We start from the raw sequence: 138,313 nt of genomic DNA, 5'->3' as shown, positions 1-138,313 counted from the left end.
CCATGTTTTACCCACGTAACTATATGGTCGACGGTTGATTCACCATTGCAGATTTCTGAAGAAACATTGTCTAATATACTGCTGTCTGTGACCAAGGTTAATTAAAGATAAAAAAGGGAATTCCGCGAAATAACGTTTTCAGTGCAGTTATTACAAATGAAGAAGAGCATACCTGTAAAAGCGAGCTTGAAGACGGGACAAAAGTATTTTGGTTCCTCTCAGAGCATCTCCGGCGCGCACAGTCCTGCTGCAACTTTGTGTCCGGATCAGAGAGCAGAGCGACCTCCCTGAGTCTCTGTTATCGACTATTTAGGCTTTCTATCAATTATCCTATTAGCAGTGAACGGGAAGAAGAGAGAAAGTTCCTCCATGTGCAGGTGCCGGTTACCTCTCTCTCTCTCTCCCTCTCTCTCTCTCTCTGTCTCTCTCTCACTCTCTCTCTCTCTCCTCCCACGCTGAAAGTTAGAGAGACGAACATGAAAGGTTTTTTTTTTCATTAGACACCAATAATGCGGAAAGTGCTCAGGAAGTAAAGTGCAGGTTAAGAGGTCAGATGTATATATTGTCAAATTGTTATATCAAGATAGATAGATAGATAAATAGATAGATAGATAGATAGATAGATAGATGCTTTCTCAGAAGATCATATGTGTTTTTCAGTTGGAAAAAAGACAGAAAGAGCCATCTGCAGAGCAAAAAATATGGGAAAGATAATATCCATACTTGAGAGTTTAAAAGAAAAAATCCTGTTTTTCTTTCTTTCTCTTATATCTCTCTGTTCAGCAGACAGATAGAAAGTTGTACCAATATACTGTATCTGTGATAAGCAATATTTCAGCCTCTATATTTAGTTGTTTTGTTTTCATCACCATCACAGATCTATGTAATGAAGCATTTCAGATTTTCAGGTTTGTATCTCTGACAGACGGGAACCATGAAGAGGAGGATTCAGGAATCTGCACAGACTGATGGATATCAAACATGCTTTGAAGCAGCACCGGTCTTGTCCTGTCTACACTCTGTGGACGCCATCTAGTGGACACAGTGGAACTATTCAGGAGAGACAGCAGTAATACATAGAGCCTGCTTTTATATGGGAAATTAGATTGTCTGATGGACACATACACAAAGTAACATCTGTATTTATTCTGTTAACATTTTCATAAATTCTTCATTCTTCTTATGTTTGTTATTTAGTAATATAAAGCATTAAACATTATCTCCAGCATTAAAAAGTCTTTAAGACATTGTCGTGTGTTCATTTTGTCACATAATAAAATATAGTTTCACAATATTTAAAGTCAAAAGAAAAAAGTAACTTCTATCTAAAAGATTTTTTTAATCTATTGTGTGATAATGTGGTTAAGTAAAGTGGTTAGCACTGTCACCTCACAGCTAGAAGGTTCCGAGTTCAAATCCCAGTTAGGACCTGTTTGGGCCTTTCTGTGTGGAGTTTGCATGTCCTCCCCATGCATGCGTGGGTTCCCTCTGGGTCCCCCGGTCTGTCTCAACATGTCAGCCCTGTGATTGACTGGCAATCACCCCGCCTCTCGCCCAATGACAGCTGGGATAGGCTCCAGCCGTCCCGTGACTCTGAACAGGATAATGGATGGATGGATAATAAAAATAAAAAAAACACATTTCAGGTAAATTTTTAAATAACTTTATTCTGTAAGAATTCTCAAATGTGTTTTAAGAAATGCAAGAATGTTTCTGTTTTTTATACAATTCCTCTTTGAATAAAATATGATTTTATTTTCAAATTGCATTGGGTTGCTTTTTAAACGGACACCTGAAATTATCTATTTACAAAAGATATCTGTTAACAATTCTATTAGAATTCATTTTGACAGTGTACTCTGTCCTCCGTCTCATTACTCCGCCCTCCCCACAACCTCAAAATACTTTTTATTCCATTTTAATTACAATGTTGTGCTAGGTACAAAATATGCTGTTTTGCAGTTTAAATCAAGTCTTTCTTTATTCCGTCTTCATCTCACTTAAACGTGGGAGTATATACAGGGGGAAGGGGGGGACTGGTGTCATGTGATCTGGTGCGGAGCCTCCAGCATCTCCATCAGGAAGGTGTCGATGGGCGTGTCCCCGATCAGCTTGAAGAAGAACAGATGCTCCAGACACTTGAGACCGATGGAGCGCAGGGCGGGCAGGCGGAGCAGCAGCTTGGCAAACCTGAGGAAAGGATGGGAAGAACAAGGTTGGCTGTTACCATCATCATATTTTATTTACTATTAGAACACTTATTAGAACACTTATTGACAATAAGATATTTCTGTTTTACTTTCTGTATTTTTGTTGCACTACATCTATCTGGAAATGTTACACCTGCACATTGATCTTCCAGCTGTAGCTACTTTTTACTTTGCAGCGCAGCAAAAAAATCATTAAATGTGATGCACTCTTTTTTAGTACATTATCCCACAGTGTAAGACCTAATACCAGCTACAAGTCAGAAATCCTACATACATTTGAATGCAACTGCTGTGTAACCTTCCTCCTTAAAGTAATAATTGCGAAGATTTTCATGTAAATAAATGTCTGTTAAGTCACTCTCTATCGCCGAATGAGGTAATGCAATGAAGATTGAGCCTATGGCCCACTGATGAAAGTCTTTGCAAGCAGCGCCCAGTTAGTGACGTGTTTTCCATCACCTAGCAGTGGTTGGTCTGCCAGAGAGGGTAGGCGGAGCTAAGCGGCCGCAAGTGTTGCGAGTAAACAGTAATCTACTCTGGCTGAACAAACAAAGAAAAGATCGATGACTACAGATACAACTTCAAAAATAAGTGAAAATCCAAAGAAACAGAAACAAATTCGACTCTCAGATGAAGGCAAACAGTCTGAAAAGGAAAGCGACCGTCAACGAGGAAAATCAAGAGCTACAACCGGAGCCAACCGTGGACGTCACACATGCAACAGTCTGGATATCTGGGAAGTGTGCTCCCACAATAACTGTTTATCGCCATAGGTGCCGCCAAAGAGAACAAAAATGAGATCTTTGAGATTATAACTTTAAAATGGAATGAAAAGTATAATTTATCTTACGCTAAAGTTTCCCCTTTATACTGAAAATAGAATTTCAAACCCAAGAATTGTAATTAAAATACAGTTTTTTATTGATCACATTATCAATATATTCATCAGAAATAATAGATTTTTCTAATAGGGAAATATTTTACTCTTTTATTGTTTTCAGCGCAGTTAACTAAAATTGTAAATATCCACAGTTAATTAAAGCGTAAGTGTTGAAGTTTAGGCTGATAATATTACATCACCTGTTGATCTTATTTACTTAACAACAGCTAATATAAATAATCAATTGCAACCACTCTGCTTAAGCAATAACACTTCCAACCAATATCCATTTAAATCTTATGCAAGCCAAAGTGTTTAAGTGTAAGAGCTGTGCGGTAATGTAAAGTGATGTGCAATCTTACTTGCATTACAAAACCCAAAGCAGCAATTAAACAGTAGTGTTTGATAGTGGTGGATGAAATGTAATAGATTCCCTACCTGCCAGGCTGGTCTGGGTATTTCTGTTTCGTGTACGACTCCAACGAGGCGTAAACTTTTTCCCTCAGCCCCTCGACCTCTGGTGGGTTTGAAAGACCTTTTGCATCTGAAACAAACACGTCATTATGCTCAGGTCAGATGGTACATTGATACAACATTAAATCAGAATAAAATTAGAAAATTAATAAAAGAATTAAAGCCGATTTCAATACATGTTTTCATCTTGAAGCTCAGGTTGCTACCATTAGTTATTGAGTCTCGTGTTCTGTAGAGTATGCAAAACAAGTGCAAATCCACCTTTTTCATCATTTGATTATCATGATCAAACTCAACAGTTATATCCAACACCTCATTTTGCAGACATTGAAAGCAAATTAAAATAACAAGGAAATTGTATAATACTGACAAAGGGTCGTGCTGACCTGGGTTGAAGAGGACGATAGCTCGCAGGCAGCCGAGCTCCGTCTTATCCATCTGCATATCTTTCATTTTTGATACCAGCTCTGTCAGGACTCTGCAGGAGATCAAATTAATTGAAGATGAATGAACATTGGAGTGTTTTCACAATTGAGGTAATGCATATTTTGCAAGAATAAGCGTTCCACCTCGGTGACACATCAAAGTTGCATATTTTAAGGCAACTAGGGTAAAACCAGCCTTTACAATCATTTGGCAACAGTTAAATTCATACTATACTGTGTATCTGCAGGGATAGGCAGCTCTACCAGCCGAGTCCTACCTGTCAAAGATGGAGCCCACTCCAGCACTGTGGGCGCTGCTTCTGTGCACGTGGAGGCCCGTCGCCAACAGGATGCCGTCTTTTACCGTGACTGATCGATGTGAGAATGAAGCAATAAGAAGCTCGTTCCAACCTGCAGGCAAAAAAAAGTCCTTCCTGTGAATTGTCTGCCTATGCCTTGTTATTAAGTCTGCTGTGAGGCCTCCTCATTCAGGCCTGTGTGTTAAATCTCTCACCAGCAGAGGTCAGTGTTGGAGCGGCTGCAAACCGCACTGTTGGGACTTGGCAAATAGTCCAGTTATATTTGGTTTCACTGCTCCATTAAACTAGATGGCAAAATTGTGTTGAGCAAATGTAAAAGACTCAAATAGACTGCCTGCCTGGGGAGGAATTACTGCCCTGAAGGAAATACTACACCTCCATGAGGACAATGGGTTGTAGAGAGGCCTGTTTATTGTGGTAAGGAAATGTATGTGTGTGTGTGTGTGTTTCTCCTTCATGCACATAAGTGCATGATATTGTGTGTGTGTGTTTGTGTGTGCGTGTGTTTACCTGCTCGTAGTAGGATGACCTGGTCATCGAGGGGGAGTTCGGAGAAGTGCGGGATCCTTTTGGCCCACTCCACCAAGGTGAAGAGCTGCTTGTCTGCTGCTTGGCAGATATTGGTGACAGGGTCGTTGGTCTGCAGGGGGGCAAGGAGGAAGAATGTGAAAACAGAACAGACACATGTAAGCCCCCTCACTGACATTTAAACTCATCTAACAGCAGTTAGTGGGCAGCTGCAGCTGTGGCTATTTTGGCTGCTTTGTCAACCAACAATTTCCTCTCAAGACTTGTGAAAGTTTTACAGCAAGGGGCAGAAAGGGCTGATGATATCCAACCAATCAGCTTCTTTACTCAGCTAGGTGCATATTTTTCACCACCACTGATCAGGCGGTATATTTTTAGCATGCAGCGGTTCCCTGAACTGCTGCCTCAGCCTCATGATGAAAAGCAGTGATAAATAGTTTATGTGTTTGTCAAAACCAAGCTCATCGCCTGTGATTCTTACTGAGTTGCTGGGGCTGCCTTCACTGTACGTCTCTGTTTTGGGCTCCACAGCCAGCTCAGCGTCCAGGATCTTGTCCACGGGCATCTCTTCGTTGAAACTGCTGGTAGATTCTACCTCGTTCTCCCCCCGCTCCTTCCCGCGCTGCCTCTCTTCCTGCACCGCTGAACACACACCCACACACACAAACGCATACATTTAAGGTCAAACACCCCGTGCTTGCTGTCTTGGACAAGATGCATAATATCACTCTGCACTGGAGAACATTAAAAGAGACTCTCTGATCTACAGTTTGACAATAAGCAGACTGCGTGTACATGTCCAAAAGGCAATTTCAATTACTGCCAAATAACATCACACAGACATCAAAAGATGTGATCTGTATTGTATTATTCATATTTCCTGGAGCTCAGCCTGACATGTGTTTTTGTAAACTTTGATATCTTAACTAGATTTTAAGACACATCAAAGAACCCAGGCCTGCAGCACATGCCTATAGCTATCCTGAAGCATCTCTCTCATGCACACACACACCTTCTCTCTTCATGCCCATGGCCAGGCACTTCTGGTAGCGACAGTATTGGCAGCGGTTTCGCTGGCGCTTGTCAATCAGGCACTCCTTGCTGTCTCGACACGTGTAGGTGAGATCTTTACGGACGGTCCTTTTGAAGAAGCCTTTGCATCCCTCACAGCTGTACACGCCATAGTGCTTTCCTGTGGAAACACATTACACAACATCAGGACTGCTTTGGGCCAGCAGTATGCTCTATCTCTGAGTACATGAAGGGTTAACATGTAAGATAACCAGATAATAAACCTGTAATTGGGCACATCGAAAGAATCACGACGGGCAGCATTTTGTCCTCGACTACACAATGAAAAACCCTTAGCAACAGCAAAAGCAAGGGAGCTTTATTCATTAGACCGTTTCAAACACAGGGGCAATTAAAAACATGTAATGAAATTAATTGAAATAGGATGGAACCAGATTTAGATGTTAGATAAAATCAATGAAAATATGACAATAAAGATTTTAATTTAGATTTGAAAGTGGCTTCTGTTGGGGCACATATGCAGACAGTTACAGAGAGCCACCCTGCTGGATATATAGGCATGAATGACCTTCACTCAATTTTGCTGCAACACCTATTCTTGCATGAGATGATACATGCTGTATTCATTTATTAATCTGATGGAGCTGTTTATAGAAAAGGTTAATTAAAACACCATGGTATATATATATACAGGTTTTCATCTTAATAACTTTTGAATCATGCTGAAAAATAACTTTCATTCCATCCACCTTGGTGAATGATGTAACGATTTTTGTCTTTTTTAATTGCTGGAAATTTGATTGCGTACAGTTGTTTACTTGCTCGAGGGATTGTAAGAACAAGTCTACTCACTTGATGAGTGTTGTCTGCATAGCGCTGTTAAGCAGCATTACTGAAGTGCATGATTTGACCTTGATGGAGCATGTCAGGTTGAATAACAGTGGTCCAAGAACTGAACCCTGGGGGACTCCACATGTCAAAGTGATCAGGTCAGATGTATGATCACCAATGGCCATTACATTGCCACTGCCTTTTTGAAACAACTGAGGACTGTGCCAGATAATCCCTCACACTTTTCCAGTCTGTCAAGAAGTATTTTATGGTCCACAGTATAAAAAGATCCACAAAGGTCAAACAGCACCAAAACATTTTGATTCTACTGGAGTGAAATCTCTCCTACATTTAATTCACATTAAAAAAGTTGTTGAGTTTAATCAAAACAACTTTGTAAACAATTTTGAGATTATGGAAAATGTGTGATTGGTCTGTTATTACATTAGTAAGAGTTACATATTCAAGTATCTAGGTTGCCTTAATTTAGAAGGGGCCTAACAACGACAGCCTGCAGTGATTTTAGACGATTTAAAGCTCCTGTGAGGAACTTTTGGTTTGTGTTGATTTTAGCCCCCTGTGGACAAAACTGTACCTCTTATCTCTTTGCTGATTTTGACCTGTACATGCTTAAGTGGTGGTTTTCAACAAAAAATCTCACCCTGCTGTCTTCAACAGTCATATGTATCACTTTAAATTGTCACCCTGGAAAAGGCAGCATGCAGTTAATCGCTTCGTCTGACACCTACTGCTGGTGGGGGGCCAGCAGTTTCAGGCATTAAGAAAAACTATATAGAAATAATGTTGTCGCTGATGGTCTGGTTTGCTTTTATAGGTCATATAGAGTCATCAGAACTAATTTCAGTGTGTTTCATAGCCAGTGAAAAACTCCTCATAGGAGCTTTAAGCGCCAAAGTTCATTCTTAATGGTTCTTAATTAATCATACGATAAAGTACCACCTTATTCAAAGTATTTCAACTGTTTCTCCTCCATCCTGTCATGAACTCAGTGACTTCCAAAGAGAGGGGTCTAATTTCAGTCTGTTTCATAACCAGATAAAAACTCCACACAGGCTTTAAATGTCTCAAACTCACAACACTTACTGAGAGATTGGATGTCAGAGGCTAATTGTTGGTCTATTAGTTAGCTTCTCAATGGTGGTAAACAAGATATGTTCATTTTAATTTTGAGGATGTTGAGAGAAAAAGGCTCCTCTAGCCTTATTTATTTCAGAATACTGATACGAATACTCTTTATAAAGAAATAGTAGTACACCTGAACATCATTTTTTGTCCATTTTTTCTCAGGTTTCCTGCATCCTCTATTCTGACAACTGACAACTTTTGCTGCTTGGCAAAGATGATGATACAGTTGGAATCATGAAAGAGTATATCAGACATCCTGGTTAACGTGACAAAATGCCTGTGAAATAACCACAAAATCAGCCTCTTTGTTAAATTTCCTTCAGCCGTCTGGGCAGCGATGTTTGTAGGGAGTGCGAATGTGTACGCCCATCCCTCTCCCCCATCCTCACCCTCTAACATTACCTGAGGAGCGATCCCCACAAATGGAGCAGATGTGCTTTGACATTCCCCCGGGGCTCGTACACTGGTAGTTGAGGTTTCCCAGGTTCTGTAGGCCTGGCGGAGGCTTGATGTCCTCCGAGCTGCTAACACTGTTCATAGAATTCATCTGAGGACAACAGGAAGACAGAGGAGAAAACAAAGAGACAAAGAGTTAAAGCTGAGGTGGCCAAAACTAAACGCAACACAGCAGAGGAGGAAGCAGAGGGGAAGTAAGAGAGAAACATGCTCAGCCGTCTCATGACACTCTCCCCCTTCCCCTATTTTCTCATTTTGTCTTCCGCTCACCCATACTATTTTTTTTTCTCCCCACCCACACACTTTATTGTGAAAGTGTCTGAGGGTGCGATCACATGCTCGGTTAGTGGGAAGGGCTTCTGTCTGAGGCTTGTCATACAGGTTTTTTAATGTTTGTTGACAGAGAGAGGCATATGAGGGGAGTCACGTGGGCAGCAGGAGCACTGCTCGGACACAAACAGCAGGGGGCGCTCAAAATGTGTTGTTCAGACATTGAGACATCAACACAAATCAGCACCAGTCCAACTTCTCGTAAGTTTCAGTATCAGCTTCTTATAACTGTCACAAATGGGTTCACAACAAGTCAAGTGACTCTGAGACTATGAGACGTTATAACTCCAACATGATACCAAAAGGACTAATGTTAAAACAGCTGACACGTCCCACACTCAGGAGGGCTAATGAAACCTGTTCAAGTCCCAGCAACAAGTCCTGCTTCCTTCGACGACTACATACATCTCTTGCTCTTATCATCCTTGCCCCCTCTGACCTTCTCCCACTCCTGAGCACCAGGCGGGATGCATATTTGTGTTGGACATTTTTTGTTTGTTTAGTTGTTTATTTGCTAACATCTGCACTCCAAGAGGAAACAACAAGGTTGACCTACTTACGTCCTCCCGTCCTATATATTTGATGCAGCGTGACTTAAAGGACGTCGTTGCCCACAGTCACCTCAGGCTCTTCCTATCACTTATTTAGAATGTGCACTCTCTTCTGAATATCCTCTAATGGCGGCCTGAACTCGGGCCTGTGACCTTACAGCAGAGGACAGTATACAAGAGATACAAGAGATTTATTTTATTCCAGCTTTCAGTTTTTCTTGAGCTCACTCGTTGTCTACACCGCCACCTACTTTTCCAACTGTAGATGCCCAAAAGGCAAACAGTCACACTCACATGAGCATTCAGCCCCCCTGCCTACTTGCATATGCCAGTCCAGTGCCCCGTTCTGCACAGTTTTCACAAATAATTGATTTTACACATGTGTGCTCTAAAAGAAATAAGCCTTGTGGTGCATTCAAACAGTTGCTGAAACACACGTGCGGCTTTCGACAGACAACATACTGCTGCAGAAAAGAGCTACAAGCACTGTATATGGATTATTGATGTATCATACATACTTTATACAACACATGCTATGAGGACCACACTGCATCATACATCTAAGGTTCACTCAGGCTTTTAATGGGCCAGACGGACGTCTCCACTGTTCAGAGAAAGTCTTTTAACTTAACTTTCAAACTGAATTATACGATTAATCGATTAGTTGATCAAGCAAGAATTTACCAGCAGCCTTTTTGATGATGGATTAATCATTTCAGTGATTTTTGGAGGCAAAAATACCACAAAATCAAAGGTTTCAGCTTCTAAAATTAGGATTTTTCCTAGCTTTAGTAGTTTTTTTTAATTATATTTAAATACAGACCTTTGGGGTTTGTATTGTTAGTCAGATTATTTTGACAAAAAATGGACATAATTTCCTTTTTTTGACATGTTTTTTTGACAAAACAATTAATTGATTGCTAGTTTCAGGCCTAAGTACAGACAAAAATATGTTTAAAAAATTCGTCAATCATTCTCAAACTTATTGACAAGTATATTACTGCATAATATGAATAAGAGAATATAATATTAGAATATTAAATCTAAGTTTTGGATGTTTCCTCTTGCTAATAATGCTTTATTTCTATATACTGTGAGTCATATTATATGTTTAAATGTAATGTTGATTATGTCTGATAAGGAGAAGGGATGATAAGAAAGAGTATTGCATAAAACATAAACATAGTATGGGTGCATAACGTACTACACATACATAGTATATTGTGCTTCTCTCAGCCCAGCACTGCACATGAACTTCAGTTCACCCATGAAAATACTATGAGATGTTACATGACACAATGACCTGATGGTGGCTCGGTCGCTGGCTGTTGGCGAGCAGTGAAAAGACGGTTAAAGCACACAGTCGTATCAGCCCTGACGGTCCCTGAAGGCACAGATCCATACTGCGATTGAACTAATGTATAGAACTGTCTGCTGTGCCCTGCAGCACTGGCCTGGATCCCGCCTCTCCCGTGCACATGTATGCGTCTGTGTGTGCGGCCAATCATCAAAGAGCTGTTGGGTTTGTAGTTCAAAAGAGCACTTAAGGAAAGCTGCTCCATTAGCCGTCTCCCTCTCTCTCTCTCTCTCTCTCATAGTACTGTGTGACAAACAGTAAGAAGGCAGTCTTATGAGAGTTTCTTTTGAATATTTATTCAATATAAAAGATGCAACACTTTCAATCTAACAGGGGACATTAGCTGCTTTAGGATCAAGGAAAACGTAGGTGCAATAGCCAAGATGGAGCTTTAAAAGGAGGCTGATGCTGGCAGAGGACAGTGACAGGAGAAGAGAGAGTGTGTTCAAATGAGGAGAAATGTTCAGGATGAGAAGAAATGGCAGAGAAATGGAGGCTGCTCTTTTTTCTCCTTCTCCTCTCTTTCAGTAATCCATTAAAGGGGCTAATAGTTGCACTGCGTCTTAAGTCCCCTCGCATGACAGCAGGAACACAGAATTCAGGGATGACCTTTAGGGCGAGAAGTTTAAAGGTCAGTAGAAGGGTAGGGGATAGAGAGGGAAGCCAAGGTATGCCAGCCAAACACATTGGATATGGCTAACCTCCAACCTCCTGTCTGCTGGCGGAGATTCCAGGAATTAGAGGCACATGATCAACCAAAGAACATGATAGTTTAACACGGGCGGACGTTGCCAAAAGGAGTAATTTGAAAGGATATGAGCCTCTGTTGATGAAGGTGAGAGCTTAGGCGAGGGCAGCCATGAATAGAAGGTTAGTTAGTGCGGAAGATTTGTACTAAATTTAAACATGTGAGATTTGTGAGATTTGAAACCACCTTGACTGGATTTTCTAAATGTCTTTCTGGATAAAAGCGATTAAAATTGAATGAAAAACACCATTAAAATTACAACCAGGCTGCACCAAACATCAAAATTTGAACATAAACCTTCAATAATCATTATTTTTTAAGTACAAAGGTATATTTCCTTCAGATTAAAAGGTTTAAGTTAATCTGAAGTTACCCTGATACCTTTGAAGTCATGTCCATAGCTATATAATGACCATCAAAACACCCACTCATTTTCTCACCTGTGGACTGTTAAGTCCGAAGTTCATGTTGGGCGTGGACGGCAGAGATACAGAAGGTGAGCCCAGAGAGGATGTAATGACAGGGTAGGGTGAGGCCAGGCCGTTCATCGGTGACCCCAAGGTGGACATGGGGGACGGTAAGGGCCTGGAGGTGCTGATGACGGACGGGTGGCCCACCATGCCACCCATGTGAGGGGGGTGAGTGTGGGCTGTGCTCATTGGCCCTGAAGAATCTGGGGGAGAAGAAAAGGTGTGTTAATAAGATCTATAAGACTCATGATAAAAAGAGAGTTGATTAGGTACAACTACACAATCTTAGAAAATGAAGCTTAGAAACTTTGAGACAAGCTTAAAAAAATATACCTGCAACCATTAATTATTAATCTTCCAACTGCACAACAACACTGACACATTATCACCTTAGAGTTAGCTAGTAGCACCTTATCTATACATACAAAAGACAGTTAGCAACATTAGCATACATTTAGAGGCATATTTGAGCAAGCTTTAAAATAAGCTTGCTTTAAACACAACACTGACACATTATCACCTTAGAGTTAGCTAGCAGCGCCTTATCTATACAAAAGACAGTTAGCAACATTAGCATACATCTGTAGTCATGTTTTAGAAATCTTTAAAATTAGCTTGCTGTAAGCACAACACTGATATGACCTTACAATTAGCTAGCAGCACCTTATCTATACATACAAAAGATAGTTAGCAACATTAGCATTTGGAGTCGTGTTTTAGCTGTCTTTAATATTAGCTTGCTGTAAACACGACACTGACATATTATCATCTTACGGTTAGCTAGCAATGCCTTATACATACAAAAGACCGAACATTACGGAATCATGTTTTAGCAATCATTCAAATAAGCTTGCTGTAAGCACAACACTGACATATATGACCTTACAATTAGCTAGCAGCACCTTATCTATACATACAAAAGATAGTTAGCAACATTAGTATATAATGGGAATCATATTTTAGCAATCTTTAAAATTAGCCTGCTGTAAACATAACACTGACATATTATCTGCCTACAGTTAGCTAGCAGCGCCTTATCTAAAAGACAGTTAGCAACATGAGCATATATTTGGAGTCGTGTTTTAGAAGTCTTTCAAATTAGCTTGCTGTAAGCACAACACTGACATATTATCACCTTATAGTTAGCTAGCAGCACCCTATCTATTCATACAAAAGACAGTTAGCAACATGAGCATATATTTGGAGTCGTGTTTAAGCGGTCTTTAAAATTAGCATCCTCTTTACTCATTTTTACGAAAGTATCTGTGTCTTTAGTTTCTAATGCTGCAACATGTTCAACAGCTAGTTGCTTAAAAAAACACTGGTAAGCAAGGTGAAAATGAACCAACACATTAAAGTTGCAGACCATAAAATCAACACAATGAGCTGAACAACACTGAAACTCTCAGTAGAGCAGCAGCAGAGTTGAGTGGTAATTTTTGAGGGTTCACCAGCAGCAGTTACTAAAATAATAGCTTTTAATATCAGATTCACTTATAAATGGAAGTGGAAAAACAGTACAAAAACAGATTGAAGTACTCTGAGAAACTGAAAATATTTTGTTGGCGGATGGTGTAATATGTGTGTATGCAGCCGGTGTAGTGTAAATATGGCTACATGGACTGAAGAACGCCTGACTTTGGTCACAGGGTGCTGACTTTGCTTTGCATCCATTGATGTAAACCGACAGGCTGGCATTTACATAGATGACCTACTTAGCAAAGCTGTCAGTCATCCGGGTAACTGGGCGTGGTGTGTAATTTCATGCATGTACTATAGCTGTGAGGACATCAGGAACACAAATATGAAATACCAACATGCACATACAGTATGAACATATAGGGACCAACGTGTTCTTTAGACTTAATGAATACATACAAATGCCACAGGCTGTCACAGCTTGTTCTGATAAAAACTGATGCACGAAGCAGCACCTCTCTGGGTGAACGTCGGTGAGTCAGAGAGATGAATAAAACTGGTTAAATGTTACTGATGAAGAGTGACATGTCAACATATGCACATAAACATCGGACTAATCCGAAACCTCCGAAAATTTAAAAGCCTTTTCGTGCTTGTCAGCGCACCATCCCCCAACACATCCACCTTTACACACACACACACACACACACACACAAACCCAGTGTGACTTTGGGCCTGATGCCACTGTTCTCAGTTAAATGTCACATTTCTGTGTTTGTGATAAGGTGGAGACTTTCAATGAACAGCTCCTGTGTTTGGGTTTCTTAAAAGCAGACATTTTATTCTACTTCAAAGCTTATCTGGGAGATCAGTTTACAGAGAGCGACTTTCTTCTGTTGCACCGCTTCCAATCGGCTAGATCACAGGAATCACAAACTCCTTTCTTGTCTCTCCGAAGAATACATGAAACACCTACTTTATCATCTTGATTAACATTACATAAAAAACCTTGTAATTTATGTTTTTTGGTAGTTCATTGTAAGGAAATGTCTCTTCTGGTAGAAAATTAATGCAACCCCTTTCATTCTATAACGCAAAGATGTACTGCCCAAGATAAGTGAGCTTGTTCTGTTTCCCTGATGAGCCGACAAATTTAAAAAGTTTCATAAGATAAAAGTTCAAATAACAAGCCAAGATTTTATTGACTCTTTTCAAAGTCTGGCTCCAGGCTGCTCTGATTATTTAACCTGTTTTAAATTGCAGCATGATGTTGCTCTAGATCTGAATGAGAGATGCTGCAGCTCTTCGTGGAAGTGAGATATAAGAAGAACAACCTTCATAATGACCCCTGTGACCTTTCGGAACCTGTATTAAGACTCACTCTTATGTGATCATGCAATCGAGACCCTCTTCATCTATATCCTTATTTTTAGCACTGCATTTGTCAGAATACGCTGTGGGCGGGCTCTATGTCGCCACTGCTAATGTAGTCATGTGATGAGCACTATCAAGAAAAACAAGTTTGACATCTAGTTTCAATGTACTTTTCCACGTTTCACAGTTTGAACCAGTGGAGAAAAAAGACTGGAGGTCTTGGGAAAATTGATCCTGACCTTCCTGCAAAAGCTTGGCAAACATTTTCAGGTTGACGTACGTAGTTTGCATTTGGTTTAAATTCAACACATATTCTGGAGTTGTCCTTCCTGTTTCTGTAACCGTTGTGGCTCACTCAAAAAAAAGTTTAGCACCTGATTTTCTCACTGGATCTCGGGGAAACGTTAAATAACGTAAAATTCACCGAAGAATTAAACATTCTCGCCCACAGGCAGTGTCTGTCACAGAAGCATGGATGACCTCCTTGGTGTCTTCTTCTGAGAAATTATAGCTCGTTCACAAATAGGCCTCTGTTAAGACCGTTTCTGCCTGTAAAGTGTGCTTAAGTGACTCCTGCTGTCAGGCGTTTTTCAAAGAACTACTTGCTAAATACTTTGCAGTAATTTAGAAACCCTTCTTTCCTATTTAACATTTGGCCGTGATTAAACCCACATTAGTTTCTAACAAGAATAACGTCTATTTAAAGCAAATGGAAACTTTGAGTAATGCAAGATTTCACATTTCAAGAAATTGGGAAACAGGGAGGAATGACACAGAGTGTGCCTGGATGCAGCACTTTTAGTATGAAGACACTCTCTAAATCACACAGCTGGCCATTCTCTCCCACTCTGAATGCCAAGAAACAGATGTTGTGCAACTTCCTGTTTAGCACCGAGACTATAGCCTCCACCCCCTTTCGCACTCGCCCACTTTCTCCAGCCTTCCATAAGTGATCCCTGGCAGGCAAATATGTATCGGGGCCTCCCTCTCTGTCCCACAGAGCTGACTGGAAACACAAGATATGTGCAGGGAAATATCTTATGAAAGAACTTAACTCTTTTACTTCTCTCTTTGCTGCAAAACAATCAATGTAATTTCTATTTTGGAAGTGCATTCCAAACTTTTTGCAGTGCAGATTCATCTAAATAATGAGGTTATGTAACGGAGGAGCGCTGTACGGCATGTACTGTGTCTGATTTTGTGCACTGACCCTTCTCTTTATGTGCATGACAAATTCCCTTTGGGGCTCGTAAAGATCTATTCTATTCTCAAAGTGCTGAGTGGGAGATAAAGTAGCAGGGACGTCGTCACTCCTCAGACCGGCAGTTTGACAACATGCACCCACAGACATCAAGACCAACAGACATAAAAGTGAAAAGAGAAAGGTTATTATAGGTAAAGATCAGGAACATAAAGACGGATCAGTGGGGGAGATACACCGCAACAGTGTAGGAAGACAACAGGACTGCATTGTGTCCACACCTTGTCAGACAGTTGAGATCAGGACAAACAGGAAGGCAACCAGGACTCAAAATCAATGTTTTTAATCGATGCTGCAGGATTTAAAGATGTCCAGAAGGCAGGATTCTGATCTGGCACCATCTGTTTTATGCTGTAAGAAACTTACGAGTAGACCAATAACTAATCCTGTTTAATTGATTCATTTAAAATGTACAGACAACATCTCATTCATCAACATTCTTTTGGTTCGAGTGGATTTGCTGCCCCGGTTCTTGATGATTTATTGAGCTGTAAATTGACATTCTTTGGATATTGGACTGTTGGTTGGGCAACAGTCCAAAAACAGCCGCAGCCACATTGAGCTCAGTGAACTTCTGCATGTGAAAGTTTCTGAAATCTTTTCAATAACCCATAAAAAATGAATTACGTTCAAATTTAAACCTATCTGTCTTGGGAAAGTGCATATTTCCTAAAACATGACAGTCGAACTGTCTTAAACATAATCTGCACTTCTGAGACAAAGCCAAAGATGACTGCATTTTGTCCTCACCTGAGAGTCTCTGTGGCTGCAGTACACAGGGGGGGAACAAAAGCACATGGACAGACAGCTGGTGGGATGCCAAACAGGGAATTTCTGGCGAGCTGAGCGTGCTTCGTAAAGGGAGTGTGGGTGTGTGTGTAAGAAGGCCAGTATGTTCAGCGGAGGAAGCATAAATCGGGCCAGAGCGGCTAAAGGGGCCTATCCTCACATGACCCACCTCAACCGGCTGTTCCATCTCCATTCTATGTAAATCACCTCGACACAAAGAAGCCTCGGGAATGTGCAGGTCTATCACTGTGATACAAGGAACTTTGGTTGTTAAACGAGTTACCGTGAGGGACTTTCACAGATTTTGTTCCAGTGCTCCTTCCTGTCCTCTGATGAAATGTATACAGTGCTGTAGATACACAAGCATCTGTTTGAGAGCAAACAAACAGACACGGCAGTGAAGGGCACCTTTGACCGCTGGCGCTGCAAATCAAAGGTCGCCTGTTGCCAAATCTTGAACCAAGTTCAAAACAGTTCCTATCTGCAGCGGCTCACATATACACTGATCATGACCACAAACAACTGCAGCGATAGCATTATAATGAGCATATATACAAAATCAACAAGACTTTATCTGCCTCTGACTACTGTGACATTAACACATGGTATAAGGACATTAGGGCAGCACATACAGTAGGATAATGCACAGAGGGGTATAGTGCAAAACATACTGTGAACTAGTGCTTTAATGATTAGTAGTAAATCAATACGACGAACTTCAGAAAATAAACTTTGACGATCGTTTGAGGTTGCAACTGCAAACCATTCTCTGACTGCAGCTCGTCATACATCAGGCTTTGCTGCTTCTCTCTGTTTTATAGCATTAAAAATATATATATATTGAGGTTATGGATGATGGGTCGGTTAAGGTGAGAAAAATTAAGATGAATTACTCTGAGAAATAATTGACTAAAAGCACTGATAAGGAAATTATTTGTTAGGTGCAGTCCCACTATGAACTATGATCAGTGCCATGCAAATAAAAACCTTCATTAAATAGTATAAACCAATAAAGGAGCCTCATATAATATCACTGCAGTTGTATGGTTGTAGTATTTTTTTATATTGGTGTTAGCAAGCAACATCATCATCAACATCTGACAGCTGCTGTGCACTAAAGATGAACATTTATGAAACACATTGTATCCTAACCATTGTATTAGAGGACGACCAGAGCCATAAATACAGCATGCATCATCTAATGATCAACAGGTTCAAAGAAACATCACAGACCACAAACCCTGTAAATCCCTCACTGTTAATTACTGGCCAGTGGCTGGATGGAGCACTCCACTGTGTGGTAATTCAATAAGCTCATGGCCCACTAACTAATAATATCTCCTGTCTGGAGAGCGGAGCCTGACTGGGAGTGTACGGTGGGCAGTGAGGGACACGTGGGGGCGGGGGGGGTTGGGAGCAATAAAATCGACTCCTGGACAACAACAAAAGCCTCAATATCAATCAGATTAGCCGCTATGAAGACGGATCTTCAGCGTGTGCATCGATCTGTTTAATACCTGCTTTGTGTGTCTGTATGTGTGCGTGTGTAGCCCGGCTGCATGCTCTCGTGCTCACATGTGCGTCTGACAGTGCTGCGACCATCTGACAGAGAGCAGATCGCATCCTAAAGTAATCAGACGGACAGCCTGCGGAGCTCATTAGATACAGCGGACATGTAATTAAGAAATCTCTTCACTGCCAATCCGGCTCATGTGCGACATACACCAACCCTCGTCTGAAACACACACGCCACGCGAGCACACACACTGGTCATCTTTTTACTCTAATAGAGGGGGAAAAACATGCAGATCTTTGATGCACTCCAGCGTAAAATCACAACCCGTTAAACATTCATTTCATTGCTAAATGAGGTTGATGTCTGATCAATTGTGTCAGTAAATCCTCTTATCCCTGGGTAAGTATCTGCAGCTCAGCAGGCCAGCTGTCAAGAAGGTGGGAGGCTGAGGAGGGGAGGGGACGGAGAGAGGGATGGAGCCAGAAAGCAACGGATGGATGGATGGATGGCAGGGACGACGGGTGGACGGGGGAGGGTACTGTCCCGCTCCGAAAAGGCTCCCCTACCCAATCTCCACATGATCCCACCACACACACACACGCGTGGGTAATCGCTCTGCCTGGCTGCGGACATTAGATCACCAATCGAGAAAAGCCCCTGTGTTTTTCAACACAGCTGTGATTTAGGAATTAGTAATGGTTATTATTGGTGACAGAAAGATATTCTCTGTTATATTTTCTTTTTTGGAGTAGAGCAGCCAAAATAAATACAGTCCATAATATCTATATAAAAAAAAAAAAAGATAGTTGTTTGGCATTCCTCCCTTGTTGAAAACATTAAGAATAGAAGGCATACGGCTGTGAAAACACAAGCACTGGAGCTGGTGAACTTCTCCGACCCTAAATTCTGCCCTGTAGTGAACCCTCCGGTGAACTTGCACACAATTTCCCCGAAAAGCAGAAAAATTAACTCTGTTTCTTTTCTTTTCATTCCCTCCTCTCCTTCTATAGCAGGGCAAACACAAACAGAGGAAATGTCAGTCAAGCTGATGAACATAAAGCACACATCACCATACTGTATTTCTCATATGTCAGCCGTGTCCTCACGTCCACAAACAGCAGACCTGCCAGCGGGATACTTTTTGCACAGAGGCAGAGGATCGATGATGAGGCCAGGGCTGAGACAGCGACGAGATAAAGATTGTTTTGCAAGTGATGAAATGAGTTTGGAACTTGAACAACAAGAGATAACACAAGTCTGCTTGCACAAACAGAACAGGCTGACCAAGCACTCCTGGAAAACAAACAAACAGGTGGACTGAAAGGCCCAAAGCAAACCGGAGCATCAGCGCTTGTGGCTACGTCTGATGAGGTAACTCAATATAGTTCCTGGAAGTATTCTCTCACAGTTACAGAAGGTTTACAGAGAGACCGGTATGTGTTGTCAACACACACGCAGTATACACACTAACCCATTCATCCCATGCTGTGACCCAGTCAGTGTGACAACAGTGACCTGACCCCTCGACCTATGACCAGATCCTAGAAGGACTGGCAGACTACACAGCCAGCTAAGTAGCTACAGTCAACAGGAGTTTACTCGAGGGTTGATCTGGCATCTGAATAAAAAGCCGGATAAAAACATTTGATAGAACAAAATTAAGTACAAAAAGAAACCTTCATTAGTTAGGGTTAGAGTTAGAAAATAATTTTAAAAAATGAGAAAAAAAATCTGTCTGGACTGAGGTTTAAAAGTTGGTTCACCAATTAAACAAAATGCAACAAATGCAAAGGAAACAGACAAGACGAATAAACAATGGCTTCGGTCTACAAGTTTAAATGTCCCATCTGTGTGGACAAAATACTGTTATATATAGTTATGAAACTAAATGCTAAATTTCTCCTTTTGTTTCCTTCATTGTTTTCCATTGTTTGAGGGTTGACTAGCACTCTTTAATCATGTCAACTTGTTGCAACTGTTTAACTTATTCACTCCTAATATCCGCACAACAGTACTGGTTGGAAACTTGTACTTATTTCCTTTTGCAGAATTTATTCAAATTTAGTTGAATTTGTCTTAAGATTGAAGGAAATTAAGATAAGCTGGTCATTAAGATAATAACAGAACTTGTAGTCTACAACAACAATAGTGGCTCTGTGAGGCTGTACTTTGTTACAACGGTGCTTTAGCTAAATGCTAACATCATATGCTAGCATTTTCACAAAGACACTGCTAACATTTTAAAATGTGTATCATGTTTATTACTAACCATGTGTGACACATTAGTTTAGCAGTTGCTTAGCAGTAAACATAAGCTTGAGCTAGTTTTATTTCCATTAGCTTTACAGGAAAAACTGTAATTTTGACTTGATGTTAGCGCTAAAGGAAAAGACGAGGGAACACCAAAGCTATCAGGGTAGATCCTGAGGGGAACATTCTTTTCTGTACATAAAGACCTAGCAAACCATCCCATTGTTGAGATATAAGTTTGGACCTAAGTGACTGGTTAGATAGACATTGCCGCTGATTTAGCTGTGGTGCTAGCATGGCTAAAAAGGTCGCTAAAAAGGTGAAAGATAGCTTTGCATGTTTTACCCTGAAAACTACAGGCTGAATTTTATGCTACTGCTTGTCCCTATAATCCAAAGCATTCAAGTTTTGATTAGTGAAAATGAACCCTCAGACACACAAATGTATTTACTCATAAACTCTTGAACGATACATTTTTAGCCACAGTTTAAATATAAATTCTGCAAAACTGATCTTCACATCATGCTGGCATGGATCGAAACTAATGGCTGTATGTAACATAAAATCACTATAAGAATGTATAATGTGCTTTAAATTGAGAGTGGATGAGAAATGTTTTAAAGCGTGTAAAACCTGTGATATAATGTTAGAGCTTTTATTAATCCCACAGACCAGTAGTTTTTAGGAATTATCAGATTCACTAGAGGCTTAAAAGTGCTCTTTTCATCCCATTTTCCATCAAGATTATTGTTGTGTAATGATGAGTACAATGGGTAAAATAGTGATGACATTTAAAATGATGCAAATTTCTCTTTCCTTAGTTCAACCCATAGCTGGAGAATGAATGAGTATCTTTATGGAGGAAGACCCACAGTCGTAAACAAGGGAGTCACATGCTTCTCCCCAGGACACCAGCTAAAAGAATCAGTCCCCTACTATCTACATATTACACATACTACCATTATTAGGCCGACTACAGTGTATGTGGATGGGAGTTCACATCAACACTTCCCACACCTCCTCAAACACAGGAAAAAGGAAACGGAAAAAAGGCTCTTCAGAGGGAGCGTTGATTGAAGGATGCGGGGTAACGGACAGCAGACACAAGCAGAGAGAGAAAGCAGGACGGCGAGGGCTAATAGGAAGGGACAAGTGTTGAGAGGTAAACAGATAGTGAAGGACGAAGCTATGAGAGCTGGAAGTGTCCTTTTGAGTTGAATGGCATCCCTGCTGACCACACTCACAAGCTTTCGATTGTAAGTGCAACAGTAAAGCCTTTTACCTGTCACAAGTGGTTAAAACGATCCGATGATTTTAAAGGAAGGAAGTGAGCCGTAGGGGGCAAATAAGATTATGAAATGTAGACTTTAAGATGCAATCCACGCAAAATAAAGTCCTCCCATCAAAGTAAGACATCCATCACGGTGAGGATGATCCATCTGGAAGAATCTCAAATTATTCCCTCAAAAAAAGAAGTTTCACAGACGAATTTGGCCGGCAAGTTGCAGGTTTCTCCCCGTGGGTAAATAACTTGTTTAAAGAGTGCACAGGGATTAGAGGCATTACCTAAATGCATCTGTGCAGCGCTTCCTTTTAGTGCCTGCGCCTCACTTCTGTGGAAAATCACAGAGCAACAGAGGTGCAGGAAGGCAACATCTTTAACCAAATACACTCACTCACTGATCTGTGTATCTCTAACAGCAAACACTCACACATACACACATAAAGAGCAAAACCCGCTACTCACAGTGGCCATAACCTATCTCCCTTCCAGGGCTGCTTCCAGTTGCAGGTGATGCCACGGGGTGCCACATGCCTACCGTGCGAGTGTGGAGCTGGCGGAGCGCCAGTCACTCAGGACCGGGACTCAGACTCGAGCGTTGGCTGGGTGACAGACTAAAAAATGATGCGGATGCTCTGATCGACTGCTTTTCAGGACGGATCGGCAACAGAAGGGTCGACTAGGAAAAAGGGGTGGGATGGAAGGGGTGGGGTTGGATTGGGTGTTAGTGAAGAGCAAAAGAGGCGGAGTTCCCCTGGCACTGGTTATAGGATTACCCAGATTATCCTTCCCCAGAGATCAATCCCACAGGAACTGTTTGCTGCCCAACTGCTGCACAAATCAGCCGTCCTGCCGCCCACTCGTCACATGTCGCTCCCTCGCTCAGAGCGGGTAAATCTGTCTGTGCGGGGACACCTGTTGTAGTGGCAGAACAGCGTGTCTGGCATGGGAAGGGGTGGGGTCTGGGTAGCAAGGGGGGTCACACTTAAGAGTACGGTACAACCAGAAGTTTCCGATTACCTCTCTTAAAAGGGGCCGAGACTGGAGAACACGTACGACACTGATGTTCCTGAAGTCCACCAAGGTTTCTATGTGTCAGTGACATTTTTCTAAGATTCTGTTCCCTTTTGCAGAATGTTAGCCTCAGGCTTTCTGTCCAATATGAAGGTCATAAAAATGGTATGTTTGCGTTGTAAGAGGAAGTGACAAGAAGTAGCCTGAGGCCTGAAGTTCTCTCTCCCTCAGGACACCTTTAGTTCCCCTCCATGCCAAGAAATGACTGTGCCAGCGTGCATGCTTAACTGTACTGTTTTGGCCTGTGTGCACATTGTTAGTATGTTTGTGTGTTTAACAAGTGTTATAGCACTCCAGGAAGTCAGGAATTGTCTTTTTCAGCGCTCTAGGATGGTCAAGCAAACACGCAGCAAAGCGAAAACCCAGATGCAAACAAGGCCAAAAATATACCTGAGGATGATGAGGAACAATACATGACAAACCCTAGGGAGCCTAGATCAACCACAAAACTCAATCTTTAAAACGAGACTTCCTCTACCAGAACAGCCTTTCAAAATAAAAGAATTGCGTGAAACAAACAGCAATCAAATCAGTCAGCAAAAGTTCACTCAAAGACAAAGGCAGCATGTATTCTTGTCCTTCAAAGCATATCATATCCTAATCACCAGAAAATAGCCTGAGCCAATAAATGTGAAACTGGCACAGATTTTATTCTGCAGCTGCTCCTTTTAATTCATCGTGCCAGCCTATCAAACGTTTTACCCTTCAAGCTTTTAAAGGACAATTGCATTGAAAGATATAGCTAAGTACTTGAGAAGCCTCGCCCCAATGTGTGCATCTATTTTACTTACATGACTCAACAGAGCTTTCTTTTGCGGTGCACCTGCACAAGGAGGGATCAAATGTCCTTACAGTGCTTGAAGGATGGCCACCAGTAACCAGATCCCCTCAGTGACAGCAACCTGGCAGGAGACTCAGCAGGCCGACACAAGACGAAGGGAAGACAGGGAGAAGGAGACGAGACACTTGCCTCTCCTTCAGACTCGAACAAATCCCTCGGGGAGCAGCTAAAATAATACAGTCCTTCTTGAATGAACGCTGTGTTAGAATAGTGTGTCATGGCCCACATAAAACACGCCAAATTAACCCTGAGAGCCATAATTAGCATTCATAGATGTATCTCTATGATGAAGTGGGAAGACGATAATTGGCAACCCTAAATTTAGGGTGCACTCTCAAATTTTAGATCTGAACTTCTAATAATCTTATAACCAGCTTGTTATGAGTGTCATGCAAAACTGTAAATCTGGAAAACAGAAAGAACAAGCTCCAAACTTGGTTGGATGCTTTCCTTGGAAAAAGCACTCCAAACAAACAAGGAGAAAGTTTTTCCCACACAGCAATGTGTGCTAATGTGTCATAGCTATGTGTACATGCTTACATGTGTGGGTGTGAGACAGGAGTAGAGCACTAAATTGGCTCTCAGAGCTCTCAAAATAGCCAAGCGAGGTTTCCACACGTTCTTTATGTCTCTCAATGGAGAGATTTAATGAGATCTAATGTACTGCACTGTTAACCTGTTGCTCCCATTTGCGCTCCTGTTGGGCACAGAGGGCCAGGAAGAACTCTTCGACTGGTCACTCAAAACAAACTTTTACTAAGTCATAAATCTCCCCTCATTAGTCTCACTGCTTTTTATTCATGTTGTTAATGGTGTTACTGAGCTCCGTGTTGCTTAAATGTTCTTATCAGGTACTTGTTTTTGGACAAACTTTAAGTATCAGGCTGCAACAAACAAGATTGCTTTCGCCACTGATCAATCTGTTGATTAACTGTTGATGAAGTGAATGTCCAGTCAACAAAATGTCAAAAAAAGGTTATCCTACATTGCCTGAGCCCACAGTGACTTTGGTAATTAGTTTAGGTTACCAAGCTAATATTCCAAACTCTGAGTCTGAGAAGCTGAAAAAAATCACAAGCGGTGCCCAGTTAGTGACGCGTTTTCCATCAGCCAGCAGTGGTTGGTCTGCCAGAGAGGGTAGGCGGAGCTATGCGGCTGTTTTCCGGTCTCTGCAAGTGTTACAAGTAAACAGTAATCTACTATGGCTGACAAACAAAGAAAAGATCGATGACTACAGATACAACTTCAAAAAATAAGTGAAAATTTGACGCTCTGATGAAGGTAAACAGTCTAAAAAGGAAAGCGACCATCAGCGAGGAAAATCAAGAGTTAGGACACTGATTGGATATCAGGGAAGTGTGCTCCCGCAGTTACCTTTTATCACCATAGGTGCCGCCAAAGAGAACGAAACTGAGATCTTCGAGATTATCACTTTAACTCCACTATAAATACTTTTTCACCAATGAATAGTTCATAAATGTACATGACTATAGATTAAATACCAAGCTGTATATGAGGGAGTTAAAACACACTCCATCTTAACTTAAAACAACACTTGCAAAAGACCCAATCTCAGAACCCATCAGCTATAGACTGCCAACGATATAGCCTCTGGGAGCAACGCTGAATATGTCGGGCATTCTGGTTCAGCCAGCGGTTAGCGATAAACGACTTCCAGCCAAGATTTCGTTTTCCAATGCGTTGCATTGTTTACAGTCCAGTTAGCAACTTGAGAAGCGACCGTGTGTTCAGATAAAGATTGAAGTGAAATTCACCTCTCTTTTGGTAAGATTAGTAAAAGGTAAAAATGCAAGCTTGAGAGGAGAAGAAAACTGAATGTTGAACAGCGGTTGGATCGATCATTTCTGATGCATTTGAGGAATCATGGAAATCTAAACGTTGAGTGTCTTTGTTGACACAACATCAAGCAAATTTGTCTCAAGTTAGCTGAACTTGCCTGCAGATGTCTATTTATAAAGATTAATAAGAAGCTAAATCGTTGTGGGACTGCATGTCATTACGTTCAGCCGACTTTTGCTCTACAAACGGACTGTTTTTCCTGCATATAGTGAAGCCTGCTGACACGTGAGTGGTCAATACAACTCAAGCGAACTACCAACGGAACGCCCCTGCCATGAAGAATCTGTTAATAGAGATTATAAAAGATCAAACAATAACAGTATAAGAGTTCTCTACTTTGTTTTACTTCAAGTAGCCTATACTTTGTTGCCAATAAATTGTCCTTTCACTTAAGTAACATCTTAAATACAGGACTTTTAATTATAAATTTTTGTATGGTGGTGAATTAAACGTATCACTTCTTCCACCACTGATGATTCACCACAGTGTTCTCTCTCTCAGCCTCTACAAACACTGCACTGAGATAACCATTGGGACAACACAGAGATTTATTTAACATTTGATGTCATATATTTAGCTGTTATGCTTTGCGATTGCTGAATTAATTAAAAGCAAACACTGAAATTGATAGATGCTTCACATCAGAGGCATGTGTCATACATCATGTTCAGTGTATGGAAAATTAAAGTAATGGTGCATCCATGTGAAACATGTATGTTGTTGCTGCATAATTAGCAAAGAAAATAGCTATTTACGTCTCATACACTAACATCGCTGCAGCCTGTGGGCCTCTCAAGGTTCTCTGCTTGATTAAAGCTGGAATTAAATCAAGGCTTTGACCTTCTTCACTAATGACTAATTACTGGCAATTAGCCCAGAGAATGGCCTCCGTATGCCCCTTCTTTTCCTTCATCCTGTTCTCACAATTAGCACCCACTCACACACAGCCAAGACAAGCAGGCTCTCTTTTACACTGACACGTAAATACACATTCTCAATCAAACGCGCCCGGGAATAAACCCATTGTGTGTTCTGTGTGCTAATGCAAGTGTCGGCATCGCAGGTCTCAAGCTATAGAATTCTTGAGCAAATACCTGCAGAGAGCCACACCCTCTACCTGTGTGGTTTATTTAACTCTGCAGGAGTGGGTGGGGAACGCTCTGTGTGCAGGGATCAGCCATTAGAGAGCAGGTTAAACACAGGCGAATAGTACGACCCACATTCTTCCAGTCACATGATATCACGGTCACATTTTTTCTGCACATAGGAAGTTGGTGTATTTGCAGCTGTGAAGTTTAGGCACGAGTGTGTGGCTGCGTGAGTGTCCCTTTCTGACCGTGTGAGGTGAATCATTGACCCCTGGCAAGTGATGAAAGTTCACATCAACTAGGGTGACCTCTCTCTTTCTCCACCACCCCCACCCTCTTCCACTTCCCCCTTTTATCTTGCTCCCTTCACTCTGCCATCCCGTTGTTCTTCTTTCTGCCACGACTTCCCTGCACGGCGAGCTAAATACGCTCTCACTGTCAAAAGTAGGGAGTAAGTGCTCGTCAGCGTGTCTAGAATCACTTCCACTGACGGAAAATAAAAAAATGCTGAAGTGCTGAGGGAGAGAAATGCTGATTCTCCTTAAAGGCCCACAGTAGAGCTGCATCAAACTGGCTGAAACATAACATGTCTGGGAAACGCTGAGAGGATTTTTGACTTCATGCTGCTTCACACAAATGACAGATTCCAAAGGGAGTAATATCATTTTAGAGTTATTGTCTCCTGTTCAAGAAATAAGTGGTGTTTATGGCCCTATTTTCATTCTGCATGTTTTTGTGCTTGGCCCGTCGATGCAGAAATACATCACAAATCATAGTTGTGGGCTAACACACAGACAAAACAAGAGCAGTCGTTCCTTGTGATGATCTTGGTGGTTGTGGCTTTCACTCAGAAAACAGCTCGCTGGCTTTGCTCTGAACTTTTATTACGTAAATGATATAAAAGATAAGAACTGTCCTCATGTACGGTTGAACCAATACTGTTAAACAAGCGCTAACGGCGGATTTTGTCTTAACTTGTGACTATTTTTTAGACACAAAAATGACAAATATTCAGCTTTTAACACAGTTTGCAGTCATAACTCAACATTTAAACCAAGTTTTTATAATGGAACTCTTCATAACTAAGTTAGATAAACCCCCAAAATACAACAGCATATTCATTTAGAAATGTCTTAATTACAGCCAAAGTTTTACCTTTAGTTTTATGAGACGGTAACCAGCTGGTAACATCGGGTACAGTATTACAAGTGGTTCAATAAAATCTTGTACTGAATGATAAAAGATCAATAACAATGGAAAATATCTGCACATAATCTACTGGTCTGTTTCTGTCCTGATCTGCATACATCTGAGGATGCCACTGCTGTCTGATAAGTCTTTAAAGACGGACATGAAAGCCCCTGTAGCCCGGGGGGACTGCTGCTCTGTTACTTCTGTACACTGTGGGCTTCCCTCGACATGCTCCCACATCCAGATGTCTCTCTCATTCCCCTGAGAGCAACATTCATTATGGAAACAATTTTCAGGCCCTCCAAATGGTGCCGAGATATCAGTGACAACATAAAGGGACTGCGCAATTTAGTCTTCAAAGAGCAGTTTTTATTCGCTTCCCTGTAATACCACACTATTACCCCTCAAAAAAAACCAGATAGACAGTGGTTTAGGAACACATGGTATGTTTCTAGCACAGTGGTTTGACAATGAGTGCATCAGAGGGAGAAAAAAACATCACATGATAAATGATGCATATAGAGTGTGACTCAGTGGAGCTTAAAAAGCCTCACTCTCCAGTTGGAATCTAATTTGAAACGGTCTTGCACAAAAACACAGGCCTGATAGTTATTTGTCATTCTGTAAGCTGCATATGTACAGTATGTATCCCACATGTTGCAAACGTGCAAGCTATGTCTTTGTCTGTGCTGATCCTAGGCTGTGACAACCATCCTGATAATAGAGAAAAAAAAAGAGCTATCAGCGGGTTCAAGGGCAAAGTCACCGAGTCAGAGCAGAGTTCAGCTTTACTGAGCGAAATCACATCAAGCTGTCATTCAGCTGAACACAGGCACAGCGCTGACCAGGGCGCGTCTTACACACCACAAAGTGCAAGTTTGTTTATCAGGAGAAATCCGCCATTCCTCAAGCCTGTTTCATGCATGTTTCACTGGATCTGACGGCCATCCCAGACCAATAAATTGCGTTTCTGTCTCAAACAGTTTAGCAAGAGACGCGCGACAAGCGCCATAAATTACATAAGCGCAATTAAAGTGCCAACCTCTGACCTTGCCTGACCGGCACAACCACGATCACCTGACTTTTGTATTGGCCACAGCTTTCGTTTCAATTGGCACAGTTGCAAAACGATTATTGCCAAAGAGAGCCGCATAACAACCGGATCCCCAGCCAGGAGTCGGTTGTTAAAGTCCGCGGTTGTTTCGCGTACAGCTCGCAGACTGGAGAGAAGACGCCATGAAACAAACGCACTCTCCTCTAAGTCAAAACAAAATGCGTTAGCCCCGCGAGGAGCACAACAAACAGACAGGGCTCTGAATAAATCGTTTAGGCGTACTTACTGAGGTGTAAATACGGATCATTAATGTCCATACTGTGCGAGTTGTTGTGTCGATTTCCTACAGTCGGTGCTGCTCCGCATCCCAGCGCATTCCTCTCCCAGCCCGACTCAACTCTGCAAGGCGGCTCTACACGGGGGCCCAGCGAGGGGGGGCGGCAAAACAGGGCTTCTCCCAATGACAACAGTGGTCGATATCAAGCTCCAACACGATCATGACGAAACATCTCTCCTGCAGTGACACTGGGTTGCAACATTTCCACAGTAAAATGTTACTTTCCGAAACCACGTGAATAAGGGAAAAAAAAGATGGTGGGTCTTTTTAGTACAAACAGTTTTTTTCTCTCGTCGCTTTTCTAGATTATATGAAATCTCTCTTTACACTAAAACATATAAAGGCTACCTGTAAGACGAGTAAAGACATTGTATGAATGAAATCAGGCTATTTGCAGTTGGCAGGGTTAATAACACATTAAATAGTTTAGCATTTTAATATTGTTCTAAATATTCCGAGCACATCTGAATTAGCACATTAGCTGCATTGACTGTGATGACCTACTTTTAATATCTACCATTTTGTTTACATTTAATGTTTCTTGTAGTTTCACTTGAGAAAAAAAAACGCTTTTGAGTTTTAAAAGTATCCTTGTTAATCTATATGACTGACTAATTAATTAGCTGAATTGCCAAAAGTCTTAATTAATAACATTATTTATCTGACATTTTCATTATAAAACAGTGTTTATAATCTCCTGCCGGCTTTCTCTGGGGGGATCTCTCCTCTGTTTACCTATTTGCTAGTGCGAGTCCTGGTCTGGGTACCCCCCGGAGTCCCCCCACACCCCTCTTCAGAGTGCGGGGTCATGCAGGGGTGAAGCTCTCGGTACCTCAGAAGGTTATTCAGGAGTCAAGCCGCACTGAGGCATTCACGGTCCTGATCTGCGGAGCGGGCAGACGCTCCGTCAACGCCGGGCCGCTGACCACTCAGCGGGGCCATTGGGGCTGCCCCGCTAATGGGACAAGCACCCCCGGCTCCACCGTCCTTGTAACAGCGACCCATAAAAGAACACAGGAGGATGCTAACCAAGATGAATGGCATTTTTTTCTCGGCTCATTCTACACTAATCAGAGCTTTTCATTTGTTATGGCCTCGCGCCAGCCCCTCCACCACAGCCTCCATTAGAGCCGGATAACGTATAAATTCATTAAAGTCAAAGAGGGACATTAAAATGGCCATTTGTCAGATCTCTCTTTGTGTGTCCCTAATGGTGGCACATGGTTCAAGGCATTGAGATGATTTTGGTAGGGCTTTTTTTCCTCTGTAGTGCATCAGGAAAGAAACGTGGGAACTGGGGAAACGTGTGTTTTTCTCTTTTCATGAACGAGGGCATCTCGGAAATTCTCATTTCAAATTTTGATTTATTTGCCTACAGGAAACTTTTCTGGCTTAAAAAAAAATTAGAATGTTGCACATAGCCTGTCGTATTTGCTTGTTTTATTTTTATTATTTCTTTTGTGTTTGTCTAATTAGATGGTTTGTTTTGTTGACTATCCAATTCATCCATCAATTTAAGAGACCACCCCTCCTCCTCCTCCCCTACACACACATACAAACTCAGTCAGTGAAGCAACCCTTCGCGTTAATCCCTTTGTATTCATACCACCATTCCCACCAAACAATGTCCTAAAACCTAATCCCAAACCAAACCAAACCTAGCGCACCTGCTAGCAAGTTAGCAAGTCAGAGAAAAGCAAAAAGGCTAACACTAAACTGAGCACAAAAATGCATCGAAGTAACACTATCTTTTTTCAGTCTCTCTCTTTTTGGCCCTTTCCTCTCTTTCCCTCCTTCCCTGTCTGTCCACGTCCTCCTCTGGCTTCAGGATGGAGGTTCTCGCTGCGTCGTCAGGGGAGATGGCTCTCTCCATCTGCCTCTGCTGTCATTAGCCAATCTCCATCATGCTTTATCGAAGAGGGACCCCGGCCATCCCCCCCTCACCCTACCCCATCCCACCCTCCTGGACCCTCTTCAGCATTCTGACAACCCCTGCCCCCTGCTCCATACACAGGCCTGAGATGATAAGTGTTCCCCCTCTTTGTGTCGGCCAGGATAAGACAATGCCACACAGCACTACAGAACATCATCCATCTCATAGGTCATCAATCTGGGACACAAAAGATGAAATGTGGCTCGGACTCCCTTTAAGCTCTCTCTTTTTTTTGCTTAGAAGAAGCTTGTCCTCCACCTCTCTCGCTCCTTTTCACTACTAGGTTAGTGGTTCACCAACAGATTCTTCTGCCTTGTGCACTGTGCGGCTACATGGAAGGAAAGTGGTTACTAAATGTCAACTGTTTTAGGTCAATCTTAAAAAGGCCAGCGCATAATTGCGCAAAAATGTTTTTTCAACATTTTTCATCTCCGGCGATAGATATCTGTGCTTCAGTTCCTCTGCAGATTAAATATCTCTATTTCTGAATCACCTGATTGAAATCTGTCACACTACAAGTGACTTAACCGGACACACTAGCAGGCCTCAAATTTACATGAATTTGTGTGGTGCTAAATACTAATTAAAAGGTCTGTGTCACATAAATAACATCATCTGCCTTTTGTTACTTCCCTTTTGTGGCTAATGAGGTTTACATTGTCTGATCACGAGCATGTGGCTTTTTGTCTTTGCTCATTGTCTGTGACAGCAGTGTCTTAGTTTCAAGTCTCTACTTCATTTACACACGATGACCGACTGAGATTGACACTTTCTTCCGAAAGAGGCCACAAAACACAACGCATTAACTGGGAAATAAAACCTGAATCGACGAAATGATCATTAATATGATGCATGACGGTGTTATAATAGTTTGTTGTTGGTTGTAGTTGTCGGTTGTTGCAGCTCTTTGTCCTGCAAATCAGTTTTAAACTTAACTCTTTGTTTTTGCAGATGCATGCACACATTAAGTGTTAATGTGGATTAAAAGAATTAGTGAGCTAAAGATCTTTGTGTATGTAACTGGATTCAAATGAATGGTGATGTGCCGTTTTATCTTGTTTCCTCCCCAAAGTGCAGGTAAAGTTTTATCTACTTTAGTCATCATGACTACAGATAACAAGCAGCAAATTGCCTTGCCAGCAAAACTCTGTTTAAATGACTAAATTGGGTTTAAACCGGTTGAGTCTTGCTTTGTTCTTAGTGATGTTATGGCTGATCAATGACAAACATCTTGTGAGTATATAGAGCTATAGGCAATATATTGGAAAAAACATGCATTAAAATCAATATCACCTATGATAGTGACTATTGTATTATGACCATCTTGCTTCAATCACATCCCTTAGTTGTTTTTTGAATGCGGATTAAAGCACACTTAAAGCTCCTGTGAGGATTTTTCAGCTGGTTATGAAACAGACTGAAAATATTACTGATGCCTCTATATGAGCTATAAAAAAAAAACAAGACTATCAGCAACAAGATTGATTATATCTTTGTAGTTATTTTTAATGCCTGTACCCACTGGTAGGTGGTAGGTGTCGAGGTGAGGCAAGAGACTTCGCGCTGCCAAAATCCGCCTTTTGTGTACATTCCCTCGGCAAATATTCAGAGAGTGATACGTTTGAATGTTAACAGAAAGCAGGATGAGATTTCTGTTAAAAAAACACTTATTAAACATGTACAGGACGAGATCAGCAAAGGGATAAGCGGTACCACTTTGTCCACAGGGGGCACCAAAATCAACACAAACCAAAAGTTCCTCATAGCAGCTTTAAGTAGGCACTTTTTGCGGTTGTCATAATTTTTTACACTATATAAAAAGGTAAATTTAAAATAAAAATACTACAATAACCCAATATTATATATATACATGTTATGCTATGATTTAAATTCTGCTTCATTACGCCACAATTTTTAGAGACAATTGCAAATGAGAGATTGATCCAAATTATCATAGAAATGTTCTGATGTCATCCTTCGGACAAAAGACGAGACACAATGTTACAGATTCAATAACAAGGACCTGAACAAAGCCCCTTCTCCATGTAATGCAAATGGTCTACCAACATATCAGGTTAACCTGTTAATCTGCCATCCGCGTGTGCGTCTGAGGGGCTTTACACACAATCAATATGATGAGCTCTGATCTGTCCGCAGGCTAAAGACGCCGTCCACAACATTAGCCCACCACTCTAATCAGACACGGCAGCATTGCCATCAGCATCAGGACACGTCATAAAGGCTTTTATTTTGAAGAATGTTTTAGAAGTAGGTGCATAGTCACGTTAGCAATAAGGAGCACCTAAACATTATACAAGACTGGATTTATAACATTAGTTGATTAGGTTTGATGTTATAGGAGGAGTGCAGACACCAGGCAGATGGTTGACCTCAGTGTTGTTCTTTAACCTGCTGTAATAAGTTAACACAGACCGGGGGTTTGTTCTTTTAATATGAAGCTGAACCAATCAGGCAGGGAATCAACCAGACCACCTCAGGTTAATCTCGCTGAGACCTGAAATGCCCATGAGGGATTAAGCCCAGCCACTGATTTTAGGCACACAATGTCTCTTAATGCTGCTCCAGTGCCATTTAAAAATCACAAACAAAGTCTAAGAATGTACCCTGTAAGAGAGGCTTTATTCTGATGCGGAGTTAGCGTAATGGTACACGTTGTTCGGATAAGAGGCCGGATTGATTGGACGGGAAAACACTTTCGGAATGACGTAGCTTTTGTCCATGCATGTGTGATATATCAAATAGGTGCTTGTCCTGGGTATATTCTATTGACAGGATGTACTGTATCTGTTTCACTGTCAGTTCAAAAACACGAGCGCATTCACTCAGAGAACTAGATCAAATTAAAGCTGCAGTGACATTTGCATGTACTGATCCCGATGATTCATACACTGATTCACCCATCAGGACAAAGTTACACCATCTTTCTTAATTTTTTCGCAACGTTACAAAACCGAGATTCTTGTTATAGGTTGCTTTGATGACTATTCCATGAAATCACCAGAATTTAAAGGCTACTGAAGCAACTTTCACTTCAAAAAAGAATGATAAAGGTTGATGCAGCAGAGGCCAACATATCCTGACTTTTGTGTCTCAAAACTTGGAACCTACACTTCCCACAATGCAACTGTAAATACTCTCTTTGCCAACTTAATACCCATATCCTTCACATATTACGCCTCGTTTGTTACGCAAGGTTTCTTGTTGGGTAATCAGACTTGACAAAACCTGAAGATCCACAAAATACACAGCTGTTTTTAACTTTTATTTTACATTTATTTCTCTTAAAACTAGAACTTAAAATGTAAAATTCAATGATTTATGTCACCACATTAGTAATCTATCTATCTTTCTTTTGTTCTGTCTTTCTTTTATCTCCCTGTGTAAAGCTTTGTAATTGTGCCACATACATACAAGTCACCCACTATAGAAATAGTGTTATAATGACTAACCATAATTCTGTTTTACACAGGATTTGACCTCAAATAGTCTCTATATAAGCCTAAAGGGGGTTAAAAGCCAGAGACTTGCACTCCCTGTCGTGACACTAAAGCACAATTCACATTCACATGTCAGAGTCAGATAAGCCCTATTGAAGCATCTATCCGTCCAGTCCACACCAACAATCCGACCTCTGTTATAGCCGACACTGTCCTCAGAACCATCTGTCCTTTCAGCTCCTCAATGACTGTGGTACAGGAAGTTACAGCTGACAGTAAGACTATCTTCATCAGGCTAATATCCAAAAACAAACCAAACCAGTCAATTAATTAGAAAAACATTCTTTGAATGAATGCTACATTAGAAATGTATATAACTCATATCAAGGATCATATACCCAAAGAGAAATCAGCTTATCAAACTCAACCAATTGTGCTTTTTAAATTCACAACATGTAACAAGCATTAGTGGGAGTTCAGTGTTGTCTGAATGGTTGGTAGACACCCTCCATCCAAGACTATAAACAAGATATAACTTGACAAAAGGAAGTCATATTTAGAGGGCAATCCTTTGCGGTGCCCTCTGAACAGGTAGCCTAAATAATATATCCGGCCAGATACTTATCGCATCCCTAAATCCCTTCGCAGGTGGCTTAACATCGATTCATCTCATTTACATGATGTTGACAACACTCACTGCCATGTTGCCTTTATGACATGTGACATCCGAGTGTGAATGACCCAAAGGGTTTAAAGGCCTGATCCCTTAACAAAGCCAAAAGAACTGATGAAGACCAATAAGTGGGTGTCAAAATCTCTACAGTCAAGAATTTCAGTTCAAAGACATGTTCGTCCAACAGATTCATTACAATTTTGAATTTACACTCCCAATTCAGGATGTACTGACTGACCTTTTCCATCAAAGTAGTCATCATAGTTGGCATGAAGATGGCACTGTTGAAATGTGAGCTTGGTACACTTTCAGTTTGTGTTGATTTTGGTGCCTCCTGTGGACAAAGCCGAATCTCTTATGTTTTTGCTGATTTTATCCTGTACATGCTTAAGTGGTGGTTTTTAACATAAAATCTCATCCTGCTTTCTTTAACAGCCATATCACTCACTTCACCCCGCCAGCTGTTTCGGGCCTCAAAAATAACTTTACAGAAATAATCAATGTTGTTGCTGATAGTCTGGTTTGCTTTTGTAGGTCTTATAGAGTAATCAGAATTTACTTCAGTGTGTTTCATAACCAGCGAAAAACTCCTCACACTAGCTTTAAGCAGCAAAATTATTTCTTAATGGTTCTTAATTAGTCATACGATAAAGTACCACCTTATTCAAAGTATTTCAACTACTTCACCTCCGTTATGTCATGAACTCTGTGACTTCCAAAGACAGGGGTCAACTATATGGAGCACACAAAAACACTTTCTTACCAGATCACCGAGCCCTTGGTACTATCCTGCCACCTCGTGGCCTAGTTAGCAAGCTACATTTCCAAAACTCCAGCTGCGTTCGCTGTTTGACCCATTAGTCCCTCGGTGGCACCCGTAGATTTACGGTAAAGTCAGACGTGTATCTGCGCCTCAAACAGGAAGTGTTCTTCCAACCTGAAAGATGAATAATCCTGTTTGCCATCGCTTGACAGCCACTTGTTTGTCCGAGACAATCTACTAATGAATTCTAAGGAGGATGTCAACCGACTTACCGTTAAACTTCGAAACTCGTCAACAGTATCCTGTGATGGAGAGTGAGACAGGCAACATCTCTATCGACCAGGGGGGAGAGTGGGGTAAGCGTCGGTTAAATACAATTTCTAGAGGGTCTCACACGGGGAGGCAGGGTGAGATACAGCGTTAGCTCGGAACTTGTTGAGGTAGTAGACAATAGGTGCCTCTAAAACACTATTTGTGTGAAGTTTGTCATTTCAATAACACTCTTACAAACGTCTGAGGTTGATTTGATTCTTTACAAACAGTTAGCATTAGCTTAGGCTAGCTGGGAATGATGTGATGATGTAACCTGCTATCCCCCTGGACGTAATGTAAATGCTAAGCAGTTATGCTGAAAAGACGATATACGTACTTGTTTTTATTTTAATGCTTTAATGCCGTAATTCAAGATTTGTTAATATTTTGAAAAATGAATGAATGGCACATTCATTGAAATATGGCCCAATATTTTTCACCCTTTCTAAGCAGTAGTGTTGCCATTTCTAAACTTGATAGCTATTATTCTTAAACTTATGATTACCATTATAATAAATACTTATTTTAATCATTCAAATAATATTGATAATAACTCACCATTGTGGAAAGTTTTATTTTATAATTATTTGTACATTATTTATTTGTAATGCTTTTTTGAACAATTTCGTTTGTCTTTGTTTTGTTTGTCATTTTCTGTTTGTATTTTTGTGAATTGCTTTTATATGCTGTACCTACATTGTGGTTGTTCTTTGGTTGTTGTTGTTGTTAATAGTCATATTATTTTTGTATGTAGTTACTTGAACAAGTGTCTCATTATAGTTCCTGAACTGAAATCAACTTTTAAACATAGTTTAAACATACATTCAGAATATTGTTGCATAACTATCTAGTTCAAATAAACTTGATGTATGCTTGTTGTTACACAGACATTAGCCTGTTTGATGAGCTAGAACATCTGGGAGACGCAGATGAGCTGCTTGAGGCCCTGGAGAATGCTGTATATGTGAGTAACTCATCGTCTCATTATGCAAATGTTGGCTGTCAACTGAAACTGTTAGTATCACACACACAAAAAAAACGGCAATAGGGACTGTGACCACCAAAGCATGCAAAACATTTGTTAACAGTCTTTCAAGGCTGGAATACAGGTGCAACATTAGCTAACTTGGTAGTACAGGTTTTTATGTAAGGTACGTGACACAAATAGCTTCACCCCACTTTACTTGTGTAGCTGTCAGACATACTGTAGACAGCAGCAAGAACTGATTTATTGATTTATTCGATTGATTATTTACTGTTTCTGACTTCAGAACTTGGCAGAAATGCATGATTATTACATATGAATAATTCTGTGCACATTGCTTTGACTGTTGATCAGACTGGGCTTTTTTCCAATAAGCATTATTATTTCTGTCGTTTTGAAAAGTATGTGTTTGGTTTCTCAGACCAGCGAGGGTCCAGACCTGGACTTTGATATCGACATACCACTGTGGAATCAAGGAGACACATGCAGCACCTGCACAGGTACGAAAACACATGCAGCTGCAACCAACAATTACTCTTATATCATTTAATCTGCAAAACGCAAACACTCTTCCTTTGATATCTTAAGATATAATGCAAATGTTTGCGATTCACTGATTTGCAAATTGGTTAACAATTATTTTTTTGATTGAATAATCATGCAAAATGCTAATTGATCTGTTTAAACGAGTCTCACATTTTTAATATAAATAACTTTTGAATTAAAAATGTTCTTTCTTTTTTTCTTAATTAACCTTCCTCTCAGAATGTAAAATCTGTCTTTGTTTCTTGAATGTGGGAAATTATCACCAAATATAACTCAGCAGACTTGCACGTGTTCTGCTTAATGATTGACTTGTACAGCTAAGCTTAAAATGTGTATTTATGGGAAACAGTGGTCAATGAATAAAGGGTATAAAAAGGGTATATTGTTCAGTTTAAAGAATATTAAAGCACATTCACCAGTGCTGATAAGACTTCATGCATAACATATTTCTCTTTGTCCTTGTGTTTCCAGATGGTGAGGTGAGCGTGGACTCCCTGTCACCTGCCCACACTCTGAGCTCTGTCCCCTCTCCCTCCTCTGTGGAAGCTCTGTCCCCATACTCCTTACTAGTAAGTCACTGTTTTCAACTCTTTGTCCTTCTCAGTTTTTGGCATTTGAGTGCTATTTCCAATGCAAATTTTACCATTGCTCTTGGTTGTGAGGATTTGCATATGTGTCCTTCTTGGTGCAGAGTTTTCATCCAGATGGTGTCCAAACACTGACAGCTGCTCTTTGCTTGTGTATAGATACACGCACACACACTCTGGAGACTTTTATTAACTATAGCCTTAAACACCTTGTCACAGTAATAATTTGCTGCCCGTCTGAGCTGTGTCCCGCCCCCTCGTTAAATAAAAGGTGCTGACAACTTTAGCCACATTAGCATAATTTAGCAGGCAGATGTTTTCGCTGTGTGTCAAAACAAGGGCCAGGGTTACATCTTCGTCTGGCCGCATCACCGTCTGCACACGTATGTCTGCTAACTGAATCACCCTGACTGAATCCAAGGACACATTTGTCTACAAGAGACTTTGAACATTGACAAGGACACTTGATTCATATTTCATTTGATGTGTGTCACTGCACAGCAGACACTGAAACAAAAGCACATAAACGGACATTCCCACCAATGTTAAACAGAGCAAAGAAACACATTTTGTCAGACAGTGTCCTCAGCTTTCTTGTGAAATTTCTTGATGTCTGATGCAATTGCATGCAAGCATCATTATCCCAAAGCAACTCTCAAGTCATGTTTTCATTTGATGCCTGTTAAGTTTAGCACAGTGCGTTTATAAGAGTCTTCTCTTCCTCTCCATCCAGGATGAGGCCCTGTCTCCACAGTCGCAGCTCTCTCCTGTTTCAGTCTGCTCAGAGTCCAGTGGCTTCTCTGTCTCTCCCCCAGCTAAGAAAGCTCCAAAGAGGACCAGCCAGGCCGCACGAGGTGAGGCTTTTTTAAGATGTTGTCTATATTTGCTCTCTTTGTCCAAAAACCAGGGGAATTTCTGAACCACACTAGACGTCACAGAATTCTGGCCTGTAATCAACCATACAAAGACAGACAGAATAATTTTACCCTGTAACTGTAATTACAAAATTCCTCACCTGTCTTTTCTTATATTTTCATAAGTCCTATTTCCTTATCTTACTCCTTCCTCCCCCTCCCCCTCACAAACACCAGTCAAACAAGCTCAGCCAAACAAGAGGCCGATTCAGATCGGCCCGAAGGTCTCCATCCAGCCAAAACCGCTGATTACAGCTGTGCCATTGGCTCATGCAGCAGCTCCCCTGCAGGCAAAGACAATCATCATCCAGCCCCTGCAGACCACCGTGCTGCCTGTGGTCAAACAAGCTCCAGTCAGCATCCAACCAGCGCCCCCTCCAGGTCAGAGCTCACACTGCAGCATATTTAGACTCTTTCCTCCTATCAGACTGTATTGCATCAGAAAAGTACATGCAGCAGTACGTTCTTTAGTTAGAGTATTTTATTATTTATCTTCATTTAGAGCTAAGATTGTATTTGCTGTGTTTGTCATCTCTGTTCATTTTGTTTGCAGTTCTTGCTTAGAAAAAGATTTAATTGTGGGTCTTTGCCAGCAGATGGTGCTTTAACCTCAGTTTTAACTCTTTAGAGATCTTCAGTCCTCTCTGTCGCACTCTGCTCTGCCTTTTTGTACAACAATTTTTAAGTAAATCGGACTTTAAGATGTTGGATGTTTACTTTTTGTATCCAAAATATTTCCACACGTGGACAATGTTGGGAATCAGCCATCATAAATACACAATTAAGGAAGTTTATTTCATAACCAACTCGTAAACCAAGTAATGTTTTTGGTCTGCAGAGTGTTTTTGTGTGTTTTATTATCATGTTATTTTGTGGTTTAGCCTGCCCGGTTTAGCAGCCCGGTCATCTATGTGTATTACATCAGCAAGCACCTAGGCCAATGTAAATACTTGTGTCATTGTGTGGGACCCGAGTGGGTGGAGTATCCGACCTCTCTTTACTTGAATTTGAGCTTGGCTCTCCTGTCTGTCTGGTTATAGCCAACGGGCAGATGGCTGGAGCCAAGATATCCAAGTTTAGGATCCCAGATGGAAGACGAGTCAAGTCTGCTCAGCGTTTTAGGTCGCTTTGGTTTAAGATCTCAGCAGTACTCAGCTTAGGAGTGAGACCCACGCTTTGAATTGAAAGACAGACATTGGAGATATTACAGCTGAGTTAACTTTTTATAGAGTCGGACTTGGGCCGTCACATACAGGCTGACAGGTTTTCACAAGTTGTTTAATGTCTTTTGACTTTGATCATCATGAATTCTTCTTACAGATTTTCAGCTTGGGCACCAGACACAGCGTTGGCTCCACACACTCATAAGCTGCGCTGGCTAACACTTCTATAAAATGAGCTCTGACAGCTTGTTTAGTATCACTGCTGAAGGCTGCTGGGTCATTTTAAAGAATGGTTCCTGGCACAGGCTTACTCTGAAGGGTGGGCCACCCTCTGGGAGGCTCCTGTGTTAACAGGACATTTATAAACAATGACACTATACTGAGGTTGTGCTAGTTTCTCTCTCTCAGCTTATAGTCCCTTTTGAACACGGGCACACGTGCACGTTTATGCGTGTTTATTCACATAAAACTCACACACAGCTTGGTTTGGAATGTGGAAGTTTAAGACCACAGGTCAAGGTAGTAAGCATCTTCTCCACCTGTACTTTAAATGCAGAGAGCCCCGTTAAAGACAAGGGGTTAATAGAGGTCACAAAGGTAAAGGGGGGTTCAAGGAGCCGGGCTGTACCATCTGCAGCAGGAGGCTCTTTCAAGCGCAGCATGATGCAGCTGGAATATTAGATTATATTTAGACTTTCTATATATGGCACAATACAAGTGGGATGTAAACAAAAGCGCAAACATAATAACAGACTGACAGACACATAATCACAGCTTTAGCGGCGTCAACATTAATCAGCGCTAATCGCACAGTAAAAATATGATTATAGGACAGCTCAGACCTGTAATTTGACAATCTGTATGCCTCTCTTTCAGGGCGTCCCATAGTTTTGTCTCAGCCAAGCCAGGTGCTGCAGATCCAGACACAGACACAGACCATCACCAGCAATGTGGTCGCCATGCCAACGCTCAGCCAGGACAGGACCGTCCCTGTCGCCGCTCCTCCGGTGGTCCATGTCACGCTGCGATCCCCTTCCTCAGATGATGACGTGAGTCCCGCCCCCGCGCTCTTCATCACACAAGTTTCCCTGTGTGTTAAACTGTTGAACTACAATGAGGCTGGAACACAGAGGGGTGTAGAAGAGATGAGTCATGCAAAAGAATGAAACCTCCTATAGGGGATTAAATACAGAAATAGAACTGGCAGGCATTTAAAGAAATGTTTCATATTCTTGATTTATTGAAGTTGACAAAATGTTGGGTTGAATGTGAACTGCAGTGGGCACTGATGCAACGTTTTCACAAGTCTGGCTGATTTACTGCAGGCAGAATTCTCCACCCTCCAACTTTCCGTGGGAATATTTATTGTGTGTGTTATTATAGTGGATTGCACCCAGAGGTGCTGCCATTCACACATCTTTCTGTGTACGTTGTCAATATCAACATAACGTTAAAAACGTGTTTTGATCAAGTGTCTGAAATTGTTTTCAGACCATTCACTTTCCCTCGGTTGGTTACACCCAACATGGTCTCGAGGGGACTCCCATCTGTTTTTCTTTGGTTACACGTCTAACAAGTTCGAGGTTGTTTACTGAGAAATCCAGTCAGTAAATACAGGTACATACTGGAAGTTAAGCGGTGCAATGTTCCCAAACCTCATTTGTCTTTAATGGATATCTGATTGCACAAACAAAATGTCAAACACAAGATCATGAACGTCCTTGTAAAACATTGTGTCTGTGCACACATGGCTCCCATTAATACCACCGTGATCTGTCCGCTAGTTGGCTTGCTTTCTCTCTCGTGTAGAAATGTGTCACTAACATGCTCTCCTGAAAGTCAGGTTGTTGCCCACCAGCAGGCTTTTTATCAGGCGAGGCGAGGCAAGTTTATTTATATAGCTCAATTTGTATTAATAGAAAATTGAAAGTGTTTTTATAAAGCATAAAAAGCTGGTATTAATCACTACAAAGCTCTGAGAAAAGAGGTGATCTGCCCTTCTTTATTGGTTTTAGTGAGGACCGGGGCAGGGAAATTTTGAATAAGCCGCAGCTGTTGGATGGACGTTTTACAGAGACCTGTAAAGACACTATTACAGTAATCAAGTCTACTAAAATCAAAAGCATGAACAAGTTTCCCTGAGTCTTGTTGAGGCGTGAGACCTTTAGTTGTTGCTGTATTTTAAAGTGGTAGTTGGATGATTTTGTTGGACAAAATTTAAACTTTTACAGTTGTGTTTGTGTGCAGCTCCATGCTCATGATTAGCACCGTGGGCGTGCACCACATGCCCTATGACTTTGTGGTTGCCGTGTTCACATGAAGTCTGGATCCAGTCCAACATAAACTCTCACATTTGACCCTATTTATAGTATTCATTTTGATTTTACAAACCATTAACTTTAATTTCTGTGTAAAATATGAAAGAAAGTGTTGAAGAAAAAAAGACGTATTCCTTTTTTTTTGAGTTAATGATGGTGAATGTCTTTTTCCACTCTGAAGCAAAGGTAATTACACTGTTTGGACTATGTCAGTCCGTACACATGCAAACGATGCCTCTTTAAGTGAATAAGTGATGTTTTTTGTGATTAATTATGTGTAACTCTTGTTCTCGTAAAAGAGACACATCTGTTTGGTCTTTATTTGAAAGATGCGTGTTATGTAATTGCAGTTCAGACAGTGTAAACGGTGGATGTTGCTTCCCATGTGGATGAAGTCGGGCGGATACTTCTGTGCGTTGCGTTCAGGGGTGATGTCAGGACAGCTGCAGTAAACAGAAGACGCATGCACAAACACACAAATTGAACACAATCTCTCCTCATTTTCAGTAAAATGCAGTGATTTCTTTTAGATCTGTGTAATGACAACAGCACAGCACAGGTCAGTACAGAATTTGCAGGGATTATTATAAGATGCTTTTAATTGCAGTAGGGACTTCCCCGGAGATTTAAAGTTAATAAAAAACTCAATTACAGCAGGTTATCTGCGTGTTATAAGCTTGTGGTCTCAATAAACGCTCCCCATCTTCTGTGTGTGCTTTTCTCATTTTGAGTGGGAGAGACCTGGGGCTAGTTTGCTAGCCTGTGTTTCTGATTCTCTTCTCTTTGTTGCTTAAACAAGCTACAAATGCATCCATTGCAAAGTCGGAGAGCTGTCGTGACTTTCAGCAACTTCACTGCTGTTTCAGACTTCGGCCCTCCTCTGTTTTGTCTTATTTTTGGGGGGGGGGGGGGGGGGGGGGGCATGACTCCCACATAACTCGTGTTTCCCATGAGCCATGGAGCTCACACTGACGTGGCAGGGAAGTTGCAGAAATGCGGCACTGTTTATCAGGGTTGCTTTTTTAATTCGAAGGGACCATATGTTTGACATTTGTGGAATCATTCGCAATGATTTCTGTGGTGACACTGTGAAGACTGAAGGAAATTATATCCCATTTATGTCTGTCATCATCTTACACTGTTGGATAATCAAGGCTGCACAAAAATCATCAGTCACAACGTCGATGTTCTATTTGACATATTTCTTCCATTTATTTTGACATGAACAATCTTTTCCATCAGCTTTTTTAAAGATAAACCTCTTAAATTGAAAAAGTTATTGTTGATTGGGGCGCTGGTTTAGTTCAGTGGGTAGAGCAGGCGTCACATATACAGAGGCTACAGTCCTCGACACAGCAGGCCCTCTCGCATGTCATCCCCCAACTCTTCCTGTCTCTCTTCAGCTGTCCTATAAATAAAGGCAAATAAAGGCTTATCTATCAATGGTAACAGTTGACCTGTGGTTGTGGAAATAGACAACCCTAAAAAGGGGCCTGAGAGGAACTTGTCCAATCATCACAGGGATAATCAAGCCTCTTGCCAGACTTTAAGAACAGGAATTTCACAGCCCGGAGGCCAGAACAAACGCACCTCTCAGCCATTTGTCAAGCTCACCAAGTCAATAAAGTTAACAGTAGCCTATACTGTATATGTTTGATTAAAGGGGCGGGACTGTTTTTTTTTTTTTGAGCGGAGACCAACATTTATTTCTCGGGAGAAAAAGTGTTTTAAAAGATGTTTAATTGAAGGTTGAAAAAAATATTTGACCTGAGCTGAAAAATATGACTTGAAATTAGTTTTATTCAAGTTTGCTAAATGACCGAAGTGTTAATTATAATGATAATAATGATAAATGGCAAATAACACTTCCACTAGTAGAGAAGAGTTAAAGTCAGCGACTCACACTCAAACAGCAATATCTGTCTAAAGCTAGCTTCCCACAGTTAGCATTATTATTAGCCACCAGAAGCTACTGCTCATAGCAACTTGAGTAAATACTACATAAGTAAGGGTCTGTTTTAATGCGTGTGAATTGAGCTTTACATCTGTAAGAATATGTCTATTCATCTCTTAAAAGTTACATAGCTTGGCTTTAAATGTACTTTAGAGTTGTTTCCGTGGCCCACCAAGAAGCTCTCAAGCCGTGTCTCGCTTTGTGTGTGTGTGTGCGTGTGTGTGTGTGTGCGTGCGCGCCAGTGTTCGGACAAGCAGCTGTGTTCACTTTATAAGCTCACTGTGGTTTGGCTGCAGCACAGTGCTGGACCTGGTGGGCTGTGTAAAATGCCTGTTAAAGATGGCATGCTAGTGCCAGGTGTTACTACTACATGTTGCATCTACAGTATCTCTGTGTGTGTCTCTGTTCGTGTTCACTGTGCTGTATTTTGGGTTCGAGCTGGGTTATATAAGCCAGGGCGTTAAACGGCTGCTAACGATTACATGCTTCAGACAGGTGTTGTGCATGATGGAGGTTTTGCGACAGCTGTAAACAGCCATCAGGGATTGGGTCACTGTAATGTAAGAGCTCCTACACAGCCAAGGACTTAGCTGTGTGTTTGTGTTTGTGTATTTGTGTGTGTCATTTCGTTCTAGACTGAAAACCATATTTCGTCTGGAATTGCAGGTCTCACCAAACTCCTGCATTGATGGATTTGGAGGTCCTTTGTGCTTTCCTGGGGTCTCTTCTAACAAAGAAGATGATGCACTCTCATATTTTTTCATTGGTTTTTTAACAGTGTCTTAGGGGTGGGACAAAATATAGATGCTGCAATGTATCGTCATCCTGACTCGTGCGATACAATTATTGATAGGCTGATGCCAAGTATTGATATTTGAATTTAAGATTTGATAATGATATTTGAATATATGATGCTCTAAATAGTAGAGATAGACCGATATGTTTTTTTCAGGGCCGATACCGATACCGATTATTAGTAGTCAAGGAGGCCGATAACCGATATTTGGAGCCGATATTCATTTGCAGTAAAAGTGAAAATATTGGCGTCAAAATTTTGAATAATACAAACTCCAACACTTTACTTTGTTTAAATGCCTTTAAGCATATGTTTATTAAACAAACAAACAAAAAGTGCAGGGAGTTCCCAGGGTCAGCAGCATCTCTTATAAAGTTAACTGAAAATTTAAATAAATAAATAACTTTTATAAAGTAAATAAAACAAAGTTAAATAAAATTTGCAAAGAAACTTTTTCTCCTTTCTGCCATGTGTGTGAGCACTCTGCATGCACAGCTTTCACTGCTGATTGGCTGTTACCCGTCCCATGGCTCTGCGTGTAACCAATCAGTGCTGTGGGTGGGATGCAATGCTGGAGACAGAGTAGTGACTGCAGACAGAGAGGCGCGACTGCATCAGAGCCAAAATAACCCAGTTTAAAATTGATCTCTTATCGGCCGTCGGATTTAAAAAAAAAAAAAAAAAAAAAGGCCGTTGCCGATATGCGTCAAAATGCCGATAATCGCTCTATCCCTACTAAACAGATTTCCCTGCGATTTTGATTCACTGCATCACTACTTCGTGACTCCTCACGGTTAAATTAATCAATAAATCATTTGACGTGTTCTCCCTCGTCTTTAATCTCATTTCTTCGTCACCACATCTCATTTTATTGTTATGTGTAAAAATCAACAGCAGGAAAACTTCAGTGTTTGGCTCGGAAGTAAAAACCCTGTAAGAGTGAATTTTATGTTCCGTTGCGTCCTTTAAAAAATCGCCACTTCCTCCAATAACAGTCGCCTAAATGCAGCCTCAAGACATCAGTAGACTGGAAAAACGTGCTCTATTGCTTTTGCTTTGCACCAACATGTTCAAACCCCACCACTTGCAACAGTCTCACTTAAGTACTTTGTCGATTTAAAATGGAGATTTAGGGAAATGTGCCTTAAGCGTGAACTGCCATACAAAGCAACCGTTATAAGTCAACCTCACAGCTTCACGGTTATTTCACCTGTGGAAAGCATGCCACAGTTAAAGGTGTTTATGACCTTAAGTAAAATCAGGACACGTTTTCACCCGAGCTTGTAAAACTCCCCTCCCATTTGGAGAGGTTAATGGTTCATCACACACTTCCTCCTGGAGTAACCCTTTGGATGCTGAAAGAGTAGAGGCTCAACAGTAGTGTGACAGTGAGGCATGCTGGGATCTGTTTTGCTTCTTGTTTTCTCTCTTCACCTGTATTCACTCAGCAGGCTTTCTCCCTTTCAGCAGCTCCCTTTAGCATGCAGCTTGCTACTTTGCAGCTCTTCATGAGCAGCTCCGGTTGTGTGGCCTGCTCATGGGTACCTCTGCTTTTTTTTTAATGTTTTTATTTTTCAACATAAAAAAAATATGTGGTTGAAAGGATGAAATAATAAAGCAAAAGTACAAAATACACATCAGAGTATAGAACATAACCACCAGACTAAAATATAAACAAAAGCTACCCTGGCCTCCTGGGTACATTGAGACATACAGAAACAGATGGTATTGTTGTTTGCTGTTTCTCATTTTAAGACATTTATAATGTTACAATGTTGGATGTCCAAACTAAACGTGGGTGAAGTTTTAAATCTGTAGGTAAAAGTATGTTGGAGTAATCCCCAGGCTTCTCAGCTCAGTCTGCAGGCTGCTGTGAATGCCAGGTTTCAAACATAGACTGTATAAATAATGGACGTCCACCTGTCACTCAAGTGACCCTGCTCCTATAAGTTAAAGCTTAATACAATTTAAAAAAAATAAAAAAATAAAAAATAAAAAATCATCCCCGTACAGTTATCTTGTACAATGAAATTAGCTAGGCCAGGCTGTAAACGTGTTTATTTCTGCTGTTAAAATTGGCATTTTCCCATCTGCTGTAATGTTATTTCTTGTTTTCTGGAGCCAGCCTCTAGTGGTCACTCAAGGAACTGCAGTTTTTTGCACTTCCGCATTGGCTTAATTTTTCAGCACCCGGGGGTTGCCGCTTGGTTTCAGGTTTTTTCTACACTCTGAACTTTGTGACATCACAAAGTGCAGCCTCAGCAGGCTTCGGAGAGCTGGCCAATCAGAAGAAAGTGGGCTTGTAGGGGCGGGGTTTCTTAAAGAGACAGAGCTGACTGTGTCGTTTAAGGTAGAGGCTGATGAGGGCCTGCACAGAGCACCAGAGTTAGAAAAATGTAGTTTTTTAACTGTAAATTATGCTAAGCGACTCCACAGTTATCACAGAGTGAAATATGATTTGGTCCATTATTGGTACAGTTTTATATATAAGGCAATTCTTGGTCTGCTTCCACACTACTTATGTGTTTTTATCACGCAGAAAAGTGCTGGACAATATTTACTGCGTTCTCGGGACTTCATCTTACTCTCTGTCCCAAATGCCCAGACAGGAATTGGGAAAAGGGCTTTTGGGTATTCTGCACCCTCAGCCTGGAATTTGTTGCAGAATGACTTGAAACTGAAGGAACTACTCTCGTTAAATGCTTTCAAATCTAAAATGAAAGACTTAGAGGCAGATTCCATAAGATGTCGATGTCTTTAAATTGCCTGCTTGTACAACTTTCGTTTCGTTCGTTTGTCCCTGTTTGTGCGTCTGTCTGCAACTTTGTGTTTTTTTGCTGCAGTCTTGGCCAGGTCTCCCTTGAAAAGGAGATTCTTAATCTCAATGGGACTACCTGGTTAAACCTGTTCGAAATTAGCATAATACCCCCCCCTTTAAATTTGGGTACATACACACATACCCATAATAACAAACATCACATACAGGGTAGCCGAGGCTTTCTATTTAATCACTTTGAAAGGTAGCGGTTGAGGGGAGCTTTTTTTCACACTGACTTTTCCCACAAACACATAAAGAGTGTAAACCAGTGTCTAATTTTCCACCTATTCATGTGAGCTTTATTAAGAAATGCCACTCTGCCATCTTTCGCCTCCCCCCGCCCTACATTTTCCTCCACATCCTGGTGGCGATGTGAAGTTCCCCCTGCTCTCCACTCTCTCCCTGGTAACTGCTTCCATGCAGCGTTCCCAGGCTCAGACTGGTGGCACGGCTCCCAGATCTGGGCTGGGAGAGACGGAAGGGTTTCTCAGGAGACAGAACACAAATACAGGGATCCAAATAACTTAATCACCAGCGGGGCTATTAGGGCTGGGATCTTAGGGGCTTACCCCTGGGGGAGGGTGTTTGTGTTTGGGGAAGGGCAGTGGAGGCGTAGCTGGGGACTTAATGGTCGATGAAGGTGTTCAATGATCACCTCAGCCGTGCGTCGTGTTGGAATAGGTCATGTTGGGATATGTGCTGTTTGGGTTAGCGTGCAGAGCTTTGATTTCGGCTGTAACCTTTGACCTTGAGTGGAAGGAATCCCATTGGTTATCCTTCCTGTAAACGAGCAGTAAAATTACTTGTACAAATAAACAAATTCACGAATAAATAAACATTTGTGTTTCCATGTTTTTAGTTAGTTAGTTTTTCGGCCCCTTAGAGTGTAAGACAATCTTTATTTTTGAGTCAGCCTTGTTCAAACACAACTAAACTAGAAATGCAGAATATTGTCCATTTATTTTCAAAGTAACTTGAGTGTAAAAGACATTTCATTCACAACAAATAAAACCAACTATTGCTGAACATGTTTTTCTTCAAATCCAGACCTTCCCCGTGTATAGTGCCTCTGTGTTTATGCATCTCAGATGTGAAGCTCAAAGCACGACACACTCTGTAAACATATCGTTGTCACATATAGAAGAGAGGTAGTGCAGGTGACCTCTCGACCTCTCAGAGGATGTCAGTGTAAATATTTTCAAACGTATGCATAATCCTGCGCACTTTACGGCTCTTTGGGGCGATGTTAAAGCCCTGATTCTGAGCAGAGGTGTCATTAACCTTGGGACACATCTTAAACATGTCCATTTATTATTCCATCACTGTAGTAAACTGAGACATCAGCAGGGTATGTTTTCCACCGAAGAATAACAAAGTCGACCCGGGCTTTTATGTAGGCGCCCCCTCCCCCTCCTCCATTTACTTTCTTGCTATGTTGTGTGTCTTTGTAGTGGTGTTTTTTTTTTACTTCTTGAAAGGAGTTCCTAGGTGTTATTCACTGTGCAACATATATCCTAAATGCGTGAATGAATGGGTGTTAGTGCGAATTGACAAAGCAGATGTTAGAGCTGCAGTGTGGGAACAGCAGTTAACATGCATAAGCATATATAACGTACTTATCTAAGGCTGAATGGATGTGTTTCCACATGCCTAAATGTGTGCATGCCGGTTTTTTCCTTCTTGACACTTGTTTGGGCGATTTCACAGAGAAATATCGCTCATATGAATAAAACCATTTTCAACCAATTGCCCCTGCGAGCAGAGAAACATGACAGTGAGAGGAGCCTGAGATCTACAACAGGTGCCTCAGACAGGCGTTTTATTGCATTTTAACAATAACCAGCCCTCTTTCCGGTTTGGATTGGTGTTGAGTGGCTGCATACATGTGTGATATAATATGTGATTTGACATAACTAATAACCCATGTCTAATTTTAATCCTTTGTCTGTGTCTCTCTGCAGTCGAAGTTGTCGCAGAGGCAGCAGCGCATGATAAAGAACCGCGAGTCGGCGTCCCTCTCTCGGAAAAAGAAGAAAGAGTATCTGCTCACGCTGGAAGCTCGCCTGAAACTGGCGCTGTGTGAGAACGAGGCGCTCAAGTGTGAGAATGGCAACCTCAAGAGGCAGCTGGAGGGCATGCTCAGTGAGGTGAGAGGCTACAGCTCTGCTAGTACTTCCAAACAGCCTACACTTATAAAAACAACGTGTGCACTGCAACAAACTTACGATTCCTTCATGCATGAATCTTGTCTGTGCTTGCAGAACAAAGTACTAAATGCTACAGCACCTAAGAGGAGAGCTGTGTGTCTCATGGTGGTGTTGGTGTTTCTCGTGCTTAACGTTGGACCAATGAGGTGAGGATTCAACACTTATGTCCAGGGTTGGGAGGGTTACTTTAAAAATGTATCCCGATACTAATAACTGTTAAAAATGTAATCAGTAACCTAATCCAAGTATCACAGTTTTAAAGTAAGGTAACTGATGACTGTCAGTTACTTTTGGATTACTTCAATACTGCTCAATACTTTTGTAATGCGTTAATTCCCCCTTTAAATGAATAGCGGTAATTATGCGCATTTCATTGTACTTTGTTTAGTCTGCTGTTCACACTACTTCACACTCAAACTTAAACTTATTCCTGTCTGAAGCTTGTGTTTTCACCCGCACCATCCCGGCTGCGGCCTTCACCAGAGTCACAAACTATTTTTCAGTAGTAGTAGAAGACGACTGGAATTCTGTGCAGCTAACGTTAGCGGTTGGTCTTACCTGTAAATTCTTTAAATTAGATGTCGAGTCCTTGGTAGGTATGCAATGGTGGGGACATTTTTCTACCAGTTAATAAACTCATAATACCCGCCGGTGTTACCGATTACACCCGACATATAAAAAAAAGGCATTGATGACGCTCAGTCCCTGTAGAGCGCTTGCTGTGATCTTCCTTTTATGTTTAAACAGAACAAATGCTTAGAGGGATGTTTCATTTTTATTTTTTTAATGAAAAACACAACAACAATAAAACTTTGCAATATTAAACATTTTAATAGGCTCCAACTTTTATGAACAAAGCGAACAAGGCGGATGACGACTTGGCGGTGGGGCATGGTGAGCATACCCGTGCTGCAATATGAAAATGCACAAAATTCGATCTATAAAGTTTTAAATAGTATAGGCCTACATAGTAAAAAAAAAGTGACATTGGCAAACATTGCCAAATAAATAATGGGAAACAAATTCAGATAGGAACCAAATAAAAAACAGAATAAAAAAGAAAACAAAGCCTAAACTCCAGGTTGTCCATAAACAACAAAATCAGGATTAAAAGCCTAACAATGATAATGATAATGATAATGATAATGATAATGATAATAATAATTATAATAATATAGAGAGTTGATAGTTGAAATTAGCAAACACTATTGAACCAAGCAAACAAATGGGACAAGTGACAATGGCGCGGATACTGCAGATTTCTGCCCAAGAAAGGCCAAACGACGATGGGGGGCGGTGGGGGAGTTATGCATTCGGTGGTTGCCTGAACACTGTGTAACACCGTGTAACACCGCGTAACACCGGTAACACCGACTACCGTAGCAAGCCTGGTCCTTGGATAATGACAGCATTTTCACAGCCGGAAGGCATAACTTGGGGGCGGTGTTGTGAGACTTGTGTGTCGTAAAGTGTCGTAACATGCGCGCAGGTACGTGGTATTATCAGAGTCGACCAGATGTTCTAGAGCATCTTTGGTGTTATATTGTCTTCATTTTAAAATGTATTTTAAAATTGTAATCCTGCTGATAATCCTCATTTTGAATAAATGTATCTGTTCTAATTACCTCTTTTTTTCTGTAGCTGTAACGGAATACAGTCTTTTTTTTTGCGCCTAATTACGTAACGTAACGTATTCTGTTACTCCCCAAGCCTGCATCATATATATGACTCTGAAGCCTGGATTGCTGAAAATAGCTGATACTGTAGCTGAAGATACAGAAAGATGACTGTTAACTGTAACATGTTGTGGACACACAAGAGTTTGATTACCGGAGGAAATCGGATGGGAAGCCCCATGACTCAGAGAGGGAATTTTGTCTCTCATGACATTACGCAAAACGCTTATTGAAAACAGTGCAGAACATCTCCCACTGAAGCTGTATGATCACACAAAGCACGTTTTCAGTTGTTACTAACACATTGGCCTAAAAATATAAAGCAATCAATGTCACAATCTGTCGCCAACATTTAAGCATACATTAAATTCACTCTCCTTTTAAAGCTCTGAGCAAATTTACCCGAACTTATTGCTTTAATTGTGGTACAATCCAGGATAATAAAGTCAGATAATGCTCATTATGTGCAATTTATATCCTTATCCAAACTGGTCAAGTTGGTCAAGAAACCAACAATTAATAGATCCTTTCTGCCAAGTGGCTCTGGTGTGTATTTTCCGTTCCTCTGTTGTTGTTTCCAGAGTTTATAGGAGTTTGTGACTAATGTGGAAATAAAGCTCGAAACACCCTGCTCGACTGTGAGGAGAGTAAACATTTACCACTTCTAAAAAAAAAGAAAAAGGAAATCATTTCAAGCTACAGAAGAAGCGTACAGCATTTGTTTATGGCAGTTTTTCTTATCTGCTTGTAATATTAACAGTGGTGACAAATTGAGACGTGTTATGTAAAACTGCACCGGGGGACGAGCTCTGATTCCACCCAGTTACCAGATGTAGAGGTTGTGTAATTCCACAAATGTTAACGATGAATTCTCCGTTCTCATGTTATAAAAATGTTTTGTTTTCTCCTGGGAGATGCTTTCTCAACCAAGATGCGAGCATCGACTTGTCCGACTTGAAAATCTGCATGCTTTCTGTGCTGGGAAAGTTTCCTGTCTGTTGTTCTCCCCGAGCTGAAAAGTCAAAGAGTTTCTTGACTCGTGCGTCTCTACCTGTGCTTACATCTGTGTGTTTTGTGTTAGGGCTCTCCTTTGGAATGTAAAATATGCCAGCTTTGAGGTCAGATCCCTTTGAAATGAAAATGCCACCCAGTGCAGTAATACCATTGAAAGAGACTGTGTGTATTTTTGCTTGTGTGCGCGCCACATTGTGCTTTGGGTTATACAGTCAAGATCAGAGTTCAGATTCTGCTTGTGGCTAGAAACAGGAACCCCTCCTGTGCGCAGGATGTGGCCCATTTGGAATTTGGCGGTCATTTCAGTCCAGTACCCAGTTCTTCTTCTAAAAAGTTTCCTCCATCCAAAGTGTCCTGATTTCACCTCCCCTCACCTATCTTCTGTTTCATCAGTCTGTTTCAGGGTGGCTCCAAACCGGACGTCTTCTCTGCGCAAAACAGCGGCAGACACCTGTTGGATTTCTCCTCAGACGAGGAAACAGAGTTCGCGACGGGGCCCGATTCCCTCCGCAGTGGCCCCTCTCAGATTGCAGACAGGTAATGATCTCACCCCTGCCCCCCTCTACACCTTTCACAACACAACGCCGTGTCAGCGGACCAGGATGCACCTGTGCCGGGGCTCAGTCTGAACTGGTACACCTCATTACGGCACGTGTAAACATGCCTGCCAGCCGGTGACCGGCCCAGCCCAAATGTCTGCCTTTCAAATGGCTCCTGGCCCCGGGCTGGTCGGTGTATAGTAGTGCTTTGAGTAACAAGGTGGGAAATTGCGGTCAGGCCTCGTTTGACATCCAGCTTTCTATTGCTGGTAACAGTTTATTTGTGTAAAGGGTTATATATTTGTCTTTCTTTTCTAAATGCACTAGAGGCCCAGCAGTCTCATTTGTAAATTGCATAAATAACATTCTTGTTTGGTACATTACCTGCACCCCCATGTCCTGAAAATGATCTTTTGCAAGGTGGTCAGAGGCTCTGATGTCTGCATGGCATTGCCAGCCTGTGTTTTGTCAGATCTCTGCGTAGGGTACGTTACATGTTAATGCAAACCATTCTGTTGAGGTATTAGGTTTCCCAGCAGCATTAAACCAGCGCAGGCAGGAAGGAACACATTAGCCTTTACAAAAGGGGTGACAGCACAGAACGCAGCAGAGAGGACGACGACAGGGGGGGGGAGATGTGCAACCTAATCTTGGGGTCCCACTGAACAGGAAGGTGTGCGTGCAGGAAGGTTAATACGGGCCCCTCCGCCAGAGTTATAATCAGGCCTCTGTGGTCTGACATGTTGTCTCGCTGAAGCATGTCCAGAGACGGGAGCGAGAGGCGTAGATGACGCGTTGGCTCTGATCAGGGAGGCCCCAGGGAGGTATAACGTCGGTGGTAGACGTTTAGGTAACAAGGCCTCTGCAGGTGGGCACAGACTGTGTGGACAGTCTACATCATCGCCTCGATCAACATAATCATTCATTCACTGAGGTATAACAGTTGTAATTTCAGTAACTGTAATGTCTGAGGAGAAGAGCCAAGTCTTGCAATGCTGCCCTGCTGATTCATAATGTATGTAAACCCACCTTATGGTAAGAACCGTGCAGACTGCTGGGCCGTTGTTTTCATCCGTTATTATCCATAATGAGGCTGGGTGTCAACCTTTTAGAGTCACAACCTCCCAGAGTAATCAAATTCATGTTGGCAGTGGGATTGCGTCAGTGGTTTTAACATCAATCCGTGCATCGACATATATCCTACAGTGACCTGTGTGTGTTCCGCAGGTACAGGGATACAGTGGATGCCGGCCCGAGCCCGGTTTATTTAAGAACAAAGGCTGAAATCCGCCAACACGCCTGCCTGCAGGCTCACCTGGCTCTTCAAGGGAATGAAAGTTGACAATCTGATCGATCACGTTACGCCCAAAACACACCGATTAATAATTAAGCCAACCTCTTTGTGCCTTGCACCCAGATTGTGCGCGGCTTGTATACCATAAATTACTTAATGCCATGCGCTTAAGACCGTGTGCTGTGTGCCGTTAATAGGGCCCACTGACTCTCACAAACACACTAAATATAATCTACTCTCAGGCAAATTATATCCCTGGCAAAGGTGATGTTTGGTGACGTATTTTATATAAAATATGTCCCCACAACCATCTCGGGACCCCCAGGTTGAGAACCACTGTCCTACAGGACGGTGATGCTCGGTCATCTGTAGCATCTTTATGATCAATCGTGTCAGGATTTATAGCAGCATGTTGATTTTAACGTGTCAGGATTTCCGCACTTCCCTTCTCAGTGTTTTCCTGCATATATTCAGCCACTGAAACTCCGCATATGTAAAGTATCAAGCATTTGGATCAATAAAACTCATTAGTCAGCAATAAAATCGAACACATTAAAGCCATGCTGTTTTTCCTTCCTGTTCCTCAGACCAATCCCGATGTGTTGCCTCCGTCAGAAGGAAAGCAGCCACGTTGGCTCTCAATTTTACTTTCAAAGCATTTTCTCAACATGTGGAAAATATTCCCAACAGATTGTTCCTGAAATCCTAACACAGATTTGCGGGCATCTGAAGAGCTTTTTATAGGTTCCACTTTTCTCTCTGTAAAGTTGTCTCTATTCACCTTCTGTCTGTGTTGTAGCTCTGAGGACAAGGCCCTGATGGTGGTGAAGGACCCCGTCTTCCTCAGGCCGCCTCCCCCCTGCCAGCCTCCTGTTAACAGGACCAAATGCTTAGAGTAAGTTAGAAGCTTTGGCGTGTAAGGCTTTTTTTTTTCTCCTTTCACTTAAAGCCACAAAAATGCTCTGATCCTCCCTGAAGTGTGAAAAAAAAAAATCTAATATATGTTGATTGGCAGGTTGGCTCATGAGTTGAGGGGCTGGGTCCACCGTCATGAAGTGCAGCAGACCAAAACCAGGCGTACGAGTAACAGCAATCACAAACACACCAGGACCATTCTGGTAAGAAAACAGAAAAACATATCTAATGGGCCGTACGACAACTTAACTTTAATTTTAGACCATTATTCTACTATAAATGTTTTTTTTTTTGGTTAGCCCAAAGCCTCTCTTTCACCACTGTTTCACCTCCCCTCACACCTTCCCTTTTCTGCCTCTCATTTTTCTTTATTGGGTGAGTTTAATCCGGCAGCCCTGAGAAAGTAAACACAACACTTAGAGGGGGAGCTGTAAGGATTAGTGCCCCCTGCTCCTTTTTTTCCATCATTTTTTTTTTCAAAATCTGTCGCACTAAGTCTAATCCATTAAGAGCTGCCTAGGCTTGTATAAACCTATTTATCATTTTACTATAAATAGAAACGTGGATGTGTTTATTTCTTACCTGTGTTGAGCTGTTTAAGCCTTAATAACACAGAAAATAACGGACCGGATTGTGCATGCTTATATGAGATAGACAATTTTCCTGCCCTCCCTAAGTGTTGAAGTGAATATTAAATTGTAGCTAATTCTGTCTTATTTTTCCAAACAGAAAACACAGAATAAGGATGCTCAGAGTGCACAGATTCTGACGGTCCAATACACAGAAACTCCTGAGGAGAAGTGAGTAAAGGACAATGTTTTTTAACTCGAACACGTGAATCATTTTTAAGCTTCAGATTATTTTCTTACAAACAATTCCCCTTTGATTTTATGCTGCATTCAGCATTTTGTAACAGCCACAGGCTCAAACATACTGTAGATTTGAGAACAAATACACAGCAATCACTGCTTGTGTGGTAAACCGACACTGTGTTGTAAACTCAAACAGTGAGCTGTGATCTGTTTGGAGCTGCAGACAGCGGTGTTTATTGTCAGCAGGATCCCAGAAGTCAATTATTTAAAGCAACTGCAGACATAACAAACTGGTGTGCTTCATTGTTCAAGAGCTGTATTCGACCAAAGAGGGTCTTTAAATGTTGCTATGGAGGGAAATAAACTTTCTATTTCAACATTTTTGGCATCGCCCGCTTTTCAAATTTTACAATCTGACCGATTTATGACACACTGATTTTAAAGCCTGACCTTTCTACGCTGCAGAAGTTTGCCGGCCAATAAGAGCCTTTTCTGCTGGACTGTTCTGTGTAGCTGAGATCAGACAGATGGACTCAATAGTTTTTTTGGCCACCTGTAGTTTCTTTTTCCAGTAATCTGTCTCTGGAGGTTATAAAACATCAAAATCCACAGAGAAATTAGTTTCAGCAGGCTCTGGAGATGTTAATGCTGCTTGCATTTTGTTTAGAGTCGCACATTGTCCGCAGCTGTAGGCTGTACCGAAGCCTTTGGCTTCCACTCAGTGTGTTATATAGTAGTGAATCAGAGGAAACAAGCCATTGAAGGGCTGCAACTTTGGATTCAGAAAATTGATTAATCTGCTGATTCTTTCCTTGATAAATTGATGAATGGTTTGGGCTATAAAATAGAAGAGTAAAATATACACATCACAATCGCCTCACAGCTAGAATGTTCCTAGTTTGAATCCTGGTCGAAGTGGGTCTTTCTGTGTGCAGTTTGCATGTTCTCCTCGTGCGTGCGTGGGTTCCCTCTGGGTACTCCAGCTTCCTCACACAGTCCACGGAAAGGCTTTTAGGTTCATTGGTGACTCCAAAGTGTGTGAATGTGAGCGCGTGTCCCTATGTGTCAGCTCTGTGATTGACTGGCGATCAGTCCAGGATGTACCCCGCCTCTCGCCCAATGACAGCTGGGATTGCCCCCCACCCTACCCCCCCGACCCTGAACAGTAGAAGCGGTATAGATAATGGATGGATGGACATTTTCTTAGAACCCAGCGTACTGTTATATTATGTTTTATTTTATCAGCAGTCTAACACCCAAAGAGAATCAGCTGACTGTACTGTAAAACAGAGAAAGCAGAAAAATTTCATATTGATATATTTAATATATTTTTGCACTCTTGCTTAAAAAAATACATTTATTATCAAAATAGTAGCCGATTAATTTCCTGTTGTTTTACTAACTGATTAAATGACAATGAGTTACAACTCTAGCTGCCATCCAGTGGCTGTGTGCATGACTGTGCATTAGCTGTTTAGTGATGATTCTGATTGTGTTACCATTTTTGTCAGCAGGGTAGAAAGTTCGGCATATGCATTAATGGTTAACAGATATACAATGTCTGTTTGACATATCAAATTATATATGTCTTTTAGGACTCACAGTTTAAATATCGGATTTAAGCATGAAATAGCCAAATATAATACAATTATCTGGCACAGAAAATGGATTATCCACATTACATTCGTTGCATTAATGCTCTTAAGTCTCTTTTTTTTCCAGTTTCAAGTATTTGTTTCTCTAATTTCCGTGTTCTTCTTTACAAACAGGAATCCCAGCAGTGAGCTGCAGGTTTACTACGCACCTCATCACACCTACAGCGACTTCTTTGATGAGATCAATCGACGTGGCGACACTTTCTACGTCGTGTCTTTCCGCAGGGTAAGTTTCAGCTCGTCTGGTCTGTTACAGTGGCTCAAGCTCTGACACAGACACGGTGCCTAATTTGACCACATCATTTTATTTATTTATTGTATTTTATTTAAAAGGGACCATGTACAGTTTAAAACATAAATGTCACCATTTGATGCACCGTAACAGATTATAGCTTCAAGCTAATTCGCATCTGTAGTCCCTTATTCGCATCTGTAGTCCCTAAGTAAAACATTTCAGTGGCAGTTGTCGCAACACTGCTCAATTTGTGATTTACGACTGGGCTTTCTTTCTCCCACATTGCCTATAAAAAGTGACAAATTAATAATATGAAGAAAAACGTATGAGTCATAAATTAGGTGCTCCTCATCAGAGAGCCTTGATTTGAGAGAAAATTGGAGGGTGGAGTAGCGAATGAAATACACACGCCCGAGGGTGTAACTACCCCTATCAAGTCCAGTTTCCTTTGTCCACTTGCAATAAAAGACCATGTTTTTGATTATCATGCATGACCATGTGTCACTGTTAATCTACTGTGTCTTTATTCAGTTGGACATTTTTCCCTGTCTGAGACTCTGAACCTGCTTTTCATTTTCCCGCTTGATATGATTAATCCTGAACATGTTCAGAAAGAGTGCTTTGCTTACTTTGGGTTTGTTTTTGACTGATGTCCTTTGTTTAAGATAATATTTATGGAGCCCCCGACCTTACATCCCTTTGCTCTTAACTGCTAACCAAGCAAAAAGAAAACACATTTTCTGCAGGGGGAAACTTTTGAGTTGAAAATTGATTTACATTAAGAAATAATACATGGCAGACATATGAGTAAACAAACATCATCGTTCCAAAGTGTTGAGCCGAGCTTGTATCCCACTGTGCACCTCTGGACTCTCATAGGAGTTTAAGCCCTTAAATCCTCAGTATTACTCACATGGGCGGGAGTTTAGAAGCATGTGGTCAAAGATCAAGACCTTGTGTCACCAAAGGTTTGCTCTGAGTTGGCATGGTGACAGCGGGTACAATGGTAACAATGGTGTAACCGAGTGGAGGGCCTCGGCGGGTCAAGTGGCCGTCCTTCAGTTTGTGGCAGCTTTGTGCTGCATGAGCACAGAGAGTGTTTCTCTAAAATACAAGTAAGGCCGTTCGGTTTGTTAGTATTGGAAAATAGTGGAATATTCCTTTAAAAATGTCAACTCTTTTCCTCCTCGCCTGCTCGCTTTGGAAGTGCTTTGTTTTTCCTAGTGGCCTTTTTAACTGTTACGGACCTTTTGTTAGCTTTTCTCACTCCGTTTATTTGCCTGTATTTTGTTTCCTGGGTTTCAGGGTGTCTGTGTGTGTGTGTGTGAGTGTGTGTGTGTGTGTGTGTGTGTGTGTGTGAGTGTGTGTGTGTGTGTCTGTGTGTGTCTGAAAAAGGGGGTGTGCTTTTGTATTTTTCTGTTCCATCAGTATGATGTTATTACAATGCTGCCAAAACTCTGGATCAAATTTGGAATTTGTTTATACTTTCGAGCCAATCACTACCAAATCTTGACTTTTGTCTCTCTCTGCTAATATCGTTCATCAAGTTCATCATGGCCCGCTCTTGCCTTGGCTGGCAGTTGAGGTCAGTCTTGACAGGATGTTGAACGCCCAAATTGGCCACGCTCAGGTCAAGGTTGCTTTAAACCCTCGACAGATACACGACCACCTGTGGCCTTGTCTAAGCGTGAAATGTGGTGAGGTGATGGAAAACATAACAAGAGCAAAATATGGAGCTCTTACTCCATCGTCACTTTGCGGTTTAGCTTTGCTCCTCGTGTTATTGCAGCACCTGCGGCTTTATATAAGTGTGCATTGAGGTGACGTGGTGGAAACACTGGCTGCTTTCACTGTATGTACCCATCCAATAAGGTTGAAGGAAAATTCACCTGTTGTCATGGCAGCTTGACGAGCTCGCCAGTCCCCTGATGATGAGCAGTGATGGGAATTGGTGTTTTCCTCTTTCCTGCCATCCTTAAAAACAACACTCACTGTAAAAAAAACACTGTAAATGAAAGGTACAAGTATTCTTATTAGCTGATGCATTATTTTAGAGTCATTTTAAGGATGGCTGTCTTATTCAGATGAATCCAATAGAAAAATATCTCACATAAATTCTGTTTTGTTTTAACATCGTCTTCATTATTAATGACACTTTTCCCCAAGTCAGTATGTTTCATATCATACAAGCCTATCCTCCTGCTGTTATCCATTTCCCAACCTCAGACCATACTCCCGCCTGTCATCGCCTTAAACCCCCTCATTTTTCATTTCACCCAGGCTGAATTTTGCAAGCCTGGTGTGATAAAGTTAAACAGGTTTTACTTGGTCATTTGGTAGATGGAAGGCAACAAAAGCTCCAGTCTAACAAATGATGAAGACCAAATATGGTTGATTTCCTCTGCAGAGTTACCCTCCACTTATTTTACACATAAAGGTCAGTTTAGTCATAATGGGTAATAGTAGTTGCAGAATGGCCCGGCAGGAGCTTGGCAAAGTTAAAAAATAAGAGGGGGCGGACATGCAGAGTTTGTAATTAGCTTTTGGAAAGCAGGGGGATTCTTATAAATTATGCTAGATCTGTATTATGGGAAATGTAGGATAAAGAATTTGAAATAATGCTGTAAACTAAAGGTCAGGATATCAGAGCCGAGATGATATTCAGTACAACATCACAACCTCGAGCGTGATATAGCTTTTATACAACAGTTATACAAGCGGCAAATAGAAGTAATAGTAACAGTAATTATCAGTTACAGATTATTTTTTGCTCCACCAACTCAACTAGTTCCGAGATGCATTGCGCGCAAATTCAAACAAAATGGCGGACTTCTAAACAGCCTAGGAATACACTTTAAAATGTAAACATTTTTGGTTTCAACTCAATTGAATAGCAAGTGTTACACGGGTTTAAGAAAACGAAAGGGCCCTTGAAATAGGTTAACTTACTCGACGTTAGTTATGCTAGCTAGTTAGCCCGCTAGCTACCTTTTGCTAGGCGACAGGAGCGGTGTTTGGTGACGCAAGGGTAGACCAGACCGTCTCATTTCAGTTCGGCTTTGACAGTCTACGCGGGCTATGTATGGAGCATCCTCCGTGGACCGCCTCTTTTGAAGGATGCAGCCCGTGGATTGGGATACAGTTAATGTCTACAGCTTACCACAGATCAGCTGTTTTTTATCATGTACATTAATCTGTTTGTTTTAATTTATCATCAACCAGTGAAATAAGAATCTGCTAAGTTACCAGCTTGATTAATGTGGTCTGCTGTGATGTCAATTAACAGTATTCAGAACACTTAGCTGAGGTGGAGTGATGAAAGTCCCAGTGATGTTATCTGTATCAGCACTCATTGAATGCCTTTTGTCCAATCAGAACACTTCGGAACTAACTGTTGTATCATATTGAGCATTCTTTAATGACTCCTGTGAGGTACATAATGCTAAGGAAGTTCACTGCTAAATTCATTGAGTGCCCCTTTAATTGTGCTCATAGCAGCAACTGTATTGTTGCTGGTTCTTCAGCTCATATAAAAGTTCTCAAATCGTTTGAGTTCAGGTCATTTTTCTTCATGTCTTAAATCTTCTGATTCATAATTTCCTGTCAAGTTTGCTTGATACTTTTTTCTGTCAGTTTTGCTAATCTGTTTGTTGTCCCTCCAAAATGAGCAGTTGATGTATACCGCAGAGCTCGAACCCCATAATTGTGTGTGCGAGTCACATGCGTATTTGCACATTAGCACATTCCTCTCCACCACATTTCCTTCTGCGAGGATGTGCTCAGATTATAACTTTCCCTCTTATTGTATAATGACTTTTACAAACGCTGTTTTTAAAGCGTCAGAAACTGATGTCTGCCGTTTTGATCCAAGATTTCTAGTTGTTTCAACAAGTGATTCACTGCATTGAAAAAGTGCTTCAGTGATTCAGGATGAAAGTATTGATATTAGAGCCGTTTTCACTGTTTACGTGATGGGGCGAGGCATGAAAAAAGTTCTCAGTTTGAAGGATTATCTGACTAGAAAAGAACTAATGGAAATACTTGTCTCACGCCAGGACCTTTGAACCTCCCAGGAGACCATTGCATCATTGATAGTCTCAAGTTGTTAATTCGAGTCCTCCAGTTGGTCTCCTCCTCAGAGTTATAAACTCGGCTCCAAACCTTGATCAACAACTCGTGAATGCATTCAACCAAACGTTTTTTGATCGATGACCCGCTCTTCTTTTTTTCCAGGATCATCTCCTTCTTCCTGCCACCAGCCACAACAAGGGAAGTCGACCCAAGATGTCTGTGGTGTTGCCAGCCATGAACATAAACGGTATGCACAATCGCAGCAGCTGAAGAGTTAGGTCACTCAACACAATGTAACAGATGAGAGGCAAGCTGGGAGCAGATTCAGAAACACGTCTCCTCACAAGAATGCATTAAATGTGGTCTCACACACTTGTAAGGAAAGCTTTTAGGACCAAAATAGGGCACTAAAGCCTATTAAGGTGATATTGATCCTTTTTCCATCCATTCTAAATCTATGTTTTCTAAGATCTGCTTTCCTGGATTAAGAGTGTGAGTTTAACTTAGATGAAAGTTTCTTTATAGGCTTTCTTTGCCAAGAAGTTTCTTTGACTTCTGGCATCTTGTCAGTCGAAGGTCTTTGCTCCCTCCCTCTGAGCCCTGTGTGGTTTCTGTTTTGTCCTTCAGCCTCTGATTATACTCTCTGGTGCGTTGATGTTCAGTGTCTGTGCAGCCACTGATCGAACCACACACAGACACAGAGTTAAGAATATATATAGCTTTTTCAAGGTGGTCATTTCCTTTCGGCTATGAGTACATGTATGTTAAAAAAAAAGGCCAAGACTCTAGTTTTGGTACAAGATACTTACTCATATTCTTCTCCGTGGATCTGATCATTTGCCTTCATTTTCTCTTTATATACCCATTTTTGTAGCCTGTAAATGTAATAACAGAATAAACTCAGGTAGAAAAGATTAAAAGAAAATTGGAAAAAAAGGAAATGAGGAAGTTGAGGCCAGGCTGATAGATACAAAATGTACTGAAATTATGGTTTTGTATTATTTTTAAAATCTAGTATTATAAAACAAAACAAAAAAGCCCTAATGCTAGCATGAAAACCTAGCTTATTACATCTTTGTTACTACATACATGCATTTCTTGAATTGTTACATCCATTGTCTCTACAACAGTTTGTATTAGCTAACAAGACAAAAAGTTTTACAAGTACCCCAAAAGAATCCAGTCCAGTATCATTCTTTTCACTGGTCTCATCATAAGATGGACGACGCCTCTCCATTGCTCTCATTGTACTAAAGTGAAGCCAAAGCACCCCTGAGGCGGGCGCTGCCATCGTGCACTGGTGACCGTTTTTGGAGCCAGAGTCTGCGCAGTAGAGATCGAAAAAACAGCAAAGATCCCTCATGAGGGCGTATATAACAGCAGAACAGCTTCTTGTGTTGGTCTGAAGCCAATATTAAAGGTTATGGAGAGTTCAATGACTGTAGTGATCGTTTTAGTTATGTCTCTTCTCACCGCTCCGCCTCTACTCTGCTAACCCGGAACAGATCGGCTGCAGGAGCCGTATTTGTCAACAGAGCTGTCAATCATCCTTTTTACAGCATCAAATAACTAATTAAAAATAAAATTGTCAGAAAAATGAACACTTGGACTTAAAGCAGCATGATAAGAACTAACTATAATGACAGAAACCATTTATTTGACATGTATTTAGATTTTATAGTTTGACTCATGTCCCATCTGTTAACATGGAGGAGGCGGGCTTTATGACCTATACTGCAGCCAGTCAGCAGGGGGCGTTAGAGATGTTTTGGCTTTACTTTTAGGGAGCCGTCATGTCATCTATCTTTTTATACAGGCTATCCCAACAGTGCCACCTTCAGGCAAGAATAAAGTAATAGTATTTGCAACTTTGACACGTCGGCAGAGTATTGCAAGTGCTTTCTGCTTCTGCGTTTTTGTGGTGTTACCTTTCTGGTTAATTCTACACTGCTCGCAATGTCGCTACGATTCCTCCTCCTCCTGGTAAATGTGAGTTTGTGAAGTGTGGATGTTTAGCTAAGAAAGCACAAATGTAGAATCTGAACATGACCCTTGTGAAATGTCAGTATTGTTTCGGTGAGGAAAAATCGAATCATTTATGGAGCTAATACAGGTTGTGTTTAGATTAGAGAGCAGGGATGGAGCTCATTTCCTCATAGAGAGAACAATTGCTGTCCACAGCTTGTCAGTGCAGTGAATAAGCTCATGGGTGGTAGTCAAAGTGCACTTGGTTTGCAGTTTGGGGGCGGGTTGTGGTTTCCATCAGCCCATTTAAGAAGCAATCACCCGTTTATTTGACCGCCTTTAAAACAAACCCATCCAAAACATTATAACACTGATAGGCATGAGGTATGCGTCCGTATCTGGTTACATTACTGGCCAAACGCTGGACTTCCACTGCTCAGTTTGTTGCCTAATTGTTTTTTTATGAATAAATTCAGCAGATGTTTCTTATTTCCATGAGTTCATCATAGCTTTAGTCCATTTTCCTTTTAATGTGCTGGGTTATCCATCAAGTAAGTCAAAGTCAGGCCATCAGATATTTCAGTGGAAAGAATTCTTCCATGGCAAAAAGCTGCAGAGTTAATTATCAGGTGGATTGATTTTCACCAAGCCTGCGGGACAGTGAGCTGAAGGGAAGCCGACTCATGAGGGAGTGTGTTTGTTTAGGGCGTGAGCAATTAGGAGGCGACCTGTTGTTGTTGGCTGTTAACCCGCCATTTTTATCTGAAATCCTCTTGTTCCTCTGTTACCTCCTCAGCTTTGTGATCTGATTTCAACCAGCTCTGAGAGGAGTGAGTCAGTGGAATGTGAGCCTCTTACTCAGCAAGGAAGACATGGCCGTTGGGAAATAAGTTTTTTTTTTTCTGAGAGGGTGGTGTTAGAGATGAAGATTGATGAAGGTAAACATTGTTCTTGGTTGGTCTTGTCAGGGAGGAATGTTAAGGTCTGTGCCGGTCAGATGGCCCATTGAAATAGCAGTAAATAGTGAAATCCAAGACCTCCTTTTCAGCTAATTGTTGAAATAGCCAAACAAAGGTGGCATTCAGGAGGAGATATCAGGGTCTTGAAGGATTCTTGTTAGCTCAAGAAAGCGGTCTTGGATTAGCATGATCTGTCATGGTCGCAAATTCAGCCTTTCTTCTGTTCTTCTGTGCCAGATGGATTGAGGTTTGCATCTATTACGTTTGCTGCGCCATGTGGTATCTTTTAGAGAGAGGACTGAGAGCAGTTTTGTCTGAACATATCCAGTAGCTTCAGTTTCTGATGAAACAACTGCTCCTCCTGGTAAACCTCGTTGACCTGTCGGCAAAGATTGCAGCTAAAAATCAAGCCAACAGAGGCTGATGGTGATTCCCTCGTGGCACAACACCAGCACGGTCCTCCCTCCTTCAACGTATAAAGCCCCATGTGTGACACAGATGACAGCCTGCAAGTAGCACTTCAGATTTATGTTGCCTTTGTTTCAATCTCTGAAGTGATTAAGTGCAAATGTACACGTTGAGCTGGGCGCTATCCGTCGTTAAGCAGAAACGCTGTCGCCTTTCTGGAGCGGGATTGCTGCTGCACAGTGACGGATAATTCTTTCCAGCTCCCAGTTTCAGCTCTACTTTAGGAATGCCTTCCTCCTCCAGTTACTAAATGGTTTCATCTGGAGGAGGTGGATCGACTCTGTTAATCCTGAGTGAGCGTTTGGTCTGTCTCGGTCAATAACTGAACACCGAAGATAGAGACTTTGATGTAAGCCTTCGTCTGTTCCTCTCTCACTGTGCGTCCACGGTTCAGGGGTTCTGTTAAAGTTACTTGACCTCGACGTTCTTGATCTTCTGTGAAAATATATGCGACTGAGCTCTGGCTCCTCATAAGGACTGAAGGGCTTGTTTATTTAATGATCCTCTGAGTTTGAAAGTGGCTCAATCAAGTGGAAGTGACATGTTTTGAGGAGAGGAATGTTTGGGCGATTACATCATATACAGGTGGATCGACTGTGGGAGACGCTCTGCAGTCTATTTTTACTTCTCTGAGATTGTACATGTGCAGCGAGGCTAACAGGCAGCTTTCACGGGGGGGGTTCAAGGTAGAGCTTCACCTCACTGAAGGAGTTGGGGGTCACATTTTCCTACTCCTCTAATTTAAACAAATATCCCCAACAGTGTTTTGAAAAGGACTCTTAATAAATCAAATGTTTAACACCTTGCAAACCTTGAAAAACAAATTCCAACATGTGCAAGTTATTCTTTGCCAGAGCAACTTATTTTTAGTTTGAAAGTACTTTAAAGTAAGGCTGCACGGTGGTGCAGTGGTAAGTGCAGTCGCCTCACAGCTAGAAGGTTCCTTGTTCGAATCCAGGTCCTAGGCTCCAGCCCCCCTCGACCCTGAACAGGATAAGCGGTATAGATAATAGATGGATGGTTGGACTTAAATCTAAATAATAGCCATGCTTGATGGCGGTGTTGGCAGTCAGTCCAAATCTTAATCAGACTAAAATATCACACAACTGCTTGACTACAACTACAGACGTTTATGGTCCCCAGACAGTGAATTTCACCAACTTTGTTGATCCCATGACTTTCCTTCTTGCACTACCACATGGTTGACAATTTTTGTTTATAGTCAAATTTCTCAAGAACTATTGGATGCTGTAAAATGTAGTTCTGATACCCATGTCCCCCTTCAGGACCGTGATTGTAATTACTTGGTCATCCTTTAATTTTCCTCAAACACCAACATCCGATTACATTTGACACATTATCCTGTATCTGGCTTTAACACTGAATAGCTGCAAAACTAATGACATAACCATTGGCCTTAGCTGTATATAAGCTGTGTCCCAATCCAGGAGCTGCAGCCTTCGAAGGAGGCGGTCTACGGAGGATGCGTCGTTCATAGCCTGCGTAGACTGCTAAAGCCAAACTGAAATGAGAGTGAGTGAGTGAGGATTTCCGGTTTGCGTCACCAGCTGTTTCCGCCCTTACCCTTGCGTCACCAAATGTTGCTGTCGCCTAGCAACAGGTAGCTTGCAGACTAACTAGCTAGCATAACGTCACGTAACTTAACCTATTGTTTTAAAGATAATTTGTTTCAAGGGCCCTTTCGTTTTTTTTAACGAGCTAGTCGATTGAGTTGAAACCAGCCCATTCCTCAGCCGCTTAAGAGTCCGCCATCTCGTTTGAATTTGGCCAGCAATGAATCTCAGGATACGTTGGGCCGCGAAGGATGCACCTGATGGATCCTTCGCGGCCTGGGGAAAAGGAGGACGCATTTTTCGGCAGCATCTAAAGGAGCCTTTGAATTGGGACACAGCTATAGTTGTCACAGCTAAAAATTGCAAATGTTAGCAGGCTAAAGTGCCAAACAAAGATAGCCAACCCGCCAAATAACGGCAAGTAAGCATTATCGCTGTGAGCATGTTAGCATGTAGCTCAACGATGTGCCAAAGTGCAGGTATAATGCTAGCAGGGCTGCAGACTGTCTTGTTATTGCCTGGAACATTCTTGAATAATTAATCAATTAATTTTATTAACTAATTTTAACAGTTAAAATTCACTTTATTGTTCTACATTGTGTTGTGCATCCCATCGTAGAACATCCCAATCATACATTTAAAAAAGGTAAAGGATGTGCATATTGTCAGAACTTCCCTGAACATTGGGTTATGTGAAAGCTCAAGTAACCTTGTTGCAATGCTATTAAACGCTCATTTATTTTTATTGACACACATTAGGCCTTGTAATGCTGCTTGAGGATGAATTGCTTCCTTTCTTATATATAAAAAATGCTTCCCTCATGAGCATGTCCTCAGAGTTTGTGCCAGTCTGGCTGCCTCTATCCTCCCTAGATGCACTCTCAGGTTTCCTCACATGCGTCTTTGCCAGACTGCAGGGTTTTATCAGCACACAGCAGCTCAGTGTGTCGCTGAAGCGCACTGGAAGGTCTCCAGATGGCACTAGTAAAAGGGGGAAGGGGATCATGTAAGAGCAGGATGGTAGATTTGGCAGCTTCTTCAAAGGGCTGCTGTTTGAAGTTTGGCCTCGTGTCGAGCGTTTGTGTGCTTCCTGTTCAGGCTTCTCAAGCAGCTGGCTGAACACAATTAAGACATTTTGGTAATTTGGTGAAAGGTGGATGTTAATGGCTTCAGTTTGAGATCATGGCCCACAAATTACAGTTTAATCACCTGGTAATTATTTGGCACTTAGAAAGTAATTATGGGGTTTAGTAGCGTAATCGTGTTCAGGGGTTAGAGAACATAAAGTCTGAGAATAAAGTGCACACAATGTAAAGCTGCATTTTGCCCCAACACAATGCATACATACATTATACACTGGCTGTAATATAAAGAAATATCTTTACCTTTTCTTCGGTCTAATAGTGTCGAGACGAACTGTCCAACCAAACCATAGTTTATTATTAAAGCTACAAGTCCTTCATGAGTACACAATTATACCCTTTTTATTAAGAGACTTCTTGCTCTCTTCCTTGCTTGCTTCATTTTGGATCATGCATGTCACATGTTTCCACCATGTGCAGAATTAATGTATATATATTTAGACGAGTGGTGGGAATGACAAAGGACGTAATATGAAGTGAATAAAATCCACAGGCTTGACTGCACAGCTATGACAGGACCTTGAACAGCAGGGGGAAACAAATTAGTTGTGATCTCATCAAGCTATATGTAGATGCACAGAGAATACATTTTCCAGCTCTGCTTCATATAGAAGGCTAATTTAAGATGCACATAGCGTGAGAAAGACGTATATCCTCACTCGGAGGATGATTTCCAGAGATGTCTGTTAAAACACTGAAGCCAAATCCCAGTTTCACTGCAGGTGCAGAAGAGGAAGTTCAGCAGCAGATGAAGTCATACTCAGCATTACGTCTTCTAACCCTGTAACGATATGAACATACGTGGACTCTTCCGGCTATTGTATTGTTACCAAGCGATCTGATAAGCTCCCTCTGAAGCGAACGTCCCATTCTATCTGCAGAGAGGCAGAAGAGGCTGATGTCTTGCACAGGTGCCTGGAAAATAGGCTGCAGCGCCCTCAGGCATTTTAAAGACACCTACTGCTTCTTTTTCTGGGTCGTATATGAGTGCACTTAACAGGCGGGCTTAGGCTTGTGTGCTCCATATGGAGCTCCATGTTATTATCGCCGACACACAAAGGAAGCCACACGTTTTGAAGTCTGCTAATGTAAATACGCAAGAGGATCCTCTCTCTTGAGAAGAATTTTACAAGCGTGTCCACTTTAAAGGATGTTCTTCCCCCAGGCTGAGCAAATTTCGGCTGTGGGAAACCACAAACCGTGCACCACACCGTTGTTTCAAGTCCAATATCTTTTCCCGAACCTGGATTTCCCCAGATAAAGCCCGAGTAATTACTTTGGAGGTCAAACCTCAGGCTGACTTTGTGAAAACGAATTCATCTTTGATAATGAACTTCAGCTCATCATTGTACTGTACACCATCTGCGGCGTGTTGCGATCTCAGGGGTTTTTTCAAACACAAAAGCCTGACTCATCAACATCAATGGCATCCTGTCCTTCAGTCTTGCCAGAGTTTCTTTTTTTTTTTCTTCCCTGAACACAAGACGCCCAAAGGATCCTGACTCATCATCAGATCTCTCTCTCTCTCTCTCTCATTTGTCTCCCTCACTCCTGGCAGACTTCCTTCTTTTCCTCCTTTCCATTTGCATGTCCCGCTTTTGTTTAGAGCTGTTTTGTTTATCTCTATGAGGGAGAAATCCAGTGTGTGACTCACCTCTGGACCCCATCTGTTGCCCTGACTCCACCAGAGCTCACAGCGGTTGTCAGGCCCCCCACCTGCCTCCAACAATACTGCAGAAACACTCCCTTTTTATGTCTTTCTGCAACAGTATAATGAAAAGTTGTGTTATGGGTGTCTTGAGTTATTAAAATAGTTTGCAATGATATAAATCCACTGTTAACAAGCTTTCTCTTCCCTTCCTGCCGTTACAGACAGCATCATAAGAGACAAAGACTACGAGGTGATGATGCAGATTGACTGTGAAGTAACAGACACAAGGATCCTCCACATCAGGTCTTCCAGCATCCCGCCTTTGCTGCGGGTCAACCACACAGACACGTTTTACCAGCACGCTTCGACTGACAACCAGGCCCCGCCTCCTGTCGGCGTGCTAATGGGGTCTGCTTAGGATCACCGGCAACACCAGGACTCTTTATAACTGCTCCGCTAAACCCATGAAGACAAACAGAACACAAGACCTCAGTTCAATTTTTTTTTAGTGTGTGTTTTAAATTTGGTGTACTACCACTGACTCTCTGATTGTGATTAAGATTTGAATGAGATCCAGTCATTACAACAAAAAAAAGTAGCTCAACTTGTCAGGAGCAGTCAGCCACATTCTTTATTAGGGGCTAATATCCGGAGGTATTCTGTAATGGGGTCCTAGCAGATGCTAGCTCCTTGTGTGGCAACACTGACTTCTCCCTGTAACCCCAGACGCTCCACATAAGGGTAATTGCTTAGCGGCAGGGTGCCGAGCATTGAACCCTGAGTCACCCCGTCATAACACAAATACTTTTACCCCAGAGCCGCTCTTCTCAAGCCTGCTCTTTCTTTTAGGTTATTAATTTTGGGACAAGCTGCAAGAGCCGGAGGAGAACACAGAAAATTATTATACACCTGAGATTATTTTCCACAAGGAACGTACCCAACTAAAGACAGAGAAACGCATTACACAATGTCGATGTTTAGAAGCCTAACAGTGGCTGAAGTTATCATCTCTCTCACTCATTTATGAACTTTTTGCCGCTCTAAACAAATTTGATTTGTGGGAAAGTAAGAGACGCCAGATTGATAACATGCAGTGAAAGAGGCGTTCAGCTAACTCAGGAAGGCAGGTGATCTGTGGAAGCTAGCAGGCTAACCACTATGTTGTTGGTTGGTTTCCAAAATATCAGGTGCTTAGTTTTTAGCATTGTATCGCCGAAGAAAAATAATTTACATCTTTGAGTGTTTGCACTGTGCTCCTCTTATATTAATGCAAATATTCAGATACTTTACATATTTATTTGTATTATTATCTAACAGTAATGCCAGCTCCTGTGGTTTGATGCAATTTGCTCATTTCTATTGTCAAAATCTATTCTGTCACAATTTATTTTCCTCTATCTGTCTGGGTATGCTTTCTTCTTATCGTTGTGTATACAATGACAAATGGTGGATTGGATTTAAACTAGTGTAAATGTTAATCCTGGGAGATTTCTTTAGTGTGATCGTCTACTTGGACATTCTAAAAGTTCATCCCCATAAATGTATCTTCACCAAATGTGAAACCCGCTCAGTTGAGCTGAAAAGGTCAATCTTTGACATGTAACCTGTAGCTGAAAACAAAGTTTGAATCTGGACCTCTCCGTCCATCGGCTAAATTGCACTTTTATTTGGTGCACTTAATGAACAATAATTTGTTGTGTGAACTTGCACTAAAAATTCAGAACCTGGGGAGATCAGTTCTGGCTTTAAATGCCTTATATTGATGTGTCTGTAACCTTGTTTTGACTTCTTAAAATTGGGGTTAAAACTTTATTTACATAAATTATACATTAGAATTAGTAATAGTAGTTTTTGCTCATACAGACGGGGCTTGTTTCGTCTGTACCTGAAATTCCTTTAACAGGGTTATATGAATGTCCATAAAAGTAGATCCAGAAAAAAAGCCACGATGTCTGTGTCTGTATTTTCTTTCCCCTTTAAGAATATATTTGATCCTCCACATCGTTTTCACTGCCCCTAAACAGAGTGTAGAGACAAAGTACAATTAAAAACCTGTGTGAGATTTTGTTTTTTATATTCTATTGAGTGCATACACCAAAATAAACACTGGATTTGTCTAACTATACGTTTGTGTGCATCCTTTGGGCTGTTGGGGGAAATCCTATAACGGCATCTTTTTGTTCAATCGGTGAAATGATGGGCTGTTCCCGGGTGCTTCCTTTTATAAAACCCCAAATTTACATCCAGTAACAGTGAATTACAGGCTTAAATAATCCTCCTCTGTATGTCTGTATTTATTTTACCCTTTTCTCTGCCTGGGGGGTACACTACGAAGACAGGATTTGCGGTTATCGAGGTAACTTCAGGGTAGATCACCATGCTAAACACATAAGAGATCAACCTGAACTAAACAACCACCTGCTGACCAATCAGGTCTTTTGATTAATATGCTTTGAGAGCAGATTGTGAGAGAGAGGGAGGAGGGAGAGAGAGAGCGGTAAAACACTTCCGCTTTACCGTATGATTTTTGATCTATTTTAATGAAAGATATTCATCACGCTTTACTTGTACAGGCCTAAAGTTTGTCATAAACGCACAAAAATACATCCGTGCAATGTGTCAATGTAATACACGTGTGTTATTATGAACAATGTATCATGCTCTAATGTGGAGTGGTGATATTATTGACTTAATTTGCAGATTGGTACGGCGTCCAGCAGCAGAGTGGATTTTACTCTGGATTACGTGTAACCTCTTCATAGTTTGTAAAATGTGCCGAGGACAGTCCCTGTGTGTGATTGGTCATACGCTGCAGACTCCGCCCCTTTTATGTGAACGTTCTCACAGACACTTATCGAGTTGATCAAGTTGAACCAGCATTGTGTGACCGCTTAGCGTGATTGCCTTTGTCAGGTTAAGTGAAGCCAGATCAGGAAAAGAGACGCTGGTTACATTGAACTCGCTTCGTAGTATGGGCCCCAGGTCTTCTGTCCCTGCAGTTTAATTCACACTCATAAGCAGTCATTAAAGCCGTTATACTTGAACTGATTTGCCAAACAAAGACAATCGTTTCTGTTAGCATTTCTGAACTTTATTGTAGTTTCCTCAGAACAGTCTGATATGGAGGGATTAAGTGCTTTCACAAGACAAAGGTCAACAGCGTTTCCTCACAGAGGGCCTGTGGTATACGATGCAAAGAAAAATCTCATACAAAATAATGTGTGTAAAACATAAAGATGCAGGTTTGGGTATGTTTAAAGAGTATGACAATTGGTTCTTTTACATGAATTTTGATGTGTTACTTGAATGAATTTCTTCTCTCTGCATTCTTTTATCTGATTAGGGTTTTTACAGTATAACAATATATACAGTACAACTTGATGTGTTGACTGAGGGATCAAGATCATTGTTTCATTAGTTCTAGGTAAAAATAAAAATATCTCAACACATGATACACTCAAGTATATTTGTACATTTGGCCCCCGTTTGTCTCCGTACTGACGGCCATGTGGACTGATCTACAATCCATTCAAACCATAGTATAAACTTTTTAAAAGAACTACTGTTTAACGCTCACTACGGGTCTACTAACGCGAAATTAATGTTGTATGTGACTTGGTGTCCGTTGTCCCACGCATATAAAACACCCTCTTTGGGATTGTAGTCTATCTGCGTTGTGTAGGTGTAGTTGTTGGTGAAGGGCATTCTGGGAATCATCTGAGTGTTTGTGTGCGTGTCGAAGGCGTATTCCAGGTTGGCTTCCTTCTTGCTGTGGGTGTCGACAGCGTACAGGACGCCGCACACGATGAAGCAGTTCCCGTAGTGGGTTCTCCTGAGCCCCGTTCTCCACGTGGTCTCCCTCTGCATGCTGAGGTCGGACGGGTTCAGTCGACTCAGAACAATCACTTCCTGTAAGAAGCCCTCATCGTCGAGCGCAGGGTAGATGATCCACAGGCCGCTCTCATCCACGGCAAAGTCGACGTCTGAGTGGGTGCGCCACTCCCATGGCACGGACGACTCCTCGATCAGAGCATCGTGCAGCATGGTCCAGGCGGCCACGTAACGTAGGCGGAGGTCAAACTTGATTATATCTCGGGAGAAGGCACGGTTGTAGTAAAACGCCCCGTCATACACCACATGGCCTGTTCCAATCCAGTTGTAAGGAAGCTTGTATGAGTTGGTAAACCGGCCTGGAAAGGTTAAAGAGCAATGAGAAGAGTAGGACTAATCAACAAAGGGAAAACAAAAGGTAATTCAGTGGCTCTTACTCACCTCCTTTGAAAATGTCCAGGCTGCGGAACTCCAGGAGGTTATTCCCGTAATAGAAGTTTGTAACGTAAATTTTGCCATCATTAGACTTTGGATCCTTCATCCACGCTCCTTCATTCCTGCCATACGTATTGTGAGTTACTGGCTGTGAGATTGTTGCCAAAGTGTCCTTACACTCCCCTGCAAAAGAGTCCGAGAGCCATGGGTGAGGATTAAGAAGCACTTTAACATCATCCAGACCCACATCAGAGGGTCTGAAAATAATTAGAGGCCTTTGTTTTAACTAGATTGAATCACGGAAAGAGTGAGGTTGCCACAAAGGACTGGGTACTGAATTACAACGTTAAAAAATCTGTAGAACATCAATCTCGTATATTGCTTAATGACTTCCAATCCTTTATTAGAATATGAAAATGACAGCACCATGTCAGCCCATACCATTTGTTATTATAGTCAAAGTCACAGCATATTTTCTTTTTGGCTTTAGCTAAGGTGTTTTGTAGCTTCTCCAGCTATCAGGCTCTAGAGATGCTTTTTCAGTCTACTACTATTTCCTGAGGGAAATATCTAAAGCACTATTAAATATACAGCCATTACATTTTCTTCAGACACTCATCATCCCAAGCGGATGACACCTGCTGACTTTGGTGATCATTGACTTTTCCTCTTGCGCCACCATTACGTTGAAACTTGTAGTTTTTAGTGAAACGTCTCACCAACCTTTCAGGGATTGCCATTATATCTGGTTTAAAAATCCAATATGACTAATCAGATCCTTTGTTTTATGATTATTGGCCCAAAGAAGAAAGGACATTCATTCAGTGCTGATTCGTATTCTAGTATGCATGCTATCATGCTAAACTCGGATCGTGAACATATAAAATATGCACCTGCTTAAAGTAATAATCTCAAAGATTTTCATTAAATAATTGTCTCTTTTGTCACTATCTATCACCGAATGAGGTAACACAATGGTGATTGAGCCTATGGCCCTGATGAGTCTTTGCATGTTTCCTTGCATTTGCAGTATATAGTATTATTATGGACTGGGTGTCTGCGGTGACTTTGGCAGAAAAAATCACAAGCAGCGCCCAGTTAGTGACGCGTTTTCCATCACCCAGCAGTGGTTGGTCTGCCAGAGAGGGTAGGCGGAGCTAAGCGGCTGCTTTTTCGGTCTCTGTAAGTGTTGCGAGTAAACAGTAATCTACTATGGCTGAACAGTGTGCTCCCGCAATTACCGTTTATCGCCACAGGTGCCACCAAAGAGAACGAAACTGAGATCTTCAAGATTACAACTTTAACATCAGTATGTTAGCATGCTGACATTAGCATTGAGCTCAAAGCACCACATTGTCCAGTTACTACAGCTACTAGCGTGGCTGTAGACCATTAGTCCCGTTTATTTCTCCTCCCTTCTCGCTTGCCAATCAATACTTTGATCACTGCAACGATTTTTTTGTTTAAAATTAGTTAGTGGTGAAGATTTTTTATAAAATCATGAATTATTTTGGTCTAAGTTTAAATTTAACAAAATGTGTCTTCCCATCATTCAACCTAAAAACTCCACATACCAGGTTTTCTTGAAGTAGATTCCTCCTGTCTTTGCATTGGCTCGTCAAATTCCGGCTGCCCATCCTCCCTGTCTTCCTCCCAGCTGATTTTGTATTTACGCCTGACTTGAGCACCCTTTGTAGTAGTGGTAGTAGTGGTAGTGGTGGTGGTGGTGGTTGTAGCTAAAGAAGAGGTAGTCTCAGGTGTGGTGAAAGGCAGAGAAGGGATCAGTCTCTGAGTGGTTGGAGACAAAGTCGAGCCTAGAGAGAGGGTGGATTCAGTTTCTTGCTCTGGTGTTGTGGTTGCAGCCTGTGTGGAGGTAGCTGTTGTGGAAGCTATCGTGGTCAGGGCAGCTGGTGTTGTGATGCGCATGGTGGCAGTTTGGCTGGTGGTTAAAGCTTCTGTGGCTGTGTTTGGTGCAAGTGTGCTTAAATGAGCTGCAGTGCTGCTAGGGTTGGTTTGCATTCGGTCTCTAACCACCACAGAGGAGGGCTCCATCGTGGTGGTTGGTGTGTTTCTTGTTGTGAGAGCTTGTAGGATTTCTGTTGTGGCTGTAGTTTCAGATAGCTGGGTCGTGTTCGTTGTAGGTTTGATTGATTCCTTGGCAGTGACACTTAAAGGAGTGCTGGTTGGTTTAGCCAAAGGAATTGGCAACTTAGTGATTGCAGTTTGAGTCGTCTGAGGTGCACTGTCTGCCGTCCTGGTTGTTTGTGTTGAGTTGGTTGGGTCAAACATGATTGATGAGTCACTCTGTACATCTATGGACACCTCCACTGACTTAGTTCCAATGGCACTGATGATGTCGTTATTTGAGGTGGGCTCAGATTCTTTCTGTTTTTCTGATTGGCTGGTCTTCTTGGAGTTGTTTAAAGGACCTGTTGTCTTTTGTCGAGGTGATCTTGGTCCCGCCCTCGTCCTGGGGCGAGGGTCTCTGTGCTGCAGGAGATTCTCCTCAATGAAGAGGTTAATTTGGCCATCACCACTGAATCCATGATACTCGAAAACTAGAAAAGAGAAGGGAAAAGTTTCAACGTCAATGTAGAATTATGCAATAGTGCCAACCTGTAAAGTCAGTCGTCTCTGAACTGACTTAGAAGCCACAAAAAGAAGACACCAGATCAAACCAATTACAGCAGGTACATTTTTCCAGATGGTCCTGACAGACAGCTCAGATAAGCTCTAAGCTTTCAGACTATACTGTAATTTTCCATCCAAACCACTCATCAAGTTTCATGGCTGAGGTGGACGTCTAAGGAAAAGTTGAAGGTACGCTTTCAAAGAAAAGCTGTCAATCGCGTGATGACTTGCACTTACAGTTCTCCCCGGGCTCCCCGTCATCCGCCACCATCGGGTCTGGCTCAGATTTATAAAAGGTCATCCCTCTGATGATCATTCCGTTGGGGCCAGTCTTTGACACCTGAGAAGCCTCCTTGTTAGCCACGTTTTTGGGAGTCACCTGAGGTCTGACCTCAATGATCTGAGCAGAAGAATCTGTCTGTAGGACGGATGGATTTTCCCCAATAAACTTCTCCTCATACTTTTCCTGTTAGTGGACAGAAAGAGTTTAAGTGTCATATGATAGTGTGAAGGCTGTTTCAGACTCACATTCATCCTTTTAATTTGGAAAATTTAGATAATCCAAACAGACTGAAAGGTTTTTGAAAGCCTTTTTTCTGTGTTGATTTGTGTACTGAGCTTCTGGGTGCATCGTGACATCACTGAGAAAAACAGGCAGAAAATCTGACGGACTGTAAACATAGCGTTTAGCCATTTTTTGTTTGTTTTTGTCAGTTCATCCAAAAGTTAGCAGATCCATTAACTTGTCCATTATTTATGACTCCTCTTTGCAAAGGTAACAGTGCGTGCACACAGCTCTGGTAAGAACAAAAAGTCACATATGAACCAGGAAGTCAGTCTGTATACTGTGATTGATGTTTACAATGGACATGTAGGTCATGCTTTTATATATATATAAGTTTGGTTAACCTGAGGTTTGTTTCTAGTTTAACTTTTGATCACTAGTGTTATAACAACTTTATGATGTCTATTTTAACTATGTCACCAAATTCACCAGTATCAGTAAATAGTTGCAATAAACCTTAATTACCCTTTAATCGAGATTATTATTAAAAACGTTAAAAAAATGTGTTTTGTTTTAGTCATTTTTCTCAAATAACCTTGTAATATTCTGCTCCTCTGATACATATTAACCTTCAAGATCCAGGTCCAGCACACTGCTGCACAGGCTCTCCAGTTTTAATCAAGCTGTCATGGATCGGAGCCCAGTGGTTCAGTCACTCACTGGTCTGAGGTCTGGTCTTGTCCACAGGGTCTGCCAAACCTTCCAATTACCTTGATAATTCTCTTGCACATTTTTGCTCCTTAATCGTGGACACAATGATTTTATGGATGCGTTTTTGGAAAGAACATATAATTGGTGCGTTTGTTTCGGAGGAACACAAAATTTAACAATGTTTCCCCAGTCTTAGCAACATGTGATTCAAATCACTTTTTTTATACGTTTTCCTTCCTCGATTCAGTTAATTCAGTCAGAGCTCTACAACTGCTTTTAATATAGTACACCATATATCAGGATTTGTCTTACAATGTTAATGGGTGTAACAAAAAATTATGAGACTATTTTATAACAGAATTGTAAATAGATTACTGTCAACAATCTATGGACTCTGTGATGTGAGTGTTGAGATGTCACACCTACCTCTGGGTTTTGATACACTGCGGCACTGCTGACCTCACTGAGTCTCTTCCTCTCCTGATGCCGGTTGGGTGGAGGGGTTGTTGGGCCTTCAGTCACCTCTGCCTTGATCAGAGGGCTCTCCTGGGGCTTCACCTCATCCGTGGCGTTGTTCAAAGACACCACCTTCATGCGGTCATGGACAAAATCAAAGTGATGATCAGAAACACTGTTCACGTTTTATAGGATGAGGGCAGTGATCACAACCGGAAGGTGAAAAGTACCAGTGGAGATCTTGAGTCATTAAGAGGCATTTTCCACAATATTCAAACTTGTAAGTCATGCCATTATGTAAAGAAAAGATTACTGATTTTATTTACACCTTTTTTTCTTCCCACATTTAAATGTTTCCTGTGCTTATTTCTCCCTTACCAGAATGCACTGTCACATGCAAAATGCATCTTTGTGACCTAACAGTGACGTCATTACACTTAATTCTCCACAACTGATCTTCATGTGTCATACCAGGACAGTTACAGCTAAAACTAATGTAATCAATACTGGACATGCCTGATTTACCTATTCATCTGAATATCTTTGCATGCTAAGACAGGCAATATACGTATGTTGAATGTGACACCGTATTCAAGTGTTTTGAATAATGCCACAGTTTTAAGTCCAGTTCAACACAGTGCCCGTGGGAAAAGACACATTCGAACATTTAAGGGCATTATACTGTGGATATTATAATAATATAATGGTGAAATAAAACCCGTTAACGTGTGTAACACAAGGATTCCAAACTAATTCAGTCTCTATATCAAGTCTCTGCAAGTAGTTTTGTAATTTAGTGACTCAAAACACTCCCATGGCACACTCACACAGATGTACGTAGATGGTTAGACTCTTATCTGTCAGGGCATGTAACCCTCAGGTAAGTTGTTGCACCTGTTTCTTCAAAAACAACTGCATAATGTTTGTGATTTAATTCAGTACAAAGAGTTTGGTGACCAATTCAAGTTTAACAAATTTCACTGTTTCAAGGCAAATTGTTCATTGCAGCTACATTTCTGAGTTAAACACATACTCAAATCAAAATCAAATTTTATTAACGGAAAACACTATTCTGCATCACTTAATGAACATTTATCCTTTAATAATAACTATCAATTTACTAATGTATCAATGGAAAAATAATATAAATGGTATTTTGTTGTTTTAGATGGTCAGTCTGCTATTTTTTCAGAAGGGCTCAATTCTCTTAAACTTCCACGTGTGATGGAAAGCATGAGCACTCCTTCCAGGTCCAGCCCCTAATAAATCTGAAAACTGGCCCAGGGACTGTTTTCTATTTGACCCACTTAATGCAGAAGCCACCAGCCTGATACCAGCTATTTGTTCTTCGGTTTTACAAACATCATTCCGCTGATCTTTGCAAAAAAAAATAATGGTTCATTTGTAGTGTACCTTTTCAATGTGTTCCACGCGATCCAGGAGCTTAGTGGTAATGGAGTGCAGCTTGAGTAGATCCATGCCGTAGAAGGAGCCCTCCAGCAGCTCCAGGATGGTGGAGAGCTGCAATGATCAAGTGGATTCCGTCAAAAGGGTTTGACCAATTCAAAACAAGCCGTGCGTAAAACGGTCAAGCCCCAGCCCAAACTCACAGTCCCTGATTATGAATGAACTTAAATCATGACATCCACACCCCAAGTGATCCAGGGCTCTCTATAAACCATCAGGCGAACAAGACAGCAGCTTGTAGCCATTTGGCTCTAGAGCGCTGTATTACGTATTGGAGGCTCTAGTATGTAAGAGAAACAGACGGGATGAAGTCTTCACCTTCACATTCTCTTTCCCAGCTTCCCTAAGTTTTTTCAGCCTGAACTCTCCCTCGCACGGGTTGACCGCTGACGGAGGAGCGATGCAGGCGCACTTGCACTCTGGTCCAGATGAGATAGTTTCCACGGTGTAGAAGTCCTGCACAGCGGCGCTCCCTTCTTCTATCCGCCGGCAGGCGCTCCTGCTCAGGGGTCTGACAACACATTTACAGCGACAGTCAGAGCCTTCCGAGAGGGCTTTCACTTTGTCATAATCACCCAGCAGCTACAAAGAGAAAAGGACGAATGTATTTTCCACGCTCAATCAAAAACGTTCGAATTTTACGCACAGAATTATGACCACAAAACATATGAATGAAAGAAAAGTTTCCTCCTACCTTAGAGAGGATGCTCTCCTGGCCATCTGTTTCCTCCTGCAGCCTGTCATCATGCTCTGCCCTGATCTCATATTGTGACCCGGGATCTTCACCCCAGGCCATTGGCGCTGCAGAGCCCCGTGCAAAAAAAGCACAGCACACCAAGATTACAAGGCATAACTTATGCATGACGTGAGGCTCACAGTGCGCCGTAAAAGAAATAATCAGTATTCTAGCAGGCACAGCCTGTCACGTAATAATGTAGCTGCCAAGAAATTGTCATAGCCTGCTTCTGGCTGCAAAATTAGAGGTGCATCCAGAGGTGTCATCAGATAGATCAAGCTTTATAGCGCGATGCCATCGATCTCATTGCCACAGTTACCGCGGGAGAATCTTCAGTGTAGATAAAGCGTGCACTCTGTGAGAGAGCAGCCGGCTTCTGCTGCAGCTGCAGCGCTGACAGGAGGCGGACCTGACCGCACTAAAGGAGGAGTTGCTTCAGACGACTTCTCAAACATGATGAGCAGCACAACTTAAGAGACATAAAGTTAATAAAAGTTTGAGTGTTATCTTGAATCCTCTATGAGCTTCAAACTGCAGTTTAATGTTCTGCAGCATATTTGCAGGTTAAATGTGAAACAGCAGCTTGTTGCATGTTGGCAGGTTTCTTTGTTGTTTATCAGTTTCAGCCGTGGCTTTGCTGCCCTCTAGCCGCAGCCGTGTGAATTACAATGGCAACAAATAATATTCCAGTGCTTTATTTGTAAATTAAGGCACATTTATTCTATTTACATTAGACGTCTTGATACATGTATGTGTGCACAGAAAATGGAACATGGAAAGTTCATTTAAGGCACAGGGTGCCATGAAGGTTTAAAATCTGCAGAAAAAACATTCTTCGACATAAAAATGAATCAACCCTGTGTTGTGCTACCAAAAGAACAGTTCTGCCTTGTAACCCTTTTTGATCACTATCCATAGGGGAACAACCACGCATTCATTATATACATTTAAAAGTTTATGCACATTGCAGCAGTTACCATCAAAATTGCACACGTTCTGGCAAATCCACAAATCTTCCAGTTGAATCACTTCTCATTTTGCAATTGGATTACACATTTAATTAAATACTTAAGAACCTCACCCTCTTGTCTTTTTCATGATAAAAGTCCATAGAAATGAATATAAATGTCCCATAATGTAATTTTACTAAACTTAAATTATTATATCTACGTTATGCCTTCATCTGTAGTGAGCCTCAATTTAACTTTATGTAAGAACCCTTTCTTACATTAAAACCTGTGCTATCAGCCTCAGACTGGCCAGAGTCATCCAGTGAGAAATCTGATTGACAGGTAGAAGAGTTTGGTGCTTTGACTTAAAACAAGAGTGATTATTCATGTCCTCTAGCATCCCTCATGCTCTATCCTTTCCTCTGCTACCACAGGCAGGATGAGGTGAGAAATACGGCTCCACAGTCCCCCGTACTTGTCAAGGTCCATCCTGTCATAAGATACGGGATGGCTACCAGAGAGGAACTTCTTCTGAAGGTGGTCGTCCACCATCTCCTCCACAGTACTCAAACGACTCATGGCAGGAATCTCCTCTTCTTCATCGAGCAGCACTGTGAAGATCAGACAAGTCTTCTTGTATGCGGCGTTTTCATGGTCGCAGTAGCGATAGAAAATAAGAGTGGAACCCGGAGGCAGCTCCTCGAAGCGGTGAATGACGGCCACGGGTTTGTCTCCTTCAAAAGCTCCCTGCAAGTTGCTGTCGATGTCCAGTTTGACCTGGTCGCTGTCCTGGCTGGCTTTGCTTGCTCCGTCGATGTGGAGGACGGAGGCGTTGTGGGCAGAGGAGAAGGCGGAGGCCAGGCCCTGAGCCAGGCAGTGCAGCGTCCTCTCGGCTCGGAGGCCAGCAGTCAGGATCAGGCTGACCGGCTCTGTGGGCTGGGATGTCTGGAGGTGCCTCAGCAGGTGGATCCTGCTCCTCTTCCAGAGGTCAGCACGCTGGTTAGGGAACTTAGTCACTACTTTTTCCATCTGCCTCAGGAAGATGTCGATTTGCTGCTCGTCGTTTTTCTGTGGTGGCGACTCCGTATGGAAGAGATGTTGCATCAGGACGGCAAGAACCACAACACCCACAACTATCAGGTATCTTCTGTTTCCTATAGACAGGAGGCACATGTTCTCTTAACCAGTGCTTTACAGTAATTCTCAAATTATTTGTAACCATTCATATACAATGTCAGAGAACTCATGACAATCAGGAAGGTCTTTGCTGTCATTTGATTTAAAAGTTTTACTTAAACAATAGAAGATTAAAATGAGGAAAAGAAACATATTTACCTCCAAGAATTCCAGCAGGGCCAGTAGTCTCCTGAGGGGTCGGACCAATGGTTTCGACTTTTTTTCTCTGTTCACACAACTCTTCTTCTACCGAGACTTTCCGGGGCAGTGCTGTCTGCCGGGATGTTGTGTCCTCTTCTGGATCCTGTTCTTCTTTAGGAGCTGAAACCTTCTCAACTTTTTTTCTCTGTTCACATAACTCTTCTTGTACCGAGACTTTCGAGGGCAGTGCTGTCTGCGGGGAGGTCGTGTCCTCTTCTGGATGTCGTTCTTCTTCTCTAGGAAATGAAACCTTCTCATCATCTGACCAGAGAGAAAAAAAAAAACACAAACTAAGCTAAACAAACACATTGACTGAAACTAGTCACTAAAATTTGAGAAAAGACTCACCCTCCTCAGCTTCAGTATTTGTGTTGCCGGTGCCTGGGGACTCTTCATTAAATTTAAGTCCATCTACTTTGTCACCTTTTGCTGCTTCTGTTTCTGCCTTTTCCCCAGTTTGGTTCTTTCCTGATAAAATCAGAATAATTTAACTTCCCAACAGCTCAAGTGTCATCGTTTCTAGAGTTACATTTTAAGTGAGTTTCCTTTTTATTCTTCTAGTATTTAAGAATTACGTCCCACATATACATTAAAACAGAAGAGATCACTTCTCAATTGGATAAAGAATAGGTGATTTGTTTGAAATTACTTTATTCTTTAACAGACTCATAGCAACGGACACAAAGAGGGAAATTCACACTTAAACAGGCAGTTTATCTTATAAAATAGACTTGAACAAAATGCAAACCTACATCCTTTTCCTCTCTGGAAACACACTCTTCATGAAACTGAATGTTCATTAGCAAGATTGACCTGAAAGCCTGAATAGACTTGGCCACACAGTATATAGACTTCAGCACAACACAGTAAAAAGAGCAGTTACAAAGGACACATGTCAGTAGCAACTATGCCAAATTAGTAGATTAAATAATTGCCCTGGAAATCTCCTCACCTGTCATTGTCAGCTGCTCATTTCTTGATGTCTCTCTTATGCCATCACCCTGACCTCCATCATCAGTCTGTGGTGGGGTGCTGTTCTCCGTATCTGGAGTAGAAGATTCTTCCGTGGGACATCCCTTCTTCTCTTCAGCCGGAACAATGTCTGTGGTAATTACACAAATCAATCATCAAAGTAATGTTCTGACTGAAGGACCAAGTTTTGATTTCTTTTATTTCTAAGAAACCCATTTCCACCTAAGTACGGAAAGAAAGATGCTGTGCCATTGTAACCACTACAAACTCAGATTTTGGAGCAAGGGAACGAAAAAAAACAACTATCACACTGAATAAATGACTAAGCTCCCTGTGGATTTTTCCATGACCACATTTGTCTATGAAAAACTATTTGATGGAAATGAAACACTAACATGAAGCAATGAAAACCATATATAATACTTTTTTACTTACTTTCAACTTCAGCCAGCTCCAGGTCTTCACTGCTCTCACTTTTAGTTTCCTTGTTTGTGGGTACAGATGATGAAGTTGCTTTGAAGGTGAGACAGGAACCATATTGGATAAGTACACTAGACGCAGACACACATGTGGTAAAGACACCCCGATTGGAAACCTTGCTTGAGTCATTTACCTTCTGGTGGTTTTACGTTTACATTTGTATCAGTCTCCTCAGGTTTGTATCCATCATGATCGGAGACATGATCCATATTTAACTGTGTTTCTTCTTTCTCATCTGCAAAAAATAAATCACATAAAGAAAAGTACACTTTTAACTGAAATATTTTGTAATATTAGACCCAATATAAAATATAGGGTTGTGTGACTGGTATGACAGTACCTGCTGATGGCTGGTGGATGATATCTGTAGGTTGCTCTGCCATGTCTTAGGATGGGGGTTCTTCTTCAAAGAAGACAGCTGATTGGATGTTCCAAAGCTGCTTAAAAAAAGGCATGACATAAGTTCAATACTATTTATAACTGTCTGAACACCCCAAAGATTCAATTAACAATGACTTGCCACAACCAAAATGTAAGGCTTTCGATTACTTGTCAGCTCATCTTAAAAAATAAAATCTACCACTGGAATCATTGAATTGTTTATTACTATGTTGCAGGGGATTGCTAAATTACATTCAGGCTCTAGGGAGTATACAACAGCTGAATTTGCTGTATGGTATGTTTTAATTGAGATATCAGTTAGAGCCCTCAAAACCTGTTACTGATACAATTTGGATTTAACGCTAATATTACAGCTTAATTCTGCGTTGAAATGTTTACTTAAAGGAGGAAAATGGTTGTCCTGGTTTAGTTTGCTTCAGTTAATTAAGATAAGATAAGATAAAAAGATAAGATAGAACTTTATTAATCCCGAAGGAAATTATAATACCAGATAGCTCAAAAAATACAGTACAAATGAGACAAATGCAAAAAAACAACTCAAATATAAGTGAAAATATAAATTATAAAGTGCATGGGTTAATGCAAAATTGTACACAAACATTATATTGCTCCTGATACTGCACATGGTACTAATAAATAAGCGGAAGTATTGCACAGGATTATGCATCTATCAATAAACATGAATACAAATATAAATGTGGCCATAAAATTACTATTGCACATAATGAATATAATATAGCCAGATATAGAAAAATAATATTACACAGTTGCACATGGTGAACATAATATAACCTGATACTGAAGGTGTTATTGCACATTATATTAGAAGTTGCACATGATGATAAGAAGTCCCATCATGCTACATTTTCCTGCTGAACAGGGAGGAGTTATACAGTCTTATGGCCACAGGTAGAAAAGACTTCTTGTTGCGCTCTGTGGTGCTCTCAGTCTACCGCTGAAGGTGCTCTGGTAGGAATCCAGTGACAGTGTGGCGTGTAGGGGGTGAGAGGTGTTGTCCATGTTATTGAGGATTTCCTCAGCATCCTCCTCTCAGACACTAGCTACACTCCCAGGACAGAGCCAGCCTTGGCCACCACCGAGTGATAGAACATCTGCAGTATGGTTCCGCAGACGTTGAAAGATCTGAGTCTCCTCAGGAAGTACAGGCGGCTCTGACCTGTCACCAGTAGCGACTTTAGCAGGCTGTCGCCCGGGACGGAACCAGTAGTGGCCAAAGATTAAACTTAAAACCTTTACGCAGATTCTCGTAAGCTGGGCATTAGCGTTACCAGCAAAACTTACAAAACAAAGCTAATGGCATACATTATAAAATCCTGTTAAACTAGGTAGCTGGCAGGTTAACTGACAGATTAAAGATAGCTAACAGTAGGCTAGTCGGCCTAGAAATGCTAGCTACTTTAGCCCACAGTTATCAAATTAATACATGGCTTTAGCCAGAAAGAACAACTAATACTAATACTTACTTACCAAACGTGACGTCGATCACATCACAGTGTAGTACGACTATAGACTGTATAAAAAGGTGGACGACACGACGTCTCCCTAAAAAACCAAAACATTTCAAGCGCCCCCTGTTGGCTGCAGTATAGGTCATAAAGCCCGCCTCCTCCATGTTAAAAGGTAGAACATGGGTCAAACTGTAAAATCAAAATACATGCCGAATAAATTTTTCTGACAAGTTTATTTTTAATTAGTTATTGGATGCTGTCAAAATGATGACTGACAGCTCTGTTGACAAATACGTCTCCCGCTGCTTATCAGTTCCGGATTAGCAGAGTGGAGGACGAACGGCGAGAGGAAACGTAACAAAAACAATCACTACAGTCATTGAAGTTTCCATACCTGTGAACGTTAACCTCAGACCAACACAATGAAGCTGTTCTGCTGTTAAACACGGCGGTGAGCGAGATCCTTGCTATTTTTTCGGTAAATTAAGTGTGCGTTTTGGTTAGCAGATGTGGCTACGGCGGCGCCACCCGCCGATCTCTACTGCGCAGACGCTGGCTCCATATGACGTCACCATCGCAAAATCATGGGGCTATTTTGGCATCACTTTCGTACAGTGCGAGCAGATGAAGACGCGTCGTCCATTTATTGAGTACGACCAACATAGCCCTTCCTTATCTTTTCTGTTACGTGTGTCTGAGCCGCACTGGCAGGTCACCAACATTCAGGCGGAACCTTCTGCCAGGTTTCTGCGGCGATCGCTAAATGTGACGGAACTTATTTCCGGGTATCAACGTCGTCCTGTCACAAAATGTTTCCCCTTACAATTATAGGGAAGTGAATCGCTTGTCTGTTCTTGAGCACGATGTTCCGCATTGTTTAATTGTTGTTTTTGTCATCACTTGAGTTGTAGCACTTCATAAATGGATACTGAAAATCGCTCCCTGAGACGATCGAAAAGGCGATCATCAGGTAACGTTTAAGATGAGGAAATGAATAATTAAGCTAGCTAGCTAAACCCCCGAAGCTAACTAAATTCAGCTGTCTTGAACTTCGATAACAAAACACCTTTAACTGTTACTTTACATAAACTTAGCCTACTTAACAATGTAAACTATCAAATTACCTGTGCCGGAGTTCTTTGGCGTTTTGTTTAGTCTACCGTAAAGCAGTTTTGAGGACTCACATTCACTATAATTAAATTATTACTTGCCCCTTTCCAGTATTGAGTGTTGAACCGACCCCCAGGGCTCCCCTAACGAGGACCAAAAAGAGAGAAAACCAAGCTCCTGTTGCAGCTGTCAATGGGTCCGGAGATATAGAAAATGGCACTGAGGATGAAGGTAGGATGCTTCACTTAGCACTTTGACAAGTTACAACGACCGTTAACCCTCAGTCTGTTTTACTGATTGTTGTGTAAAACCCACTTTACTTCCCACTTAACAGAGTCCCCGAGGAAGAAGATCCGACTGGAGACTGAAGGAGAAGGAGAATCAGATGAAGATTTGGAGAAAGCTGAATACCAGGAAAAAGACATTAGGCAGGGTCACTTTCATGAACCAAAAATATGCAAAGGTAAGGCAATTAGATATGCATGGAATGCAATGACTCAATTAACTATTTATTGTACAAGTAGTTATTATATATGTAATATGTAAAATTTTAAAACATAAATTGTTCCTTATAATTACCTGAACCGAAAGTAACATCTACATAGTGCTTATGTAATGCACCATATAATTCATAATTTTCATATTTATCATTAGCAATTATATAAAGCACAAAATGCACATGTACTTCTGTATAATCTCATTAAGTTTTTACCTCTTTATTAATCAGGCGCCCTTGGAGATGTGAATTTATTCCCTCGAGTATCTATGGGTACACGCATCTCCCGCAATGCTATAGATAAATATGCAGACACGAAGAAAAACGATAAAGGTATACAAACACGATTGCTTCATTCCGCATGGAAATTATTTCATTTAGGGAGAATAATGCAGTAATCTTTTTCTGGTTGGTTTGTTTTCAGTAAAGCCATTATCAAAAGGACCTGTTGCCTCCGACAAGTCTGCCACGCAGATCAGATCACCAATACACAAACACAATGTGCCGACTTCCAAGCCCACCAGCATGGCCGAGTACCAGAGGACGATGGAGGCCAAAGCCAAGAGCTCTAGTATGGAATACATTTATATTTAGCTAGATTTAAGCATCTGTCCAATGAATTGACATCTCTAAAACTGATCAGATTTATGCATTACTAAATTCTGCCTCATCTTTAGGTTTACTGACATATAACCACCATCTCCCAAGCGGAATTCCAGCCCCACAGAAATCATACACAAAGCAAAGACATGTGAATAACTTACCAAAACAAAAAGTCGCTGTTCAGCACAAAAAACAAGGTATTGCAGCTTCATCTGAATATTACAGACCTTAGCAAGCTCTAATGTAGCTGTAACAATTTGATATCGATTGACGTGAGATTTTCTCTTTTAGAAGGGATTAAAAGAACTACTGCTGTTACCAAGAGAAGCTCTGAATATTCATCTAGAGGTAAGCCATGGTCATTTTAATTACATTATCTTTATACCAATAGATACTTGTTTTATGTTTTTTACCACCTACATATGAAAATTGTCTTTCAGGATTCATGTGGTATCTATGGCGTTTGGTTCTCCTGCTGCTGCTCGGTTCTGCTGTCTTTCTAGCATACAAGGGCATCATTATACGCCAAAGTATTGCAGGTGGGGGTGAACATCCATCTAGGACTGTGAACCCAGAAATGTTTGCAGATCAGTTGTCTCTTCTTGAATCTCGGTTCCCCAGTCAGCGTCCTGAGTTATGGAAGAGGAGCAAGATCCACCTGGAGAGGCACCTCAGAACAGCCCAGCCCACAGAGCCAGTGAGCCTGATCTTTACAGCTGGCCTCAGTGCTGAGAGGACGCTGCACTGTCTGGCTCAGGGGCTGGCCTCCTCCTTCTCGTCTGCTCTAAACGCCTCCGTCCTCCTCATCGATGGAGCCAGCATGTCAAGCCAGGACAGTGACGAGGTCAAACTGGACATTGATAGCCAGTTGCAGGCAGCCTTTGAAGGAGACAAACCCGTCGCTGTTATTCACCGCTTCGAAGAGCTGCCTCCAGGCTCCACACTTATTTTTTATCGCTACTGCGACCATGAGAATGCAGCATACAAAAAGGTGTTTCTGTTGTTTACTGTGCTTCTGCCTCAAGATGAAGTCGGGGCTGGGGTGAGTCTTACGGATGTGGAGGAGATGGTGCAGGACTATGTTAAGGAGAGGTTGGTTGGCTCAAGCAGCCCAACTGCTTTCAATGAGATGGACAATGACAAGTATGGGGGACTGTGGAGCCGCATTGCTCATCTCATCTTACCTGTTGTGTCAGAGAAGGAAGTAGAGCAAAAAGAATGCTGATGAGCCAGAACTATATCACGTGTGCTGTTATATTTTTCGACTGAACTTGTTTGCTTTATAATTCCTTTCTTTAAGAGGTAAAGTTGTACTCAAGATGTAGTCCCATGTTGATGATTCAGTTTGTCTGCTTCCAAGATGTCCAGCACTGATTTTTACTTTGCATACATGTACAGGCTTTTCATAAAGATGTAACAGAGATGTTACAACAGCATCCTGTTTTCAAAGTATTAAATGAAGATTGTCATGCAGATTTAGCATACAGGATATAATTTGATTAATTTTGTCCTTGTTCTGTGTCATAAATCAGTTTCATTATCACGTTGCTCCACTGCTTCTCAGCCTTTCCCATGTTAAAAGAGTCTTTGGCGATTGACCAGCGTAGTTTACACTTGGTCCTTTTTTGGAACTAACCAAAATAACTTATTGTCCAACGACATGTTTTGTTTTGGGAAAAAAAATCACATTTCCTGTTTTTTAATCACTGGACCAGCGTCAGTTTATTTTATACATTTCTGTTCAATGTCCCAATGAGGATGTGTGTCCCTTTCCTTGTGTACAATATTTAAATTGTTTTGCACTAAAATTGTGTGATTTTGCTTTAACTACTTCATATAAGAGTACTGGCTTTTTATTAAGGTAAATATTTTATATTCTTTTTTCTAAATGTTTATATTTGTGTTTTGTTTTCTCTTTCCGAGACTGAAATATTTTTGATAGCTGTATATATATTGGATATTCAAAGGTTTGTTTGTTGCATCTGTTCAGTAACCACTGAAATGTACCTATCAGCGCAGAAACAGACTAGCTCTCACTAAGTGATTTGAATTTGTATAAAATATTTTGACTAAATGTTAGTCAGCGAGTCACAAAATGTGCCTTAAACACTCGTGTGGAGAATATTTGACTGTTTGTAAATCACCAAATCGGTTCAGTTTTGGAACCCAAACAAAGTTTCTTGCGAATGTTGTTTTCGTAATGCAGGTAAGTGTTCTGTTTTTTGTGCTTTCACTCATTCCTCTTATGTCTTCATTCTGAGATGAATTTGGTTTTGCTCATATGAATACATGTACATTTTCAATGAAGATTATTTTCATAATTAGAAGAGTAAATTGTGTAACCCATTGTTGTGCTTTACTCTCAATGTGCACTTTGCCACTTATAATATAGCGAAGAACATTCACCTGCTTTTGATGATACGTACTTGGAACAACAACAGGAGTTCAATTACTTACAGAGCTGTTAAGAGGAATGAGCCATTTCTGAACACTATGAACTGGAGTAAAATAAGGAATCGCAAGCGAAAATAAATGCGAAGATGCTGCAACATCTCCATTGTTCTTCCAAGCAAACAAGGAAGTTGGAGCAAGTTCAATGATTGACCTCATGGAAAGGTTACATATTTGGGTGAATCATCTACAATAACACTGACATACTGGTAGCTGTAGATTGTTCCCTTCCAAGTAATGGTGAAAATCATGAATCATTTATGAATCCACCACCATTATTTTTAAAGCAGCAGTACTTGTTTGCATAGTGAACAACTGAGTTGAAGATTAACATTAATAGAGTGGCAGACACATTTACATGTATTGTGAATGGATTTTTCTTTTTAAGCTATGGACATTGTAGCACAAACATGTTTTGCATGTGTTGCCATTGTAAGCCTAAAGAGGTCTTGAGTGATGTGCAACAATTCAAACTAATCAATAGTCATAGTTGTCCTGCAGTGCTGAACATGAAGGGAGTAAAGTTGTAGTAAAATAAAGGATTTAATGGGCAGTTTAATTGTGGTAATTTATTGCTGTTTAAGAAATGTAATTAAAAGAGTAAAACAGTAGAATCAGAATCAGTTTTATTGGCCAAATATGTGCGCACAGACAAGGATTTTTTTTCTTTACTGTCAACGCACAGACATACAAATTGACATACTGCACTTAAAACTAGGACGGGTTAGACAAAGTAACAGACACTTATACATATATGTATTAATATCTGGACACAGCAAGTTTAAGTTGAATTGCACCATAGCTTAGTGAGAAGTTTACAGAGTTGTTCATACAACAATAACAAACATTTATGAATAATGAATAGAGACAGCTGCTTTTGAATTCCCAGTCAAAGCACAGTAACCATTAATATCCCGTTGAATGTTGTCCTCGTAGGCAACTTCTGATAAGATAACCAACATATAGTAAAATTGTATATATCTTGAAAAAAAAGGAAATTGTGTCTCTTCATTCCTAATGGATCACAATGACATGTTTTTTCCTTCCTCAGACACTGAACTATGAGCATTTCTGTGACCTCAGACAGTCCAGTGTTAGCAGCAATAAGCTTGTACGTGAGGTCAGCTGCAGTGTGAATTTCTTTTAAGAAAATAAAGACTAGCGCCTATAAATGTTCATCAACAATCTTTTTTCCATGATGAAGACGAGATGTTTACAAGCTTAAAATCGTTGATAAAAAAATGAAAACAAACACTGAGGACACGTAGACTATGTTTGTTTTTGTTAACGAGACGAGAAAATGTTAGTAATGGGCTGTATCGTAAAATCTGAAACTGAAACAGACTTTATGATCCATTTATCTTCTGTACTTTAATCTGATCTACAAACCTTTAATCTTGATTTAAGAATCTTAAACACAAAGGAGGGTTTGTGTTAAGAAGACAAAGGAGTAGAAATGCTGGGTCTTTGTAATAATGACATACAGGTGCTCATTGGATACTTCAGGTTGTTAATTCATCTTGTGAAAGGGTCATTGCATGGTGAAACGAGACAAGGTCAAAACCGTGTATGTGGCTGACAGCATCAGGTCAATGTGCGCTTTTGTGGGCGATGTGTTACAAGAACCGTCCTTATGAGGCCGATGACAACGTGTTTGAAAGCAGGTGTGCGCTGCGGACGTAGGTGAGGACAGCGGACGAGCAGCAGAGGAGCAGCCCCGCCTTCTCCCCCGAACAAAATATCCAGAGCCATATAGAGAGTTTTGTCGGTGGAGATCTAATATGCTCCATGCACACACGACCCGTACTCGAGACCTGGGCCCCCCCTTAAAATCTGATCCCAAGTGCCACCCTAAAATCCTAAACTAGGATTGGCTGTTTGCCTTGTCAGAGGTGGGACTATGTTGCAACATGCTGCTAGTAACTTTCTTTCCACTTTAATGTGGCACATTTCCTTTAGTACTTAAATTGTTACTCTGACCAGACATCTTCTGTTTGTGTCCTTAAAGAATTACGCTTAGAAGGAAGGGTTAATTTAATGCTATTCATTTGTGTGTGTGTGTGTGGAGACATACTTCATGCCACCCCTGCAAGTCAGTGCCCCAGTTGGGCCACCCCAGTCAAAAAAGTCTGGATCCGCCCCTGCCGGGCACAGATCAATGAACAATCAAGTCAATCAAATGAACCGGACTTTGGGGTCAAGTGTACTCGGATCCGGCCCCCTTTGTTTTACATGGCAACATATACTTTTAGAATAGCGTTGCAACCAACTTGATTTTTATTAGGGCCATTATCAACAGTGGTCTGTACACCTTTGTTGAATTACCATAATCAGCTGAGTGTGAGTGGCAGGTCTGATCACATACAAAGGCCACACCTGATCATGACAGACAAACATTCCAAACAAAAACAGTCTGAATAGTTCAAACATATCAAAACACAATCCCCTCAACATTCACAAAGTCAAATTATCTGAACATACTGATCAGCAAAACATCATATAACAATACCAATTCAACATTTCACAGACACAAAGACCACTTCATGTTATATGATAAAATAGTATTTTCATTATAACAATATCTCTGGTTATATCTCTGGGCACTGGGTTACCTCAGATGGTAGAGCAGGCTCCCATATATAGAGGTCACAGTGCTCAATGCAGCAACCGCAGGCTCGACTCCCGGCCTCGGCCCTTTGCTGCATGTCATCCCCCACTCTCTTCTCCTTATATTTCATGTCTCTCTTCAGCTGGCCTTTGAGTAAAGGCAAAAATATTATTAAAAAATCTCATCATAAGTAATAACATGTCTATGGTGGTGTTTTGCAAAAAAGGAACAAATTGTTGAGACCAGGGTGTTTTGTTGAAGTATTCTTTAGTCGAAGCGATCGCCTCCTCTAATGTCCTTCTTAACAACTTGTAAGACTAGGACTTTTAGTGTGTTAGGATTGGGAGTTTATGTTATTTTTGAGTGCTCAAGATTTGGCATCCTCTTTAAAAAAATGTATCTATGTTCATGAAAATACCACTTGAGTTTAACAGAGAAACACATTCCACACAGTAAATCACTGAGGCCATGATCACGTCACTAAAATACTCCCTAAGGGTGGTGCCCAGCACAAAGAATGGGCATGACAAAGTGTTTTTTTTTTACTTTGATGACAGACTGAGATGTGTTTCGACTTTATCTTACCTAACTTCTTTGGAAGATAAAAACTTGTTTAGGCAGGTTTATTAATAGAGCACTATACAAACACAGAGTAATTCAAAGTGCTTTGGACAGAGCATTAGGAACATTAAGAGCAGTAAAAGAAATGTGACGTTAAGCAGAAATGGATCAAACTAAGTATATATAATTTCATTTCATTTTATTATTTATTCCGTTCATGGTCTGCACAATTTCAACATTTGTAATCACAACACAGCTCTATTTACATATTCCATGAGTGAAAAGGAGCAGGGAGGAGAAAGATATTATTTAGCCTGCCTTTTACTCAAAGCAAAAGTAAACTCAGATGGTCTGTCAGTTACATTCACTTATTAACAACCAACATTTGCAGTAACATTGACTTAGTCACAATCCACCACCTCTTCATGTCGTCTCATTATTCTTAATTTGCCATTTCTTTTCAACTGAAAAATATTTACACAACACTTCAAATCATTCTGGAAAGAATTCCAAGTTGCCAACCACCAATTTTACACATTTACTTTAAAGTACATGCTGTTGCTTGAGATGAAATGTCCTCCTCTGGTCCTCATTCTCTTAACTAAACACTAACAATATATTAAGATGTAAGGTCAAGTTCGGTCAGAACAATACAACACAATGCTTGAGCTTAAGTCTACCTTTCTATTATTATTATTCTATTACTGGTGGGAAAACACTGAGTGCTGTCATTTGGTTAGCTTTGACTAACATTTTATTGTGTGAGTATTGCGTTGGTTTTGTTTGCCTTGGTCACATTATACTTTGCCTGAAACCTGTTTGTTTTTTTGTTAGCGGGGGGTTAATGGTATCCGATCAGTCATACTGGTATCGGTATCGGAGCAACTCTTTTACAAAGCAACTGTTATTTTCCCTGACGAAGACGAGATGTTGACGACCTAAAAATAGATTGTTGATAATAAAAACTCTGACAACACATATGTTTAGTTTTTGTTAATGAGACAAGACGGGACTGAAATGCGTTTAATCTGTCTGTCAAAATACAAGCAATGCATTCCTGTAACTGGGTAACAGGTATCACAAAGCTGGTTGTGAATTTGCTCTGTGTCACCCAGGCTTTCTGCTTCAGGCTCTGTGCACGCTCACAGAAACAGGGGCGTTTTACGAGTCATTTGAAGCTTCTTCTGCACGAAAAGGCGTGATCATTGGCTGTCTGCTTCAGTCAAACTGTTTAAATGAGAAGCGATGATGAACAGTAATCTTTAGATGCAATGAATTCATCGTTCTTTTACTGTATGGATGATCTGCTGAAATTTAAAGTCTTAATTTTACCTGAAGCAAACAGGTCAAAACGAGAAGAGGGACACGGATGTGAAAATGTGAAGACTTTTTATTGACTAAAACTGGACTAAAGTGTTTTGACTTTTCGGCGACTAAAACAAAAACTATAAAGGGTAAAAATGACTAAAATGTGACTAAAACTAATAAGCATTTTAAGACTAAATCTAAAATAGCTGCCAAAATGAACACTGAATGGATTAAAAGATCTATGCCCTCGTAACAATTCTAAACAACAAACAAAAAGTGCAACAAAAATGACTACCAATAACTAGATCTGTCACAGTTCTGCTCTCTGGGTCTCAGTAATTTTCCCCTCTGTCTGCCTGCCACACCCACCTCATCAGTTCACTCAGCTCATCTGGGCACTCAGCTGCTCCTCATCAGTAATCAAGCCAGTATATTAGCCTCCCCTGTCTCACACACTTCTTGCCAGATTGTTCTTCCCAGCACTCATTCTTGGACTGAGTCCCTGTTGTCGATCCTGCCTGCCTCTGTTCATTGTGCCTTATCGTGACCCCGGAAATAGCCTCAGCCTTCTGTCCCTGATGGAGAGTTCTGCCTCCCTGCAGTTGTGTTTTCTGAGACAACACTACAGAGTGAGTTATCCTGTCTGCCTACTGTTTTATTATCTGCCTGTCTTGCCTGTACCAGATTATATTAGACAGTTGCTGAAGAGAGTTAGGGACACAGACAAATGCAGACGCAGGCACTAGGCAGGCAGGCAGATGCATTATTACGATAGATATTTAATGACAACACAAGAGGTTTACAAAGGTTGTGCATTGCAGGCAGGCAGGAGAATGAACAGGTCCAGGGACAAAATGAAAACAAGCAGGCTAACACGATGTAAAACACACACATAGGCAGAAAGACATGACATACTGTACATGGGGCAAGAACTACAAAATAGAACTGGAAACACTAAAAACCAAACTCAGCACTGTGACAATACGTATTATACAAGGCTGAGAAGCACCTGACTCTGCATTACTTAACCTACAAGACTGAGTAGTACTTGGATCTGTAGTATTTCTCACAATGTTTAGGAGAGCAGTGAAATTTGACCCAAATGCAGACACAGACAGTAGGCTGGTAAGCGGAAACAATGTTATTTCCTTTGCAGTAATGATTATACTAAGCTGAGTAGTACTTGACCCTGCAGTGCTTATCGTAAAGTTCGTATCGTAAAACTTTGTGAAATTGGACCCAAGTGCAGACACAGACGCGAGGCTGGCAGGCAGATGCACGAATATATCATTTTCAAAACTTGATATCCTAAGCTGAGTTGAACTTGGCTCTGCAGTACTTATCGTAAAGTTCATGCGAGCAGTGAATTTAATCCCAAATGAAGGTCCACAAACAACGCTGGATGGCAGATCAAATATTATTTGATTTGCAGTAATTGTTATACTAGGCTGAGTAATTCTTGGAGTACTATTTATAATGTTCATGTCAGCACTGAAATTGTGCCCATGTGCATTAATTAAAATTTGGATGTCAGGCAATTTTGGCTCTGTACTAATACTTGGCTCTGTAGTACTTATCATACTAGGCTGAGTAGTACTTGGCACTGCAGTACTTATACTAGGCTGAGTAGTAGTTGGTTCTCCAATACTTATACTAGGCTGAGTAGTAGTTGGCTCTGCAGTACTTGTCACACTAGGCTGTGTAGTAGTTGGCTCTGCAGTACTTGTCATTCTAGGCTGAGTAGTAGTTGGCTCTGCAGTACTTGTCAAACTAGGCTGAGTAGTACTTGGCTCTGTAGTACTTGTCATTCTAGGCTGAGTAGTACTTGGCTCTGTAGTGCTTGTCATTCTAGGCTGAGTAGTACTTGGCTCTGTAGTACTTGTCACAGTAGGCTGAGTAGTTGTTGGCTCTGTAGTACTTATACTAGGCTGAGTAGTACTCTGCTCTGTAGTACTTGTCATACTAGGCTGAGAAGTAGTTGGCTCTGCAGTACTTGTCATACTAGGCTGAGTAGTAGTTGGTTCTCCAGTACTTATACTAGGCTGAGTAGTACTTGACTCTGTAGTGCTTGTCATACTAGGCTGTGTAGTAGTTGGTTCTGTAGTTATTGTCATACTACGCTGAGTAGTAGTTTGCTCTGCACTACTTGTCATACTAGGCTGAGTAGTACTTGGCTCTGTAGTACTTGTCATACTAGGCTGAGTAGCAGTTGGATCTTTAGTACTTATCATACTAGGCTGAGTAGTACTTGGCTCTGTAGTACTTGTCACACTAGGCTGTGTAGTAGTTGGTTCTGTAGTTATTGTCATACTACGCTGAGTAGTAGTTTGCTCTGCACTACTTGTCATACTAGGCTGAGTAGTACTTGGCTCTGTAGTACTTGTCATACTAGGCTGAGTAGCAGTTGGATCTTTAGTACTTATCATACTAGGCTGAGTAGTACTTGGCTCTGTAGTACTTGTCACACTAGGCTGTGTAGTAGTTGGCTCTGCACTACTTGTCATACTAGGCTGAGTAGTACTTGGCTCTGCAGTACTTGTCACACTAGGCTGTGTAGTTGTTGGCTCTGCAGTACTTGTCACACTAGGCTGAGTTGTAGTTGGCTCTGCAGTACTTGTCATAATAGTCAGAGTAGTAGTTGGCTCTGCAGTACTTGTCATACTAGGCTGAGTTGTAGTTGGCTCTGCAGTACTTGTCATACTAGGCTGAGTAGTAGTTGGATCTGTAGTACTTGTCATACTAGGCTGAGTAGTACTTGGCTCTGTAGTACTTGTCATACTAGGCGGAGTAGTATTTGGCTCTGTAGTACTTATTTTAGGCTGAGTAGTACTTGGCTCTGTAGTACTTGTCACAGTAGGCTGAGTAGTAGTTGGCTCTGTAGTACTTATACTAGGCTGAATAGTACTTGGCTCTGTAGTACTTGTCATACTAGACTGAGAAGTAGTTGGCTCTGTAGTACTTGTCATACTAGGCTGAGTTGTAGTTGGATCTGTAGTACTTGTCATACTAGGCGGAGTAGTATTTGGCTCTGTAGTACTTGTCACAGTAGGCTGAGTAGTAGTTGGCTCTCCAGTACTTATACTAGGCTGAGTAGTAGTTGGCTCTGTAGTACTTGTCATACTAGGCTGAGTAGTAGTTGGCTCTCCAGTACTTATACTAGGCTGAGTAGTAGTTGGCTCTCCAGTACTTATACTAGGCTGAGTAGTAGTTGGCTCTGTAGTACTTGTCGTACTAGGCTGAGTAGTAGTTGGCTCTGCAGTACTTGTCATACTAGGCTGAGTAGTACTTGGCTCTGCAGTACTTGTCATACTAGGCTGAGTTGTAGTTGGATCTGTAGTACTTGTCATACTAGGCTGAGTTGTAGTTGGATCTGTAGTACTTGTCATACTAGGCTGAGTAGTAGTTGGCTCTGCAGTACTTGTCATACTAGGCTGAGTAGTACTTGGCTCTGCAGTACTTGTCATACTAGGCTGAGTTGTAGTTGGCTCTGCAGTACTTGTCATACTAGGCTGAGTTGTAGTTGGATCTGTAGTACTTGTCATACTAGGCTGAGTAGTAGTTGGCTCTGTAGTGCTTATACTAGGCTGAGTAGTAGTTGGCTCTCCAGTACTTATACTAGGCTGAGTAGTAGTTGGCTCTGTAGTACTTGTCGTACTAGGCTGAGTAGTACTTGGCTCTGTAGTGCTTGTCATACTAGGCTGAGTAGTTGTTGGATCTGTAGTACTTGTCATACTAGGCTGAGTAGTACTTGGCTCTGTAGTACTTGTCATACTAGGCGGAGTAGTATTTGGCTCTGTAGTACTTATTTTAGGCTGAGTAGTACTTGGCTCTGTAGTACTTGTCACAGTAGGCTGAGTAGTAGTTGGCTCTGTAGTACTTATACTAGGCTGAATAGTACTTGGCTCTGTAGTACTTGTCATACTAGGCTGAGAAGTAGTTGGCTCTGTAGTACTTGTCATACTAGGCTGAGTTGTAGTTGGATCTGCAGTACTTGTCATACTAGGCTGAGAAGTACTTGGCTCTGCAGTACTTGTCATACTAGGCTGATTTGTAGTTGGCTCTGCAGTACTTGTCATACTAGGCTGAGTTGTAGTTGGATCTGTAGTACTTGTCATACTAGGCTGAGTAGTAGTTGGCTCTGTAGTACTTGTCGTACTAGGCTGAGTAGTACTTGGCTCTGTAGTGCTTGTCATACTAGGCTGAGTAGTAGTTGGCTCTGCAGTACTTGTCATACTAGGCTGAGTAGTACTTGGCTCTGCAGTACTTGTCATACTAGGCTGAGTTGTAGTTGGCTCTGCAGTACTTGTCATACTAGGCTGAGTTGTAGTTGGATCTGTAGTACTTGTCATACTAGGCTGAGTAGTAGTTGGCTCTGTAGTGCTTATACTAGGCTGAGTAGTACTTGGCTCTCCAGTACTTATACTAGGCTGAGTAGTAGTTGGCTCTGTAGTACTTGTCGTACTAGGCTGAGTAGTACTTGGCTCTGTAGTGCTTGTCATACTAGGCTGAGTAGTTGTTGGATCTGTAGTACTTGTCATACTAGGCTGAGTAGTACTTGGCTCTGTAGTACTTGTCATACTAGGCTGAGTTGTAGTTGGATCTGCAGTACTTGTCATACTAGGCTGAGAAGTACTTGGCTCTGCAGTACTTGTCATACTAGGCTGATTTGTAGTTGGCTCTGCAGTACTTGTCATACTAGGCTGAGTTGTAGTTGGATCTGTAGTACTTGTCATACTAGGCTGAGTAGTAGTTGGCTCTGTAGTACTTGTCGTACTAGGCTGAGTAGTACTTGGCTCTGCAGTACTTGTCATACTAGGCTGAGTTGTAGTTGGCTCTGCAGTACTTGTCATACTAGGCTGAGTTGTAGTTGGCTCTGCAGTAGTAGTTGGTAATGATGTGATTAGCTGCTCTCTGACCTTCTCCCAGCATGCATCAAAAGATTGAATAAATGTGGCTCTGCAACATATCAGACACATACAGATGTTAATGTAGATCCGTTTGCTTTAAAAAGGTTACATTGATTAATCCTGGTGCAGGGATGTGTCATTTTTGTGTCAAAATGTACAAATACCTGAAGGCGATATTTTTATTGAGAGTTGTTTCCGGTGCTGTCCAGTTAACTTTTAACAAAGTCTTTCGCTGATTGTTTCTTTGACTTGCAGCCGAGGCCTGAGGAGAGCAGCAGAAGCAACTCATGCATCATATCTACAAGAAAGCTTTAAAAGGTTTAACCTTTAATGTCTACTTTAAGTCCCTTTAAATTTCCTTATTTTAGATGAACATGGAGAGTTTGAAAATTCAACTGATCAATAAGTTGCATCTGTAAGGCTACCTTCTACAATGATGAAAAGGGAAAGTTGCTTACTTTTATACCATTGCAATCCAGGAGTCGGGTTGGATTTTCATTAAGCGCTACAAATGTTCCAACAGAAGGGCCTCCTTCTTCTCGAGCCTCCAACATAAATCCTCTAAACACACTGGAGTCCTTGCTCTGGAGGGAAACTGGAGAATGGTTTGAAGTTTCATAAAATTGGAGGGACATTAAAAAATAGAAAGTAATGATAATGACCTTGCACTTGCAACAAACATTGATAATGTCACTTATATATTTCCAGGAGAAGGGTAACAACAGTCTCTGCACCTGTGAAAGGTTCTCCATCGTTCCCTGGTTGGTAGGAGATCTGAAAGCGGGGTTCAGCATCACAAGGCACTGAAGAGCCATGATCAGGTATCAGTGTGCCACACGACTGTTGGACAAAACCACCGGCAAAACTGTGCGCTATGGTGATGATGTTAAGGCCAGTCAGAATCCACAACCACATCTGTAAAACACATGCAGTGCCATCTGTCATGAAGCTGATCTAAATATGTCTTTATCAGCCTTCTCAGTGCAGGCAGTCACTGAGGATAAACCACCCGGACCTGAGACACTTTCACAATAATATTCTGCTGAGTTAATACTATAATTAGCGTCTGTTTCGTTTTTTACTACAAATGTCAATCTCACTCTATCACTTGCTAAATGACGAAATGAGGAAATAGTGTGTTTGAGGGTGTTGATATGATGACACATAGTCCCTCAGTTTTTGAACAGTGGAGACAACAACAAAGCTTTAACCTTATAGCTGTTATTTGATTGGAAATATAGTGTTATGAAATACAGAGCAAACACAATTATTCCCCCTGTCAGAATCACTCGAAATATGAAATATTAGTTTGAAATTCTTGGGACAAATATTCGTCCTTTCAACAATTTAAGGCCTAAAGTTTTAAAAAAAGAAAAATATTTTTAAAAAATCTCTCTCACTGTTTCTTTTTTATAGTATTTAAAGTTGCAGTGTTGAATAATAAAATATATAATATAAAAAACATTTTTTCTCTTACCTTCAATCAAAGTATCATGAGATGACAAACAAAATGAAACCAATAATTATTGCTTGAGTGCAGCTTTAGACTCTCAAGGGGAAAAAAAACAACAGTTTAAGCCAAGAAAAACAGAAGAAACCTTAAACTTGAGGCTTCAAATGTGTGCTAAGAGCAGAGCAACAACTCGGCAGACTGAATGAGGAGGTGAGACAGAGCAAATTTAGTGTGAGGTTGAGTCCGCCCATACTCGACAAAATACAGGTTCCTTGTTCCTGTGAATAGACCTGTAAGTCAGAACACAGGTCCAAGTCTTCATGCCAGAAGAAAAACAATTCCTTGATACCTCTAATAAAAAAATACAAATAAACAGAATGAAATGCTGTTTGTTTCCTACATTGGATGGTAATGTGAATTATGCATTAGCTCTAAAAGGTTTAAATGGCCAGAGAACGGATTCATAAAAGTGTTTAAAGAAGTTAAACCACAGGGGAAATTATCATCAGCCAATATTTTGTAGTAACACACAAGGTTAAGTGGAGGGTCCTGGCTAAATGAATCAGATAATCCAAGCAGCAACAGGGTCATACACAAGGTCCGCAGACTGATGTAGACTTTATGATCTGTTTATGTCCTGTAGTTTCATCTGATCTACCGACCTTTGACCTTAAACATAAAAGGGAGTTTTTTGAGTGGTCATATTTTGAAATCCTTTTTTTTTTTTTTAAATCAATGTTTATGAAAAAGGTACTATGTGACGTTTGACAAGGGAAAAGAGAAGCATGTTCCACACCCACCGAGGGAATGATCACATCGCCAAAACATTCGGTCATGGTGGTGGCTGGCAAAAGGAAATTATGTATCATGGCATGTAGCAAATATTTGCAGTCATCACTGAAAACAGACTGAGATCTGTTTAGAATCTAATCTTACCTAACTTCTTTGGAAAATGTGTTGTTGACGCAGAAACAATATCCAGGCTGTCTAATGTAGCTGGTATGTTGTACTGCATGAAATGTGATGAATGAAATCAAAACAATTGACAAAGTATATAAAAAAAAGATACTGAGTGTGAAAAGTAGAAATGTTCAGATACCATTTTATCCTTTCCCATACTGATAAGGGTATAGCTAGGCTGCGGTCGAATAGTGCATTTTGGTAGGGAAGGTTCAGAATGGAGTGAAATGACCTGGAAGTGCTTCAGTGTCAGCCATGATTAGAGCAATTTGAATACTGTAAATGATAAGGGAAGGAGCTTCATTGCTTCCTTCATTATCCCCTTTAACATAGGAAACACTGGACCATCCTTTACGAAAGGAGAGGAAAAAATAATGGCCCATAATTCCTTGCAGCCGCAACATTTAAAGCGACGCACCTCTCGGTGGTCACAAAAACATGCATCAACATGACAGAAGATAGTAGATTTAGATTTAGCCTAAATGCCAACTTGACTGGATTAAACAATTATTTTCAAACAGGCAAACTTCTAAATGTAACAACCATTTCTCTTTACCTTTGGTAACTTATTTTTCTTTTTTATTTAATACCCACCTCCAATTAATCAATTAATGATGGAATCAAATCAATGAATTGACAAGCATGCCTTCTGATACTGGTATCGATTACGGACCAACTCTGTTACAAAGCAACTGTGATTCACTTGCAAACAATGTTCCAGCACACATTTATGCACATGCCTACTCTCCTGTATGCTGCAATGTCCCAACAATGAGAGCTACAGAGAAAGCAACGGTTCCAACGATGAGGATGACGGACACAGCAGTAACTATCGCCTTAGCTGCACAGAGCCCGTTCTGAAATTCAGAGGCAGGTTGAAAATCAGACAGCAACTTGCATTTTTACTGTAATGCAGGGTTTGATGCAATATCGACCGGCTCTTACCTCTTTACTTTGTGTCCTGTATTGCTCACTGTTTTTCACTGACAGAAAAAAGGGACTGTTACTGTGTTGCTCTGCTCAAGATGACATGCTGTAGTTAATGCATTGTGCTAAATTTACGTGTTACTACACAAGTCATTTACCTATTTTTCTTCGTGGCAGAATGGCATGTTTATGAGTGGTGAATACGAAAACCCAAATCACAAACAGGAGAATCCAAACTGTGTAACCGATTGTTACCCACAGAAGCAAAGACTCTTTCCGGTTCCTTCTGTCCTCAATGTCCAAATAAGCAACATAGATGAAAGCAACTGTGTGCAAAACAGATTTATAAATACAGATCAATGAACAGGCAATGGCGACTATATCTGAAGAGATGCAAGCTTTGACATTAGTTGGAATTCTAGTTTTCTCTAGTAGGCAGTATTGTAATTAGGGCTTTTATTTTGAAGGTTGAAAACGTTTCGTTGTTTTTAATACATTCATAAAGTATAGGCGCAATTCATACGTGACTTTGATTATGAACTGGTGAGGATTTTTGTTCACTTGTGGGCTAATCAGTCAGCAGTTAAAGAGATATTGCAGAAGGCCTTTGGACAAAGACATTTTCTGGACTGTTTCAGCGCAAACCTCGCTGCCTGCATCCATGCTCCAAGTGAGAGTTTGGTACTATATGCATCAGAAATGAGCAAACTAGTTTAAGAAGCATTCCCAAACTATGGAAACATAGCTCAGAAGGAGAAGTTCCGCTGATTTCTGGGTGGACATCCACCATGCTCTGAGAGCTAAATGAACAGGGCTCTACTGATTTGAAAGAGACCCCAATCATAGCTGGACGATGTGAGATGGCTAGAGAGACTGTAAACATGGACTATGTTAACCCTCAGGTACGCCAGCCTCCTACTGGAAGTGGAGCAGCAGCCACGGTGCATTCCATATCTGATGGAGGTGATTTGTACGGAGCTGTGGACCGATTCACTGAAGACATAAGAGAAATGAGGATGGAAATGAGACGAATGGCAGAGGAAGATATCTGACTGAGATCCAATGGCTGGACCTAACACATCTGTTAATGCAAGCACCAGCTACTCTCCTTACTATCTAGTTCATGGACGGGAAGCCCGTGTTCTGAAGGTTGTGCTGGTGCCATCTCAAATGATGCGCTCGGACTTGCCTTTTTCTCATGCTAACTTTGTGACCTCTCTTACTTGGAAGCTGGAGACTGCTTTTAGTGGTGCTGCTTTAACATACAGGTGAACCGAAAGCTGTACTATGATGGAGCGGCCCGTCACCAGCCATATGCAGAAGGGGATCTAGTATGATTGCGTAATCCTACCAAGGACTGTATAAAACTTGCTACCCACTGGAAGGGCCCTTACAGGGTCCTGGCTGTGTTGGACTCTCAGGGAGAACTTGGACTCACCTATCGTATTAGCAGTTATTTGGACTCTGACGGAGTGGAGTAGGTTGTCCGTTACGATAGACTGAAACCTTACTCGCTGCTGGTGCCTGCTGGATCTTCGAGTAACCTCCCAGCTTCGAACTTTACCTTTAAACATGTTATATCTAAATCCTAAAATAAAGGTTTAGTTTTTATGTGCTAGAATATTTGCTGGCCTGGAGCAGCACCTAACAGGATACAAAATGTTGCTGGTAGATGGAATTTGTAACCTCTGGACAGCTAGTTGTTTCCATTTGTTTCCAGTCTTTGTGCTTAGCTAAACAGATAGTGTCCATAACAGTTTATTTACTGGACAGTTATGAAAGTGTTATTGAACTCTTTTGAGTTTTCATCACACGGACTCGCAAAGCATTACAAACCATGATTTGGCCTTTTCCCTTACAGAGAATGCCAATTTCCCTATATGTCAAATGATTGCTCTAAAGACATTACATATGTTCACAGACAGAAATGAATTAAGTCACGAGTAAACACTGTAGAGATACTTATAAACGTCTCGTGGATGACAGAACACCATTTGTAAGCAAGGTCACAGATCTCCTTTCTAAAAAAGAGGGGGGGAAATAAATACAAACATGTAACCCTCTTTCTCTGCGTGTCCGTCGGCTGGAGGTAACTCTCTACACACCCCTGGGACTCTGCGTTGCGTATTAATTGTGGATGAGTGGGTGATGTAGTGTAAAGAGAAGGAGGCGCTGGACGCAGGATTCAATTTGTGGTTGAGACCTGGACAGGTTTTATTCCCTTGCAGGTTCTCTAATGTCACAGTGGCTGCTGGCTTCATCACCTTCACAAGGTAGGTCTGATACAAAGTCTGGAAAAACATGGTGACCTGTGCAGAACAATATCGCCAACAACGGTGTCCTGTAAAGGACAAATAGCTGGAGTTGCTAATTTCTGCCAGCAATAGATAGCGCAACAATGACACCTTGTGGCCAATTCAAGGCTACTACCTTAGAAACACGTGCGTAAAATGTTGATGTGAATGTTACTCTTGCTCTCGACAGTATCTTTGTCTTAGCCTATCACCGCAGGAGGGCACTCTATAAAGGGAAGCAGGGTTGCTCTTGTCTCCCTCTAGCTCTTTGGCTCGCAGGCCCGCCCACTTCCTGGTCGCCCCGCTTCCTCCACCTCGCTGCCACCGGTGCAGGTATGTTAGCACTAACTGCCTGGTTAGGTAAAATTAGCAATTTGATTTGTTGCTTTACCAGTTGTTTTCGCGTGGGTGTAGACTCCCGTGGCGCTGTGACCGGCTCGCGGGTTGCTGCTGCCGTCGCCAATGTTGTGTGGCAACGGGAGTCCAATGCTCTCCTCTCCCTCCGGTGTCTGCAACTACAAACGGATCGGTATGTACGCTTCAATCCCTTCGTCTATCCATCAAGCCCTCATCCTCAGCTTTAAAATAATTTAGTCATACGAATGTAGTCTCTTGTGTGTAGCAGGGATGCTGTTAGTTCACACCATTTTCGCTGTGGAGCCGTCGCGGCGCTGACAAAAAAAGAGACACTGCTGCTTTGCTTTACCCTGCTTTGCTTCACCCTGTGTTTGGCTTTGCTGTCGCCTGCTTGGCTTTGCTACGGCCTGGCTTATGCTGCTGCCTGCTTGGCTTGCTTCTGTTTGGCCTAAACTGCGCTATATAACTGACTGGAGTGGGAATGTATGTTGTGCTTGATGGTATCAATGACATGTGCTGGAAATGCTGCCTTGTTGTCCTCAGCAGTCTTTCTTAAAGCAAAGCTAGCACAGCTGGGTGATGATGTTGCACCAAACAGGTGAACTGTCCTTCTGTACTCAGTGAGATGTTGTGCCTGTTCCCCATTTGGCCACCAGAGGAAGCGGAGAAAGTCTACATCCTGTTTTGCAACGTTAACTTGGTGATACATTGCCTGTATATCCGCCATCACTGCAATGGGTTCTTGACGGAATCTTGTGAGGACTCCAAACAGAGAATTTGTCAAGTCCGGTCCTTGCAGTAACTGACTGTTGAGTGAGGTGCCTTTGAAGCTTGAACCGCAATCAAACACCACTCTCAAAGTTTTCTTTTTTGGATGGTGCACGCCATGATGCGGGATGTACCAGACTTTACCTGCCTTTCTTTCCAGCTGGTGTTCTGGCACCCTCTCTGCATAGCCTTTGTTTATAACATCGTTGAGAAACTGAGTGTACTCCGCCTTGAATGTAGAATTTTTCTCCAATTTCCTTTTCAGCATGAGGGCCCTTTGCTCAACGACGTGGCAATTATTGGGCATGACAACGTCATCATTTCTGAAAGGTAATCTCAAGCAGTAATGTCCATTATTAAATTCAGCCGAGCTGTTCATAATGTTCATGAATTTAAGATCTTCTCTGGACATTTCTGGCTTTTCATCTGTCGTTTTTTCATTGAAATCGTGGTTATACTGCGTCACCAGCAGTTCCTCTATGTGAGCGATGGATATCCGGTTGGCTGTGATGGTGTGACAGCTGCTCTCAGTCTCACTGCCTCCTCTCAGTAGCCCGTTAATAACCCAGCCCAATAGGGTTCGGATGGCATACGGTCCTTCACCATTACTGTTAACCACCTCCCATGGTTCCATTACTTTTGGAACATTGGTTCCAATTAACAACTCCACATCGGCATCAATGACGGGAATTTCAACAGAGTTTAGGTGAGACCAGGCACTTAACTCTTCCTGCCTTGGGATGTTATCACGGGTCACAGGCATCTGGCACTGTGTGTACACGTCAGGCAACTCAAAGTAAGCGTTACTATTGAGTGCAGCTACCTCCAGTCCTGAGATTATGTGACTGTCAACAAACCTTTCTTGGTTGATCGTTGTCAGGAGAAATTTGGCACTTCTTCCTCTGACCTTTAGCTCCCTCATGAGTCGCTCAGAACAGAAAATGGCTGTGCTGCCAGGATCTAAGAACACATAGGTGGTTACTATCTTGCTGCCTTTGTTAACCTTGACCTGTACAGGTACAATTGCCAAGACGCAATTCTGTGCTCCGGCCCCTATATGGCCACATGTCTTGGGAGAAACTACACGACTGTCCTCTGGTGTTTCCTGCTGTGTGTCCTCTGATTTGATCTCTTTTCTTGGAGGAATGTGGAGGATGGTAGGATGCTTCAGGTTACACAATTTGCAAGTCAGACGCCTATGACAGTCTTTGCTCATGTGTCCAACAGATAAACACCCAAAACAAGCACCTTTCTCTTTTAAGAAGTCTATTTTCTCTCGATGTAACTTCTTCTCCATCTTGGGACACGACTCCAATTTGTGACCCTCTTCACACAGCAGACAAAACACCTTTAGTAGTTTATCAGGCAAGCTTTTCTCCTTTTGCATTTGGGTCACAGTTTTAGAATTGACAGCTGCCACAGAAGTTGCAAAACTGCTTCCTTTTCCCTTGATGCGAGCCTGAAAAACTTTGTTTCCATTTTTATTATTTGGTGATTTGATGGCTATATCCTGAATGTTTCCAAAGACTGGATTAGAAACAATCGATACTTGTCTCTCAATAAATTTGACAATATCACTGTAGCCTGCTTGACGGTGGTGCTTCTCCTGTATTTCATAAGCAGTGTTCCTCCATTTTTCCCTTAGTTTATAAGGTAGCTTCAGGATAATGGCACGCATGTTAGATGGCCTGTTCATCTCTGACATGTAACTGACATCCTCCATAGCATTACAGCAGACACGGAGAAACAATGCAAAAGCTTGCAAATCCTTGATGTCCTCTGATTTTACTGGTGGCCATCCAAGAGCTTTCTCCATGTATGCACTGACTATTTTTTGCTCATTTCCAAAGCGTTCTTGTAAGAGTTCTCTTGCTCTTTGATATCCCCTGTCAGGTGGCATGTGTTGACAGCTCTTAACCAGTTCTCTTGGTTGTCCTTTTGTATATTGCTCCAAGAAATATAGGCGGTCTATGCTGCTAGCTGCCTTTCCTTCCTGAGGACCTTGAAGACCTGTTGCTGGAGCGGCCAGCAGATGAACATGTTTTACGACCAACATTAGAAATGCTGTCACCAGGAGCAATATCGTCAGTGACCACGTTTGGAGCATCTTTGTCATTAAACACAGAAGCAGCAGCAGCAGCATCACCCAGCACATTTGAATTTGCAGCGACATCATCATTAAGCATATTTGCAGCAGCAGCATCGTTCAGCACGTTTGTATTTGCAGCGACATCATCATTAAACATATTTGCATCACCATAGTCATCTTGTTCATTTTTATCAAGCAACCACTCTTCCATTTTTCGTAATATTTCTTTATTATTTCGCATTCGAGTTTCAACCCACTCATCTTGTTTTAACATTTCATCCTCAGGTATTAACGATCTCAATGATTGATGCAACTCATTGCTTTCCACACACAGCTTTAAGAACACTTCACGCATCGATTGCACAACAGACGCATTTTCCTTTGAAGTCATGAGTTGTCCAACTTCCTTTGTTAATTTATGCAGTTTCTTTATTCTGAGATCCTTTCCTTTTGTTGTGATATTATTTTTGCTTCCATGGCTTTAAAGGTGATTTTGACCGGTCTTTTATCACGTTGATTGACAGCTGTAGCAACGTCACTCATTTTGACTGATTTACGAGCCGAAGGCTTTATTTGAACTGCAGCAGGATTTACCTGTATCCTTTCGTGAGAAGGCCAATCTCTTCCACAGGGCTTAACAATTCTCAATCAGTCCTACCGTGATTCTTCAGCGTTGCTTTTCCAAGGCTGTCGCTGTGTCTGCATTCAATTGAGTGGAATCAGCTGTTGCATGGAGTCCGGTGGAGCGCAGCAAGAAGCTGAGTTTTTCAACAAAATGTAGCGGCAATCGATCCACAAAAAAAAGCCGCTTGAGGGAACTTGAAGCCTTTCCAACTCATGCTGGTGTGTAAAAAATGAGGTCCTCCATCGTATGCGTTTAACACTTTATTAGATCAAAACATTAACAACATCTACAAAAAGACGGGTGTAAAACGACTGTACCAAAAACTCATTTACTCGACACACACACACAGACACGGTTGAAAAACTGTGTGGCTTCCACTGATTCTCATGTCCCTAATCACTGATCACCTGTGTCTCCCCTATCTAGCCTCCATGTGACTAATCACCACCTATGCCCACAGCGGCGCAGGTAACCAATAGCAACCATAGTGCCTATCATGAACACAGACCCACATTCACGCACACAAACATACACAAGTCTAAATTGGCTGCAACAAATTTATTCTGTACTTTTGATTTGTTTTTCTTTCTATCAACATAGTTTTTCTTGGGTTTATTTCTCTTTTGGTATTCTTTTTGTTTAATATCTGTGCTTAATTAATTTGATACTTGATTTAGTAGTTTGTCTTCTTCCTTTCATTACTGTTTAATTTTGTTGAGTATTGCTTATCGTTTATGGCAGCATTTTGTTTTGCTTGTTACCTTAATTTGTAAGTTAGTGGCTGCCAACTTTAAGATTCGCATATTCTGCGTTTCATTGTGCTTTGGTTCTGTTCTTTTGAGTGTAGCCCTATTAATAGTATTTCCCTTTGTGCCTTTTTCAGTTGCTGAGAGCGAAAGGTGGCGGTCGTGGTGTCCCCCGGTGGTGGTTTCCCCTCCCTGTGTGCTGTGCAACCCCTGGTTTTCTGAGTTTTCATCACTGTCAGTGTGTGTGTGGCTGGCACTTGCGATTGGGGTGATTTTCCTGGGATCCCTCTCACTCTTCGGCAATCCATTTTCCACCACCGGTAAGCCTCAGCACTGAAATAGTCCCCGTGTGAATGGTAAAATTATTTGTTGTTCTTTTTAAAATTTTTATTTTTTGTAATAAACATTGACTTTTTTATAAACTGAACCACGTCTCCTGTTCCATCAGTATAACGAACCTGATTGCCTTATTACTAGTAATTAATTCCTTGGGTGAAACTCCCAAGGTGGCGTTGTTTGGCATTAGTTTGGATTTTTCCAATAAGGTAAAACAAAATAAGTATTCCTTCAAAAAAAGGGTATTTCGCGTTCCTCACGCCACAAACTGGCGTTGTTGGCAGGATTTACTTTTTGAGAGCATAGACGTGTGTTCCATTGTTTTCTTGTTGTTGTTTTTTTTTTTTTCACTCAGTTGCGTTTACTGTGGCCAAGTGTAAATCCTATTCTAGGTGCAAGTATTTGTTATATTGTGTTCAGAGGCAAAGCAGCAGTTGGTTTCTTGTAGTTCTGTAACGAGTACTGGGGAGGATCTGTTTTCTTGTGTACCTCTTTTCATACCGCTACCCCATATTAACGGTTGCCTTCCTTTTACTGGTCCAGGTGTAGCTATGGAGGGAGAGTAACAAGAGCTGAGGGATTTAGTTGCGCAGTTATGAGCAGATAACGAGAGGCTGCGGCAGGAACAGGCTGCGGCCGTGCCTGGTCCTAGTGTCATGCCTTCTACTTCTGCTGTGCCCCCTTCTGCTCCTTCCTACGCTAGTACCCCTTTAAACAGAGAGACTGGTATTTGTGCCCCGGAATAGAAAGTGTCCCATGTTTAGGGGAAAGTCAGGCATAGGGTTAAGGGAGTGGATTGAAGAAATACAGGTATGAGAGCGCGCCATTTGTCTGCAACCGATCAGGCGTTTTTCTTGTTTGACCACCTCGAGGGAGAGGCTCGCGATGAAATCAAATTTCGTTCTAGTGCAGAATGGGGGGACCCAGCTACAATAATTGCTGTGTTGCAAGAGCTTTAATGGTTGCTCTGACTCCTATGTAGCCCTACAGGAGGCTTTCTTCCCCCGACGGCAACAAGAAGGGGAGACCCTACAAGAGTTCTCTCTCGCGTTGATGAGTCTTATGTCGTCGGTGAAACAGCTCGCGCCCAGTGACATGGCTAATGCGGAAGTCTTGCTGCGCAACCAATTTGTCGAGCATGTTTCTGACGGTGCCCTCCGTCGCGAGTTAAAGCAGTTTGTGCGCAGGCAGCCTACTGCTAGTTTACTTGAGGTTAGGGGCGAGGCGATCAGGTGGGAAAGTGAGGGTTTGCCAGCAGGCTTTAGGGGCCAAAGTCACACTGTCCCGTCGGTTCTTGGCCTTCAATATGGAGTAAGGGGGTTAGGGTTAGGGTTAGGCGATTGACCAGCGTGGTTTACACTTGGTCCTTTTTTGGAACTAACCAAAATAACTTATTGTCCAAGGACATGTTTTGTTTTGGGAAAAAAAATCCCATTTCCTGTTTTTTAATCACTGGACCAGCGTCGGTTTATTTTATACATTTCTGTTCAATGTCCCAATGAGGATGTGTGTCCCTTTCCTTGTGTACAATATTTCAATAGTTTTGCACTAAAATTGTGTGATTTTGCTTTAACTACTTCATATAAGAGTACTGGCTTTTTATTAAGGTAAATATTTTATATTCTTTTTTCTAAATGTTTATATTTGTGATTTGTTTTCTCTTTCCGAGACTGAAATATTTTTGATAGCTGTATATATATTGGATATTCAAAGGTTTGTTTGTTGCATCTGTTCAGTAACCACTGAAATGTACCTATCAGCGCAGAAACAGACTAGCTCTCACTAACATTTTGACTTTGTATGAAATATTTGGACTAAATGTTAGTCAGCGAGTCACAAAATGTGCCTTAAACACTCGTGTGGAGAATATTTGACTGTTTGTAAATCACCAAATCGGTTCAGTTTTGGAACCCAAACAAAGTTTCTTGCGAATGTTGTTTTCGTAATGCAGGTAAGTGTTCTGTTTTTTGTGCTTTCACTCATTCCTCTTATGTCTTCATTCTGAGATGAATTTGGTTTTGCTCATATGAATACATGTACATTTTCAATAAAGATTATTTTCATAATTAGAGTAAATTGTGTAACCCATTGTTGTGCTTTACTCTCAATGTGCACTTTGCCACTTATAATATAGCGAAGAACATTCACCTGCTTTTGATGATGCGTACTTGGAACAACAACAGGAGTTCAATTATTTACAGAGCTGTTAAGAGGAATGAGCCATTTCTGAACACTATGAACTGGAGTAAAATAAGGAATCACTTAAGGTGATGTTTACAGACACTGAATCTGAACTTTCCTGTGCTTTAGTTTTCAAGGAACATCACAGCGAAAATAAATGTGAAGATGCTGCAACATCTCCATTGTTCTTCTAAGCAAACAAGGAAGTTGGAGCAAGTTCAATGATTGACCTCATGGAAAGGTTACATATTTGGGTGAATCATCTACAATAACACTGACATACTGGTAGCTGTAGATTGTTCCCTTCCAAGTAATGGTGAAAATCATGAATCATTTATGAATCCACCACCATTATTTTTAAAGCAGCAGTACTTGTTTGCATAGTGAACAACTGAGTTAAAGATTAACATTAATAGAGTGGCAGACACATTTACATGTATTGTGAATGGATTTTTCTTTTTAAGCTATGGACATTGTAGCACAAACATGTTTTGCATGTGTTGCCATTGTAAGCCTAAAGAGGTCTTATTTGGTCAGGCTTGAGTGATGTGCAACAATTCAAACTAATCAATAGTCATAGTTGTCCTGCAGTGCTGAACATGAAGGGAGTAAAGTTGTAGTAAAATAAAGGATTTAATGGGCAGTTTAATTGTGGTAATTTATTGCTGTTTAAGAAATGTAATTAAAAGAGTAAAACAGTAGAATCAGAATCAGTTTTATTGGCCAAATATGTGCGCACAGACAAGGATTTTTTTTCTTTACTGTCAACGCACAGACATACAAATTGACACTTAAAACTAGGATGGGTTAGACAAAGTAACAGACACTTAGACATATATATATATATATATATATATATATATATATATATATATAAATATCTGGACACTACAAGTTTAAGTTGAACTGCACCATAGCTTAGTGAGAAGTTTACAGAGTTGTTCATACAACAATAACAAACATTTATGAATAATGAATAGAGACAGCTGCTTTTGAATTCCCAGTCAAAGCACAGTAACCATTAATATCCCGTTGAATGTTGTCCTCGTAGGCAACTTCTGATAAGATAAACAACATATAGTAAAATTCTACGTTTTAATTTTATTTTTAAAATTGTATATCTCTTGAATTGTATATCTCTTCATTCCTAATGGATCACAATGACATGTTTTTTCCATCCTCAGACACTGAACTATGAGCATTTCTGTGTCCTCAGAGAGTCCAGTGTTAGCAGCAATAAGCTTGTACATGAGGTCAGCTGCAGTGTGAATTTCTTTTAAGAAAATAAAGACAAGCTCCTATAAATGTTCAACAATCTTTTTTCCATGATGAAGACGAGATGTTGACAAGCTTAAAATCGTTGATAAAAAAATGAAAACAAACAGTGAGGACACGTAGACACTGGCTGCTTCTCAAGTCTCTTAAATTGCATCCATGTTTCCTTCACTTGCGTCGTTCACTTGTGTCTTAGTCCCTCCCACCAGAGATGCATGGAGAGACGCGAGGAAACCAAGAGAGGAGAGAGGAAACGAGGGAAAGTTTTTTAAGAGACATGAGACGTCCTTTCCGATGAAGCGTCACGTGCTGCGACGTCCGTTTGTGATGATCGCGTCAGCTGATCACCGCTGGATCAGCTGTCAGTCTGCTTTAACAGCTGTTAGTGTCTGCACACATGTGCTCGGTATTCATTCTAATAAAACACACAGTAACAGTGCTTTCTCTCTGTAACCTGTTAACTGCTTAACAAACACCTGCACATGAAGAACAGGCTGCAGTCTGTGTTCCTGCTGCCTTTATATTATTTGTTAATTATTTACATTTTTGATCACTGGTCATCTGATCTGCATTAATTATTTAATAAGCCCAAATACTGTCTGTTCATGAACTATGAAAATGATTTATTAGGCTAAAAGTAAAGGTATTTTTTTTTAGATTAAATTTAATAGAAATTAATCTGTTTATGCCACTTTTGATTTTTAGACAACTTATTTTTACTCAGATGTTGACTCAGAAAACAAATCAAATCTGCAGTTAGTCACTGCATTTTATATATTTTACGGCAGGTTATGATCAATATTTCGTTCTAAACGATCTCAGGTTGTCAAATACCAACTCCTTATACCTACGTTGTTTATAGTCGGTTTCAAGGCGCCCTGTAAAGTCTGTTTTAAGGTCCGCTTCTTCCTCCCTGCGATATGAAACTCCGGTGATGTTGTGAAGTTTCACATAAGTCCGATCTGCTGCAGCGTCCAATCACTAACTGGTATCTGATAAGGGGGCGTGTCGGCCAGTGAAAGACTTCCGTGGAGGCTGCTCTCGTGTATCCTCGCTTATCGCTCCTCGGAACTCTCTCCGAGCTCCTCCGAGCTGCGATAAGAGCTTTGAGACGGTCCTCAATATGGCGGCTCCGGAACTACTTCCGGTTCGGGCGAGTAGCAAGGAGCTATCAAATAAGAGACTTGGGAAGCAGCCTATGTTTGTTTTTGTTAACGAGACGAGACAGGACAAAAATGTTAGTAATGGGCTGTATAGAAAATCTGAAACTGAAACAGACTTTATGATCCATTTATCTTCTGTACTTTAATCTGATCTACAAACCTTTAATCTTGATTTAAGAATCTTAAACACAAAGGAGGGTTTGTGTTAAGAAGACAAAGGAGTAGAAATGCTGGGTCTTTGTAATAATGACATACGGGTGCTCATTGGATACTTCAGGTTTGCTGTGGTTAATTCATTTTGTGAAAGGGTCATTGCATGGTGAAACAAGACAAGGTCAAAACCGTGTATGTGGCTGACAGCATCAGGTCAATGTGCGCTTTTTTGGGCGATGTGTTACAAGGACCGTCCTTATGAGGCCGATGACAACGTGTTTGAAAGCAGGTGTGCGCTGCGAACGTAGGTGAGGACAGCGGACGAGCAGCAGAGGAGCAGCCCCGCCTTCTCCCCCGAACAAAGTATCCAGAGCCATATAGAGAGTCTTGTCAGTGGAGGTCTAATATGCTCCATGCGATGTTGCAGCTCTCTCGCTCTACGGCTGTGAAAGTACCGTCACTCAGTCAGTCAGGGCGTTTTCACATTAGGTACGATTGCTTCATACCGTACCCAAGTGCGGTTGTCCTCTCTCTTTCACATTAATTATTTTGTTCCGTACCCGAGTACACTCGCGGTAGGACTCCCAAGCAAAAGGTGGCAGTAATGCACGTCACAAACAAGGAGAAGAAGAAGAGTATCATCACCTACAGAACATTGTTTATGTTGTCGTTCCAGTGTAGAAAAGCACACGAATTGCATGATCCCAAGCCCATACAATGGAACCAACCTTCGCCCCACTCTCTTCTCCTTATATTTCATCCTCTCTAAAAAATGTTATCTATGTTCATGAAAATACCACTTGAGTTTAACAGAGAAACACATTCCACACAGTAAATCACTGAGGCCATTATCACGTCACTAAAATACTCCCTAAGGGTGGTGCCTGGTACAAAGAATGGGCATGACAAAGGGTTGCTTAAACAAATATCTTTTTTACTTTGATGACAGACTGAGATGTGTTTAGACTTTATCTTACCTAACTTCTTTGGAAGATGAAAACTTGTTTAGGCAGGTTTATTATTAGAGCACTATACAAACACAGAGTAATTCAAAGTGCTTTGCACAGAGCATTAGGAAGATCCATGAGCGAAAAGGAGCAGGGAGGAGAAAGATATTATTTAGCCTGCCTTTTACTCACAAACAAAAGTAAACTCAGATGGTCTGTCGGTTACATTCACTTATTAACAACCAACATTTGCAGTAACATTGACTTAGTCACAATCCACCACCTCTTCATGTCGTCTCATTATTCTTAATTTGCCATTTCTTTTCAACTGAAAAATATTTACACAACACTTCAAATCATTCTGGAAAGAATTCCAAGTTGCCAACCACCAATTTTACACATTTACTTTAAAGTACATGCTGTTGCTTGAGATGAAATGTCCTCCTCTGGTCCTCATTCTCTTAACTAAACACTAACAATATATTAAGATGTAAGGTCAAGTTCGGTCAGAACAATACAACACAATGCTTGAGCTTAAGTCTACCTTTCTATTATTATTATTCTATTACTGGTGGGAAAACACTGAGTGCTGTCATTTGGTTAGCTTTGACTAACATTTTATTGTGTGAGTATTGCGTTGGTTTTGTTTGCCTTGGTCACATTATACTTTGCCTGAAACCTGTTTGTTTTTTTGTTAGCGGGGGGTTAATGGTATCCGATCAGTCATACTGGTATCGGTATCGGAGCAACTCTTTTACAAAGCAACTGTGATTCACTTGCAAACAACGTACCAGCACACCTTTAAGCACAATGTCCTAACAATGAGAGCTACAGCGAAAGCAACAGTTCCAACCTGACAATCACTTCAGCTGCACAGAGCCTCTTCTGAAATGCAGAGGCACAGTGTTTTAAAATCCGACAGGAACTTGCTTTTTTGCTGTAATGCAAAATGCATACAGTAAATATTATAATAAATATAATTTGTATTGTTTTTAAAAGGGACAATATACATGTACATAAACAGGGGACTGAGCCTACATATGCCATTTGGCATTCACAGCTTGTGCTGATTTGTAATGCTTGTCGCTCGATTGGTTTTCAGTGTTACGAAAAATGTTCATCAACGATCTATTTTCCCTGACGAAGACGAGATGTTGACGACCTAAAAATAGATAAAAACTCTGACAACACATATGTTTAGTTTTTGTTAATGAGACAAGACGGGACTAAAATGCGTTTAATCTGTCTGTCAAAATACAAGCAATGCATTCCTGTAACTGGGTAACAGGTATCACAAAGCTGGTTGTGAATTTGCTCTGTGTCACCCAGGCTTTCTGCTTCAGGCTCTGTGCACGCTCACAGAAACAGGGGCGTTTTACGAGTCATTTGAAGCTTCTTCTGCACGAAAAGGAGTGATCATTGGCTGTCTGCTTCAGTCAAACTGTTTAAATGAGAAGCGATGATGAACAGTAATCTTTAGATGCAATGAATTCATCGTTCTTTTACTGTATGGATGATCTGCTGAAATTTAAAGTCTTAATTTTACCTGAAGCAAACAGGTCAAAACGAGAAGAGGGACACGGATGTGAAAATGTGAAGACTTTTTATTGACTAAAACTGGACTAAAGTGTTTTGACTTTTCGTCGACTAAAACAAAAACTATAAAGGGTAAAAATGACTAAAATGTGACTAAAACTAATAAGCATTTTAAGACTAAATCTAAAATAGCTGCCAAAATGAACACTGAATGGATTAAAAGATCTATGCCCTCGTAACAATTCTAAACAACAAACAAAAAGTGCAACAAAAATGACTACCAATAACTAGATCTGTCACAGTTCTGCTCTCTGGGTCTCAGTAATTTTCCCCTCTGTCTGCCTGCCACACCCACCTCATCAGTTCACTCAGCTCATCTGGGCACTCAGCTGCTCCTCATCAGTAATCAAGCCAGTATATTAGCCTCCCCTGTCTCACACACTTCTTGCCAGATTGTTCTTCCCAGCACTCATTCTTGGACTGAGTCCCTGTTGTCGATCCTGCCTGCCTCTGTTCATTGTGCCTTATCGTGACCCCGGAAATAGCCTCAGCCTTCTGTCCCTGATGGAGAGTTCTGCCTCCCTGCAGTTGTGTTTTCTGAGACAACACTACAGAGTGAGTTATCCTGTCTGCCTACTGTTTTATTATCTGCCTGTCTTGCCTGTACCAGATTATATTAGACAGTTGCTGAAGAGAGTTAGGGACACAGACAAATGCAGACGCAGGCACTAGGCAGGCAGGCAGATGCATTATTACGATAGATATTTAATGACAACACAAGAGGTTTACAAAGGTTGTGCATTGCAGGCAGGCAGGAGAATGAACAGGTCCAGGGACAAAATGAAAACAAGCAGGCTAACACGATGTAAAACACACACATAGGCAGAAAGACATGACATACTGTACATGGGGCAAGAACTACAAAATAGAACTGGAAACACTAAAAACCAAACTCAGCACTGTGACAATACGTATTATACAAGGCTGAGAAGCACCTGACTCTGCATTACTTAACCTACAAGACTGAGTAGTACTTGGATCTGTAGTATTTCTCACAATGTTTAGGAGAGCAGTGAAATTTGACCCAAATGCAGACACAGACAGTAGGCTGGTAAGCGGAAACAATGTTATTTCCTTTGCAGTAATGATTATACTAAGCTGAGTAGTACTTGACCCTGCAGTGCTTATCGTAAAGTTCGTATCGTAAAACTTTGTGAAATTGGACCCAAGTGCAGACACAGATGCGAGGCTGGCAGGCAGATGCACGAATATATCATTTTCAAAACTTGATATCCTAAGCTGAGTTGAACTTGGCTCTGCAGTACTTATCGTAAAGTTCATGCGAGCAGTGAATTTAGACCCAAATGAAGGTCCACAAACAACGCTGGATGGCAGATCAAATATTATTTGATTTGCAGTAATTGTTATACTAGGCTGAGTAATTCTTGGAGTACTATTTATAATGTTCATGTCAGCACTGAAATTGTGCCCATGTGCATTAATTAAAATTTGGATGTCAGGCAATTTTGGCTCTGTACTAATACTTGGCTCTGTAGTACTTATCATACTAGGCTGAGTAGTACTTGGCACTGCAGTACTTATACTAGGCTGAGTAGTAGTTGGTTCTCCAATACTTATACTAGGCTGAGTAGTAGTTGGCTCTGCAGTACTTGTCACACTAGGCTGTGTAGTAGTTGGCTCTGCAGTACTTGTCATTCTAGGCTGAGTAGTAGTTGGCTCTGCAGTACTTGTCATTCTAGGCTGAGTAGTAGTTGGATTTGTAGTACTTGTCAAACTAGGCTGAGTAGTAGTTGGATCTGTAGTACTTGTCATACTCGGCTGAGCAGTAGTTGGCTCTGCAGTACTTGTCATACTAGGCTGAGTAGTAGTTGGCTCTGTAGTACTTGTCATTATGGGCTGAATAGTATTTGGCTCTGCAGTAGTTGTCAAACTAGGCAGAGTAGTAGATGGCTCTGTATTACTTGTCATACTAGGCTGAGTAGTAGTTGACTCTGCATTACTTATACTAGGCTGAGTAGTAGTTGGCTCTGCAGTACTTGTCATACTAGGCTGAGTAGTAGTTGGTTGTCCAGTACTTATACTAGGCTGAGTAGTACTTGGCTCTGTAGTGCTTGTCATTCTAGGCTGAGTAGTAGTTGGCTGTGTAGTACTTGTCACACTAGGCTGAGTAGTACTTGGCTCTGTAGTACTTGTCATACTATGCTGAGTAGTAGATGGCTCTGCAGTACTTGTCATTCTCGGCTGAGTAGTCGTTGGCTCTGTAGTACTTAGCATTATTGGCTGAATAGTAGTTGGCTCTGCAGTACTTGTCATATTAGGCGGAGTAGAACTTGGCTCTGTAGTACTTGTCATACTAATCTGAGTAATACTTGTCATACTAGGCTGAGTAGTAGTTGGCTCTGTAGTACTTGTCATACTAGGCTGAGTAGTATTTTGCTCTGCAGTACTTGTCATTCTCGGCTGAGTAGTAGTTGGCTCTGTAGTACTTAGCATTATTGGCTGAATAGTAGTTGGCTCTGCAGTACTTGTCATATTAGGCAGAGTAGAACTTGGCTCTGTAGTACTTGTCATACTAATCTGAGTAGTACTTGTCATACTAGGCTGAGTAGTAGTTGGCTCTGTAGTACTTGTCATACTAGGCTGAGTAGTATTTGGCTCTGCAGAACTTGTCATACTAGGCGGAGTAGTAGTTGGCTCTGCAGTACTTGTCACACTAGGCTGAGTAGTAGTTGGCTCTGTAGTACTTGTCATACTAGGCTGAGTATTAGTTGGATCTATAGTACTTGTCATACTAGGCTGAGTAGTACTTGGCACTGCAGTACTTGTCATACCAGGCGAAGTAGTATTTGGCTCTGTAGTACTTGTCACAGTAGGCTGAGTAGTAGTTGGCTCTGTAGTACTTATGCTAGGCTGAGTAGTACTCTGCTCTGCAGTACTTGTCATACTAGGCTGAGTAGTAGTTGGTTGTCCAGTACTTATACTAGGCTGAGTAGTACTTGACTCTGTAGTGCTTGTCATACTAGGCTGTGTAGTAGTTGGTTCCGTAGTTATTGTCATACTACGCTGAGTAGTAGTTGGCTCTGCACTACTTTTCATACTAGGCTGAGTAGTACTTGGCTCTGTAGTACTTGTCATACTAGGCTGAGTAGCAGTTGGATCTTTAGTACTTGTCATTCTAGGCTGAGTAGTCGTTGGCTCTGCAGTACTTGTCATACTATGCTGAGTAGTAGTTGGCTCTGCAGTACTTGTCACACTAGGCTGTGTAGAAGTTGGCTCTGCAGTACTTGTCATTCTAGGCTGAGTAGTAGTTGGATTTGTAGTACTTGTCAAACTAGGCTGAGTAGTAGTTGGCTCTGCAGTACTTGTCATACTAGGCTGAGTAGTTGTTGGCTCTGCAGTACTTGTCATACTAGGCTGAGTAGTAGTTGGCTTTGTTGTACTTGTCACACTATGCTGAGTAGTAGTTGGCTCTGCAGTACTTGTCACACTAGGCTGAGTAGTAGTTGCCTCTGCAGTACTTGTCATACTCGGCTGAGTAGTAGTTGGCTCTGCAATACTTGTCATACTATGCTGTGTAGTAGTTGGCTCTGCAGTACTTATACTAGGCTGAGTAATAGTGGGCTCTGTAGTACTTGTCATACTTGTCTGAGTAGTAGTTGGCTCTGCAGTACTTGTCTTTCTCGGCTGAGTAGTAGTTGGCTCTGTAGTACTTGTCATACTAGGCTGAGTAGTACTTGGCTCTGTAGTACTTGTCATTATGGGCTGAGTAGTATTTGGCTCTGCAGTACTTGTCATACTAGGCTGAGTAGTATTTGGCTCTGCAGTACTTGTCATACTCGGCTGAGTAGTAGTTGGCTCTGTAGTGCTCGTCATTCTAGGCTGAGTAGTAGTTGGATTTGTAGTACTTGTCAAACTAGGCTGAGTAGTAGTTGGCTCTGCAGTACTTGTCATACTAGGCTGAGTAGTTGTTGGCTCTGCAGTACTTGTCATACTAGGCTGAGTAGTAGTTGGCTTTGTTGTACTTGTCACACTATGCTGAGTAGTAGTTGGCTCTGCAGTACTTGTCACACTAGGCTGAGTAGTAGTTGCCTCTGCAGTACTTGTCATACTCGGCTGAGTAGTAGTTGGCTCTGTAGTGCTCGTCATTCTAGGCTGAGTAGTACTTGGCTCTGTAGTACTTGTCATACTAGGCTGAGTAGTAGGTGGCTCTGCAGTACTTATACTAGGCTGAGTAGTAGTTGGCTCTGCAGTACTTGTCATAGTAGGCTGAGTCATAGTTGGCTCTGTAGTACTTGTCATACTAGTCTGAGTAGTACTTGTCATACTTGGCTGAGTAGTAGTCGGCTCTGTAGTACTTGTCATATTACGCTGAGTCATAGTTGGCTCTGTAGTACTTGTCATACTATGCTGAGTAGTTGTTGGCTCTGCAGTACTTGTCATACTAGGCGGAGTAGTAGTTGGATCTGTAGTACTTGTCATTCTCGGCTGAGTAGTGGTTGGCTCTGTAGTACTTGTCATACTATGCTGAGTAGTCGTTGGCTCTGCAGTAGTTGTCAAACTAGGCTGAGTAGTAGTTGTCTCTGCATTACTTATACTAGGCTGAGTAGTAGTTGGCTCTGCAGTACTTGTCATATTAGGCGGAGTAGAACTTGGCTCTGTAGTACTTGTCATACTAATCTGAGTAGTACTTGTCATACTAGGCTGAGTAGTAGTTGGCTCTGCACTACTTGTCATACTAGGCTGAGTAGTATTTGGCTCTGCAGAACTTGTCATACTAGGCGGAGTAGTAGTTGGCTCTGCAGTACTTGTCACACTAGGCTGAGTAGTAGTTGGCTCTGTAGTACTTGTCATACTAGGCTGAGTATTATTTGGATCTATAGTACTTGTCATAATAGGCTGAGTAGTACTTGGCACTGCAGTACTTGTCATACTAGGCGAAGTAGTATTTGGCTCTGTAGTACTTGTCACAGTAGGCTGAGTAGTAGTTGGCTCTGTAGTACTTATGCTAGGCTGAGTAGTACTCTGCTCTGTAGTACTTGTCATACTAGGCTGAGAAGTAGTTGGCTCTGCAGTACTTGTCATACTAGGCTGAGTAGTAGTTGGTTGTCCAGTACTTATACTAGGCTGAGTAGTACTTGACTCTGTAGTGCTTGTCATACTAGGCTGTGTAGTAGTTGGTTCCGTAGTTATTGTCATACTACGCTGAGTAGTAGTTGGCTCTGCACTACTTGTCATACTAGGCTGAGTAGTAGTTGGATCTTTAGTACTTGTCATTCTAGGCTGAGTAGTCGTTGGCTCTGCAGTACTTGTCACACTAGGCTGTGTAGAATTTGCCTCTGCAGTACTTGTCATTCTTGGCTGAGTAGTAGTTGGATTTGTAGTACTTGTCAAACTAGGCTGAGTAGTAGTTGGCTCTGCAGTACTTGTCATACTAGGCTGAGTAGTAGGTGGCTCTGCAGTACTTATACTAGGCTGAGTAGTAGTTGGCTCTTTAGTGCTCGTCATTCTAGGCTGAGTCGTACTTGGCTCTGCAGTACTTGTCATAGTAGGCTGAGTCATAGTTGGCTCTGTAGTACTTGTCATACTATGCTGAGTAGTTGTTGGCTCTGCAGTACTTGTCATACTATGCTTAGTCGTAGTTGGCTCTGCAGTACTTGTCATACTAGGCGGAGTAGTAGTTGGATCTGTAGTACTTGTCATTCTCGGCTGAGTAGTGGTTGGCTCTGTAGTACTTGTCATACTATGCTGAGTAGTCGTTGGCTCTGCAGTACTTGTCATACTAAGCTGAGTTGTACTCGGCTCTGTAGTACTTGTCATTCTCGGCTGAGTAGTAGTTGGTTCTGCAGTACTTGTCATACTAGGCTGAGTAGTACTTGGCTCTGCAGTACTTGTCATACTAGGCTGAGTAGTAGTTGCCTCTGTAGTACTTGTCATACTAAGCTGAGTTGTACTCGGCTCTGTAGTACTTATACTAGGCTGAGTAGTACTTGGCTCTTTAGTACTTGTCATACTAGGCTGAGTAGTACTTGGCTCTTTAGTACTTGTCATACTAATCTGAGTCGTAGTTGGCTCTGCAGTACTTATACTAGGCTGAGTAGTAGTTGGCTCTTTAGTACTTGTCATACTAGGCTGAGTAGTACTTGGCTCTGTAGTACTTGTCATACTAAGCTGAGTTGTACTCGGCTCTGTAGTACTTATACTAGGCTGAGTAGTACTTGGCTCTTTAGTACTTGTCATACTAGGCTGAGTAGTACTTGGCTCTGTAGTACTTGTCATACTAATCTGAGTCGTAGTTGGCTCTGCAGTACTTATACTAGGCTGAGTAGTAGTTGGCTCTGCATTACTTGTCAGACTAGGCTGAGTTGTACTCGGCTCTGTAGTACTTATACTAGGCTGAGTCGTAGTTGGCTCTCCAGTACTTATACTAGGCTGAGTAGTACTTGGCTCTTTAGTACTTGTCATACTAGGCTGAGTAGTACTTGGCTCTTTAGTACTTGTCATACTAGGCTGAGTAGTAGTTGCCTCTGTAGTACTTGTCATACTAGGCTGAGTAGTACTTGGCTCTGTAGTACTTGTCATACTAAGCTGAGTTGTACTCGGCTCTGTAGTACTTGTCATACTAATCTGAGTCGTAGTTGGCTCTGCAGTACTTATACTAGGCTGAGTAGTAGTTGGCTCTGCATTACTTGTCAGACTAGGCTGAGTTGTACTCGGCTCTGTAGTACTTATACTAGGCTGAGTCGTAGTTGGCTCTCCAGTACTTATACTAGGCTGAGTAGTACTTGGCTCTTTAGTACTTGTCATACTAGGCTGAGTAGTACTTGGCTCTTTAGTACTTGTCATACTAATCTGAGTCGTAGTTGGCTCTGCAGTACTTATACTAGGCTGAGTAGTAGTTGGCTCTGCATTACTTGTCAGACTAGGCTGAGTTGTACTCGGCTCTGTAGTACTTATACTAGGCTGAGTCGTAGTTGGCTCTCCAGTACTTATACTAGGCTGAGTAGTACTTGGCTCTTTAGTACTTGTCATACTAGGCTGAGTAGTAGTTGGCTCTGCAGTAGTAGTTGGTAATGATGTGATTAGCTGCTCTCTGACCTTCTCCCAGCATGCATCAAAAGATTGAATAAATGTGGCTCTGCAACATATCAGACACATACAGATGTTAATGTAGATCACTTTGCTTTAAAAAAGTTATATTGATTAATCCTGGTGCAGGGATGTGTCATTTTTGTGTCAAAATGTACAAATACCTGAAGGTGATATTTTTATTGAGAGTTATTTCCGGTGCTGTCCAGTTAACTTTTAACAAAGTCTTTCGCTGATTGTTTCTTTGACTTGCAGCCGAGGCCTGAGGAGAGCAGCAGAAGCAACTCATGCATCATATCTACAAGAAAGCTTTAAAAGGTTTAACCTTTAATGTCTACTTAAAGTTCCTTTAAATTTCCTTATTTTAGATGAACATGGACAGTCTCAAAATTCAACTGATCAATAAGTTGCATCTGTAAGGCTACCTTCTACAATGATGAAAAGGGATCGTTGCTTACTTTTATACCATTGCAATCCAGGAGTCGGGTTGGATTTTCATTAAGCGCTACAAATGTTCCAACAGAAGGGCCTCCTTCTTCTCGAGCCTCCAACATAAATCCTCTAAATACACTGGAGTCCTTGCTCTGGAGGGAAACTGGAGAATGGTTTGAAGTTTCATAAAATTGGAGGGACATTAAAAAATAGAAAGTAATGATAATGACCTTGCACTTGCAACAAACATTGATAATGTCACTTATATATTTCCAGGAGAAGGGTAACAACAGTCTCTGCACCTGTGAAAGGTTCTCCATCGTTCCCTGGTTGGTAGGAGATCTGAAAGCGGGGTTCAGCATCACAAGGCACTGAAGAGCCATGCTTAGGTATCAGTGTGTTACACGACTGCTGGACAAAACCACCGGCAAAACTGTGCGCTATGGTGATGATGTTAAGGCCAGTCAGAATCCACAACCACATCTGTAAAACACATGCAGTGCCATCTGTCATGAAGCTGATCTAAATATGTCTTTATCAGCCTTCTCAGTGCAGGCAGTCACTGAGGATAAACCACCCGGACCTGAGACACTTTCACAATAATATTCTGCTGAGTTAATATTATAATTAGCATCTGTTTAGGTCTTTGCTACAAATCAAACTTACTTTATTACTTGCTAAATGACAGAGGACATAGTGTGTGTGAAGATGTTGATATGATTAAAAATAGTCCCTCAGTTTTTGAGCAGTGGAGACACAGGGATTCAAGTTTTCCATTGCATTTCATAATTGTAATGTTATTTGTGGTCAGTGTCAATCGGACAGGTGAAGAAAACTGAGGAAAAGGAGTTTTGGTGATATTAACGTGAATCATGTAACACAGGTGTTGTATTCCATTTCTGTGGCATTTCAATTTGCCAGTTATTACTTTTATCTCCTCCGTGGAGAGCTATGTGGAGAGCCAAAACAGAGCTGCCCGCCTGCTCTTCACTTTGCAATGAGGGACAGTGTGGATGGGATCCATGCCAGGCTGTCATGGATCAGGGTGGCTTGGCAAGGCTTGGATGTAGCCTGGTCCAGTTCATAAGAACCATTTGTAACTAAAGAAAATCTGCATAACTCTACTCAAAGCTAACACACACAAATAATAGACATTATTATAACACCAGACATGCCTTTATGGGGCGCTTCATGTTACCTCTGCCTAAATCTAATGCCTTAAAGAGGACTGTCATGTATAGGGCTATGTTGAAGTGGAATTATACCACTACACTTCACCAAGATTCCAGATAAGATCAGTTTTAAAAATAAATCAGTTTAGCCTAAATATGACATTTTGTATGACATTCTGTATGTGAAGGTGGGAATAATTTATACAACTCAAGCTAAAATAACCATCTACCCTTGTGGTGACACTATGAATGTAAATGTATTACTTGTGTTTTATTTTACATTTTGTATGTTGTAATTTTTTTTTTTTAAGGTTGTCTATTGTGTAAAATTCATGTTTTGTCTTGTTTTGTTTTGTATGGACCCCAGGAAGAATAGTTGTTACTGCAGTGATAGCTAATGGGGATCCTAAATAAATACAATAAAAATTAATAATGTGATCTCCGGATATCCCACTGTCGGTGGCGAAGCTTTTTTTGGTACCAAACATTAGCATACATTGCCGTCATGTCAGGACTTGTCGTGTTTATAAACCACAGTGCGCCACTGTCTTTGCTTCGGACAAAGAGAAATACATGAGAATGATTGTCCGTGACATGCCAGAGTCAGCAACGGTGCAGGTTTAAATGCCTACAGCCATAGCCGCGCAGCGCACCATTACCGGAAGCACTATGACCGAGGATACTTCGACATAACAGACACAACACAATTATCAGTCTCACAGAGCAACACAATACAGATATTGATTAAACTGGACTGCTTGACGCCACTTTCCTACAGTGTAATACTAGCTTTGTTGTGTTTCCCAACTCAGTGGTGCAAAACAAAGTAACTAAGTACAAACAGCATACTCAAGTAGGCCTACTGTAAATTTAAAGTAGCCTTCTTTTACTCTTGTACTGTACTTGGGTTTGAATATTTTATTTCTCTCTATAGTTCTTCTAAACTACATCTCAAAGCCAAAAAATGTACTTTTTACTCCCCTTCATTTATATGACATCTTCAGTTCTTCTAAAGTTCCTTTTCAGATTCAGATCAATGCTATTGTTCTAAGTTGCCTGTATTTGTTGCTATGGGAATACACAGGGTATCTATCACAATGTGACGTAATGAATAGAATATATTAAAATTAGCTCCAGCCTGATCAGCTGCAATAAAAAAGTGATGGAGACATTAATGCATCCATAATAACAATAAAATAATATAATAATTGTTATGCTGAAATGTGTTATGTTTTTCCTTTAGAACTCCAAAATACAGTTTGTTGCTTAATTTAACACTTACACTTGTAGGAGATTTCTACACTGTAGTATGACGGGCTGTTTAATTGAAGGATCTGAGTACATCTTTCACTGTCACTTATTTGTTGATCAAAGCGAGGCCTTTTTTTTCATGATCTATTGTCAAATGTTCCAAAAGGCTTCATTTGCGTACTAAAATGACAATTTTTTCTTATGATGTAACCCACTTTGTCTGCACGCCTGTCGCACTCCCCTGGGACTCCATTTTTAAATTGTGTAAAAATTCATTTGAAATTGTGAGGGCTTAGGTCGGGAGCTCCCCTCTTACTCGTTTTATATTTTGTTGCTTTAATCCCTGGGAGACAACAACAAAGCTTTAACCTTATAGCTGTTATTTGATTGGAAATATAGTGTTATGAAATACAGAGCAAACACAATTATTCCCCCTGTCAGAATCACCCGAAATATGAAATATTAGTTTGAAATTCTTGTGAAAAATATTCATCCTTTCAACAATTTAAGGCCTAAAAAGTTTAGGTTTAAAAAGAAAAAGAAAAATATTTTAAAAAAATCTCTCTCACTGTTTCTTTTTTATAGTATTTAAAGTTGCAGTGTTGAATAATAAAATATACAATATAAAAAACATTTTTTCTCTTACCTTCAATCAAAGTATCATGAGATGACAAACAAAATGAAACCAATAATTATTGCTCGAGTGCAGCTTTAGACTCTCAAGGGGGAAAAAAACAACAGTTTAAGCCAAGAAAAACAGAAGAAACCTTAAACTTGAGGCTTCAAATGTGTGCTAAGAGCAGAGCAACAACTCGGCAGACTGAATGAGGAGGTGAGACAGAGCAAATTTAGTGTGAGGTTGAGTCCGCCCATACTCGACAAAATACAGGTTCCTTGTTCCTGTGAATAGACCTGTAAGTCAGAACACAGGTCCAAGTCTTCATGCCAGAAGAAAAACAATTCCTTGATACCTCTAATAAAAAAATACAAATAAACAGAATGAAATGCTGTTTGTTTCCTACATTGGATGGTAATGTGAATTATGCATTAGCTCTAAAAGGTTTAAATGGCCAGGGAACGGATTCATAAAAGTGTTTAAAGAAGTTAAACCACAGGGGAAATTATCATCAGCCAATATTTTGTAGTAACACACAAGGTTAAGTGGAGGGTCCTGGCTAAATGAATCAGATAATCTAAGCAGCAACAGGGTCATACACAAGGTCAGCAGACTGATGTAGACTTTATGATCTGTTTATGTCCTGTAGTTTCATCTGATCTACCGACCTTTGACCTTAAACATAAAAGGGAGTTTTTTGAGTGGTCAAATTTTGAAATCCTTTCTTCTTCTTTTTTTAAATCGATGTTTATCAAAAAGGTACTATGTGACGTTTGACAAGGGAAAAGAGAAGCATGTTCCACACCCACCGAGGGAATGATCACATCGCCAAAACATTCGGTCATGGTGGTGCCTGGCAAAAGGAAATTATGTATCATGGCATGTAGCAAATATTTGCAGTCATCACTGAAAACAGACTGAGATCTGTTTAGAATCTAATCTTACCTAACTTCTTTGGAAAATGTGTTGTTGACGCAGAAACAATATCCAGGCTGTCTAATGTAGCTGGTATGTTGTACTGCATGAAATGTGATGAATTAAATCAAAACAATTGACAAAGTATATCAAAAAAAGATACTGAGTGTGAAAAGTAGAAATGTTCAGATACCATTTTATCCTCACCCATACTGATAAGGGTATAGCTAGGCTGCGGTCGAATAGTGCATTTTGGTAGGGAAGGTTCAGAATGGAGTGAAATGACCTGGAAGTGCTTCAGTGTCAGCCATGATTAGAGCAATTTGAATACTGTAAATGATAAGGGAAGGAGCTTCATTGCTTCCTTCATTATCCCCTTTAACATAGGAAACACTGGACCATCCTTTACGAAAGGAGAGGAAAAAATAATGGCCCATAATTCCTTGCAGCTGCAACATTTAAAGCGACGCACCTCTCGGTGGTCACAAAAACATGCATCAACATAACAGAAGATAGTAGATTTAGATTTAGCCTAAATGCCAACTTGACTGGATTAAACAATTATTTTCAAACAGGCAAACTTCTAAATGTAACAACCATTTCTCTTTACCTTTGGTAACTTATTTTTCTTTTTTATTTAATACCCACCTCCAATTAATCAATTAATGATGGAATCAAATCAATGAATTGACAAGCATGCCTTCTGATACTGGTATCGATTACGGACCAACTCTGTTACAAAGCAACTGTGATTCACTTGCAAACAATGTTCCAGCACACATTTATGCACATGCCTACTCTCCTGTATGCTGCAATGTCCCAACAATGAGAGCTACAGAGAAAGCAACGGTTCCAACGATGAGGATGACGGACACAGCAGTAACTATCGCCTTAGCTGCACAGAGCCCGTTCTGAAATTCAGAGGCAGGTTGAAAATCAGACAGGAACTTGCATTTTTACTGTAATGCAGGGTTTGATGCAATATCGACCGGCTCTTACCTCTTTACTTTGTGTCCTGTATTGCTCACTGTTTTTCACTGACAGAAAAAAGGGACCGTTATTGTGTTGCTCTGCTCAAGATGACATGCTGTAGTAAATGCATTGTGCTAAATTTACGTGTTACTACACAAGTCATTTACCTATTTTTCTTCGTGGCAGAATGGCATGTCTATGAGTGGTGAATACGAAAACCCAAATCACAAACAGGAGAATCAAACTGTGTAACCGATTGTTACCCACAGAAGCAAAGACTCTTTCCGGTTCCTTCTGTCCTCAATGTCCAAATAAGCAACATAGATGAAAGCAACTGTGTGCAAAACAGATTTATAAATACAGATCAATGAACAGACAATGGCGACTATATCTGAAGAGATGCAAGCTTTGACATTAGTTGGAATTCTAGTTTTCTCTAGTAGGCAGTATTGTAATTAGGGCTTTTATTTTGAAGGTTGAAAACGTTTTGTTGTTTTTAATACATTCATAAAGTATAGGCGCAATTCATAACCCTCCCTTTTTCCTGCTGGGCCAGACAGTATGAAGTAGCTGGGAAGGTGGTGGTTGGCGGAAACGGAGGTGACTTTGATTATGAACTGGTGACGATTTTTGTTCACTTGTGGGCTAACCAGTCAGCAGTTAAAGAGATATTGCAGAAGGCCTTTGGACAAAGACATTTTCTGGACTGTTTCAGCCAAACCTTGCTGCCTCCCTCCGTGCTCCAGGTGAGAGTTTGGTACTATATGCATCAGAAATGAGCAAACTAGTTTAAGAAGCATTCCCAGACTATGGTGACATACACACTCTCCTTACTATCTAGTTCATGGACGGGAAGCCCGTGTTCTGAAGGTTGTGCTGGTGCCATCTCAAATGATGCGCTCGGACTTGCCTTTTTCTCATGCTAACTTTGTGACCTCTCTTACTTGGAAGCTGGAGACTGCTTTTAGTGGTGCTGCTTTAACATACAGGTGAACCAAAAGCTGTACTATGATGGAGCGGCCCGTCACCAGCCATATGCAGAAGGGGATCTAGTATGATTGCGTAATCCTACCAAGGACTGTATAAAACTTGCTACCCACTGGAAGGGCCCTTACAGGGTCCTGGCTGTGTTGGACTCTCAGGGAGAACTTGGACTCACCTATCGTATTAGCAGTTATTTGGACTCTGACGGAGTGGAGCAGGTTGTCCGTTACGATAGACTGAAACCTTACTCGCTGCTGGTGCCTGCTGGATCTTCGAGTAACCTCCCAGCTTCGAACTTTACCTTTAAACATGTTATATCTAAATCCTAAAATAAAGGTTTAGTTTTTATGTGCTAGAATATTTGCTGGCCTGGAGCAGCACCTAACAGGATACAAAATGTTGCTGGTAGATGGAATTTGTAACCTCTGGACAGCTAGTTGTTTCCATTTGTTTCCAGTCTTTGTGCTTAGCTAAACAGATAATGTCCATAACAGTTTATTTACTGGACAGTTATGAAAGTGTTATTGAACTCTTTTGAGTTTTCATCACACGGACTCGCAAAGCATTACAAACCATGATTTGGCCTTTTCCCTTACAGAGAATGCCAATTTCCCTATATGTCAAATGATTGCTCTAAAGACATTACATATGTTCACAGACAGAAATGAATTAAGTCACGAGTAAACACTGTAGAGATACTTATAAACGTCTCGTGGATGACAGAACACCATTTGTAAGCAAGGTCACAGATCTCCTTTCTAAAAAAGAGGGGGGGAAATAAATACAAACATGTAACCCTCTTTCTCTGCGTGTCCGTCGGCTGGAGGTAACTCTCTACATACCCCTGGGACTCTGCGTTGCGTATTAATTGTGGATGAGTGGGTGATGTAGTGTAAAGAGAAGGAGGCGCTGGACGCAGGATTCAATTTGTGGTTGAGACCTGGACAGGTTTTATTCCCTTGCAGGTTCTCTAATGTCACAGTGGCTGCTGGCTTCATCACCTTCACAAGGTAGGTCTGATACAAAGTCTGGAAAAACATGGTGACCTGTGCAGAACAATATCGCCAACAACGGTGTCCTGTAAAGGACAAATAGCTGGAGTTGCTAATTTCTGCCAGCAATAGATAGCGCAACAATGACACCTTGTGGCCAATTCAAGGCTACTACCTTAGAAACACGTGCGTAAAATGTTGATGTGAATGTTACTCTTGCTCTCGACAGTATCTTTGTCTTAGCCTATCACCGCAGGAGGGCACTCTATAAAGGGAAGCAGGGTTGCTCTTGTCTCCCTCTAGCTCTTTGGCTCGCAGGCCCGCCCACTTCCTGGTCGCCCCGCTTCCTCCACCTCGCTGCCACCGGTGCAGGTATGTTAGCACTAACTGCCTGGTTAGGTAAAATTAGCAATTTGATTTGTTGCTTTACCAGTTGTTTTCGCGTGGGTGTAGACTCCCGTGGCGCTGTGACCGGCTCGCGGGTTGCTGCTGCCGTCGCCAATGTTGTGTGGCAACGGGAGTCCAATGCTCTCCTCTCCCTCCGGTGTCTGCAACTACAAACGGATCGGTATGTACGCTTCAATCCCTTCGTCTATCCATCAAGCCCTCATCCTCAGCTTTAAAATAATTTAGTCATACGAATGTAGTCTCTTGTGTGTAGCAGGGATGCTGTTAGTTCACACCATTTTCGCTGTGGAGCCGTCGCGGCGCTGACAAAAAAAGAGACACTGCTGCTTTGCTTTACCCTGCTTTGCTTCACCCTGTGTTTGGCTTTGCTGTCGCCTGCTTGGCTTTGCTACGGCCTGGCTTATGCTGCTGCCTGCTTGGCTTGCTTCTGTTTGGCCTAAACTGCGCTATATAACTGACTGGAGTGGGAATGTATGTTGTGCTTGATGGTATCAATGACATGTGCTGGAAATGCTGCCTTGTTGTCCTCAGCAGTCTTTCTTAAAGCAAAGCTAGCACAGCTGGGTGATGATGTTGCACCAAACAGGTGAACTGTCCTTCTGTACTCAGTGAGATGTTGTGCCTGTTCCCCATTTGGCCACCAGAGGAAGCGGAGAAAGTCTACATCCTGTTTTGCAACGTTAACTTGGTGATACATTGCCTGTATATCCGCCATCACTGCAATGGGTTCTTGACGGAATCTTGTGAGGACTCCAAACAGAGAATTTATCAAGTCCGGTCCTTGCAGTAACTGACTGTTGAGTGAGGTGCCTTTGAAGCTTGAACCGCAATCAAACACCACTCTCAAAGTTTTCTTTTTTGGATGGTGCACGCCATGATGCGGGATGTACCAGACTTTACCTGCCTTTCTTTCCAGCTGGTGTTCTGGCACCCTCTCTGCATAGCCTTTGTTTATAACATCGTTGAGAAACTGAGTGTACTCCGCCTTGAATGTAGAATTTTTCTCCAATTTCCTTTTCAGCATGAGGGCCCTTTGCTCAACGACGTGGCAATTATTGGGCATGACAACGTCATCATTTCTGAAAGGTAATCTCAAGCAGTAATGTCCATTATTAAATTCAGCCGAGCTGTTCATAATGTTCATGAATTTAAGATCTTCTCTGGACATTTCTGGCTTTTCATCTGTCGTTTTTTCATTGAAATCGTGGTTATACTGCGTCACCAGCAGTTCCTCTATGTGAGCGATGGATATCCGGTTGGCTGTGATGGTGTGACAGCTGCTCTCAGTCTCACTGCCTCCTCTCAGTAGCCCGTTAATAACCCAGCCCAATAGGGTTCGGATGGCATACGGTCCTTCACCATTACTGTTAACCACCTCCCATGGTTCCATTACTTTTGGAACATTGGTTCCAATTAACAACTCCACATCGGCATCAATGACGGGAATTTCAACAGAGTTTAGGTGAGACCAGGCACTTAACTCTTCCTGCCTTGGGATGTTATCACGGGTCACAGGCATCTGGCACTGTGTGTACACGTCAGGCAACTCAAAGTAAGCGTTACTATTGAGTGCAGCTACCTCCAGTCCTGAGATTATGTGACTGTCAACAAACCTTTCTTGGTTGATCGTTGTCAGGAGAAATTTGGCACTTCTTCCTCTGACCTTTAGCTCCCTCATGAGTCGCTCAGAACAGAAAATGGCTGTGCTGCCAGGATCTAAGAACACATAGGTGGTTACTATCTTGCTGCCTTTGTTAACCTTGACCTGTACAGGTACAATTGCCAAGACGCAATTCTGTGCTCCGGCCCCTATATGGCCACATGTCTTGGGAGAAACTACACGACTGTCCTCTGGTGTTTCCTGCTGTGTGTCCTCTGATTTGATCTCTTTTCTTGGAGGAATGTGGAGGATGGTAGGATGCTTCAGGTTACACAATTTGCAAGTCAGACGCCTATGACAGTCTTTGCTCATGTGTCCAACAGATAAACACCCAAAACAAGCACCTTTCTCTTTTAAGAAGTCTATTTTCTCTCGATGTAACTTCTTCTCCATCTTGGGACACGACTCCAATTTGTGACCCTCTTCACACAGCAGACAAAACACCTTTAGTAGTTTATCAGGCAAGCTTTTCTCCTTTTGCATTTGGGTCACAGTTTTAGAATTGACAGCTGCCACAGAAGTTGCAAAACTGCTTCCTTTTCCCTTGATGCGAGCCTGAAAAACTTTGTTTCCATTTTTATTATTTGGTGATTTGATGGCTATATCCTGAATGTTTCCAAAGACTGGATTAGAAACAATCGATACTTGTATCTCAATAAATTTGACAATATCACTGTAGCCTGCTTGACGGTGGTGCTTCTCCTGTATTTCATAAGCAGTGTTCCTCCATTTTTCCCTTAGTTTATAAGGTAGCTTCAGGATAATGGCACGCATGTTAGATGGCATGTTCATCTCTGACATGTAACTGACATCCTCCATAGCATTACAGCAGACACGGACAAACAATGCAAAAGCTTGCAAATCCTTGATGTCCTCTGATTTTACTGGTGGCCATCCAAGAGCTTTCTCCATGTATGCACTGACTATTTTTTGCTCATTTCCAAAGCGTTCTTGTAAGAGTTCTCTTGCTCTTTGATATCCCCTGTCAGGTGGCATGTGTTGACAGCTCTTAACCAGTTCTCTTGGTTGTCCTTTTGTATATTGCTCCAAGAAATATAGGCGGTCTATGCTGCTAGCTGCCTTTCCTTCCACTCCGTGCTGAAATGCTCTGATGAATGTACTGTATTCGAGTGGGTCTCCATCAAATGTTGGTATATCTCTTGGTGGCAGTGACAATGAGGACTGCTGCTGCACCAGAAGAGCTGTAATGTCATTTTGCTGTTGCATTATGGCAAGAAATTTGCCTTGATCCGTGCTGGTTTGCATTAGGTCATTGCATTGAATGGATTCCTGCTTAAAACAGGTGGTGGGTTCTTGGGTGTGATGAATATGATATGTTTCCTGAAGTCCTTGAGACATGCTTGGTTTTGGATTCAGAGCATGAACCCCTGTTCCATCCTGTACAAACTTTCCTTAGGCCGTGCACCCATTGACATGGCAGATTTGCTGCCTCCTAGTGGTAGATGATGGAACTGGGGGTTTGAATGTTTCGGCTTTGCCTCCATTGGCATTGCAGCCTTGTTGCCTCCTAGTGGGGAATGATGGAACTGGAGGTTAGAACTTTGTGGAAAAAATTCTACAGCAGAGGGTCTGAGAGATGATTTGCGTTTTGACCTTTCCAGATATGAATTCATTCCATTAGAATGGGCTCCGGAGCTCTGAACATCAGATTCTCCAGACTTCAGCACATTAACCCTTGCAGTGTGAGCTTTGTAATGCAAGAAGCTCCTTTGTCTGCCTGATTTGCTCCTCCTGAGCTTCCAATTCATGTTTTTCTTTTAAGGCAGCTGCCATTGCAAGGAGAGCAGCCCTTTCCGCCTCTGCTTTTAGACGGGCAGAGGCGGCTGAGGACCTTGAAGACCTGTTGCTGGAGCGGCCAGCAGATGAACATGTTTTACGACCAACATTAGAAATGCTGTCACCAGGAGCAATATCGTCAGTGACCACGTTTGGAGCATCTTTGTCATTAAACACAGAAGCAGCAGCAGCAGCATCACCCAGCACATTTGAATTTGCAGCGACATCATCATTAAGCATATTTGCAGCAGCAGCATCGTTCAGCACGTTTGTATTTGCAGCGACATCATCATTAAACATATTTGCATCACCATAGTCATCTTGTTCATTTTTATCAAGCAACCACTCTTCCATTTTTCGTAATATTTCTTTATTATTTCGCATTCGAGTTTCAACCCACTCATCTTGTTTTAACATTTCATCCTCAGGTATTAACGATCTCAATGATTGATGCAACTCATTGCTTTCCACACACAGCTTTAAGAACACTTCACGCATCGATTGCACAACAGACGCATTTTCCTTTGAAGTCATGAGTTGTCCAACTTCCTTTGTTAATTTATGCAGTTTCTTTATTCTGAGATCCTTTCCTTTTGTTGTGATATTATTTTTGCTTCCATGGCTTTAAAGGTGATTTTGACCGGTCTTTTATCACGTTGATTGACAGCTGTAGCAACGTCACTCATTTTGACTGATTTACGAGCCGAAGGCTTTATTTGAACTGCAGCAGGATTTACCTGTATCCTTTCGTGAGAAGGCCAATCTCTTCCACAGGGCTTAACAATTCTCAATCAGTCCTACCGTGATTCTTCAGCGTTGCTTTTCCAAGGCTGTCGCTGTGTCTGCATTCAATTGAGTGGAATCAGCTGTTGCATGGAGTCCGGTGGAGCGCAGCAAGAAGCTGAGTTTTTCAACAAAATGTAGCGGCAATCGATCCACAAAAAAAAGCCGCTTGAGGGAACTTGAAGCCTTTCCAACTCATGCTGGTGTGTAAAAAATGAGGTCCTCCATCGTATGCGTTTAACACTTTATTAGATCAAAACATTAACAACATCTACAAAAAGACGGGTGTAAAACGACTGTACCAAAAACTCATTTACTCGACACACACACACAGACACGGTTGAAAAACTGTGTGGCTTCCACTGATTCTCATGTCCCTAATCACTGATCACCTGTGTCTCCCCTATCTAGCCTCCATGTGACTAATCACCACCTATGCCCACAGCGGTGCAGGTAA

The 138,313-nt window shown here is 41.4% G+C and overlaps 7 protein-coding genes and 3 long non-coding RNA genes across 15 annotated transcripts; 2 read left to right on the top strand and 8 right to left on the bottom strand.

Annotated features, from left to right (window-relative positions):
• Positions 1-1,679: 1,679 nt before the first annotated feature.
• Positions 1,680-29,196, bottom strand: rxrgb (retinoid X receptor, gamma b). Of its 2 annotated transcripts, none has more exons than XM_069679629.1 (10): positions 29,044-29,196; positions 11,729-11,961; positions 8,249-8,393; positions 5,850-6,029; positions 5,319-5,479; positions 4,820-4,949; positions 4,268-4,400; positions 3,951-4,042; positions 3,529-3,634; positions 1,680-2,190 (listed from the first exon to the last, which is right to left on the bottom strand). In XM_069679629.1, exons 1-10 carry the CDS (start codon positions 29,072-29,074, stop codon positions 2,043-2,045), a joined length of 1,359 nt encoding a protein of 452 aa, XP_069535730.1. In that variant the 5' UTR covers positions 29,075-29,196; the 3' UTR covers positions 1,680-2,042. The 2 variants fall into 2 exon arrangements, with proteins under 2 accessions (XP_069535730.1, XP_069535729.1); XM_069679628.1 differs by lacking the exon at positions 29,044-29,196 and adding an exon at positions 22,115-22,262.
• Positions 29,197-36,082: 6,886 nt separating this feature from the next.
• Positions 36,083-71,483, top strand: atf6 (activating transcription factor 6). The gene is made up of 16 exons (XM_069679441.1): positions 36,083-36,277; positions 37,121-37,197; positions 37,640-37,718; positions 38,236-38,333; positions 39,085-39,205; positions 39,443-39,646; positions 41,305-41,477; positions 50,276-50,461; positions 50,576-50,667; positions 53,605-53,748; positions 55,844-55,939; positions 56,060-56,162; positions 56,689-56,759; positions 58,541-58,652; positions 62,895-62,979; positions 70,713-71,483. The coding sequence occupies exons 1-16, from the start codon at positions 36,178-36,180 to the stop codon at positions 70,907-70,909; spliced, it is 1,938 nt and encodes a 645-aa protein (XP_069535542.1). The 5' UTR covers positions 36,083-36,177; the 3' UTR covers positions 70,910-71,483.
• Positions 71,484-73,567: 2,084 nt separating this feature from the next.
• olfml2ba (olfactomedin-like 2Ba) lies at positions 73,568-81,619 on the bottom strand. The gene is made up of 8 exons (XM_069679440.1): positions 81,222-81,619; positions 80,846-81,109; positions 80,474-80,581; positions 79,031-79,192; positions 77,626-77,854; positions 76,332-77,315; positions 74,764-74,940; positions 73,568-74,681 (listed from the first exon to the last, which is right to left on the bottom strand). Exons 1-8 carry the CDS (start codon positions 81,387-81,389, stop codon positions 74,068-74,070), a joined length of 2,706 nt encoding a protein of 901 aa, XP_069535541.1. The 5' UTR covers positions 81,390-81,619; the 3' UTR covers positions 73,568-74,067.
• A 323-nt stretch (positions 81,620-81,942) lies between these two features.
• LOC138607259 (torsin-1A-interacting protein 2-like) lies at positions 81,943-87,715 on the bottom strand. 4 transcript variants are annotated; one of them, XM_069679837.1, is made up of 9 exons: positions 87,308-87,715; positions 86,933-87,102; positions 85,383-85,479; positions 85,176-85,277; positions 84,998-85,075; positions 84,543-84,692; positions 83,939-84,058; positions 83,549-83,851; positions 81,943-83,367 (listed from the first exon to the last, which is right to left on the bottom strand). In XM_069679837.1, the coding sequence occupies exons 3-9, from the start codon at positions 85,423-85,425 to the stop codon at positions 82,607-82,609; spliced, it is 1,557 nt and encodes a 518-aa protein (XP_069535938.1). In that variant the 5' UTR covers positions 85,426-85,479; positions 86,933-87,102; positions 87,308-87,715; the 3' UTR covers positions 81,943-82,606. The 4 variants fall into 4 exon arrangements, with proteins under 4 accessions (XP_069535938.1, XP_069535940.1, XP_069535939.1 ...); XM_069679839.1 differs by lacking the exon at positions 86,933-87,102; XM_069679838.1 differs by lacking the exon at positions 87,308-87,715 and having other exon boundaries at positions 86,929-87,275.
• On the top strand, positions 87,508-92,159 carry LOC138607260 (torsin-1A-interacting protein 2-like). Of its 2 annotated transcripts, none has more exons than XM_069679841.1 (8): positions 87,508-87,883; positions 88,135-88,254; positions 88,358-88,486; positions 88,751-88,852; positions 88,944-89,090; positions 89,197-89,319; positions 89,417-89,470; positions 89,563-92,159. In XM_069679841.1, exons 1-8 carry the CDS (start codon positions 87,835-87,837, stop codon positions 90,345-90,347), a joined length of 1,509 nt encoding a protein of 502 aa, XP_069535942.1. In that variant the 5' UTR covers positions 87,508-87,834; the 3' UTR covers positions 90,348-92,159. The 2 variants fall into 2 exon arrangements, with proteins under 2 accessions (XP_069535942.1, XP_069535941.1); XM_069679840.1 differs by having other exon boundaries at positions 89,414-89,470.
• Positions 92,160-94,949: 2,790 nt separating this feature from the next.
• On the bottom strand, positions 94,950-102,592 carry LOC138606898 (uncharacterized). The gene is made up of 5 exons (XR_011309378.1): positions 102,435-102,592; positions 101,692-101,872; positions 101,416-101,552; positions 101,122-101,219; positions 94,950-101,006 (listed from the first exon to the last, which is right to left on the bottom strand). It is a non-coding gene; the product is annotated as an uncharacterized lncRNA (long non-coding RNA).
• An 892-nt stretch (positions 102,593-103,484) lies between these two features.
• LOC138606900 (uncharacterized) lies at positions 103,485-104,617 on the bottom strand. The gene is made up of 3 exons (XR_011309380.1): positions 104,456-104,617; positions 104,316-104,353; positions 103,485-104,227 (listed from the first exon to the last, which is right to left on the bottom strand). It is a non-coding gene; the product is annotated as an uncharacterized lncRNA (long non-coding RNA).
• A 12,581-nt stretch (positions 104,618-117,198) lies between these two features.
• On the bottom strand, positions 117,199-123,302 carry LOC138606884 (mucin-2-like). Its single transcript, XM_069679365.1, has one exon. It carries the CDS (start codon positions 123,265-123,267, stop codon positions 119,686-119,688), a length of 3,582 nt encoding a protein of 1,193 aa, XP_069535466.1. The 5' UTR covers positions 123,268-123,302; the 3' UTR covers positions 117,199-119,685.
• Positions 123,303-123,307: 5 nt separating this feature from the next.
• LOC138607973 (mucin-2-like) lies at positions 123,308-129,516 on the bottom strand. Its single transcript, XM_069680637.1, has 7 exons — positions 129,376-129,516; positions 126,609-126,789; positions 126,333-126,469; positions 126,039-126,136; positions 125,400-125,923; positions 123,378-124,859; positions 123,308-123,312 (listed from the first exon to the last, which is right to left on the bottom strand). The coding sequence occupies exons 2-7, from the start codon at positions 126,787-126,789 to the stop codon at positions 123,308-123,310; spliced, it is 2,427 nt and encodes an 808-aa protein (XP_069536738.1). The 5' UTR covers positions 129,376-129,516.
• Positions 129,517-130,813: 1,297 nt separating this feature from the next.
• On the bottom strand, positions 130,814-131,428 carry LOC138606901 (uncharacterized). The gene is made up of 3 exons (XR_011309381.1): positions 131,400-131,428; positions 131,260-131,297; positions 130,814-131,171 (listed from the first exon to the last, which is right to left on the bottom strand). It is a non-coding gene; the product is annotated as an uncharacterized lncRNA (long non-coding RNA).
• Between the last annotated feature and the right edge of the window lie 6,885 nt (positions 131,429-138,313).

Source organism: Semicossyphus pulcher, unplaced genomic scaffold, assembly GCF_022749685.1.
Source record: "Semicossyphus pulcher isolate SPU_LCO1_2020_fin unplaced genomic scaffold, fSemPul1.0.p SCAF_4, whole genome shotgun sequence".
Lineage (NCBI taxonomy): Eukaryota > Metazoa > Chordata > Actinopteri > Labriformes > Labridae > Semicossyphus > Semicossyphus pulcher.
This window is presented reverse-complemented; position numbering and strand designations above follow the sequence as displayed.

Excerpts from the sequence above, each read along its gene's own strand:
- LOC138607260 (XM_069679840.1), top strand. The coding sequence starts at position 87,835 with ATGGATACTGAAAATCGCTCCCTGAGACGATCGAAAAGGCGATCATCA. Across the intron at positions 89,320-89,413 it reads TGTTCAGCACAAAAAACAAG|AAGGGATTAAAAGAACTACT; the intron begins GTATTGCAGCTT and ends TTTCTCTTTTAG. Across the intron at positions 89,471-89,562 it reads CTCTGAATATTCATCTAGAG|GATTCATGTGGTATCTATGG; the intron begins GTAAGCCATGGT and ends ATTGTCTTTCAG.
- atf6 (XM_069679441.1), top strand. The coding sequence starts at position 36,178 with ATGTCAACCGACTTACCGTTAAACTTCGAAACTCGTCAACAGTATCCT. Across the intron at positions 38,334-39,084 it reads TGTCCCCATACTCCTTACTA|GATGAGGCCCTGTCTCCACA; the intron begins GTAAGTCACTGT and ends CTCTCCATCCAG. Across the intron at positions 58,653-62,894 it reads ACGTCGTGTCTTTCCGCAGG|GATCATCTCCTTCTTCCTGC; the intron begins GTAAGTTTCAGC and ends CTTTTTTTCCAG.
- rxrgb (XM_069679628.1), bottom strand. The coding sequence starts at position 22,181 with ATGTGGCACCCCGTGGCATCACCTGCAACTGGAAGCAGCCCTGGAAGG. Across the intron at positions 8,394-11,728 it reads TCGGACTTAACAGTCCACAG|ATGAATTCTATGAACAGTGT; the intron begins GTGAGAAAATGA and ends TGTTGTCCTCAG. Across the intron at positions 4,043-4,267 it reads GTGGGCTCCATCTTTGACAG|AGTCCTGACAGAGCTGGTAT; the intron begins GTAGGACTCGGC and ends GATCTCCTGCAG.
- LOC138607259 (XM_069679837.1), bottom strand. The coding sequence starts at position 85,425 with ATGGCAGAGCAACCTACAGATATCATCCACCAGCCATCAGCAG. Across the intron at positions 84,059-84,542 it reads TGAGCAGCTGACAATGACAG|GAAAGAACCAAACTGGGGAA; the intron begins GTGAGGAGATTT and ends TGATTTTATCAG. Across the intron at positions 83,368-83,548 it reads CCCTGCTGGAATTCTTGGAG|GAAACAGAAGATACCTGATA; the intron begins GTAAATATGTTT and ends TCCTGTCTATAG.
- LOC138607973 (XM_069680637.1), bottom strand. The coding sequence starts at position 126,789 with ATGTGGTTGTGGATTCTGACTGGCCTTAACATCATCACCATAGCGCAC. Across the intron at positions 126,470-126,608 it reads CGATGGAGAACCTTTCACAG|TTTCCCTCCAGAGCAAGGAC; the intron begins GTGCAGAGACTG and ends ACCATTCTCCAG. Across the intron at positions 124,860-125,399 it reads GACTCAGATTAGTATGACAA|AGCCAACTACGACTCAGATT; the intron begins GTACTACAGAGC and ends TAAGTACTGCAG.
- LOC138606884 (XM_069679365.1), bottom strand. The coding sequence starts at position 123,267 with ATGACAAGTACTACAGATCCAACTACTACTCCGCCTAGTATGACAAGT.
- olfml2ba (XM_069679440.1), bottom strand. The coding sequence starts at position 81,389 with ATGCATAAGTTATGCCTTGTAATCTTGGTGTGCTGTGCTTTTTTTGCA. Across the intron at positions 81,110-81,221 it reads AGGAGAGCATCCTCTCTAAG|CTGCTGGGTGATTATGACAA; the intron begins GTAGGAGGAAAC and ends TTCTCTTTGTAG. Across the intron at positions 77,316-77,625 it reads CGGGGAGCCCGGGGAGAACT|TTTTCGAGTATCATGGATTC; the intron begins GTAAGTGCAAGT and ends TCTCTTTTCTAG.